At 29.9% G+C, this 144179-nt stretch overlaps 2 protein-coding genes across 2 annotated transcripts; both read right to left on the reverse strand.

The window, feature by feature from the left end:
- Window positions 1–395: 395 nt before the first annotated feature.
- On the reverse strand, window positions 396–67924 carry LOC123269467 (unconventional myosin-XV). Its single transcript, XM_044735179.1, has 29 exons — window positions 67561–67924; window positions 59415–59516; window positions 53843–53953; window positions 49896–49984; window positions 48702–48765; window positions 48497–48606; window positions 48114–48398; window positions 46831–47008; window positions 46470–46748; window positions 46064–46393; window positions 43656–44479; window positions 41630–41973; window positions 41081–41549; window positions 39579–39781; window positions 39222–39481; window positions 38882–39064; window positions 35871–37807; window positions 34584–34795; window positions 34183–34381; window positions 33050–34001; window positions 31227–31469; window positions 12590–13008; window positions 8466–8769; window positions 3754–4149; window positions 3486–3670; window positions 2342–2474; window positions 1390–1594; window positions 1076–1215; window positions 396–965 (listed from the first exon to the last, which is right to left on the reverse strand). The coding sequence occupies exons 2-29, from the start codon at window positions 59433–59435 to the stop codon at window positions 735–737; spliced, it is 9306 nt and encodes a 3101-aa protein (XP_044591114.1). The 5' UTR covers window positions 59436–59516; window positions 67561–67924; the 3' UTR covers window positions 396–734.
- Window positions 67925–105812: 37888 nt separating this feature from the next.
- LOC123269307 lies at window positions 105813–108238 on the reverse strand. Its single transcript, XM_044734914.1, has 4 exons — window positions 107745–108238; window positions 107085–107660; window positions 106739–107022; window positions 105813–106663 (listed from the first exon to the last, which is right to left on the reverse strand). Exons 1-4 carry the CDS (start codon window positions 108214–108216, stop codon window positions 105839–105841), a joined length of 2157 nt encoding a protein of 718 aa, XP_044590849.1. The 5' UTR covers window positions 108217–108238; the 3' UTR covers window positions 105813–105838.
- Between the last annotated feature and the right edge of the window lie 35941 nt (window positions 108239–144179).

The following is a 144179-nucleotide window of genomic DNA, read 5'->3' on the forward strand; positions in this document are numbered from 1 at the left end:
AACATTAATTTGTTAGTCAACATTAATACCTTTTTACTTTTATATCATGTTAGTTTCAGCGTTAATGATATTATTGGGTGTAACTTTTTTTATTACTATATTATAATTATAATTATTATTTATTATTATTATACACTTAATAAATAAAAGTTTTTAAAATCGACTTGAGTGATTAAAAAAAAAAATTAAACAATAAATCTCGAGTAATTTAAACAATAATAACATAATTTCTTAGACAAAAATTATATCTTTAATAATAACAACAATTATTTATTTATGACTTATCGATGGACTTAGCGTAAACAAAACACTTAATCAATTGAAATAAATTTAATTGATCAATGTTCAACATTTAATATCATATTTAAATTATCAATTTATTATGCCCAAAATAAAAGACAAAAATTGGGCATATAATAATATCAATAAAAACTAATTTAATTATTATTAGTCACTTAAAAGTTGTATTGAGCTATTACACCATAACATAACTAAACATACTTACTATTAAATGCAGCATTTGCTCTTATTTATCGCCACTTTATCTAATAAAATATAATTACTTATTTATTATTTACACACCGATATAATTGAGCATTTTGAATTTAAAAGTCGTAATTATTAATTGTTTTTTTACGCTTGTCATCTTAAAATGCATTTTAGAAAAAATGAAAAATTAATAATATTATTAACAAAATAAATTTTAATAATAATAATTTTATGAATGAATAAAATCATTTCCAGCCGTAAGAAAGACCGGTTGTTTGATTATTCGTTGTCCGCTGTTCCATTGTAATGTACTGTCGGATTAGGCGTGAAATTTCATGCGCTTGTTCTGTTTGCAATCTTGTTATTCTTTGCTGCATCAAATTACCGCATTTCATGTCCAGGTAAAGAGCTCCTTCTTCGGATTTAACTTTACGCGTCGATATTACTTCCGAGAAAGGATAATGATACAACGTTACCTGCAATTAAGTAATAATAAATTGGTGTTGCCGTTATTATTTAAATATTGGCTAGAAATTATATGTAATATGTAGATGGATTTGCAATAAAAATGCTAATAGTAACATACGTGTGTCATTAAATCGATAAAGTGAACACCGTGTCTATTCAGGGCTAGAATGTGATCTCCTCCTTTCTCTTTGCCGTTTTCTGGTATTCTTTTTACAGCGAAGAAACTCGATCCAAATAGCGGCCATTTCGACAGAATTTCTGTAATTAAATATATTATTTATTAAAATGCATCTAACATATTTGTATAAAACTGTTAGTATGAAAAGTAACTTAAAAAAAAATGTATCCAAGACCTCGTTTAGCGAAGCGATAACCCATTTATTAACACATACTTCATATATATGAATGAAAAATTAATTTTAAGTTAATTACCTAGAACTTGGGCTTTACAAACAGCAGGAGTATTGTGTTGAATATTATTCCATGCTTGCTGGACCATACTACCCCACTGCTGAGGTTTAGGCTCTCGTAAGCTGAGCGCAGGTTTTGGTAATAAGTATTTTATTTCTTTAGTTGATGGATCGTGGGCCATATCCGCTGCTCGGTGCAGTAAAGCAGCTATTTGAGCCATATCGTACTGTAAATACAAATAATTGAGTTTTTTATTTATTTAAATCATATATCATCAATCATGATTAATATGTAATTTTTTTATGATACTAAAATCAACAGACATCTTTAAAAATATTTTAAAAAATTTGCGTCCATAGTTTTTGTAATTTATACTCGTGGAATTTTTTTTCCAAGTTTTTTTTTTATTATAATTTATCTGTTTAAAAAATTTTATAAATTATGAGATGTATGTTAATTTTAGCATCAATTGTTAATTAATGATTTTTTAACATCAGATAATTTAATAAATATTTATTAACTGTTGATAAATCATTGATTAAATAAGATTTATTAATAGTTGAAGAAAAATTAATATGACGCAATTTTTTTAACTGTTAATAAACATTTGTTTGGATCCTTGAATAAAAAATTTCACTTTGATTCTTTTTATAATCTTACAACTTCAATAAAAAATAAAATTTCACTAAATTGGGTAGATTAATAGTTTTCTTAAAAATTAAAAAAAAAAAAAAAGTAGAAGAAATAAAATTAATAATAAAAGAATGGTTGAATTAAATTAAAAATTTTTTTCCGGTGAAAATTATTAATTAATAACAATTTGATAATTAATTCACTTTTCTTTAAAAAACTATCAATAAATAATTAAAAAACAAGTATTTATATTTAGTAAATAAAAAAATTGTTTCCAAATAAATGAATTATTAATAGTTAATAAATTCTTTTATCATTGCATTTTTTGAATAAAACTTACAATAACTTCTTGGGGTAAATGATCTTCCGGAATAACTAGCAAAAGTCCTTCCAAATAATCTGGCGCAATTTGATTAAAAACAACCTCTATGTACAAAGCTGCGTCCAGTCTCAAAGGGTAATACCACACCGATCTATTTAATTAAAAAAAAAAATTATTATTAATATAATTCGCGTTACTAAAGACAAAAGTATCTCAAAATTTGGTTTTGCAAAACCAAAAGGGCGTACAAAAAAAATTTTTTTTTTCCAATCAACTAGGGAATGTATAAAAGTAAAAATATTGTTGAAAAACGCAAAAATAATTTATTTTTCGACATACACTCTTCCGATTTTAACAAAAAAAATTTTCAAAGCCACAAGAGCGTTTATGAAAAAATCGTCAAAGTAGATTCTAAGGACTTTAAAAAGTCAAGATCTAATGAAAAATTGATTTTTGGAAGTGAGACTGAAAACACTAACACACCCCAATTTCTTTAAATTTTCAATTTTTTGTATTTTGTGAAAATTGACTGAAAAAAATTAAAATAAAATTTTTAACTTCTCCTAACATAAATTGACAATCTTAACTCTCGCAGTACACTAAGGGTCATTTTAACCCCAGAATTTTTCTTATCCTAAAATATTTCTCGAAAATAGGTTTGTTTTTAATTAATTTTTTCAACATTAAAAACTATTTAATTCAGAATAATAATGATTATATTCAAAAGAGCATTGTTTTACCTATCAAAAATGTAATAAATTGAATTTCAAGAAAATGAATAGTTTCTGAGATATAATTCTTCGAAAGTCCAGTGGGTCAATTTGACCCCATGTGTACTCTAAAGTTCTGTTCGGAGGTGTGTACTCCGAGGGTTAAAAAAATTCGGCTGTGATAGTATTTTTAGTTAAATTTTCAAAAATCATTTTTTCATTAGATCTCGAGGTTTGGAGGATCTTAGACGCTACTTTGATTATTTCTTCCCTAGTTGATTGGCGAAAAAAAAATTTTTTTTATATGCTGTTCTGGTTCTACAAAACCAGAAGAGCTTATAAAAAATATTAATTGCACATAATAATAGATTAAAGAAAACAAATTTTTCGATGATGCTTCGCATCATGAGTCGTGCAAAAAATGATGAATGTATTTATCATGAACTAATTACCTGCAGAATATCAAATAAAATACTTGATGATTCTTTTGCAACTCGGTGGTAACATCAAGGACATATTCATCTCGCGCTAAAGGCATCGTGAAAGCATCACCGTCGACGATACAATATAGCGAGAATTCATCCATTTCGTGTGGATTTCTCACGGATATGACGCTGCACATTTCCTCAATGACATCCTTAATATGAGACAGATTATTGTTGAAGCAAAGTATTGTTACAAGTTTTTATTAATAATAATAAAAAAGTGGCATTGACTTACTTGAACAACAGTCGTACACTTGGTGTTAATGACTCTCTCGGTACCACCAGGCAGTCTGTATATTTGTCTCTTCGCGTTTCTTCCCGCGCTGATGGCCATTATTTCTTCCACGCTGGGCACGTTTTTCCGCCCGCCGTACTTTACGGTTTTTCGCAAATTCTGAAGGCAGACTGTCGCGGTTCCGTGATACGCGCGTCTTTTATCGTACGCCGCAGTTTCTAGGTATTTTATCAAGTAAGGTCTTAGTCCTTCGCTGCAAGTGAAGTAGGCAGCGACAATGCTGAATAATCGCCAGCCGCGTTGACAGCTATCTGGGTTTGGGCTTTTGTTGTTCGTCGTTTGTTTCATTAGTTGGCAGAACACTTCGTCTCGTAATGGTTCAAATTTGTGGCAATGCTAAAACAAAAAAAAGTTTAATCATACTTAAGGAAGTCCTTTCGCTCCAGTTGAGTCAAAACAACTGTAGTAGTCAATATACGATAAATTAAAATAAAAAACCTATAAAAATTCCTAAAATTAAAAAATAAATAGTATATGAGGCATTGATCGTTGAAATTTTGAAAATAAAAAAAAAATAGTTAAATACAAAAATTAATTTGACTCTTTCAATTTACAAATATAAATTAACAGGATATTGGTAGGAAAGGATTGAGAAAGGAATGTGGAGAGGATCATCTTAATGTGAGTTTATAGAATATGCGAGAAAAAATTATTAGATAGCTCGGACTGGGATTCGAACCCAGAACCTTTCGAAGACATGTCGGCTACTCTACCATTTGAGCTATCCAGTCTGTACTAAGTTTCCTTTCGCTTATTCTATATACATTAAGCCACACCGTCCATCTTACGGCAAGCATTTTTACAAATATAAATAATGCTGTGAAGCGGGAAAGAATAGGAGTTACGGTAATTACTGCTAGTAATCTGTCCGTAATTTGGAAACGCTGTACTTCAGTTGTTTACATTTTCATTTGCACAATATAACCTTAACCACGTTTAAGTTTTTGCAGTCAGTGTAAATAAATAAATTAGTTTGAATTTATTGAATGGTCTGAAGCTTGCGCGCTACGCAACGTTACCAAATGTTTTGACTTCATTTTAATGTAGGTTGCTTGACAATTTTTTGTGATTTTATAATTTTAATTTCTCCATATATTCCACGGCAACCTATATATTTTATTGCAAAAAATGAAACCTGAATATTTGAAAAACCTTATTTTGAGTTTTTTTTTATGCCATCTAATCGGTAGTTAATACCATAATTCGAAAAAGTTGTTAAGGTCTGACTTTCTCGTAAGACTTGGAAAAAATACTAACATTTTTAAAAATTTTTTTTTCAAAAATTTTCACGGTAAAGACTAAATTAAACTTTACTATTAGATAAATAAGGACTTTAACTATTAGATAAAAATTAATTTTATGCGTAATCTAATATTTTTTATTTAACATTGAAGGCGAAAGGACCTCCTTAAATAAGGATTGCTGCCGCTAATAATTTAAAAAAATTTTTCAAATTCATAGTAATTAAAAATTTATATTTTTTCCATCATTTTCCTAGTATTTAATTGATGATAAAAAAATCAGATATTTATTCAAATGTTGGCAGCATAACTGTAGAGTGTTTCTATATAATTACTTTGTTAAGTATGTCAAATAAAAAAATTAAATAAATTACTTTAAATTGTTAAGATTAATTATCAGAATTAATTATTAGTCGAGCAAAAAAAAAAATTAATTTCAGTTTTTTAAGACCTTATTCATCTTTCAGAAATTTATTTAATAAAAATTGATGACATTAAAGTTAGCTGTCACTTGACTAATTTTTAATTTTATTTAACAATTAAATTAATTCTAAAAAATTATTTTTAAAAAATTGCATTTTTTATTTTTTTTTAATTTCTGCATGTCAATTTTTTTTCTTATTTTTTTGCCATAGATTATTTGTTAATTTTAATTATTTGTTAATTTTAAAAATTATTAAGTATCTAAATTAATTTTCATTAAAAATTGAGAATGAAATTTTAAAAAATTTTATGCACAGAGTCTTAATATTTATATAGTATTGTATCAATATCATAATCATTAGAATGTGCAATATTTGCTTAAGTAATCATTCACATGCTTTTGAAATTACTTTATTCAATAATGTTTATTTATATAAGTAAACAATACTGTAACGTCCACGTTTTCAAAAGTATAAATATCTAATTTGTCCCCGGCTCGAAATTTGCTCGCCGGAGTCCAGGGTCATAAACGGGGATTACATTATCAATAACAAAATATAAACAAAACCCTTCATTTTTAAATAAGTCAAAAAAAGGAAACCTCTTTATTGGCCTGACCATATTAATAAACGATATAAACAATATAAGCAAATTAAACAATATAAACAATACATTAGAACAACAAATATCAAAAGCTTAAGTGATAATATGTACAAACTTGATGTCAAATTTAACAATAATCGGACATATCGTTTCTTTTCCCGTTTTCTGTGCCACCTGGTGGCTAAACTCTGTCTACTCTCTTTACAAAGTGGTAATCCTACCGATGGATACACCCTCAGTCGCGGCCCTACTTACCCCTAATCCCGTTTGGGTGCTTGGAAAGCAACCCTTTCCGGCTACACTTACCCCTAATCCCGTTTGAGTGCTTGGAAAGCAACCCTTTCCGGCCCTACTTACCCCTAATCCCGTTTGGGTGTTTGGAAAGCAACCCTTTCCGGCTACGCGGTGGCCAAATTTCCCCCACATGGTCAAGTCAGCACTTTCATCCGGTCGGTTCACGATACTTACCTGGGCCTTGGTCAGACTCCAGGTAGGGTATCATCCTCTGGAATTACTTGGTGAAGAGTATTCGACCGAGTAATTCTCCCGAGAAAGAATTGCTTGCTTTATCGAGCCAAATTTTGGCGTTTATCATTTTTCCCCCAATCCTTTTGTAACGAACCGGAAGGGTCGTTTTAGACACCTGTCCGGTGTCCGCGAACTAGCATTCAAAAATAATAATCGTCATTTCTTTCATTTTATATCCATTCGTTGATTTTCCATACTAAATTGTCCTCGGGACTTAGAATAATTTTGCCAGTCTTTTAATTTCTTTTACAATTTAATCATACCTTCGGTAATAATAATATAAAATTACAAAAATTAAATAATAATCGCCGCACTAATAACAATAATTGTTTCTATTAATTTTCAAATAATTAACTAAAATACTCAAATACAAAAAGTAAAATCTGCGTCATAATACATATAGATCATTTCATATGAAATACAGCTTGTTAAAAATCGGAAATAATATTTGCTTTTTCAATTTTGAGAAGTTTCTTCTTGTTATAATTTTTATTTATCAAGATCCGTTTTCAAATAATTACACCTGAGTAATTGTGTGTATTTGCCTGATTTTATAACTGATTTTATAACTTTTAATTTTCTATGTGAATTTCTTCAGGTAGCAAAGAAAATAGTAAGGCATTCCGGAACGCGGGTCTGAACACACCATTAGTTTATTAACGAGTATTTTAACTGTTGATCTTATAATTCAAAATTTCTAAAAGTAAGCTTGAATTTAAGTCTTAGTGTCTCTATAAATTATAAAAATTTAATCTCAATTGTAAATATAGTTAATTAATTATACCCGAAAAAAGATAAAGAACTCCACAGATTTATATACGAACATCAGTTTAAGAAAACATTAAAAAAGTATCAATTAATTTTTCGTGACATAATAAAAAGTGTTATCCAAGCAGAAATAGAAGTTAATTTAAATATAAATTTACCCGGAAAATAATAATTTACATTAAATAATACTTGATTACTAATAAACAGCTATTTTAATTATTACTACTGTGATTTAAATAATTATGTATATTATTTATTATTCAATTACTAATACTCAACGGTTGCATGAAGAAAAATTCCAAACAAATCATTAATAATAAGCATATGCCCAATAAATTTATGAGAAAACTTAAAAATACTTGAGCAATTTTCACCACTTATCGGAGGTTTTTAAAAACAAGATGTTTGATTATTTATTTAATCTTGATGTATAATCCTAAACTATTAGTCAATTCTCATATTTTTATTGTTAGTCTTCAAATTTCTAGTAAACTTTCACGATGTAGCTTCTTTATACTACAAATTTTTCTTTTTTGTTTGTACCGTCAATTCATAGGCTCTTAAATTAGTTAGTTAATTCTTTATAAATTCAATCTTTATATTCACTCATAATCTTTATTAATTCACTATTTTCTGTCTTCAATATTCTTATGTTAAATACTCTAATTGTACGTACTTTAATTGCACAATAATGTAAAAAATTCTTTGTATAATTTTTCTTTGCCATTCGGCATTAGCCTTGGCATAATTGTTAATAAACTAAATTTTTTCCAAACTGCATTAAATTTGTAAAAATATTTGATTCAATAAATATAATAATATTTAATATTTGTCGCAAAAAAATTCTCTGTAAAATAAATTTTCTCTTATAGATAATTGCATAAAATTACAATAAAGTCTTCTATTCCATATTTGCAGAAAGGACAATCTAAGCATATAATTACAATTCTGCCGACACAAGCTTGACTACTAAGAATGATTAATAACTGGAGTTGATTTATTATAAAGTTAATAATAGCAACAATAAAAAACATAAAATTATTTATTCTTATAAGTATAGTAGAAAGTTTAAGTAAAGGTTTCACTCACCATGAGTATTGTATATACACATTTGACTTCACTCATGTCCGGGGGTAATGGTTGATCACCCATGTACCTCATAAGACACAAGAAACACTCGACGGCAAGTGAACTAAGCTCTGTGTCCAATCTAAGGAGACTCTGCTCGATAGGGACCGGTGAAAATTTAACAAGATCAACTTGCTCTTTCCAAGTCCACTCAGCACCGTCCTGCTGGCCCTTGTTCTTCTTGCTCTTCTTTTTGTTCTTTAAGGACTCGATGACCTTCAATGAGCCACTTATCGATCCATCAGCGGTCTTCATCATCTCGAACCTGCAATAACATCAATATAGCAACAATATAAACATAAACATCAACATTATCGTACACAGTTCAAGTCTCTCCACGCAATACCACTCATTTCCTCATTTTCTCATAAATGTACAACATTTATTGAACAACTTATCAACAATGTAACGTCTGTTTTTCTTACAAGCGATCCCATGGCGCCATCGATATATTTTAAATTACCAATAATAAACCTTTGTTTTAATTTTTTTATACAATAACAACAGATATGTATTTATAATTTTATTTTATTTTATTACTGTTATTTTCTCGAAGCGTCTAGACCGAAAACTTGCGAGGATATGCCGCAGTCTAGCTCAAAAATTACGAGCTGAGTTTATACTTTTACGAGGAAAACGATTGGTTGCCGCATGAAAAGCCACCTGTCATGATCATATCTTCTTGTGTCTGTACTCGGTACAATATACAGTGTTATGCTTTCTCAACACAGTTTGTTTCACCGGTCAACGCACGAACATTACGTAACTTTCTAGCCTATTCTTTGCTATCCCATCCTGACCGTATAGAACGCAGCGAGATACTTCAAGATGAGCATTCCATCATATGTTTTCTCAATCATTTATTTTACAAGCTTGCTAATAAAATACTCAGATCAACAACTAAATTATTGTCTTATTGCAGCACAAGTCAATGACATTAATTTATGATTCAGGATTAAAGTGTCAGAATGAGGAAACAAAATTTTTTTTTTATTACAGTATTAATGTTATTAGCTGTAAAAAAATTCGACGTCTTCTTATTTGTACTAACAAATAAACCAAAGACTAAGATAAAAATTTTTAGATCATTAAATGTTTAAGATTGATTTCAATTTTTTATAAAGAAGAAAATATCATCAATAATATCAAACGTTTATGTTAATTTTTTTTCATTAGAATTATAAATTTTTTATATAAAAATATTTGAATAGTTGTTTTTAATATAGAAAAAATATCCGTTTCTCAAGACCTCAATTTTTGTCAATACTAATTTATAGTGATTTGAATAAATTTTATTTTTTTCAATTACTATCGTAATTTATTGAATTTAAATTTAAATATTTTACAGCTTCAAGAATAAATATACCATTGATTTTTATTAAGGAATTAATAAAAAAAAAAAACTGACATGATGTGAGTCGATATCGAAGTTAATTAATAGCTGACTATTTTTGGATTATTTAAGAAAAAAAATAAAGTTTACTGTAAAAAATTTGAAAAAATATGAGAGCAAATTTTTATGAATACTTTATCGATACACAAAATATTAAATTCTGCACACTGATAGAAGGATTTATTTGTATTAAAAAAAAATTTGTTAATAGTTAACAAATCATTTATTAGAGATCACTTTTTAGTATTAAACAAATATTTCTTAGTATTTAAAATGATTTGTATTTAATATAAATCTCATATTAATTTATTAAATTTTAATATTAATAAATCTTTTTAAATACTAACAAATATTTGTTAAGGACTAAAAAATGATCTCTAATAAATGATTTGTTAAATATTAATAAATATTTTTAACTATAAACAAATCCTTCTATCAGTGCAAAGATAAAAAAAATTTTTTGACTTAAGAAAATATTCTTGTTTTAGGTAAACTTTTTTTTAGTGAAATAAATTTAAAAAAAATGTAATATATTTGCTAAATTCAGCAAATAAAGACGCTTTTAATTTCTAAACAATAATTATTTATTTTTAAATAAAATACGAAGCAAAATCATTGATTTTAGAAGTCGCACTTCTTACCATAATCCCTCGATATAAATTTGAAAGCTAGTAATAAAAAAAATTAATTGGACATCGGGCTTGAGGCAAAAGTACTACTAATTTATAACCAAAAATGAATAAATTTATATTTATATAATCGCGTACATCGAACTTCCTTTTATTTTTGAGGTTTATGGTTTATTCTTAATGTCTTCTTAATTTTCATCTTTCTCTGGGACTACAATCATCATAATGATAACGATAATCATCATTATCATCTTCAATTGACGGCATTTTTCGCGAGAAAGTCGAACGACCGGTCGCTCAATGTATTTGGGACAGGGTTCGCTAAAGATCAAACCCCTCATCATTTTTCACGATAACTCGTCCCGATAAATATGAATAATAATAGAGTAATTATTACTTATGCTGCTTATATTTAAACTGAATAAGAGCCGCTTAAGTATTTCGAAACGTATAAATTAACACGTCAAGTGGATTTTAACAAAACTGATTGATATTCTCAACCAATTGACTTCTCACTTGATTTCCGCGTTTACTTTTCACTTCGGTCTACTGATACTTTACTTAAACGAAGCTCTTATTGGCATGTGGCCACATGCCACATGCCACAAGTCATTGACATTTTTATCGTGAAAGTTGTTACCGCGTACATGCCCAGCCATCGTTATTTTTATTTTTCATGTCAAGATTTTCCACCGCGATACTGTTAATGCGACTAATTTGATACAATTACCACCTGTTTTATATATTTATTTCCTAATATAATCATTATAAGAATAATAACAATTAATAATTACACACTAACATAAAACAAGCCAATTAATTAATTAATTAATTAGTTCATTAATTAAGTTATAAATCATAAATTTATAACAGTTTAGATTAATAACAAATTTTGCCTTAGGACATCAATTGTATCTCTAATTTTTTAAGTTAATAATACTTTTTTTTTATATTCAAGAACAAACTTTTCTTTTTTTTTTTAATTTATTTCAAAAATAATAATTATGAAAAAATATTTCAAAAAAATAAACAAATTTTTTAGTATTTTATGGGATAGGAAAGTGAGTAATTAAAAAAATATAAATATTTATAGCAATAAAAAATTAAATAAAAAACGGAGAGTAAAAAATTGGAATTAACAATTGAGAATTAATCTATTAATTAGTTTTTCAATAATGATTATATCCATTTATCCAAACTTCAGATCAACTCACGTCGATGTAAAATTTTTTTAATTAAATTTTTTATGAAACTAAAATTAATAGACATTTCTTAGAATTTTTCCTAACTGATAAATAGTTTAACAAAAATAAATTCTTCTCGTAAAAATTAAAAAAAAAATCTGAATCCAATTTTTTAAAATACTTTTTCAGTACAAATTTGTTTGTTAAAAAAAAATCCAAAAATGGTAAAGAAATAAATGATTTTACACGGAAAGAACAAGATGACACTGGATATCATCCCAGATTATACTCAGTAATATCTGTGGTGAAAAATAATTTCAGATAGTAGCTAAAAAAATTCATATTATACTGCGTGATATCTGGATTATACTTATTGTAATCTGGATTATACTAGCTACTACACTGATAGGAGGATTTATTTGTATTAAAAAATATTTGTTAATAGTTAACAAATCATTTATTAGAGACCACTTTTTAGTATTGAACAAATATTTCTTGGTATTTAAAATGATTTGTTTGTATTTAATAAATCTGATTTTCATTAATTAAATATTAATAAATCTATTTAAATACTAAGAAATATTTGTTGAGGACTAAAAAGTGGTCTCTAATAAATGATTTGTTAAATATTAACAAATATTTTTAATTATAAACAAATCATTTTATCAGTGTATCTGAAATTTTTTTTCACTCAGTATAATCTGGGATGATATCCAGTGTCATCTTGTTCTTTCCGTGTAGCATCAGATTTTTTTTTACTAAAATTTGATAAATGATGTAGAAAGTTTTTTTTTTCTATAAACTGCAGTTTGTTCTCAAAATAAAAAAAAAAAAAAATTAGATTTTTGCATTTACTAACATGAAGAAAAAAAAACCTACTTTTCAGTGCTCTGCCGGAAATTTAACATGGCATATTGAAGTAGCGAGTGCTTTCCATCATTAACAACCGGTCCGCACTCGTAAAATTCTTCTTCAGGGGATTTATTATTAGTTTCTTCAGGCTGCCGCCATTCCTGATTTTGGCCGCCGTGATGCTGACTGTTGCGGTGGTTTTTCTGGTTGTGGTTGCTCCCGCCATTTGCCTGTACTATCGGGGACGTGTGACCCCCCGGGACTCGGTTCACAGGCGAGTGATTTGTCTCCCGGTTAACGTGGTTTGATTGATTGTGAATTTGATTGTTGTGACTGACGTTATTATTATTGTTATTATTCCCGTAGCTCGGTTGAGACTGGATCGATTTCGTAATCTGCGAGACGTGGTTCTCGTGATGGGTCTTGTGCTGCGGTTTTTGGTCAACCTGCAAAAAATAAACAAAAAATTTATTAATAATGCATGAAACAAATTTTAAGAAGCGTATGCAATTAATAATTAATATTTGCGAAAACGGTAATTAATAAAAATTTCTGATTGAAATCTGACCTAAATAATTACTATCTCTTGATTAAAAATGTAAAAATTTTTTTAATTTCTTAAACTTTCGACTTTTTAATTATTTATTTATTTACGTAATTTGTAATTTAAAAAGTTTTTTTATCAATTTTACGAGGAACTCTAGCACGTACCACGTATCTTAAGATTATTATATATACCGCGTTCGATCTCTCGTCTTACTATAACACGAGAAAACGAGTTATCCATGCAATCAAATGCTCACGGATAAGACCTCCCTTGGTCATTTAGAGCGGAATGCGATTATTCTTGAAGGCGGTTGAGCGCGGAATTAATGCATCGATCGAAATTCTCTAGGATCTTAAATTACTCTTTACTATTATATTATATATTCTAAGCAAGTCAATATCTGGTCATAGAGTCTCTATGAAAATCTTAGAAATATAAGCTGAGTTTATTTTTTTGTAGTTGCTGTCCTTGATATTTAATTTTTATTGCAATTTTATAAGTTAAAAATATATATGCAAGATGATGAAAGAGAAAATTAAAATCTCAGCTTGAAAATGGTTGCAAAAAAATGACAATTTTAGTTTTATTGATTGTCCTAAAATAAATTTATAGCATTGAATTAAAAACCTTAAGGAGGTTCATAAGCAAGAAAAAGACACCAATAGGTTATATTGGTTTCTTTCTCACGCACTAGTGTTGCCTCCCTTTACAGACTATTATCGCTCACTTACTTCCACTCTAAAACTCACGTAAAATATCAAAAGTCACTAACTTCAAATATTTTTTATAAAAAAATGAATACTGCTCGTTTATGTTATTTTTGATAAAAAATACTTGTTATATCTTCTATTAATTATTCTCACTTTTATAAAATAATTCTGAGAAAAGTATGGTTGTTATTTAATAAAATGTTGACTCTAACTTCAGTCAGCATAGGGAATACATGTTAAATCTACGATTTTTAATCGCTAATATTTCGTAAGGACTATTAAAAAAAATTCTTACGTATAAAGGACACTTAAAACTATGTGTATTAAAAAATTGGAAGATATTGTAAGAAAAGTGATTTTTCGATGAACCTCCTTAAATGAAATTTAAATTTGAGTTGATTCATGTAAAAATAAATAATTCTAGTGCCATAAATTGTTCCGATAAAATCTTATTGAAATGGATCAAAAATTTTAAATCAAATTAAAATCTTAATCATTTAAAATTTAATGGTTCTAGCTTCATAGATTTACTGTATCTGATTTAAAACTTAAAATCAAATTCTCAGTTGCAAGTAATAGATTCTAATATTATGGGTTGTTCCGAAAGAAAAAGAAACTTATAGTAGTAGATAAAAAATTTAATTAAAATCTTAGCTGTTAAAGAAATCAATGATTTCAGAATCAAGATTTATTCTAAAAGAAACTAAATGTAATTGTTGATAAAAATTATTACGATTCTAGTATCATGGATAGTTCGAAAATAAATATATAGTACTTATTAATGGCTAGGAAGGAACACAGTAAAAAATTTTGCGTCATTGCGTCAAAAAATTTTGTGTTAAAAATTTTTATGTTAAGGTAAAAGCCCCAATATATGATCATGTACCAGTATATGATCACTACATGTATTTGTATACCTATATTTGTGAATATAGATATACAAATACATGGAGTGATCATATACTGGTACATGATCATATATTGGGGCTTTTACCTTAAATATTTAATACTTTTTTGTGTTGATTTACCAGAATAAATATTAAATTTACAAATTAAATATTTAAAACAAAATTTTTTGACGCAAAACTTTTTACTGTGAATGCTCCAAAGTAATTAATTTTAAATGAATATTATTTGCTTTCTTGTTAATTTTTTTTTAATTAAAAAAAACATTTTATTGAATTAAATAAACATTCAGTTGAATAAAATGAAATTTATATTTTTGTAAAGTTACTTAATGACCGATTCAATGAAAATTTTATTGCATAATATTTCTTGCAATATAAATCATTTTCTTCTATTTTACGATACCATTTTGCGTTTGATATTACCAAGACATTAAATATTTCTTCTAGGATTTTTAATTAATTAAGTTCATTCATCTAATTCGGGTCATTATCCTGAAAAAATATAAAAATTTTCCACTCACTTTTTTATCTTAATATCCATAAAAATAAAAAACCTTTTAAATCAGAACCGAATTCTTTCATACCCATCTCCATGATATCATCCATCGAACGAAAGAGAGTGTAAAGTTCGACGTGCTCAAACATTCTACAGTTACCCAGGATTACCATGTACGTTCCATATTCTCGAATCTCCGTCTATCCGTCACAGTCGGCAGGTTCTGCACTAAATAATTAACGCTCGGATTCGTATAAATTTTTTATGATTTATTTAATACGCCCCGAATAGCTACTCGACTATACTAACCACCATCCACTACATCCACAATTACACGGTCATAATACCTACAATATACAACAACTGCACTGATAAACACCCAGCCAGACTTTTAACCCGTTATATCTTACATCTTACAGCATAACATAACATAATACATAAACATTATTATCAATAAATTAACTCAAATAAAACATAAAAGAATACTGTAAAACTCGTCTCAACCTGGTTACTCGATCGCTTGACCTTCTCGTCCAATTTCTGCAGTGTTTCCTGAATAGTAGTAAGCGTTTTATCTCCACTTTTTTCCTTTTCTTCAACCTGTTGCTGCTGCTGTTGTTGCTGTTGTTGTTGAGCTTCATTTTGCATTCTCAGCTCTTCGAATCTCTTGAGAATTTCCCTAACACTCAGTTTACTTCCGTCTTGCTTCTCCTCGGTGATTGTTTCCATTTTTGATTTTTTCTTCTCACCATTAACGCGGTTCCCATAGCTATTATTATTAGTTTGTTCCATCTTACACATGTCCTGAATGAACCCCTCGAGCCTCAGCTCTTCCATCGATGATCGATTACAATTATTATTATTATTATTATTTATATTATTATTAATATTATTACTATAATAACCCGGAGGCGAAGAACTCGATAATGAAACCGGAGAATTCGAATCTTGTAAGCTAATTTTTCTTAAGTGATTTTCCTGACGAGGTTCGTAAGAATTACGACTCCTGAGTTGACACCCGACCTCCATCCTCAATTCTTCAATAGTCGGGTGCCTACGATCAGTATTAGAACCACGCGTCTTTGGTTGCTCGCCAAGAACCTTTGAGACATCAATCCTTGGAATGTTTTCGTACTCGTACGAGGAAGTGCTCCTTCGAGATTCCTCGAGATGATCGGAACTCTTGTTCGTGACCAGTTGGGCATCTTTCACAGACTTCCGCGATTCGCTGCTCGAAGACTTTCTGTTTGAAATTTGTTGCTGATGTTGAACGTTGCCGTTTACTTTGCTGGAAGATTTTTTAGTGTTTTCTTCTCGTGAAAATAATTTTGCAATGCGACCACGTTGTCCAACTTGACCAGCAAGTTTGTCATTTTCAAGAAATGCTCCTGAATCGTCTGTGTGTCCGTATTCGTCGCTACTAGAGTCTGAATCTGAGGATTTAACTAACAAACTATCAGGAGAATTTGTTTTCCGTTCCTCGTCTGAGAGATTGCGGTACTCGTTTCTGATCATCATACTGGGAAAATTGGGGTTCACTCTCGAAAAAAATTTAGGACCGAAGTCGGTCTTTTTGTAGTCGTTGTAGATTAATCGTTTTTCGGAGCGTTGGTCCCAGCAGGAATCGTTTTTATGCTCCGATTCGTTCATCTCAAATTTTCGTAAGAATTCTGAGCGCTTTACTATTCTTCGCACATCCATCGGGGGCTGAGACTCATTTTTTCGGAACTCTGGTTCCTGAGAGTCAAAGTTGTCCGTGAATTGGTTCAGGATTTCGGGACGGTGCTTTTGGCGACGGCGCAGTGTTTGGGGCAGCTCGGCCCAATTACTGGACATTCGCCGCGAGAACACTCCCTCCACATCTGACACTTCGCGGTACATTTTAAGAATTTTAACAGTTCACTTCACCTTGACATTGCCTATAAATTTTTGCGTTTTTTTACGATACTGATTTGTAATTATTAATTTTTACACTTGAAATTTTTTTTTTTTTAAGTAACAGTCAATTTATTTGTTTATGATTTTTTTTCATGATTTACGGCCCGATAAAAAATTTTTTAAAAATTAAAACCAATGACTTGAAAAATTGTAAATATTGAGAAATTTTTTTTCTGTAATTTATAATTATATAAGTAAATTGATGTAAAATTTTAATTAATGTATTTTTAGCTCAGCTTCAATTAATTTTCAATAAAAAATCTGAATTATATTGAACTTAAAATTATTATAATTTTTTATATATTTATAAATGAAAATTTTCAATTGTCACTATACAAAATATCAATTGAAAATTTAATCAAAAGTATATTTGTTATTTTAATTTAAAGCTGAACTTTGATTTTGTTATAATTATTCCCACAAAATTCACAAGTTTAAAATTTCAAGGACAAAAATTTCTTAAAAAAAAAATCATCAACAGTGTACAGCAACTCTATCAATTATTGACAACAATATAACATTCTCACGCAAGTAATATTTCCTAGAATTTAAATAGAAAGCCATCTTCACATTAATTTACCCAGAATGACAACGCGAGTTTCTTTTTTTATCAAAACGAGGATATGTAATAGTAATAATCATAATAATGTTGATCATAAAAATAAATAAAATGTAACCTTAATCAACCAATAAGAAAATCTGTAAAAATTTGCTAATAAGCTTAATTCCATCTCATATTATATTATAAAATTACTGCAAAATATAAATTTGGCATTTCCGGCCACGCGCGAGAGCAGTTTCCTCTTCCTAGTTTTCTTGAGTTCCCTTACGACTACGGCAGAGCATAAAAATAGTGTAGTGCCCGTGTACTTCATTAATCGTGAGAAAAAACCGTAGTAAGGAAACCAGCCTCGTAGTAGACATCGTGGGAGCTTTAGACACAATGACTGGTTGGTTGAATTTAATTATAATTATCTAGCGCTAATAAACTCTCTTAAACTCGTCACCGGGAATGAGAAAGGTATAAACTTTCTTGTTAAATTCCGGTCTTCAATGCGTTTCCCGCCCCTGTATATACTTCTTGTACTTCCAACAATAATAACAATGCTAAAATTTATACTCTTCAACACGTGTACGTCAATAATTAACCCGTAAGTTACTTTTTATATAAACAATAGACATGTACATTGCATACACGTACAACCGCTTCGCTTTTCGCGTGCTAGTTTTCTTCGCGTTGACGTTTCACTTGTTAATTATTCCTCACTAATTATTTTATTGACAATATCAATAATAATAATTAAAATTTAGTATTATTTAATTTTTTGCGTTCGAATGTTATACTTTAATTATCAACTATTAATTTTATAATTATTTAAATTTATAATTACAAATCTTCAAAAAAATTTAATCATCTTCAAGAAATTAATTTAACGAATAAAATCACTCACTTTAGATAAATTAAAAGAAAAAACTGTAAATTAATGATAAACAAAATCAAAGAACGTGTTGTCGGCACGGCGGTAGCCGATAAACTAGCGGGGACCCAACAGTATGATACTCCCGCGGTACCCTGGTGAGCTCAAACCGTGCGGCTGTTCAGTAGTAGAGCCTTCGAATGACTGCTATCTGGGTCGTACCCCACCAGGTGGTTTCTTAGGTATGCCATATGCACGTAAAATCAAGTCACAGGAGAATGTGAGTGTATTTTATTATTATTATTATTAAAAAAAAAATATTGTTTACAATTTTAATCAATGATAGTCCTCCGATGGGTAATGTTAATATAAATGTTTTCGAGAAACAAATGATACCTAATTTGAATAAACATGTATGGTACGTCTTGTGTGTTGTGAGTTTACAGGGATTAATATCGAGGATTAGGTTTGATGAATCGGGAATTAATAAGCAGCGTTAATCAAGTAATAAAGGAGAGAAAGGAAGGACGATAAAGTTGATGATCATGGGTTGAATTAACCCATTCTCCTAGATACTATCTTTGTCTTTTGCTCTCTCTTTCGCTGGTAGATGCTGGTCTAATTGTAAGTATAATTTCGTAGTTTTTAAATTAACTGTCTTCACGGTATATTTATGTGTTAATAGTAATAGTAGTAATGTATAATGTATTAATATCTTGTAATTCATGAGAATTTTTTTGATTCATCAGCTTGAATGAAGTCGGCACTTGGGTTAAGTGTACATGTGAAAGTTTGCAAGGTTTTGTTTATTGAGAATCTGTGCTAAATTATCTTTTCTATAATTTTGTCTTTTTTTTTTTTGTTAATTTTCATTTTTGTTATTGAAATTTCTCAAAATAACTTGTACAAAAAAATTTTTTCTTGACATGAATTTCAGTCGTAATTTTATGTTTTTAAACAAATATAACTTTATCAAAAAATTACGTTAATTTTCTTAAAAAAATTTATGAAATTTTATTAGTGAGCAAATATTATTTGTAATTATAATATGTCGTAAGTACGTGCAAAAAAATTTATTTTCATGATGAATTTTATTTTTATTAATTGATATTTAAATAATTATTTTAATTTTTTTATAAAAATTTTTAAAATCAAATTCTATTATTTTTTTTTTTCGATTTTAAAAGAAAAATATTTTTTTTTTAATTGAAAAGGTTTTTGGGCGAATTTATTATAAAGTTATTGTAAAATTTGTCTCAACATACGAACTTAAGAATAAAATTCATGAGAAATTCGTTTTTGCACAGGGATAAAATTTTCGTAATACATATATTAAGTAGTGGGGTAATGATAATTTAATGTGAAATTTTTTTTTAGTTGAGAGGATTATATACAATGTACAGATATTATAAATCCTCTGGAGGTTACATCAGTTAATGTTATCACGAGTGTGGTAAATATTATTGTTGATGATAATTATTTATACAGCTTTGAAAGACCTTGTCCTTCAATATATATTTATACTCTTGTATTTTTATTTATTCATAGTAAAAATATGTAAATTATAGCGGCGACAGAAAACTACGGAAATAAACGATTTGTTTTGGGGATTGTTTTTGTTTTGCCGTATTTATTGTTGATTAATTTAAATCTAAAAAACTGTCATTTGGTAACCACTGAAGATTTCTGATGACAATAATTACCATTACGTTATATTTTAAGCTTAATACGCAGTCATTAAAGTTTTGCGATGATTATACGCCTAGAGAAATTCTTGGGAATGACAATAATTTTTACTTCCAACATTTTATTTTATGTAAGATGTGTACGTACATACACGTGTCTGGGAACTGTTTGGAAAAGTCAACAACCTTATGAAACATTTTGAAAGATCTAAAAGCTTTTAAAATTATTCATTCGCCGAGAAATGGACAATTTTTACTGACAAAAATTTTAAAGACCAACTTTGGAGATTGTGTCTAGAGTATTTCAAAAATCTACATTGAGAGAAAAAATTTCTTTTGAAAAAAATGAGAAATGTTTTTTCATAGTAACCTTATTGTTAAAAAAAAGTTTTTTAGATTTGGGAGAAAATAATTTTTGATGAAAATTCGCAAGTTGTCTATCTGAAATTTTTATTTCTTCAGCTAAGAAATAAAATTGTTGAAAATTTCTAACAAATTAATTTCTCGTCACAACAATGCCCATTTTTTAAAAATAAATTTCTTCTCTCATAGTAATTTTTAATATTTTATATAAGTTAAAATTTGAAAAACAATTTTGAAGATATAAAAGTTTTGTTGTGAAAGAATATTTATTTACACGACAGTCCCATGCTGCCTCAGGTCTCTATTTATTAACATTAATGGACTCAAAATAAAACTTTCCCGTCACCGTATCACAGCTTTTTTTTGTCTGCCTAATTATAGTTTTGTAATCATCAAACACATTATTTTATTATTTCTTCACAAAATTCCTACATTAAATTAATATTAAATATATTAAAAAATTCTACTTAAATATAAACCTTTCTATATTGAAATATTGAAATAAAAACATTATATTAACATTGTATTGAAGAAAAAAAAACGTATTTTGCTGATCACAATTATAACATTAAGTATAAGTCTCACCTAAAAACTTAATGCATATGTTTAAGTCTATAACCCGCTATATGGAACAAAAAACCTGTTGAAATAACCATCATTAAGTATTAATCCTGTTCCAATTTTCCTAAGCATCGCGATTATAGTATTATTATTAATACGAAAGTAAAAAAACAATATTTATTTCTTTTGTTCTTACACCTTTGAATCAAACGTTTTTGCTTCCGGTACCGATTTCTATTTCGTTACAAGTATGACGGCAAACTGCTGACTGTTGCTGCTGCTGATGATGATCACTCTAATGATAATGAGCTCTATCACGCATATTATCTTACGAGAAATCTTCATTTTTATTTATTTTTTTTATATGCAACAATTTTTTAGCAACTTTTATTTTTTTAACGCACGTTCTCAATCATATAAACCAATTTGCAAACTTTCACAATATCTTCACCGACTATTCAATGTCGTGATGAGCTGATGAAGTTTTTTTAATTCTCATGACTTACAAGGGATTAATTTATTGTTAGTACATAAATACCAGGAAGATGATTATAATTATAATTATTATTTTTTTACCTATCAAGATAAAAATTTCAATTTTTTTTTATTTGAAAATTTTTTATTAAATTAATTTTTTCGAATGAAATTCTGTAAAAAAAAACAATTTGGTTTTAAAACAGACAATTTATTTTTAATAAATAATAATTGATTTTTTTTTCAAAATAATTTAGTAAAATTTTCGAAAATTTTAAGTAACCAAATTTTTAAAATGCGTTAAAAAATAAAACAAAATTTTTTTTATTTAATTTTTTATCACTTACAAATTAGGGGACCAACATAAAAACATATCTAAGATTCTTTAGTAATTTATAATATCATTAATTAATAAATAAATTAATGAGTTGCTTCAAAAAAATTGTATAAATATAGATAATTAAAATGTCACAACCATTTTAATGAAGAAAAAAAAACAAAATAAATTTATCAACTTGTTACTACTATTGTCCTAAATCTTGAAATGATTGATTGACATTTTTATCTAAATGAATTTTGTATTGACATTTAAAATTTAATGTTTGAGCCTAACCATCATTAATATTCTTTAATATTACACTTGCTACATTCAACTTCAATGATTTTATTTTTTAACGATCGGCATAATTGTAATTTACTAAATGTATATTTACAACTCATATGTTTACATTTTCAAACATTATCGTTATAAAAATAACCATAAAAGAAGATCCCCGGTAGTATACAATTCAAGAATATTAAGTATGTAATATTTTTAGTACCATAATTTTGCAATATCTAAGTATAAAAATAAAATAATTACAACATAAATTTGAGTAAAAGTAAATAGATAGTATTATCAGGGAATAAAATATGAAACCTGGGATATTTAGTTGTTATTAATTGCGCGATAACTTAAGATTAGCGTAGCAAATAGCGTGTGTTAATTGATGTGTAGCTAATAGAAAGTCGTACAACCGTCAAATGATTACTTGTTACGACTTTTTTTCTTTATAAACATTTTTTTATTTACTTCCGGTGTAAAGTTAGATTATTTTTTTATACTGTCACAGTTTATATATAACACTTAAATTTTCATAAATTATTATTATTATATATTTTTTTTTATTGGTCAGTATTCATGGGTCTCGTAATCACACATTTTCCTGCGGCATTCTTGCGCAGTAATTTCTAAATCGCTAAGGCAATGATTTCATCGGTTGTCTTTACTATACCATGTACAATGTACATGTAGTAGTACTTTGTATCGGCAAGATCGACAACTCAGGGGATAGTTAAACGTTAATATGCAAGATAGAGATAAAAGGTTTAAAAATGAAGAAAGAAAAATAATAAAAAAAGGTGAGAGGTCGTGTGTACGCGTAGAAGATATGTGGGAACAATGCAACATTTTTTAAAAATAAGTCTTGTCATATTTACGGATAGGAGAAAAAGTAGTGTCCTTGATCTTAAATCCCGAGACAAACAATTCTCTATAAACATGTATTTATAAGAATATATAAGATACATTGTATTGAAGAATTATTATTTAATTTACACATGGTACGTTTTTTGAGTAAATAAATAATCAGTATGACTTAAGAAGTTATATTAAATTATTTCTCGTTTTACTTCTGGTGTACGCTAGTATTTTATTTGGAAGACCCTTCTTCAAGGTTTGTTATGCGACAACCACTCATTTCCGGTTTTACGGCAGGTGCGTGCTTACCATGTGTAAAAATGGATTCCGTTGGTTTGTAAAAAATACACTGGACTATTTGTGATACAAAGAAATAATATTTCTATTAATAAAAAATTTAATATATAATTGAGATTATCAGATTTTAATAATAGTGACATAATTCTTGCATTAAAAAAAATTTACTTGAATATCAATCAAAAAAAAAAAAATTCTAGAATCAAGATAACATTTTTAGTTTGAGAATTTTTCTAGCTAATTATTTAAAAATGTTAGCCCATGTTAAATTTTTTTTTTTTTTCATCAAATTGAACATTTTTTTTTATTTATTTTTCAAAAAAAAAAATATATCAAAAACATTAAAAAAAGATAAAATAGAAATTTTATCCAAAAACATGAGAGCCAAAATTTTTTTCAACTTTTAAAGGCAAAAAAGCTATCTAACTCTTTATTTTTTTCTTTCACGACATTTTTTATCATAAATGTGCCATAAGAACAAGTAAAATAAAGAAAAAATTTGAAAATGTTAATTTTTTACCTAATTATGGCCCACTTGTAAATAATTACCTTTTTTTACTCAAATCAAGAACATAAAATTCTTCAAAATTATTTACATGATTCAAGTAAATTTTTTTTTCAGTGTGTAATTTTTTTTCCAGCTACAAATTAAGTATAAAAAAAAAAATTTCTCCGCCTATAAGTTTAGTTGTCAATAAACACGATTAAAATATTTAGAGTAGATCAGTAGTTTGGCTTGGCAATCCAAAAAAAGGATAGAGGCATAAAATTTAATGAAAAAGGCATAGCACAGTATGTAACATGTCAAATGATGTGGACTTAAATTTAATAAAATTCTATAAAAGGTTTGTAAGTGAATCGTGCACATACCAGTAAGACCGGTCGATCTGCCTTGATCGATCTTAGAAAACTCTCGCTGAGCATGCATCGAATACTTGAAGGCCTTGCCTTCACGTATTACCTTTTTTATTTCTTCCTATTCCGATATGTAATGTGTAATATGTGGATATACAATTGCCTTTTTATTTTTATTCGTTTCTTTCATCTGTGTGTAAATAAATCTTGGCACGTGATACTAAAGTCAACAGTATACTCACTAGTACTTATTATACTGAATACTGAATACTGAGTCGACTGCTCAATAGGTTTTTAATAGAAAAATAACAACCGAAAATAAAAATTCACTTTATCTCTTATCTATGCATTGAATTTAAATTCACCTTACGTATGAAACACACGCTCAATTTATATGAAGATACTTTTTACAAATCTTTTCACAAGATAATCTTTTACTTTACTAGTACAATGCCTTATAAATAACTGGCGATTTTGCGCGGCTATGACAATGAAATAAATCATTTTTATTTAAAAAAATAATAGTAAAAATTTGGGGCCGCTGATGCGAAAAATAAAAATACTGACGGAGAACTGAGTAATAATAATAATTATTAATTACCAATTCAAATGTGGTATATCCGGTCCGGAGGTTTACACGCATTACCGTAATACAAGCGTTGTGGCCCAAGTAAACACGAGTTACCTGATCCCAGGTACCGTATTGTAGATTTTTAGAGAAAATTTATTGAAAAATGTTTTAAATATTTCCGAGATGCGGGTAATTTGTTAATTTATAAATTTATTATAATTTTCCGTGTTTTAACGGGAGAAACCGGAAAGTTTGCCTCACAGAATAAGCTCTGTAATACAGTATACGTTAAACGGATTTATTGATGATAAATCGGAGTGTGTTAAGTGCGCATCCACAACTAAATACTACATAAATAGACAGTCAGTGACTATTTATCAAAGTTAACCACTAAAGACTTTAATGTTTAAAAACCTCATTTAAATTCAAAGACGTTAACTGCGGGATTATCGTCTGAAGAAAAGATAATGGAATGTGTAATATAATTAAGACGATGATGATAATAATAATTATACAGTCGGGAAGGAAATGTTTCTTTACAAATTTATTTTATTTTATGATCTTTCGTTAAATAGTGGAAAATCCATTCATGCTTAAAGAGTAATTAAATAAAACTTTGTGTAATTAATTAATTTTTATGCAAAAAAATTTTATGATAATTATTTTTCACGGTAGATTTTTGTAAAATTTCATTAGTTTAGAAAAATGTTTTTAGAACTTATAAAATTCAAATTTTTATTTTCATTTTAGAAAAATTAATAGAAATCTATACTAATAAATGAAGAGTCAGTTTTTTTGTCCGATTATACTGCAAAAACTATTGAACTGATCGGAATAATACTTATACCATAAGATGCAGCGTGTTTCGGTGAAGGTTTTAGTATATCGATACTGCCATTCTAATACGTCGTATCCCACATTAAGAAAATTTTACAGTAGACGGTAAAAACAGTTCATTTTTAGCATTAGTTAAATGGGATTCGACGGATGAAAATGTTTATTTGAAAATAGTTATTAAACTATTTGATCTTTGAATTTTTAATATGACTTGCGTAATATTATTGTGATTCTTGTGTTTCAAAAAAAGTCAATATGTCAAATTTTGTGGGATACGACGTATTAGAATGACAGTATCGATATGATATGTTGGTGATTACTTATCCGAAGCCTATATTTTTTTGACTTAGAAATAATGAATTTTTATTGTAACTAAATTTATTCTATTCGATTGTCACTTGTTTAAAATAAATTTTTTAATTCTATTGGTTATGTTTATATACTAAGCAGATTTCTTCACTTACACGGAAAGAATAAGATGACACTGGATATCATCCCAGATTATACTCAGTGATATCTATGGTGAAAAAAAATTTCAGATAGGAGATAAAAAAATCTAGATTATACTGCCTGATATCTGGATTATACTCATTGTTATCTAGATTATACTAGCTACTATCTGAATTTTTTCGACTCAATATAATCTGGGATGAGATCCAGTATCATCTTGTTCTTTCCGTGTATGAGACCCGCAATTTCTTTAACTGACACTTTCAATGCTCATTACAAATTTTTTTTTTCAAATCAATTATTATTCATTTTTGAAAGAAAGACGCGGGAATGTTATAATGATTGTTCATTGAAAGTTAGAATGAATATTAGCTAGAATAACTATATGGATAAAAGGTGCATGCCAATTCGATAGAATTAAGAATCTGTGCAAGTCAAAACAATACTTTAATTAAATTTCAAGTCTAGATCTAAAAATGTAATTCTATAAAGCGCCCAGCGGAGCGCGCGAGTAATAGCTAGTTTTATAAAATTTAACAAGAGTTTCTAAAACAAAATAAAAAAAAAATATTTATAGAATAATAACAAAAATGAATACCACGAGACATATTTCAAAAGGCACGACACAGGTGTAAGAGTTTGCAATTAAAATGTCTATTTCTCATCAACGCCCTTTAATGAAGTTAATTATGCCTCATCAACTCTGTTGCGTAGCGCTAGCTCGTGTATTTCAAATTTCGTGCACGAGGCTGAATGCTATTTTCTGCTAAATCGTTTAAAAAATCTCAAGCATGTACACGTTAAGTTAAAATACTATAATTATCATTACATGCAGAATTGTGTTAGTGTGATGTCTGATGTACAAATAAATTTTTCTTCTATTTAGAGATTCTTGATGATCGAATCCAGAAACCAGAGCACTATATGTAATGAGTAATGATGCGAATCTGATATACATCTATGATCTATAATTGGGACATATGTAGCAAAGAAGCTATATCTATAGCTAGTAAGGTAACTCCGGGTGTAAATTGGCTTTCCAATGAGTGGTCATATGTGCTGATCAGTTGTTTTCCTTTTTTCTTCGCTACTTATTTTGACGCACTTCATATCATTGCTTCTTTGGTTTACTTCCTTCTCCTTCTTAGGATGTATAAGTATAAAAGTGTGCGAGCGTGTAAGTAAATGTAAGTGTGTTTATTATACATTATAAAAGTTCTTGCATTTCCCGCACTTGATCGAACACGAGTCCGAGTCCCAGATAAGAAACTTAGTTATCGTTATATTATAGCTTCTTCTAATCAATACGTTCGTTTTCTAAAGATTTCTTATGCATACATACGTTTGTTATATACTAAATGTATACATATGTCTGTATTAATGGAAGTGTGTAGACGTAACTTTTCGATTTCTCCATACACATCATTGACGACGTATTATACGCACAGGTTCTTTTTATATATGTAGAAGGGGAATGGGGCAGACAAAACGGGGACGTTAAGGAAGTAATAAACCTTTGTGAACTCAAATACGATGAATCTTTTTTTTTCCTGTACATGTGTGAAGTAAATGACACAAGTATTTCGTTGGAGTGAAGAAGTTTCTTTAATAGAAAAGAAGAATTTTTATAACATTTTTTGAGGAGAAATTTCTAATCTTATAAGGAATATTCTGCTTTAGAATTCTAAAAAAATTTTTTTCAAAGTTCAAACCTTTAAGAAAATGTCGTGAGAATGATATTTCGAAATTGCAATTTTTTTTTAAAGATGTAGATTCTTTAGTCATATAGCATTTAACTGGTTTGAGTAAAGCCGAAAACTTTGAACAAGTTTTTCTCGAAATTATTTTTTTCAAGACGGTGAGCATGAAATTTCAAGTTCTATTGAGTCAATTTTAATAAAAAATTGGTGTGAGCCTTCTGTACACTGATAAAAAAATTAAAGAGCCAAAATCTTGAACCAAAAATACCATTTTGAAGAAAATAATTTTCTTGAGTCAAGAGAATAAATTCTTGAGTTAAAAAATTATTCTTGGTCTAAGAAAATTTTCTTGTTTTAAGAATTTATTCTTTAAGAAAATCGTTTTCTTCAAAATGGTATTTTTGGTTCAAGATTTTGGCTCTTGAGCCAAGTTAAGTTTTTTATCAGTATATACTGAGAAAATAAAATACTTTTATTAAGAAAATTTTCTTGATACGAGAGTTCATATTCTTGAAAATTTTCAAGAAATATATTCTTAGCTCAAGAACTTGTTAAATTGATTGAAATAATTTTTAATTAATTTAAATAAAGCTATTCTCTTGTTTATCTATTATCCACAGATAAATATTGATGCTCTTCTCTTCAGAAATTAATAATTAATAATAATAGAATATTTGATCGTCATCGAATTTCTTGAACCAAGAAATTATTAATTGAGTAAAAGTATTGTTTTTTTCTCAGTGTATACTTTCTTTTATCGTCCGAACTAGATTTATAGAGAAATTTCAACTTTTACTATTTTTTAAAAATTTAGAAATGTCAAAAAAATTCAAATTAAAAACAATTTATTTTTAACCTCCACCATTATTTCTTTTAATTATTTTAAATGACTAAAAGATCTAGAATCATGTACACAAGAGTGCGCTATTTTTTAAGACAAAAAAGATTGAAAAAAAAAGGATTTAGAAATTGATTTTTTTTTTATCACACTTCAAAAAATACCTAAAATTTGTGCCTCGAGACTAGAATACTCCTTTAAAAAAATTATGATTCATAATAAATTATAATGAAATCAGAGAAAGGAAAGAATGTGGTTAGAAATGATAAATCCACAACTACAAACCGCAATAGTAATTTACGTATTTCCATAGTTGTACTTGTATATTTATTTTCAATTACTGGTAATAAGTGTCGATTGTCATGACGAAACCTTCCGGCTAGAAGAGAAGGCCGTTGGGAATCGTTCATCCATAAAAGCTTGTACTCGGTTCATGTCCGATTTGTTAATTCTGATTTATTAATATTATGTCTGAGGCTAACGGTCAGATCGCTCGTGCGTACTTTGAGAATCACCGTAATCAACCCTGAAGAGTTGAGTGCCGCCGACGTTCAACCCTCGCAATAACAGATTCACTCAATTGAAAAAAACTTTTATTTTATTTTGCTGTATCATTTTTTTTTTATTTTTATAAATATATATGTTTGTAATGTGGAAAATAATAAGAAATCAAAGCAAATCGGGCGGGGTTTTACGAACATAAGTCCACCTATCTCGTCATCGGTCCGTGACCGATAGTCATAGTCAGGTGAAGTCGAAGTCACAGATACATATGTCTATATTTGTATTTGTATTTATATTATATACTATATATAGCATATAGTATACGGACAAGTATATGTGTGCACATATTGCCTCGTCGATTTATTTAACTGTTACATTTCCATGAAGATCTTTCCGACCTCCCGACCTCGTTATTCGAAACGCCCGAAAATCATGCTAATTCATATCTCACACGTTTTATTATCTACCTCATAAACATCACACCATACTCATCTGCATATATATCAGAGTATAGAGAAGGGGAAAAATGGAGAGTATTAATTAAAAAAACGATATTTTTAGACCATTTTATAACTTTTTTCCTATTTTCTGTTGAATTTTTTTCAATTAGAACTAAACACTGATGGAAAAATTAACTCAAGACAAAAATTATGAATCAAAAAAATTATTTCAAATAATTTAATTTTCTTAAATCAAGCAAAAAAATTCCCAAGCTAAGTAAAATTTATTTAGCCAAGAAAAATTTCTTAATTGAACAATTTTTAAAAGCTTTCATTTAACTTCATTTTATTTAATTCAAAAATTTTGACTTTTTTAAAATGATTTATTAGTTATTTATTAATTTTTTTATTAGTGTACTTCATAAATTACTTTGAGAGAAAAAATTTGAAAAAAAAATGAGCATTGTTGTGACAAGAAATTAATTTTCTGAAAAGTTTTAATAATTTTCTTGCTGAAAAAAAAATTTTTTAGATTTGAAAAAAACGATTTTGGATGAAAATTAAAAAGCTGTCTACATAAAATTAATTTTTTTTTTAAATCTATAAAACTATTTTTCAATAAGAAAGTTATTCTGAGAAAAATTTTAATTTCTTCAGCGAAGAAATAAAATTGTTAAAAATTTTCAACAAATTAATTTCTTGTCACAACAATGTTCATTTTTTCAAAATAAATTTTTTCTCTCAGTGTAGTTGAATCAAATAGATGAGTAAAAAAAATCAAGTTTAAAAAATTTGGCGTCTTCACTAAAATAAAAAAAAAAATGAAAAATTGTCATAATTTTTGTGAAGTAAATTCGAAAAATCGCTCTTGAATTCATTTCAAAAATGCAACATTAAGTTTCCTATAAACCTTTTTACTTGCAATAAATTTTCTATATATTCAATTGATTACTATCATCATAGAATGGGTGCGTAAGATACGCATATTTGTATTTACTAAGAATTTTTTATTATTATTATATCACAATTGTAATTGCGATATGCATATAAACAGGCAATATAAAATAAGCACTCGCACGAGAATGTCTTCGTTGATCGTTTGAAGGCATCTTGAGGCCGGCCGCACCTAAATAGTTTACGGAGGCACGCATAGCAGTGTTAATTTTCCCCAGAAGTTTGTCGTTTGTACTAGCACTTTACACGACACACATATCTACGTTCTAAGTGACATGCGTCTTTTGAGTATATAAATGTCTTGCAACAACTGATTATTGTGTAATCGGTTATTAGTACCATTTTTACAAGTAAAATCTCTTCTCTTTTTATGAACGTATAAGTAAACATATATATATATATATATATATATATATATATATATATATATATATATATATATATATATATATATATATATATATATAAAAATAATATAAGTAGATATATATTCGAGCTATCGATAAATATTACACAAATACCGCGGACCGCGGAATCATAAACAATTGGGTAACGCGAGGTAATTACTTTCTTATACACGTTTCGACAGCTTAAAGAGAAAATACTTTTTTTTTTAGTATGTATTTATATAATAATGGTTGATGAAATTGATAACTTACCACACGAATGAAATTACTGATCATTTCAGCCAGCTGCGGGGCACGAGTTGTGTGAAGAGGAAGACGAACTCCCGATGATATCGTTAAAGTACACACGTTTGCTCTGGCAGACCCAACTGAAACGATATCTTCAAGGGGAAGAGTTTCGAGAATCATTAATTCCCCATTTGATGATCGTTTTATTAGTCTTAGGCCGTGATGAGACACTGCGATGTGTTGTGCTTCTGGATGTTGTGGTCCAATCTTAATAATCATAATTATTCAAGTTTGTTGGATTAATTAAAAAAAAAAAAATAGATTATGTCCTTTAGAAAATATCTTCAATAGATAAAAAGAAAAATATTCGGTAATTATTTTCTTCCAGTAAATAGAATTGATGGTAATTATTTAAAAGTGGGGTCAACCCCATTTTGGGTAATAACTAGGTGAAAAATTAACATTTTTTAATTTTTTTTGATTCTGCTTGTTCTTACGGCGAATTTATAATAAAAAATGTCGTGAAAGGAAAAAATAATAATTTCGATAGCTTTTTTGCCTTTAAAAGTTGAAAAAAAAATTGGCTTTCATGTTTTTGGATAAAATTTCTATTTTATCTTTTTTTGATGTTTTTAATATATTTTTTTTTGAAAAGTACATAAAAAAAAAGAACAATTTTAAAAAAAATTCATCAAAAAAAAATGTAACATGGCCCGGCATGGATTGACCCCACTTGTAAATAATTACCGAATTGATTTTTAAAATATTCAAAATCTGTAAGATTAGCAATCCAAAATAATAATGTAAATTTTTAAATTCCAAATTACAATACTTTTTTTCTCAAAAATAATTAATAACTTTAGCGATTCGTCCCTGGTGAAAATTACCACCAGAAATAGTAAATGCAACTTCCTTAGAAGTATTTAAAAAGAAGATATTTGATTATCTGTTATCAGTAGACTTATGAGTGCTGAGTAGATTGTCATTTAATTCTTAAAATGTAGTAAGTAAAATGTTAAAAATTTAGTAATGCATTTATATTATTTTTTGTATAAACAGTTGTAATTATTGAAATTGTTTAATATTGCCATTTGGCCTGTATCTTAGCTCATTAAGGTAGTTGTCATGGTACAATATTGTTAAAAAATTAGATATTATACGCGCCGCAAAAGTATATGAGCTTGTAAATAAGTAATCCATAATTTTTACCCAAGATTATACCCGTAGAGATGCAACCCATACAATTGTTTCTGTCCGACTCTGTAGATATATACTTTTTCATAAATTGTTGAACTTTAATCCGTTATTTATAAATAATTAGACGGTCAAAAATTTTTTTTAAACTCACAACAAATACATTTAAAGACTTTTATGTCAGTTTTTTGAAAGTTTCTGACATTTTTTTTTTATAATTAAGAAACTGGTACAGAACTGCAAAGATCGTATGCAATCAATGATAAATATCTAATTTTTAATTGAATTCATCTCGGGTTATAGATGGCCAATCGACTTCAAATTTTAAGGGTAATTGTATCAGTATGTCTTTAATAAGTATACAAAAATTTAGAATTTTCTGATGGTATGCCTTAACCACGATAACTACCTTAATAAATAAATAAAATATCGCTTAGAGTCGGATTTTATGAAGTTTTGACAACTGTTATATGTTTATATCATTATACCGAATGTAATGAAAATTAATTACCAGTTATTTTACTACTATATTATTTTGTCAGCGGATGTTTTGTTACGAAACCAGCAAAGTAATCTCTACAAAAAGAAGGTATAATTACCGAACATTTCTCTTCTCAATCTATTCATTTTTCTTTAAAAAAAAAAATACTTACCGACACAGGAAAGATTCTAGCGAAATACAGAGGCCATTGTTTAGCCATATCAACGACATTTTTCTTCATCGTAATTTTATGCTGCGTACTTTGAAGGTTTTCCAAAGTAATTCCGTAGTTATCAAGTAGTTTAAGCATATTGTGGCGCTCATCTTTAGTGATTCTCATGTGATTCGACGCCAGAACATCATAAGCAACTTGACAAAATACCAAATGAAGCGCCAGAGGACTTGAAAGTGTTTCATTCGGAGCAAAAACTTCCTTTTTCACTCTCAGAGTCCAAGCGACTCGATTATAAGTGAAGTGTGTGTTCGAAGTAGGTGGATGAAGTTTCGTATCAACGATCTCCTGAGCTTTCTCAATCTCTGGTTTTTCTGGCGGCGGCAAAACAGGTTTGAGGAATTCTGGCCACTCTTCAATCTCAATCCTCTCTAATTTGTCGGTTTGGTGTGTCGAAGCAATGCTGGACCGTCGCTCCATATCATGGTCCAATTTTTTGAAGCTTTGTCTTGCTACCACGAAAGACTCTCTTGTATTGGGCACAACTCCGAATTCGCGAGTCGAGGGTAGTCCAAAACTGTCGCGAGATTTTGGCGATAAGTCTCTCATCATTCCGAAGGAATCTCTCTTGGAATTTTCGTACAAATCACGGGAGTATTTCGGATCAAAAATGTCTGAGCTTGCATCACGGCGAGAATCAAAATCTCCGTGAGTGGTGCTTCCGATATCGGTGCTGTCTTTGCTGTTGTAATAGTCTTTTGAATTTTGATCTCGGTCTTGGCCCTCACGCAAGTGTTTTTGAGACGCAAAAATGTCTCGGCTTTGGCTAAACATGTTCTGGTTTTTCGAGAAGTGGTCGTGAGTATCGGAGTCAGGTGAAGTGCGGAAGTTGTCGCGGTTTTTAGGTTCCACAGGCGCCGGTGGAGAACGTGGTTGTGGTACACCTGATTGACTATAAAAAACGAGAGGAAAAAAAAGGTAAACAACTTGGGTAGATAAACAACATTAATATTATAAATTAGCTTACTTAGTTTTAATGATAAACATATCATTTTTATTGTTTAAGAAAATACCGATTAAGAAAACCTGTCAGACAAGTTTTAAAGCTTACAATACAAAAAGAAAAAATCTACCTGTTACTGTAAATACTTCCACCTCTTGGACTGGGAGGCTGCGGCGGTGAGATCGGGGGAGGCGGAGGTACGGGCCTATTTTCCATTCTTTCGATTTGTGTTCTCACAACGTGTACCTGCGTCATCATTTCGGTGGTCCCTTTAGAGGTCACGCTTTGAGTATCATCCGCCGTTGAGGCGTAATCGTCCCATCTTCCACCTGACATCATCATCATTACATTGTTAAGTCATATTAAATTAACGTAGAGAGTGAATATAAACAGTTTATTTGATGTTAACAATTGAAAAAAATAATGGGAAGAAAATATTGAATTTAATGGATTTGAAAAGGAAAATAAAAAGTTAATTGGATAGTTTATAGCTAAGATAGTTAATTTACTATTGAATGAATGAATGATTACCTAACTGTTGCTGGAGCAGAAGCTTTCGATTGTCCTCCAGCCTATTGACCTTTACATCTTCCCGGAGCAATGCTGGCTTCTCAGTGGTCTTGGTTGAACGAACACTGTGATTTGCAGTAACTTTCTCTAAACGTTGGCGCATCTCCGAGCTGAGTTTTAACTTGCCTATGCTTCCTGGCGATGGTCTTTGAGCTCCGACTTCGTAACCAGCTCTGAAGAAATTTTTTTATTTGTTGTAGATAATTTAGCCATTTTTTTTAAATACACTGAGAGAAAAAATTTATTTTAGAAAAAATAGTTGTGACAAGAAATTAATTTATTGAAAATTTTGTTTCTTAGCTGAAGAAGTAAAAATTTTTCTGAGTATTTTTCTTGCTGAAAAAAAGTTTCTTTGATATAAAAAAAACAATTTTAGGTAGAAAACTTGAGAATTTTCATTTAAGGTCATTTTTTTTTTTTTAAATCTAGAAAACTTTTTCTTCAACAAGAAAGTTACTGTGAGAAAAATTTTTATTTCTTCAGTTAAGAAATAAAATTTTCAACAGATTAATTTCTTATTACGACCTCAGTATATAATGATATAATAGGGTAGAAAAGGGAATTGATTTATCAATTTAAGAACAACGCTAAAATTTATTGGATACTTTTGTTTGACAATAAACGGCTACGTAACAAATCACCCGCACGCCATTTCACCCCCGACAATTCACCGCGACAATTTCATGATTTTTTTGAATTTTAATTCAAATTTGATATAAAAAAAAATATTTACAAATATTTATAAAAAAAAAATTACAAATATCCCGGACACAGTGGCCCTAAAATGTCGCGGGTGAAATGACGTGCCACGCAATAAACCAGGGAGTGCGCAATAGCCTATCAGATTCGGCTTTTGCTAACCAAAACATTGGACCGGGTTCCAGCCCGACGTACACCAATGAATATTTTCAATGTTTAAAAGTATTTTTCTGCTCAGCCAAAAAAAAAAAAAAAAAAACGAGTCCAATCATAAAAAATAACCTTAGTAGTTTATGCGACTTTAAACAAATAAATAAAAAAAAAAAAAAATAAACCAGGATAGAAATTTAAAAATACTTAGTTTGTAAAGTAACTGCGCAACTTTTAGTAATTTTGCCTAGCCTGTATTAATGAAAAGAGTAAACTTAAATGTAAATACAGTTTTGCATCAAGTTGATCAATATTGGTCTACTTAAATTTCAAGCCTATATTTATTTTTTAATTAATAGTAATCAACTTCCAAGTTCTAAAAAAGTAAAAATAACTTACTTAGATTTTTTCTTCTTCTTATCTCCTTCTTCCTTATGATTTTCATGTTTCGTAACAACAGACGTCGAAATAACTGTATGATTTTCAGCTTTTGTTTCCGCAATAACGTTTTCGATTTCAAATTCCTCCCAATCAACCGATCCCTCCCCATTAACATTCCCATTGGTATTATTATACTCCTGATACTGCGGAGTAATTTTCCGTTGCTGCTGATGCTGGCGCATTTTAAACTCAGTAAAACTGTCCTGATTTTGCTGCTCATTCGAGTCACTAGGAGGTGGCCATCTCCACTTCCCGATGCGAACAGTCTTGGCCCTTCCATAGGGGTCCAAAAATGGCCTAGACTCCGAAGGATCATGGGCATCTAATGGTGGCGGCATTGGAGGAGGCGGTGGTACACCTTTAGCTATCCCAGGACTGCATTCAGTACTGCTTTTCCTATTTTTCAATTCACTTAACACATTAGTAAAATTACTCTGAATATTGCCTCTTCCAGAACTAGTTCTTTTTAACTCCGGCGTAGCTGAAATTTTCCTCTCAACACTTATTTTCCTAGCCGAGTACTCAATACTAGTTTTTCTGTTCAAATCTAGCCCAGCTTTCTTAGGTGGGCTCTGGGATCGATGAACTTGAGCTTTGACAGTCACTGTCTCTAAACGTTGACTAAGAGGGGTTGATTGCGAAGGCATGGCACGATTTGTTTGTTCACCATCTGAAAATGGTAGTGGCTGTTGAACGCCATTTTGGACTAACAACTGTTGAAATGCTTGATTCTGAGCCAGTAATTGCTGCTGAATTTGAAGATTCTGGGCCATCGCACTTTGTAGGAAGGCTCGTTGAAGATTTTGCTGGTACGCGACCATATCTGCGCTTTGATTTGGCGGAGAATTTGGATATTGAGGTAAATTAAGTCCTTGCATGTTGTAAATCGGAATTGGAAGAAAACCCGAGCCCATATTTAAGTTAGAATTCTGTCCTGATGGCAGCGACCCCGATGCGGCTGGAGGAGAGAACATTGGCATCATCATAGGTGGCGACATCATCCCCGGTGACAAAGGACTGAAGTTAAATGCTGTATTTTGATTAGGAATGTCCATATTTCCTCCGCCGCGAATCTTAGCAGACAATTCTGCCGAAGATAGCTCTTGTATCACAAGATCATCGGTAATGGCCTCTAAAAAGTCATCTAATGTTTCAGATTTTTTAACATCATCATTCACATTCTTAAAAGTCCCCTTTATACTCGCAGCTAAGCTCCTAGCATCAGAAAGCTCGTCCAAATTGCCATCCAAGACAGGCATAAATAGTTCATCCAAAAACTGGTCGACATCTGATGCCTGACTGGGAACTCTGACTCGTCTCACATGCGAAGCCAGAGATGGTGCTTCGCTAGTATCAGACATTGCCGAAGACTTGGCGCCATACTCGCTTTTCTCGATGTAAGCTCGACTAGATTGACTACCAGGTATCGTTCGCTTACTCGGGTACTGAGCTTTAATGAACCTGGTTTGAGACCTTATATAGCTGCTCTTGTCATCTTCAGACCTTCCAGTTTGACTCACTGACTGTATGTCCGGGTACTCGAAGTCTATCGTCAAATCTTCTTCTTCTTCGATGTTTGGCTCGGTAGTTCTACCGATTCTGCTGTATTTTCTTTCCTGTGACACTTCTGAGCGGGTCATATACTCGGAGTTAGAGTTAGCTGATACTTCGCCTATTCGTTCGAGACTGTGGTATCTCTCGTTTAACTTTGAAGAAGAAAGCCCTAAATTAGTCAGTTTACTTGGCGGTAAAATAATTTCTGATTGAAGTAGATTGTCAAGACTTCTACTTCGTTGTTTTTCTTTCTCGAAGTAACGATCATTCAAGGCCGATTGTCTAGATAGTCCAATTTCTCCGGAAGACTCTAAAACTGGTTCGTGAGACTGCTTTCTTGTCTATAATTAATCACAAAAAATTCATATTATGACATTTTTTATTTTGTAGAGATGTTTATTTAAATAACATCAAACTGAAAATTTTTATAAATTTTTGCATTTAGCAATTTAAGGCTTCTTAAATTTAAAACATCGCTAAGTTTCCGTTCGCTTAAAGTAGTTGTCGTGGTTAAGACATAGCGTCAGAAAATTCTAAATTTTTGTATACTTATTAAGGCCATGATACAATTACCCTAAAAATTTGAAGTCGATTGACCACCTATTGACCACGCTCTCTGCAGTTCTGTACCTGTTTCTTAGTTATAAAAAAAAAACTAACTTTCGGAAACTTTCAAAAAACTGACAGTCTTTTAATATATTTGTTGTGAGTTTAAAAAAAAAATAAAAAAAAATTTTTGACCGTCTAATTATTTATAAATAACGGATTAAAGTTCAACAATTTATGAAAAAGTTCAACAATTTATATATCTACAGAGTTGGACAGAAACAATTGTATGTGTTGCGTTTCCACGGGTACAGTCTCGCGTAAAAATTATGGATTACTTAGCTACAAGCTCATATCCCCCATGAAAAAAAAAAATATATGTCAAAATACATAAAAAATGTATTTTAAATATATTAAAAATCTATAAAAAATATATATAAAATATGTATAGCAAATATATTTTTAATAACTAACTTTTGGCCGATTTTCATATATATTTTATATATTAAAAATATATTTTAGATACATTAAAAATATATTTTTTTTATATTTTTAGCTATGTATTTTTTATGCATTTTAAGATATATTTTGAATATATCTAAAATATATATGAAAATCGGCCAAAAGTTAGTTATTAAAAATATATTTACTATACATATTTTTTATAGATTTTTAATATATTTAAAATATATTTTTTATATATTACGAGATATATTTTTTTGATATTTTTTTTTCATGTGGGATACTTTTGCGGCGCGTATAATCTCTAATTTTTTGACAATATTGTACCATGACAACTACCTTAATTCAACAATACTTGGGATTATAAAATGAATATTAAGATTAATAAATGAAAAATCAATACTAACAGGTGATTTTATTACCGGTGGCTGAGGTGGAGGCACTGCCGGTCTTCTAGGCGTTTGAAGTTCCGGTTCAACAGGCTTGTCCACCACCTTCGTCACTGGTTTTCTCTCCAAAGGCTGGAAGGTCTTTAGCACAGGCACTGGTATATCCATGTCTTGTTCCAGTTCACGAATGACTTGTGTATGCTGAAAGAGTAAAACATATATTATGACGGTAAATTCTCACGCTCGCATTCTCATTTTCGCTGATTAACAATACTGATCCATTCCTGACTCTCACCAGTAACGGTTAAAACATCTACATTATATATAATAATATATAACACTAAACACCCCACTTTACCTCTCTCTTTTTAATTGGAGGGAAGCTGTTCTTTCGTTGTTCTAGGAACATATGTTTTGCCGCTGGGAATGCCGGGGCCAACTCCATCTCGGAGATTAAGTCTAATACATAGTCAAACCCATTTGTCTCGCTGACCATCGTGTCGTAATTCCAAAGACTAACAGTCCAACCGGAATTATCAACTCCGTGGTTTTGAATTGCTAGGTTAGCTAATTCCTCGCAAGTTGTCCAAGAATCAACTGCACATGTTGTTGTTTCACCTGTTTGTTGTTGGATTAATATTAATGATGTTTATAGAAAAAAGGTTTTAGGAGTTTAGTGATACAGCGGCTAATTGAGGATTATTAAATTTATTACCGTCATAAAATCTGACGTTAAGAGCCATGTTTACTCGGTTTCTATTAGCTCTCCATTCGAGCACACACGGTGGATAACTTCTTGGTACATGATGAGCTGTTAATTGATTGTTGTTCATTATTCTTATCACTGTACGTTCTCCTTGAAGGAGCTTGCGTTGACAATAAGCCTTGTATCCATTGTAAGCGTGATCTGAGACATATCTAAGAGACAAAAATAAACGCGTATAATTTAGAGTTAATAGATTTATAAACAATTTATTTGTCATAAATCGGGGATTTTTTTTTATTTTATTAAATTCTATAACATGTCTACACAGAAAAAAAAATTTACTTGAATCAAGTAAACAATTTTAAAAAACTTATTCTTAATTTGAGTAGAAAAATTCTTAAACTAAGAAATTTTCCTTGATTCAAGAATTTTTCATCTTGATTCAAGACAATGAAACCCTTCAAAATTATTTTCTTGGTTCAAGAATTTTCATCTTGATTTAAGTTAAATTTTTTTTCAATGTAGAATATTGCCCTAAATTTTCAAGTCGATCGGAGTAAAGGCTTAAGAGATAGAGCTTTCGGAGTTTAGCGCTCAAAACTTTAAACGCATTTTTCTCAAAACGCTATTTTCAAAGTCGATTGTCAAGATTTCTCGAAAACTACAGAACCGATTTTGATGAAATTTGGCACGTGTCTTCGAGATACGATTGACAAGAACTTGGACGGAGGATTTATTTTTTTAATCGCAACTAATTTAAAAAATAAGAATGTGAAAATTTTAGTTAAAATTGCATTTTTTTTTAAACACTTTCAAAAATCCAAATTAAAAAATTTTTTTTTGTTCAAACGTTCAAATTCTAGTTTTAGGTATTAATTAATAAATAAAAGACCCAATTTGATTTATTGATTTCACATGATCCTGTTATGAGTTTATACACTAATAAAAAAACTAACTTGAGAACCAAAATCTTGAGCCAAGAATACCATTTTGAAGAAAATGACTTTCTTGAGTCAAGAGAATAAATTCTTGAAACAAGAAAATTTTCTTAAACCAAGAATAATTTTTTAACTCAAGATAATCATTTTCTTTAAAATGGTATTCTTGGCTCAAGATTTTGGCTCTTGAGTCAAGTTAATTTTTTTATCGATGTACTGTTAACGCGAAAGCTTCATTTTTTTTGAGAGGTCTCCGGAAAGACGTCGCAATGACTGAGTTTTAAATATTTTTCAACGAAAATTGCAGAAAATGTATATTAAATATGTGTCTTTAATATAAAAAGAATATTAAATTGAAAATTTCATTTTTTACAAAAAAAAAAAAAAAAAAGAAGTGTCTATTTAAGCGTAAAAAAATCCTGATAAATTCACGCGGCGTGAATTTATTAGGACTTCTTACGTTTGAACAGACATGTCCAAAAAAAATTTTTTTTGAAAATATGCCATTTTTTGACGGAGTAAGCGCATGTAACCCCTTAAGATCAACTAAAATGTGTATAACAACAAACTTACTTCAAAAAGTATTTAAATAACGTTGGACTAGGTTGAAAAGCTGACAAGCAATTGGCTAGAAGCAACCATCCTCGTTCTTTATTTTGATCATTTTCATTCTTCCAGGTTTGATTGGCCAGTTGACAAAGTATTTCATCACGTAATTTCTCATTGACAATCCCTTTATTAACAATATAGTCACCTAGCGCATGCTCCCGTTTTCCGCTGAGATTATTTTCATTCATGAATCTTAAAATCAGCTTGAATATCATCAGCGAATCCGTATAATCTTGATCCCGTGCCTTAGCCAAGAACGGGGTCTTTATTGGTTCGCGCTTCATGCCAAAAATGTGACTTTTGAAGTAAATATTAGTAAATTTAGAGAACTGATGTTGGTCAATATCCGATGGCAGACTGTACGTGAGAGGAAGTGGAGTAACAGAGCCGACTACTTTCAATAAGTTCCTTTCGGTATGCAGCGGTTGCCAATCTGTCGAGTAATTATTTGTTTAGTAATATAATAATATTGCCGGTAATAAAAACTGTAATAAGCACAAGTAAAATATTTACCGTCGAGTTTACTGTAAATAAATGCCAATTCCGCTGGAATTTCAAGATGATTAACGCCAGCAACAGCTCTGGAAGTTCTTTCCTGTTCTTCCCGTTGTTGTTTGGCTTTAGCGCGTTCTCTGCTTGCCCTTTCTATTTCCGCGCGTTTAGCCATTTCTTCCTTAAGTACTTTGAAATTTTCTCGTTCTTTTTTACCACGATAGAGCTTTTGCGCCATAATAACGCCTTTTTTCAAAGCACGGAAATTTTTCCTCTCGCGATAGCCACGGTAGACTGCTTGAAGAAAGACAGTACTACGGGATATATTTAAAAATCTACGTCTTGCTAGAAAACCTCTCGTGTATCTGAAACAAACATTAATAACAACAATAAATATAAAAAGCACCATTCGGCCACACTCGATATTAATAGCTAGATTTTTTGTTTGAAGATTGAAAAAAATACGATATTAAAAGGCAATAATGCCCTAAAATTTATTTTTTATTAAATTTTTGCAAATAACGATATGAGACTGACTATAACAAATAGATATTCAAAGATATCTACCTAAAAAATAGGATTTCTAACAGACGAAAGTCATTTGATGATAAAAGCTAAAAATTAATTTATTCTTGATATTTTTTAATTTTCCCAACTACGAAATAAATTGAAAAAAGTATCAAAAGTCGACGAATAATAGCTTAAATTGAAGATAATAATGTGAACTTTAAAATAAATTTTACGGCTTAAAAATTATTTAAAGAAAAAGGCCCGAAATACGTTCATTGAAAAATTTTTTCAAATTTTCAAAATCATCGAATTAATTAAAAAAATCATAAAAACTAGAAGAATAATAGCTTAAATTGAAGGTAATTAAATGAAGTTTGAGATAAATTTAATAGATTTCATCTATCTTTTACATCTGAAAAATTCTTTCCATAAAATATGCGAAATTCGGAATTTTTTTAAAATAAAAAAAATTTTCAAATTGCCCAATTGCCCAATTTTAAAACACAGTAACTGTAAAATTTTTATTCCTGATTTTTTTTAGTATTGCTGCATTTCTTATAATTTTTAGACCCTAATTTCAAGTACTTTTTTAACCCGTTCCTGCCTTTACGGTCATTTTTTTCTGCTAGTATAAATCTAATTCAAGTGGATAGTAATATTCCATCTTCACTAACAATTTGGGACAGATCGTCCCTGGAGAGTTAGGTCGATGGGTAACCATCGAATTTGAACACTAGTTAGCTGGTGAATGCTAGTATCTGTTAACTCAATTTTTAAGTATTAACGATGGAAAGCCACTGAGAATGAAGAGCAACTTTTGAAAAAGTCCATGAAAAATTAACCAAGCCAGGAATCAAACCTGGATCTCCTCGATTACATGTCAGGATGTTTTTACCATTAAGCTACCGGGTCATTCTCCACTTACTTCTTCTCAGTATACTCTTAACTCTCAGTAGCTGTTAATACTTGACTTTACCCCCTCCCTTTAAACTCTATACTACGATGGTAGTTGTAGTACTTCTGTTTATATTTCTAGGCACTTGAATTAGATTTATACTAGCAGAAAAAAATGACCGTAAAGACAGGAACGGGTTAAAAAAGAATTATATTATCACGGTCGGAAAAATTAGTAGAAGTTAAAATTTCAAGTACTTTTTCTTAAAAATATATATATTCAAGTATTTTCTATTCATAAATTAAATTTTTTATCAATTTGGCGTGCAAACTTTTTTCTAATAAGAAAAATTTTAAAAAATCTTAAAATTGTCAGTTACTGTGTTTTGAAATTGGGCAGCCGACTTGATCTTAGTATTGATCCACAGAATGAGCCCACAAAATTTCATAAAGATCGATTGATCTTTTTTAACATTACTCGATGAAATGAAACATATTTTGACAAAATTTTCTAAAAATTACATGAGACCGGCTACAACAGATAGATTTCTAAAGAAATCTACCTAATAACAGCAATAAAATTATCGCTCTAAATAAAACAAAAATGCGAATGGTAGATAATTGGTGAGTATATTGGACTTACCGTTGAACGGTAATAGCTGCGCGTTCTAAAATTAACGCTCGATTATACTCCAAGTTCCTTTCGAGTGATTCACGAAGAAAAACGCGGGTCAAGCCTAATTGATATTGATCATGAGCGTCTGCTGGTGCAGCTTTGTCTAAGATTATGCGACAGAGTTCCTTGTTGGGCGCGCCTCTAGGCAATCTTGTGGATATCAAGTACCGATACCGATCTACAAAATGACCAAAGAGAAGCCGTACTGGATAACCGGTCTTTCTGATCCGTATCGTCTCAAGCATTCCCGTGTAACGAAGTTGCTCCAGAACACAAGGCATGTCGAATTTCATTGGCGACTTGTCGTTGTTCGGCTTAATGCATCTCACGAACCACGGATTGCATTGAGACATTGACTCTAATAGCTGCTGAAGACTGTCGTGGAACCGCGCGGATACTGTTGGTGTTCTTGGTTTCATCGTGACAAATCGACCATTTGGTTTGTTCACTGTCTTATTGGCCTCGTGCGCAGATCTCACGTGCTGGAACATCTTACTAACCATCTGAATTTTACTGCTAATGAGAAGCTCTACGACGTCCGATCTCAATGTGTCTCGATTTTTGTCCAAGAATCCGTCGACGTTGTACCAGACTTGACCGGCGTAGTGCTTTATCGCGAACTCCGCGGAATTCATCCGTGGTCTAGAGTAAAGTTCACTGAGGGCGTGATTGTAGTGGCATTTCTCGAGAAAAGAAAGATCGGTGGCTTTTGGAAAATTACTTTCATCATCTAGCAGGTGAAGAATTCCTACTGGTTTCTTGGCAATCAAATGAATAACTGGTAGATTGTCCTGTGGGTGAATAAAATTGATTAAAAAAAAAGTAATTCGTTATCATTTCTTTAAGAAATTAAGAAAAGCTAGCAACCTGCAGTCATTATAATGAGGAAACTTTGGCTTAAAGCTTTTTTGATATTTATAATCATAATCACACTACACAGAACAAAAATGTTCTTGAATCAAGTATATAATTTTGAAGAACTTCATCTTCTTGATTTGAGTAAAAAAATTCTTAATCTAAGAAATTTTTACTTGATTTAAGTAAATTTTGCTTGATTCAAGAATTTTTCGTCTTGACGATTCAATTACTCTCTTCAAAATTATTTTTTTGGTTCAAGAATTTTCCTCTCTAATCAAGTTAATTTTTTTTTCAGTGTATACATAGTTTGGGAATTTTTTAAATAAATTTTAAACATAATATTGCTATGATAGGATCAATTACGAATAATTTGATAAACAAGTGTGTCGGAATAAATTTAGAGAACCAACAAACTATTCAAAAAAATTTTTTTTTTTAAACATAAAATTTTTTTAAGCATTGATGTTATAAACTAATTCACATTAAAATTTCGTATAAGAAAATTATTCATAGAAAATCTCTGTATTATTTTTAATTTTGATATTGTCTGTTAAAGGTGAATTTAAAAAAATAATAATTTAAGTAACTAAAAAACAGGCTTCAATAGAAAACCAAACTAAAAAGGAGAGAAAAATTTTCAAAAAGTTTAAAATTAAAATAGAGTGATTAACAAAAGAATTCACTTTATCGTGAACAAGTACGAGTTGTGATAATAACTATGTGACTGCCGAGATTTACGGATTATGAATAAGAAAACTTTGGCTTAACGATTTTTTGATATTTATAATCACACTATTCATAGTTTGGGAATTTTTTAAATAAATTCAAAAAATAATAGTGTTATGAAAAGATCAATTACAAATAATTTAAAAGACAAATGTGATGGAACAAATTTAGAGAACCAACAAACTATTCAAAACTCCTCCAAAAACTTAGCATAAAAAATTGAATATCATTGAAAAATATCTAAACCCGTGAGAAGGCACAAATTCTTGTCTAGACCTTTTTGATGATACCAAATTTAACTATGAAAGTTCTTCTCAAAATAATAATATGCTCGTCACAAAAATTTTTTTACTCTCTCAATTATTTAAATCACAAATGAATATCGCTGAAAAAATTAAAGAACCAATTTACGATAAAGATATATCGGTTACAAAATTTTTCTTAGTCTCTTCATTATATAAATTAATTTTTACCTTATACTCACATTCATATGTACAAAATAAAATAATTAAATAAACATAAATGACGTTTATCGTGAAATTCGAATCTATTTAAAACTTTTGGGAGAATTTATCATAATAAATTAACTATTGCTTAAAAGCATATGAAACCTCAAAAAAGTACAAATTCAGGCCATGGTCTTTTTAATGATACCTTTCCTTATTCTTTAAATTATATACTTTATCCGAAAGTGTTGATAAACATGCAAGAAACTTAAAATTTGACGAACTATCTCCAAAAACCATCAAAAGCTTCCAAAAAGCTAATAAATAATTCTTTAAAAAACTTACAGTGTAATTAATAGTCGTCCAGTCAATTTTTTCTTTCGCATATTCCTGCTGTTCTAGTTTGAATATATGTTTGTTGAAGTAGAAATGAAGATTTTCATTAGCGTAGTTGATGCATAGTTGCTCAAAGCTGTTTTCTGTGAAATTCTCAAACCCAAAAATATCTAGGATGGATATCGCCGAGATTTGTTTAGTTCCTTTGTAAACAATGTGGTTGACCCGTGCGACTAGCCAAGAGAAAAGCGAGCTATAGAGAGCCTTTGCGAAGGCATCTCGCGCGTCTAAGGCTTGGTCAATATTTAAGGCTGTTAACACTCTTTCATTCCTCGCTTCCTAAATACATAAATTACTCTTTTATTCACTACACTGTAATTCACTTTACTGTCGTAAATTAAAAATTTAAACTTACGGTAGTTTTTGTCGTAAGCGCCCGAATAATTCCCTCGACATTTATCTGCAAAAGATGAGCCGCCCAGCGTATTTCGGCATCCGAGCCTACTTCAACGCCCTCTTGACCGTGTCTCATTTGCTTTCTATGGAAATAGACATTCCCGAGATGAAGAACACTTGCCAAAATTCGGAATATGGTGTCTTGTTCTTCGGAAGTGAATCCGAGGACTTGCATCGCTGATAGCAAGGCTTTGAAATCTTGGGTGTCATTTTTTCCATCTATTTGACAGCTTCCTCCCTTAAATTATTATTTATCATGATAATTAATTGTTTATTTGTTGGTACCTAATGCTTCCAAAGATTATTAGAAGAGAGTTTACCTGATTAAGGTAAAAATACTTGTCGGGAGTAAGAAGACCGTATTTGTCTCTCAGTTGTTGATCAAGGCCAGCGAGAAGTTCGTAGAATACATGATAGTTTCTCTCGTCTGATGCCTGGGTTACTATTCTACTCTTTTCTAATAAATACTGCGTTACTCGTCCACCGACTATCACTCCGCTATAAATTTATGATAAAAAATTTATGTAATCCGTCAAACTAATAGGTTAGAGAAGATTTATTGGGCGAAGAAGGTAGGCTAAGTTTACATTTAAATTCAAATTTTGAGAAAATTTTATTACTACATATGAGTTGAATAAACTGGAGTATACAAAATTTGACATTTGTTTTGTATGAGATTATGTACTTCTTCAAGGCTAAATTGGTGAATCTGTAGACTAATTATTAACGAAGAGATTTATACTTTGTATTGAGTTGATAATGTTTAGATAATTGAAGATGATAGTCTACACGGAAAAAAGAAAACGAGAAAAATTACATTATATAATGTAACGTGGCGCTTCATATAAAAAACGGGAAAAATTAAAGTTTCAGATTGTAATTATTAGAGATTTTGTAAGAATTACATTGTAAAATGTAAATATTACATTGAAAGTTCTGTAAATTAACATTCAAAGTTTGAATTTATAAAATTGTTCCTTCGAACTGCAATTTTTCTAGTATTTTATATGAAGCGACGCTTATTACTATTTATAATGTAATTTTTCTCTTTTTCTTTTTTCCGTATACGGATTGATCAATAAACTTCTTAGAAAATTAGTGAGGAAAAGAATTCTTAAAAAAAATTTGCGGTATAAAATAAATTTTTATTATAGAAAAGAAATGAATGCCCGGGTCGAAAAAAAATCTTAATTTTGATTGAAAATTCAAGTCAAAAACCTCTCAATTTTAACTTGCTTAAGCAAGTTAGCAAGTAAGCAAGTTAACTAATTAGTTTCTGTTATAAGTGTAAAATTTCCATAATATTTGATTTACTTTTGACTTTTTTTGGCTTAATTAGGATCGATTTAAGACAAAAAAAAAGTCACAATTAAGTTAAATAAATAATTTAAATAAAAAACAGTTAAGATTAAGACAAAAAAAGTCAAGATCTAAGTTAAAAATGTCGGTAAATTGACAACTTCAAGTGAAGTTAAGTCCAACTAAATCAAAATTAAGATTTCTTTTCGACCCGAGTGGTATAAGTTTTTTATTGTTAAAAAAAAATGTTTGTTTTGTACGCTTCATTGAAATAATAATGAAATAGTAATTGTAAATAACTTACTCTCGAAAATGAACTTCAAGATATTTTCCAAATCGACTACTGTTATTATTCCTCGGTGTTTTCGCATTTCCAAAGCTTTCTAAAAGAGGCGCAGCTTCCAAAATTTGTTCGGTAACAAGATTACTTGGTGCACGATTAACAGCCGCCAGATATTGCATTACAAGTTTAGTAGATTCGGTTTTACCGGAACCAGATTCACCAGAAATAACTACCACTTGGTTTGCGGTTGAGTTATTAGCGGCTGAAACTTGACTATAAGCCGAAGAACCCATGGCAAAAAGATGTCTGGAATTAAGTATATTTGAATATTATTTCAATGTCAACATAGTTGTGTATTTATGATTATTTATATATTCTTTTTTTTATTTTTAATTTACACTTACGGCGGTAATGTTCCGAGGATTCTTCCTTCGTATAATTTGACTTGGTCTAAGCCATAAATGTCAAACATCTTGTACGGATTCACGGCCACGAGGATACTGCCTGTATATGTCTGTAATTAATAATATGAGATAAAAAACCGGTTATTAACCGAAAATAAAAATATAACTGTCAGATTAATGCAAAATATTTTTTTAATAAACTTACGTAGATAAGCTCTTTGTCATATCGGATTTTTAGGTTCCAAAGTAGAGATGCTTCATTTAAATCACTACAAAAATTTGTTAATTTTATTACTTGTATTCTTATAGCAGTAATTATTGTTATAAAATAATTCATTTGAAAATGGGCAAGGTGTTATTATCTACTTATTTTTTCTTAATAATTTTGCAGAAATAATTAGTAAAAAAAATTAAAATATTGTGTTGTAATTGAAAAATTGTCGAGTCTTGTCAGAGTATGAATCAAGTAAACAAATTTGAAAAATTTCATCTTCTTGATTTTCGTAGAAAAATTGGTAATTATTTACAAGTGGGATTACCCCATTTTTAGCCATAACTAGGTAAAAAATTAACATTTTCAAATTTGTTTTTTTGATTCTGCTTGTTTTTACGGTACATTTATGATAAAAAATGTCGTGAAAGAAAAAAATAAAGATTTCGATAGCTTTTTTGCCTTTAAAAGTTCGAAAAAATTTTGGCTCTCATGTTTTTGGATAAAATTTCTATTTTATCTTTTTTTTGACATTTTTGATATCTATTTTTTTGAAAAGTATATAAAAAAACGAACTAAAAAAAAAAAAAAGTTGAATAATACAATTTTCTAAAAAATTTGTAAATTTTTTTTAAAATTTGTTAAAATTGTGATAATCAACTTTTTTTTTAATTGTTTATTTTTTTAATGTATTTTTAAAAAAAAAAAAAAAAATATATATATATATATATATATATATATATATATATATATATATATATCAGTAAAATCAAATAGAAATTTCTTTCAAAAAATTGAAAATGAAAATAGTTGACACCACTTGTAAATATTTATCAAAAAAATCTTAAACTAAAAAATTTTTTTTGATTTAAGTAAATTTTACTTGATTTAAAAATTTTTCGTCTTGATTAAAAAGAATGAAACTCTTCAAAATTATTTTCTTGTTTCAAGATAATTTTTTTTCAGTGTAGATAAAATATTTACCGTCCAAATAATCTGTCATATCCATACTTAAAATAAAGTTCTTACATAAACCATATCAACAGAAAATATTTGTAAAATAAACTAGCCATGCAGCGCTCCATTTAATTTACACCTTGTCAATTTTCATAACACTTATTTCATAACAAATCGATTACATAAAAACCAAAGTATAAATATTATTGATTATAAAATTATTATCATTACTTCAATTGAATCATATCCTCGACTCCATTCTGCCCAAGATCTTGTCTAGGCTTCACTCCAGTCAGGTTTGTAAGCGTAAAAGTTTGCGGCTGAAAAAAAAGTTGTTTTCAACATCTTAGCAATAATATTTAAGTTGACTTTCATATTCAAGCGAAGAATATGAAACTCGATCTTAATCCATCAACATTTCATGCAACAACAACAACAATATCAAATAAAAGCCAAAACATTTTAGATGATATAGATTTATAAATTTTTAAAACGTGTCTCGTTTGCAAAAAAGTACTAGGATCAGAATCGCTAAATTTTAAACTCTAAATTCCTTTAACGAAACACGCGAGTTGTCCAAGGTCGAGCACACGTTTGAGAACAATGGAAATTTTTCTCTTCATATTATTTTATTGGTCTTTTTTTACATCTTATATTACAGCAGATGTCTTTTTATTTATTTAGTTTATTTTTGAATAAAGCCATACCAATATTATACAGGTTTTTTTCATTGTAACAAACCAGCATTTTTATCAGTCATTATCCAAACAAACTACGAGTTGTTAAACGTAATATTAATTCTTCCTCGCATTTTCTCAAATAATAATTCGTATGTTTACTTAATTTCTTGTATTCAAAATTCAAACCAAATGTTGTTATTACAAGTGCTAACTGCAAACTGTAAATAAATTACCCGGTAAAAATTTTCGTATCGCGTGTGCGTTTTGGTAATCATTTATATGCACTTGCTGCGTGTCAGGCTGTGTTTTTATTTTTTTTATATTAATTTTAGTCTGTGTATTATAAATAATATAATAAAAATAAAAATAAATAACGGTTCTTTTAAATCAAAACTACACATATGTAAGAGAGTTCGTGAAACTTAACCGGATGCACTATACACGGCCTACCTGACTTTGCTGTGACATAGGCGCAGCCACTTATGTATTGTGTCGACATTTTTCTAGTATTTCTATTTAAAAAAATTTATTTTCTTTCAATTAAAAAATTTATTTTTTTTTCATAACGGCTAAAAAATTTTATTAATTTTCATAACTTTCTTCACCAAAAAATAGCTATAATTATTTTAAAATTTATACCAACAATTAATTATTAATAATTAAAATTTTATCGATTTTTTTTAGAGTGTAAAATAATTTGTTGTAGGAAATTAAAACATAAATTTAAGTGTCTGTTTAAAACGTATAATTATGTTCAATTTTAAACTTTGCGTCTTACAACAAAAAAAAAAAGTACAAAGTATTTGATTGCGTCTATTATATACACAACTATTACTCCGTTTCGTCGCGTAATTGAAGATGTATTTTTATCAATGACTATTATTTTACGCTGATGTGCGTCGTCATCCTAGTACTAATTAAACGCTGACTCTCACTCGACGTATAATTAAATTAAAAAAAAAATTAATGCCTGTGTGATGTTTTATTTATTTTTTATTACATTGTATCATCGTTCATCGTCAATATATTTTAACTTAGCGTAATTATAACGGCAGTTGGAACAATAGAAATCGATAAATTCAAATCGATAGTTTGAACGACTGGTAATTAAAAGGCTATTTTTTACTGCGGTAATGACTGAGTGATCACTTTCGCGGAAGTGTCCAAGCATTTAATGAGGCACGCAAAGTATCTCAATTTACTCGAATTATTTGACTTTCTATGTAAGCGTTAATGTGTATGTAGGTATTTTAATATGTGATAAATACTGTCCTTAGAAAAATTTACACGTTTCTCTTTTTTTAATGAATGAGAATTAAGTGAATTAATAAATAAATTATTATTGTAATATTCATTCTCATTCTCAGTGGTAATGCTAATAACAATATCGATTTTTGCTGTTGTGTAATATATTACATCGATTCATCAATTATTTTCTCTCTATTTAAATGAACTGAAGGAATCTCTAGATTGATTTGGTAGATTGTTCTGGGATACGATCACTCGGAATTCTAAATCCAGCAATCGTTGTTACACACTAATCAAGATCTAGATCTTTTAGAATGCTAGTATAAGTCAAGTTTTCAGTAACGAGAACTGTTTTTCGACATTTTATTTTTATATAATAATAAACCTGATATATAAAGAAAAAATTATTTCCAGGTAACTGTTTACTCAAATGGTATCAAGTAAATATTTTCTTAGCTTAAGTCAAGATGTTCAGTTTATCTTATTTATCTTTAGTGAAAAATTGTATCTACACGGAAAAAAAAATATCGCTCTCAGAGCCATACTGTAATGCTACTGTAGCTATCCCTACTTTACTAACTGTTAGATTCTTACTAGAGCCATTTAGTAGATCGCTCTGACAGGAATACATTAGTTAGCTAAAATAGCTAAACCGTATTGCTGGGAGAGCCAAACGGAATTGCTGAGAGAAGTAAACGCCTCGCTGTAGTCTCTTATGTGTTGATATATTTCATAACCTCAAAAGTATTTGTTTTGTTTAACGTGAATTCACTGATGACTACCAAATAAAATATTATTTATGGATTGATGCAAATTTATTTATTATATCTAGTAATAAATTAATTTTATAATAATGGATAACTAATAAATTAGTGCATAGCTTATGATTTTTTTTTTATTTTTAAACAAATTTAAACTTAGTTAAAATAAAAAAATTATACTGAAAGTTTTTTTTCTAATTTTTAGACATTTTTTTTTAATTATAATTTTCGTATATTTATTTATTATTTGTTAAAAATTGTCAAACTTCTGATTATAATTTTATTTAATGACGTTAAAGTTAACAGTCATTTGATAATTTTTTAATTTTATTTAACAAATAAATTTTTTCTGAAAAATTATTTTTTAAAATTTGCATTTATAATTTTTTAAAATTTCTACATGTCAATTTTAAAAAAAATTTTTTTTACCATAATTTATTTGTTAAAAAAATTCTAAAAATTATTAAATATCTGCTAAATTAATTTTCAATCATATTTATTAGTGATAAATAATATGGAATCATGTTTTTATTTAAATTATAATTTATTATGATAATTATCAAAATTTTCTATTGACCTTTTTATGTCATTTAATTTAATTTTTTTATTCAATCAAAATTAAATAAATAATTTCAAATCCATCAATTAATAAATATAATTTTTGAAATTATTATTTATAAATATTATTATGCATTGAAATCATTATTTATAAATATTGTTATTCAGTTAATAGATATTGGTACGAGTGTATGTGGTTATGTTAGACGGCGCCGTTGAAAAATGTAGTTAGCGATTCTAGCTAACTAAAGTATTCCTACCGGAGCCATACAGTATTGCTACTGTAGGAAAACGTTTTGCTGTCGTAGCGCTCTACGAGTAGCTCTCTAGTAGATGGCTCCAGTAGCAATATTTTTTTTTCCGTGTAAGAAAAATTTAAGATATGATCTGCAATGGTTTTAATTTTTTTTCGTCTATCAGTCTTAAAATAAATAAAAATATATGTAAAAGTTAATTAAAATTACGTAGAAGAAAATTTTGGCTTTTATTTGAGTTTTAATGTAACACCCCCACGGAAAAATTATATAAGAAAACATATAGGAAAAAATATTTCTATTATTGCCGAAAATGTATATCGACGGTCTATATAATTAGCAATCGGTCTAACCGCTATAAAATAAGGAGTAATAACTCCTTATTTTTTAGAGGGTAAGTTTTTAACATTTTGATGTAGCAATAGTCCAATTATAAATTATTTGAATGATTCAAACCAAAATATTATACCTTTATTAGATATTAATGATATTTAATGGTTTTTTAAAGTGATAATAAATTTTAAACTAATTGTTTTTTTCGTACAAATGGAAGATTCCCGAAAATGGAGTTAAACAATTTGCTAATTAGAACGTCGATATAAAGAATTGTTTTCATATATATTTTTTTCGTAGGGGTTGAATTAGTTAAATTATAAATATCATAAAAAAAATTGTACCTTGCCAGCAATGACAGCCTGTACTGATAGCACATTAGCAGCTCGATGGTATTCCAATACTTCTCCTGGTAGCACATGACCGACACCTGGGTCGAACCACACAAGTTCACCCTATAACAATCATCAAACAAACTATTTAATACCACTCAGTCCTTATAAATAAAAAAAAAAAATCAAACAAAACAAATAAAAATTCCCACTTTTCTTAATTTCAAATCCCCCTTAACAAATTCTTTAGTTTTATCAGCATCCTGACTCTTTTTCCCCGTAATCTGGACCTTTCTTCTCCCCGTACAAAACCCGAAAATCGAAGACGAGGGAGCCGGAGATACCGATCTCGTGCTGTTTATATCACTCAGGGATCTCGTGTGTTTGGTTGTCTTAACAACAGTTGCACTTTTTTTAAACTTCTCCAACCGCGAAGTTTTCGTATCAAGCTGTCGATTTTCCGCAGTCCTTGACGCGATTCTTGTCGGAATACTTGAACTAGTGCAGCTCGAAGTTTTCCGGACACTTTTCATGTAAAGAGGCAGTGTCGTCGAATGAGTCTGTTTCGCATCACTTTTGTTCTTTGCATTAGCATCAGTAGATCTTGACTTAACATTGTGCCAAGTACTGACTCTCAAATTAGAATTTTTCGACTGCACAACACCCTTAATTTTGTTTTCACTCTCATTTACACTCCGCCTGATCACATTCGACTCCTTTGCACCCCCAACATCCCCTGAATCTTTATCCCTATCCCTAGTCCTTCTGAATTTGTCATTTGCTTCCTTGCTTTCTTCAACACTGCTGATAATTCTTCGTCTTGAAATCGCACGATCTTTCATCAAGCTTGGTCCCTTTTTATCACCTCCATCAACCTTGTCCTCTTGATCCTGACCAGCCGGTTTCGACGTCGATTTCCTCAAAATTGTCCCCGATATTTTCTTACAGTCCAGTTTCATCTCACCAGCCAAATTTCTATAACTCCTAATCGTGTTTTCTTTTACTGAATCAGCGTCCAAATCTCTGTAGTACTGAAGACTTCCCGTCGATTTTCTGAGAATGGACTCCCTCGAAATCGCCGGTAAGGACAATTTTCTTCTGCGAATTCTCCCATAAATCGGCGCCTCCCTACTCGCGGATTCTTTAGGCTGCCTAAGCGCGATATTGTAATGCGACTCGTAGGACAAATTTCTGGTAGTATGAACGATTTTCGGGAGGGTCGAGGGTCTTGGTACGAGATCACGTGTGGCGTCTCGTAGCCGATTGGAAACTGTAAGAAAATCAGCAGCCGATCTGGCACCTTCTCTTCTATCAAGAAAGCCCTCTCTCCTCTTTCCGGTATTGCAACTGCTCCCGGCATTCTTCACATACGCGGAGGATTTTAAGAGTCGCGAATCATCCTTTCTCTCCGGATTGAAGATAATCCTGCTAGGAGGCTCCAGTAAACTATTGGCCTTTCTTCTAATCGCAACCTGGACCGGGGTCCTGGGTGCCTCAAAGCTGGTCCTGCGGTTCAGAATTTCCTGTCGGGAAATCCTGCGATTTTCTATCGGGAAACCTCTTTCCTGATTATACGCTAATTTGCCTATCGACGGCAAAGTTTGAGGCCGTGATTCGACGTAAGAATTTCGCCGATCATTTTCAATTCCCGGCTTCCAATGCTGCAGTGTCTGGGTGAATTTTTCCGGATTTTCCCGACGTCTTTCCAAGATTTCCCGGCGAGATATTCCGTGACTGAAATTACTCCGTATATTTGACCGAAGTGCTTCCGGATTGCTGAATCTTTTGACGACTTGCCGACCGGATTTCGGGACATCATCATTCAGTCCGTGGTGATACTTTTTGAGTGGATGATTAGAAGCTAGGCCTGCTTGATTAGGATCTAGGTTTGGGCCGGGAAGGTTTTGCAATCCACGTGCGTTCAGTAACGGGTTGTTTCCCTTGCTCGATTTCGTGGACAAACTTTTTCTGGTTCCACGTTCTAGTTTTATTCGCTTCAATGACTCCATGACTATGGTTATGGCTGTATGACTGTCGGGCGATTGTGGTCATCGCAAATGTAAATTCGACTGAGCTGCGAAAGTCAAACTGGGCTGGCCTTTCACCAAAAATCCATTTACCCGCATTTAGTTAGTTATATTTGTAAACATTGCGTCTCACATGCGTAAATTCCACATCTAGGCGCAGCCGAGATGTTTTCTTGATCGAAACGAGTTACGACTCTCGAGAGCCAACTCACTTCCGCTTACTTTGAGGTCATTGCACGAGCTGGTACCGGGATTGCCGTACCAGTGGCCTCTTTGTAGTAGAGTTATCTTTCGCGTTTTCCACGGCTGTATAAAATCTAACACTACTCTCCACAAACTTGTTTTAGTTTCTCAAAATCAAAAATCAAGCCTTTTTCCACTACTCGAGAGGTTCTATGAACAGCAGCTGGATGAGAGACTAATTATTTAATGATTAACAATTTTATTTGTGATTTATTAAAAAATTGATTAGCTCTTTAAATAAAAAGTTTGTTAATAAATTTTATCGGCTAATCGTCACAATTTAAAAAGAAATTTAAAAACGTTAGAACTAAATCATTAAAAGAGGATTCTAAATATGAGCCAATTTTTGTATAAATTGGTTAGAATTAAATAATTAAGAAAAATCATTCAGATTCTAATAAGGACTAAAATGTTTGTTTTAGGTATAAAAATTTTTGTAATAAGAAAAATTGATCAGAAAGAACAATATTTTCATAAAAGTTAAATTATAGAAAGTATAAAAAAATAAATATGAATAAAAAAGTAACAAGTTATGCTTGTCTTCTAATAGTAAAAATATTCTACATTTATATTTAAAATTAAATATTCTTAAACTATAAAAAAATCTTCTCTTCAGAAATATTTTCAATCAAAAATTTTATGTACAAAAATGCCGTTAAATTCTTTAAATTTCTGAATTCATTAATAATCAACATCGGTTCTTTTTGTCAATATATAAACAGCAGCTTTTTAGCTTCAATAATAATTTCTTTCATCAAAAATTTAAATTACTTTCAATCATCGTAAAAACTTAGACCATTTAAATTAAATTAAATTTAAGTAAATAGGAGTTAATAAAAGATCAAAGTAAAGCTATAAATATATATTTTTTTTTTATAAGAATAAATTTGTCTCTTAATCCAGCCTTATTAGTACTGAACTTCCAACAATCGTAAGATTATTATTATTATTATTGTATGCGAACAATAATGGGTAACAGTAGAATCGTAGATGTTAAGTAATACATCAATAGGTTGATGCACTGTTCATGACACTTGATCAGGGTCATCGTACGCCGGAACCGCAAGTAAATCAGAAGCAGAAACAGAAACAGAGACAGCCCAAGGTATGCCACTGTCTACTGTCTGTACAAACTTGGCCACCAGCATGCGGCGTAAAAGTAGCATAGACACACACTTGACAATCAAGACACGAGCCAACCGATTTAACGTCTCGTATCGCGAATTTTAACTTTAGTTAGACCGTGAGCTACAAAAGCTCCGATTGGGTCCAATGGGTCACTGGTTCGAAAAATCTGGCGCCATATCACGTACCAATTGATAACGGTCTTGTTACTCTAAATTCAAATTTAACTCCATTTAACTTCTTAGATAACTTCACTAGACTCTACACAAGTTTCGCAGAGTGAAACTTTTAGGCACAAAAAACATGTATGCAAATATCGATTCAGCAATAAAAATATCCAGCCTAGTCTTCAGGATGTTCGATACGCAACTGGAGGCTCAAGTTGTTTCTTCCAACTATTGCTCCTGTTGTACAGTGGCGTAGATGGTTTTAATTAATTCTTAAAGTTAATTGCCCGTTCATCGAGGCGTTGGATCTTCGTAATACAATATATAAATAAATACAATATAATATAATTTACAAGAACATATAATTTATTCTATGTCCTCCCACATGAGCCGCTGAGATTAATGCACAAGACGCCGATATGCTTCTATGTTTTCCTAAAAGGTCGCTGGTTATGTCACTGTTTTGGTATATTATTTTATCAAGCAAATAAATAGCGAAAAAGTAATTGTTGGCGCCAATGGATCGAATGCTTTGGGGTGAAACCAACCGTGGGGTTCTCTTATATAAATTATGCGCTAAATAACCAGGCGTATGAGCAAGTGCATTAGAACGGGAAATTTTATAATGCTAGTAGCTAGTAGCTACGATAGTGAGTCAACTAGAGAGGATACCAATTTCCCTGGTGGTGTTGTAAGTTCTATGTTGTTGAAAAAATATTAATTGTTGTTACTACATAGATGTGTATTCATTAATCATCATTCATCATATTTTATAGAAAGATTTATTTCGATAATAACTGTAATTTGGTTTATATTAGGTTTTTATTACAATTAAATTTTCAAATAAATCCTTGTAATAATGACAGTTTTGCTGAATCGAAAACAATTTTTTAATTAGTTTATTAATGGTTGATAAAAACTTTTATAGCATTTTTGGATTCATGAAGGTTTGATGAAAATTAATTGTCAATACATTTTTTTAAATTTCGGCTAAGTTGTTGTTACTTGTAAACATTTTTAGAAAATTTTTTTATTTTATTGAACCCATTTAAGAACTGTTTATTGTAAATTAAAAAATTGTTTTTATTATTTCCTTAAAAGAAGCTCTTTTTGGTGTTTTGTTCATAATATCTTCAATAATGGACAAGATTAACAAATTTTTGTTCCTTCATGCACTTTTCAGAAAAAAATTTTTCAAAATATTTTTACATGCACTTTTTTTAATTTGAAATTACAAATAATTTTTAAATAATGAGTTTATTCTTAGATGTTCTTAAAAATTACCTGTTTTATTTCTAAAAATTTTGTTTTCTTTCATTCATTATTTCTAGAACCAATTTTTGGTAAATTAAACATTTTTTCTTCATATCGGTTTTTTTTATTGCTTGTAAAACACTTTAAATAAATAATAAGTATGCTTATTTGTTTGAAGTAAAATTTAATGTGTTAACAGAAATTTATTCGCGCGTGTTTGTTAACATGCCATTTTAAAATATCAACAAACCTTGTGAAATCAAACAAATCTTTTCATAATAGAATGATGATGTTACAAAAAATAACTTAGTTCGAACAACTATATTTATATTTATGGTCAACATTAAGTTTATTTTTTGTTGACAGAAATATGATAAAATAATCGCCTACGGAATAAAAAGAGAATTGCTGAATGTCATTGGAAAGTAGTGGGCACGTGCGAACGACGTGCAATTCCTTACACAGATCATTGACTTCTGACTTGGTAATGTAATGTAAGTGTTATTATACCACGCTTCATCATTGATTCTGGCTTTTTATGTCCACAAATGTAAGGAGTTAAAGATCTTTCATCAGTAAGTCTAAGTACACGCAATTATGAATCAATTGCCGGAAGCGGGTATACATAATAGGAAATATAAAATGTAACGTAGGCAGTAGGCCTGTAACTGGTATAGTAGCATATAATAGGGGCTTAATTGTTGTGTTAATATAATTAAAGATGGATAGGATTCAATTTGATTTTAATGAGGAGTTGAGGATCCTTACCACTTGCCACTCGTTGTACATCTTTGGAAATAATTAGAAATCCGGTTGGGTTGATTTCATCTTCTATATTCTGTACTCAAGAGGCTTCCGATTTCTTAAAACCTGAAAAACGAAACGGTTTTATTTAGAACGTTTTCTCTGATATAGAATATATGTTTAAGTGTTGATGATTATAGATAATAGATGAGAAGAGACAAAAAATTGTGAGAAGACAGTTTTTTTAGTTCGAGTGATCTTAAATAGTATTGTTGAAATAGAAAAGTCGGTAAGGTAATAAACTTTTTAATATTTGTAATTATAAATAGATCGTAAAAAATTTGTGGGGCAATGGAAGTTAAATGTGAAATTTCTTCTTTACTTGTTCAATTTTTTAGAATGAAATTCCAGAGTAGAGACATTTTTTATAAGGAGGAATTTAAATTGTAAAATTAAAAAAAAATATTCAAGGAGTGAAAAAGATCTAATAAATTACAATAAAGCTTCACTCGGCTCAAGATAAGAAGAAGAGTGGAATAGTCTTACAATTTTCTGCCTTGTTTTGAACTTGATTTCAAAATTTAAGTCTTGTGTTAATTTAAAAAATGAATTTATTCATTACATCATATTGTATTGTCTTGTCCATATCTTGTTTTAGTCTTACAGTAATATAATTTTCTTGTAGAAGTTGAAATAATATACACAATTGAACAGCTTTCAAATAGTTGATGTTGATTTGAAATGAATTTTATTTATACTAAAAAAAGCATATTGCTATTGAATCTTTGAAGAGCAAAAATTAACTGTACAATATTCCAAGTATATTAGATGGATTTACAAGTTACACTTAAAATTATTTATTATAACTTTCAAATTTTGTTTTCTCTATAAGTATGTACGTCAATTAACAGATCGTATTGAATACACATTGGTTTATTAATTGATTAATATCTGGCTGGCAAACATCTAAACGATATTCCTCTAATATCAACGAAGGTAGAAAAACTAGTACAATTTAATTTCAAGTATCCAATAAAGGCTAGGAAATTTTTTTAAATTAAATTCTGCATAAGATAGATATATTTTTGAAATAACTTAATAATAAAAAAATAGCATTTAACATGAACAGAGTCTATGAAATTCCAATTAAGTTAAATTTTAGGGTTGGGTACTTTTTATCTAATTTATCTGTTAGGAGTTAAATTAAAAACCAATGTCAGATGAGCTCCTTAAAAGAGTAAAAAAATTGATTTTTATTTAAAAAAAACTTAACATCTCAGACTTAACTCTCTAGTAAGGCGAGAATTCAGCGATTAAACGCCTTCTGTCGGAGATTTTTAATGTTACCCTTGGTCGAAAAATTATAAATGAACATTTACGACCACATCAGATTTAATATGGACATATTAAGTTCTAACAGGACATAGCAACTTAGATATGTCACGATATGGCGCGATATACCCATATCTGGCTTAATATTGGCAACTTTTAGATCAGCTAAACTACACATAGGCATATCAGGCTACATCAGAAAATTTTTTCACGGGTATCGAATTACAATCTCGTCTAGACACAGAGATTCTTAATAAGACTATTTCACATATATTGTCTGAGTTCTTTTCAAACCTAAATTAAAGGTTTATTCCATGCTTTTGATGTCGAAAACAGGAAAAGAAATGAAATAAAAATTTTGATTTTGAACTGATAAAAAATAATTTTTTATTTATATTTATATTTATACAACCTGATAGGCCTATAACCTGATAAAAAATAATTTTTTAGAATTTATTTAGAAAAATCTCTACAGAAAAACTATTTAATCACTAAAATTTGAATCAAAAGATTTTTATAAAAATATTTTTTATTTAATTACACAAAGTGAGTGTTTATAATAAATAAATGTCTCCAGTTAGATATTGCAACAAGTAAGCGAGCGAGTATGTATTTCACAACATTATGGTGATTCGGGTTGGTCACCCTTGATCGGCACGTAGGTGCAGCCGTAGTTAATATAACGAGTGCGGAGATTGAAAAATCAACGCAGAGAACAATGGCACGGAGTGGGTTTAAGATATCTTTTATATAAATATATATATACAGATCCAAATACAAACACAAGAGACCCCACTGGGCTGCCGGTCGTTTCGTCACGACCAACGATTGTGCATTGTACCTTTGAAAGTGAAGATTCTTCTAGTCAATTGTATACATATATATTTTTATACTATATACACAAGAATACCATTTTTAAATCTATTTTCTCTGCTTTCTTGATTTACTAAAATAAATTTTTTTTTTTTTTTTCATTGTAGTCTTTCTTATCGAGGAAAGTTTATGACAATGAATCCACACTAAATCGTATTTCTATCCATTTAATATAATATTGTACGGAAAAGTTCAAAGTCACGCTACCAAATAGATTGGAAAGTGAAACTTAATAAAAATAAATAAAATGGAAATAATTGATTTATTTATATCTGACAAATTAAGCAATTATTTTCTTTTTTATTAGCACCCGACGCAGCTATATTTGATCATGATGTTGATAACATCTAATAGCTTTTTGATTATTTATATTCTTATAATCAATATGTGCCAAGCGGTGATTCCTATTTGACTTTAGCTATAGGCAATGATCCTATTAAAATTAATTTAAATAAACCAAATAAAACGAAAATATAAATTTTGGTTAATTTTTGAGTTTTTCAAGATTATATCTTTAATATAAAATCTTTTGATGATGATAAAAATAAGAAAGACTCGATAAATAAATTTTCAGAGAGATTTTCAACGCAAAACCTTAAATTTTCTCAACAAGTAAAAAAAATGTGTTTAAATATCGATAAAAAGGTGATTAAAAATCGATTTTTTGGTCGGACCCAAACCAATATCTTCCCACTATGCAGAAAAAAATGTTGTCATAAATATTCAGCATAAAAATTCTTAACACAAAATTTTTTGTCGCAACGACGCAAAATTTTTTACTGTTCAATTTTTGAAAATGTTCAATTTTTCAAAGGAACAAGTTTAAAAAATGTCTATTATTGTTTTTAATATTGTTATTTGTCATAAGATTAATGAAATTTTAATAATAATTCAATATTAACGCTTATCTAATCCTCTAATTTAACTTTACTAGAAAATCGAGCGTGGTTTTATCAAAATGTTTATTATCGACAATTCAATTAATAAATATTTTGACAAATTTTAATCATTAATATTTAACCGTTGCTATAGTAACCGTTGCCAAAGTGGTTACCATTGCAACGAAAAGCGACAACAATAAAAAAGTCACATCAGCTTTTTAATAAAGGATTCTTATAGATAATTTTAATTACAACGTTTCAATAAGCAACGTTATTTTTTAGATCACCAAGAGGGCAGAATTACTTGCTGAAACGTTATGATTAACATTGTCAAATTGAAGGATTAAGTATGTTTCAATATTAAATTATTATTATTATTTTCGAATAAAATAAAGTAGATGATTAATATATTTATGTAGTGAGTACATATTGTTAAAATATAAAAGATAATATACATTAAAGTGGCCTTGTATAGGCCTACCATTCTCACGTGAGAATTTATGTTAGTGAATGGCCATAGTATGACAGAGCCTGCCTTCGATATAATATATATAATATAATACAAGTATAGAGGTATCCTGATGAATCTAGACAGAGCTGCAGCAGCAGTCGAACGAGAATCAGGGTTTCCTCGAGCAGATATTGAGGTCAGACAGAGAAAGCAGCTATTTGTTGCGGTGATACAAGCCTTATTACGCAACTCATAATTGGCTTCTTATATTAGCGTATTTAAATCCAGATATTCAGTAGATTGAGTAGTGTATAATACAAATACCGGAAAACTAATGAACCGCACGTATATCAAATTTTCACGGAAGTTTGCTTCTGTAGAATACTATATTATTTTTATCTGTTTGTCTGTTATAATTATTGAATAATTCTGAGTCCAGAGTTTAGTACATTAAAAAAAAATTTTTTTTGGTTTGTAAAAATAATCCATAATAAAAAAAAAGTTGAATAAATATTATGTTAATAATATTAAAGTACATACAAATATGTAATTTCAATAACGGTTTTTCATAATTTTCCCATTGTTGAAGGAGGATACCCTGCAGTCACGTTAATTTTTCTGTGAGAATATTTCTGAAGCTGTACCATATATCTTTTTATTGCAACTTCTAAACACAACTATTAATTCAATTTACCGTCTCGGGCCGTAAACAGCTAATTATAAAAAATAATAATATTTAATTGCTTGGATAAATTATTTGTCATATATTTTTAAATTAACTAACGTAAGTTAGTTATAAGCGCTCCTCAAGATATAATATTATATTTGCAATCTTCATATATTTACGTAAATATTAATATAAATAAAAAATGTAAATAAAAATGCGGATGTTTTACAGTTTAGAGTGTGTAATATGAATTATTACATTTTATTACACAACAAAGTGTTTGAAAAGAGTTAACTCGAGAGTTAATGACAACGTGACTATGAGGATTTAAAAATTACGACGGTAAGAGAAGAAGAGTCATAGTCATAGTCATAATATAAGGACAATCTCGCAGCTCGCGGTCGATGCAATGGAGAAAGGCATTCAAGGCGATCATCTTATCGTCGGGCGCATTGGCGCATACCGATATCTTATTAACTATATTGAAGATTATTTTCCGTGTGCTGATGATGGTGATGAAAATACTGAGCTTCAATTTAAGAACGCATGATTTTGCTTCACACCTTTTTGATTTATTTAATCAACGGAAGCATTGAAAATATTGATTTCAAAAACTAGTTATTGTAGTCGATATGGTTTTTTAAAATCATAAATTTACACAAGTGTAAAAAATCATCAAGGTATTAATCATAAGTCACGAGTAAAAAATTTCAGATATTTGTGATTTATTTTTTTATTTATTTTATGATTCAATGAATTGCTGGTCAATTATTTTTGCAATAGTCGTAAGAATTTTTAACTTCCCGCTAAGAAAATCAAAGATTTTCAAAAATTGGGAAGTTATTGTTTTTATCCCGTTTTCCGAAAATCGAGTTTTTATCAGATCTTGACGTTTTGAGGTTCTAGGAAGCATCCCTGACTATTCCCGCGATGGTCTGTGTGTGTGTGTGTGTGTGTGTGTGTGTGTGTGTGTGTGTATGTGTGTGTGTGTGTGTGTGTGTATGTAAACCTCTCATAACTTTTGAACGGCTTGACCGATTTGATCGCGGTTGGTACCATTCGAAAAAGTTCGACTAAACTTAGATTTTGAATATAAGTTAGACCGATTCGGACCGATAGATTTGGAGAAATCTTAAAAAAAACTGCGAAAAAAAATTTTTTCAAATGTAGTTTTTTTTGAGTAACTTTCCGACGGCTTGGCCGATCAATTCCAAAAACTAATCAGCTCTTAACATAAAAAAACCACGTTGACGAAAGAAATTGAAAAAAAGTGTTTTTTTCGAATTACACCGAAATTTCCGGTTTGATCAATTTATGTTTAAAAATGTATCATAGAATTTGAAAAACTGCGTCAAATGCCGCCAACCGCGTGAAAATCGGTTCATTCATTCAAAAGTTATTGCGGTTTGAAAATTCCAAAAATAGTGTTTTATTAAACTATTATCAGACTTTTGAGCTCGGAGAGCTCAAAACTACACGAAAATGATATCTTTGAGCTCTTCGAGCTCAAAATTGTAATACGTGTAATTTTGAGCGCTTAGTTACGAAAGTAGCGGGAAGTTGCAGGGATGGCCTTCAGGGTCAACCGTTTTCCTAATTTTTTTTTTAATTTCTAGGAATTTACTAGAAAAATATTTCAAAAATTGGATCAAAATTACTATAATTATATCCCTACAATATGAAATTTATGATTGAATTAAAATTAGTCTCAATATGAACAAAATATATCTAATTATCGAAAAAAAATATGGTCCTTGATTCCCGAATGGTTAAAATTAAAGCGCGCGTAGACCTTAATCGAGAACTAATTTGAGGAAATTGCAGTGATTTTATCAAAAAACGAAAATTATTTCCGGTGTGTACTGTAATTTTTTCATCAGGTGTAAAAAAGTAGACCGCAAGCAGGAAATCTTACAATACCAAATTTATGGTTCAATTGAAGTTAATTTACTCTCAAAATAATCGAAATATATTGAATTATCAGTAAAATATGGTCACATTCCTTATTGGCTAAAATTAAAAAGTAATTTAAATTCTTCACACGAGTTAAAGTTCGTAAGATTAATTTCGTCAAATAAAATTTTGTATTAATTTTCCTTCAATTTCTAATTTAAAAATAAAAAAAAATTTATGATTTTTTATTGAAGTATTTTTATGACACATAAGTATGTAAATGATAACTATAGATATGCACAAAGAAAAAAATGAATACGAATTTAGTAACCAGAAGAGCTCAAGTTCGAGCCCGGGACGGATTAGAATTTTTCTCTTTTCAATAATACTGTTTATTTAGATTATTAATTCAATATCTTTATTAAAAATTATTGATAAATATTTTATAATTCAAAATTTTTTGCCATGGTTGTTAACTTTAATGAAAAAAAAAAAGAAAATATAAAGAAATTAATGAAAAGTTATGAATGTTATTAATAATAAATAATAATTATAATAAATTGCAGTTAAAAAGAAATTCATTAGAATAATTTTATAATATTCAAGATAAGGTAAAAGCCAATGTTGCTTAAATTTAATAAACGAATTAATTTCAATCAATTTGTCGATTAATTGACTGATAAATCTTTGAATATTATTACCAAATTTCAATGTCAGTTACCTCTACAAATTTTTAAAAAGAAATAATAACTTTTCTCCGTATTTAAGTTGAAGAAAAATCACAATTCACAATTTTATTGAATTTAAATTAATTAAAGATTTCGAAATCATTTACATGACTACATTTAGCATCAAACTAATTTAATTCAAATCAACGCAAAAATTAAATAATGCCATGAGTTATTGACTGTTTACAATAATAGACACGCTTGTGGTTTTACAATAAGGATATAAGGAAGTAATTTTAAAGGAAAACTTAAAATCATTTTCACGATACACAATACCAAGAATTTTTATGAACATTACGACTTAGAAATGTCAAAGATACAGTTTTCATTCTGTCATAATATTATAGTTCAAATTATCTACCTTCCATCATATTAAGAAAAGAAATGAAGTGACTATTGTAATTCTAATATAATTAATTTTCCTTTGGCGGCTGTTTAAAAATGTTCAAAGGCAATTAAATTGAAAATAATAAAGTCCAACTGTTTAACTTTTGTATTGTTTAAGTATTTCTCACTAAGATTATACTTATGCATAATGTATGTATATGTAAATTGCGGAAAGTGTTAATAAATAAATAAATAAATAACTATAATTGTAAACATGAATTCTAAAACGTTTTATAAATTTGTCGCTTTAAATTTTAATCAAAGTACTAATAATAATCATCATAATACTTTTAATTAAATCATTAGAATTGTAACTTTCAAAGGTCACAGACCGCGAAATTTCAAAATTTTATGATTGCTTAAAACTAAAAAAAAACCAATAAAAGGAGTCATACTAATTAGTATTTTTTAAAAACAGCAGTTCGGCAGTAATAACCCACGATTCATTAAAAATAAAAACTGAAAGAGCGTATATGAAAAGTCTAGACCATGTTGCGTGATACACGCCATTTTACAACCGATCTGAATTGAAAGTAAAATCCTGAGCGAAATATTTCCAGCCTTAAAAAATTGGTATCATTCAAAACTAAAGAAGACAATATTAAATAAAAAATCGAGAGTATTAATGACTGGATAGGTGGTAAAAGTTATTCTCAACGAAATTCCGATGTCGTTTACGATGAAATCACCCAAGAATATGAGAGAACCGGTATTCCCGTTGGAAGTTATTCAGTTTCCGTGGGACGATCGCGTTCGTGGGAGCACCGTGGCATCGAAGTCTCCAACCTTCCTTTACTTGTTAATTCTCACTCACCCTTACAATAACTTATCAATTATTTAAATTAATAAGCTTCTAAATCATTAAATCACTTTTTTCGATCAAAAAGATTTAGATTTAAGTTCACTTTTGCTAAATAAAATAATCAATAATTTATTTTATTATCATTACTTTATTTACCTTGCCGATTTATCTTTAACTGAAGATTTGCACGTTTAATAACTTGCCCACTGGTAACAACTGACTAAGCAACACTCTGTTTCAGAACCGACAGAGAAAGAAGACCATTAAATAATATTAAAAAACGTCCACGAAACTTTTATTACATTAAAATTATACTGATGATAATATTATCAACAGACATGCACTGGAAATCACTGCTCGTTTTTATTTTTTTTTATTAAAATTTATTGAAACTTCACTTTTTCTTTAATAAAAAGTATCGGTAACAGAGTAAAAGTTGACAGCGCGTCTACAGGAACGATTTAAATAATTGAAAGACTTGGGACGACTGTCTACCTCTTGGATACGGATCACTTTGAGGTATGCAGTCGACCTCGCCTCATAGGTAGTTTTCCTCACCACCGCAGGGCGCCACTATCCGCCTTGGTACCGTTATAAAAGACATTACAGGTGGCTGTATACCTGTAACCTGTACAATCAGCCGTAGCCGTAAACTCTATGCTAGAATGCTTCGTTGTTGATACACCCGTATAGTTACAGTACATGTTTAAATGTATAAATTAATATGCAGTAAGATCGGTATGAATTGTTTAAAACTTGATAAATAATCATCTAGACTTGTAAAACTCCGCCGCTCGGTAATTTATCTCACATATTATGATTTCAACCTCAGCCATTTAAATCGGCAACTTTCGTTATCGGAACTGTGAATCTTAACAACTCACTATTGTACCTTGGGGTTTTTAGTTTTACTTTATTTGCCGCTGGTATCACACAGAATTTTATCAATTCATTTCAATACTTTTCATTTTATGGAGTTATTATTTTTCATCATTTTTTATTTTACTTGTCTGAGGCTGATTGAAAACAATGTGTTGCAGAGATTAGATTTATTTTCAGTCACGATCCCGAAAAATTCTGTTATGTTGGAATTTCATAACATTGTATCCTTATATATGGTTTATTATGATGCAATTAATATTAGGATAGGTGGAAAAAATATTATTTAATTTTAAGGTCCACAATATTTGAATTCATAAAAATTTTATTTAGAATTTTTTTCCAAGTTTATTAAAAAATATAATTATTTAGAGAAAAAATTTTGAACCACATCAATTTTTCAATAAAATTTTTTTTTTGAAAAAATTAAAAAAAAATCAAGAAGTTTTTTAAGTATTGAAACCTTATTAAATAATATTAAAATTAATTTCAATATTTCTGTATAAAATTTTAATTAATAACATAATTTATAATTGCTAAATTTTTTTTCAATGTTTGTAATATTTTAAAAATTTTGTTGATTGAAAAAATAATTTATTTTATGAAATATATAGCGTCAAAAAGTCAAACTTACAATACATTAAAGGAAAAAAATTTAATCGTTTAATGAAAAATATTTCGTAAATTCTGGGAGGTAAATATGGTACTAACAATGTAAAATATTTACCAGTAACGATTGTAAGAAGATCCGGTCACGCTCTTTTTTAATACGTACTTTTCTTTGTATTGAGCCGGCAAATTGATTTTTTTGACATGAAAGGTTAAAAAACTTGACGTTTAACACGGCTAATAACAGCTCGGTTGAAAGTATTTGAGAAACTGGAAACGTTATTGAAAAAGGCAGGGTCAAGTACCTGCTCCGAGCGCATAGACTTTTCTTCACGGGTCAAAAATGCCCTTATTACCTGCTATGTTGGAGTCAAATCGTGACTCATTCTGTTGGAACATTTACGCATTTTTTTTTCGTTTTTTAACTTCCGTTACAGTCAAAAAGTTAGCTTTAATGTTGTGACGTAAGTGATGCCTGGAAAATTTAAAGGCCCATAGTGTAAAAATGACATGTAACATCAATTTTAACTATAAAGCACTCAGAAAATAAATTTTTTTCACTAAATTTTTGAAGATTAAATTGTGAGTAAATTATAATGGAGGTTTTACTTGTATCACCTGGGCAGTGTTTTACAAGGGAGGGTGGGGTATTATTTCTCACTTCCTTTTGTTACATAACACACTTTTTTCCCAGCTCTACTTTGTATTTACTTCCATCATTATTATCACTTCATTATACTCACTACTTCTTTTGACCCCACCCTCCTGCATGTCGGGATTTTTTCATTCCCAACACACACTTCTTAATGCGGCTGTGGACCGACTTGTGCCTTCTGTACCGCATTCACCCTGATCCTTACCACTCGGGTATTAGAACAGAAACATGGGGAAACCACAGAGAAAACCTATCCCTGATAGCCAAGTCGGTCGCAACTTTCCGTCGATTTACTGCCGCAACTTGTCACCAAGTTGGCAGCAAGTCTTGGAAATGAACTCGGTTGTTCACCAAGTTATCACCAAGTTGTCGGCAAAAATTGCTTTCGAAACTCTTTCGCACCAAGTTGACGACAAGTTTCTCAAGAAATTTGGCGACATATTGCGGCAGTAGATTGGTCTTGTTTTTCCCAGAAACTTGTAGCCAACTTGACGCCAACAGTTACAAATTCGGAAGTTGACCGCAAGTTGTCGCTAAGTTGGTGGCAACTATCTGACACCAACTTGGTTGGTCTGAAACTGTGGCTATCAGGGATGTTAGTACAGTCGGAGCTGGCCCTGATAGCCAGAGTTTCAGACCAACCAAGTTGGTGTCAGATAGTTGCCACCAACTTAGCGACAACTTGCGGTCAACTTCCGAATTTGTAACTGTTGGCGTCAAGTTGGCTACAAGTTTCTGGGAAAAACAAGACCAATCTACTGCCGCAATATGTCGCCAAATTTCTTGAGAAACTTGTCGTCAACTTGGTGCGAAAGAGTTTCGAAAGCAATTTTTGCCGACAACTTGGTGATAACTTGGTGAACAACCGAGTTCATTTCCAAGACTTGCTGCCAACTTGGTGACAAGTTGCGGCAGTAAATCGACGGAAAGTTGCGGCCAACTTGGCTATCAGGGGGGTTAAGTCTACAGTGATTGATAAGAAATTCTTCTTTATCGACCACTGGAGCATTAGGCCCCTCTCTTAGTGTACAGAGATCCCTCGCGCTAGCCAACGCTGACTAGAGTGATCACTCATTCAAGTTGTTGCTTAAATGGGTGATCGCCCAAGTCAGACGTGTGCCGCCCGGCTATCTCTGCCACCTCCAGAGGCCTGGCAACATAACGCACATATTTTTATTTATAATCACTGAAAAATATTGGTGCGTACCGGGATCGAACCCGGGTCCCACTCTTTCGAAAAGCGGGCACCGAACCGACCAGACTATTGCCAGCCTCTGTGAGTAAATTATTAAAAATATAAAAGAAGAGTATAAGAGAATTTTCATAGAAAATTTAACTCCTTAAAAAAATTTTTCTTACCAACTTCATCGCACGTTTCATATTTGAGTCAAAAATTGAATGTTAAGATCAAATGATAAACTTTGCAGTATAGTTTATATAAGCTTCAAAGTTTGGTTGTAAGTAAAATATTAAAAGTACGAATAATTTATTAGAATCATTTTTTTCAGAAAAATTAATGCTCTATAAAAAGAAACTATTAACAATTTTTTCGTATCTTGTATCTTAAAGACACAATTTCAATTTTAAGTAAAATAGCATTACATTTATTATCACACGAAACAATCTGATATTTTTTCTTTAAAAATTTTTTTATTGACATACCTGCTAAGTGTAGATCGAATTTTTATCAATTATAACTCAAATTTTTTTCCTCATAAAACACATTTAAAGTAATCTAAGGAATCACTGTGCCTTTGTTTGAAATAGAGCATCAAATATTCACATAATAACTTAGTAAAAAATTTATTGGTAAAAAATAAATGTATTTAACACATCAAAAATAAATATATGTTCATAAATATCACAATTTACTTAACATTTAACACGTGCTACGATCACACCTCTTGAGACACCAAATCATAAAATTTAAGTTTAACGTCGTAAATTATTCATAATCATAGCTATCCTTTTAAACACTAAAAATCAGTGAAAATTTAATCTTCTCTAATATGATGGAATTATTAAGTTCTTCGATAAAAAAAGAATTTTTATTTTCTTAAAATTAACGAGCTTGTAAAGTTGAAATGAGGCGTCAAATGGGGTCATGCCTAATCGTATGGGCCGTTGTCCTCAGATTATGCACACGAAATTCTAGTGATTAAACATACATGAATTCCTCAGATATTGAGAGACCTTTGACTCGTATTCAAATAAAGTACGTACGTATTTAGTATATCTGATCTCATGTAATATCAAACGAAACCGGTGGAAAAATATTTTATTAATTAATTATTTTTTAAATATTTTCTTATGGTACTCTTATACATATATATGAGCTATGTATGAACGTGAATATGAATATCAATTGTAATGATAGATGATATTAAACAGCCAATTGTCAACATATTTATTATTTATAAATAGCAATGCCAGTAAAACGCGTGGATCGACATTAAGAAAATTATAGCTGTGTTATTAGTGATAATAATCGTAAATGAACTGGTGAAATAAAATGGCAAGTTTAAAAGTATATAAAGTACGAGTAAAAGAGTCGGCTGACTTTCACCATTATGGATTGAAGTCGAGGAAATGTTTTATAATTTATAATTTATCTATTGACGGAATAATTGTCGGCATTAAGAAGGAAAGAGGGAGAGGAAATGGAAAGGAAAATAAAATATTAATTTGAATCGAATGATATAGATTTTGATTTGAGGATTGGGGACCAATTAGATGGACAATTAACGAGAGTAATGAGGACAAAATGTGACCTCATACCTTATGCTTATTATAGATATGCAAACAATGCAGTAGATTTCCATTCACCGTTAATGTGACATTCATTTTGAGAATAAAATGTATTATGATTGTGGTTCTGATTATCATTATGATGCATGTGTACTAGGAAAATAATTACATCTACGGCAGACATTTTTATTTACCGGGTTAATAACCTGAATACTAATTGCAATTAATTTCTCTTTCATGTTAAAGAATTGAGGATAAGTATATATTTACAAGATTTTGCTATTAATTCATAATTAATAATTGGTTTTACTATATATAGTTTTTAATATTAAAAATGAAAGAATCATTGTTGGGTGTTGGTAAGTAAGGTGTTCAAATTATCTGTGTATATGCCTTGTTAGCACAAATGAAACGAAGTTCGTGTAAACCTACGGCCGGAATTTGACGTAAAGTTCGACGTACGCTATAACAGTAGAGCAACAATTGTACTTATAACTGTTGACGTGAAGTTAATGTTAACTTTCTGTGACTTTGCGTTAACTTTGAGTGAACCTTTCGGAAAATTCCGGCAGTAAATTTACACTAACTTGATGCGTAAGTTAGTTGCAAATGCAGAGGTTGACGCGAAGTTAACGTACACTGATAGAAGGATTTCTTAGCATTTAATAAGATTTCTTTATATTTAAGAAATTATTTCTTAAACATCATTTCTTAGTATTTAAAAAATATTTCTTAGTATTTAAGAAATATTTTTTAGTATTTAAGAAATATTTCTTAGTACTTAAAAAATATTTCTTAAATACTAAGAAATATTTTTTAAATACAAAGAAATGATGTTTAAGAAATGATTTCTTAAATAAGGTAAAAGCCCCAATAGATGATCACGTACCAGTATATGATCACTCCATGTATTTGTATATCTATATTCACAAATATAGGTATACAAATACATGGACTGATCATATACTGGTACATGATCATCTATTGGGGCTTTAAACTTACAAAGAAATTTTTTTAAATACTAAGAAATCCTTCTATCAGTGTAACTTAGTTGATGATCAACCCGTGCTAACTAGGTGATTTAAGCGATTCTTACGCTGGTAAGGGAGAAAACATAAAGAGAAGAGTATCGATTGTCAGGTGAGAGTCTTGAAGAAAACCCTGATAGCCTCATGGAGTAAAATATATCGTGTTATCGGATGCCTGTGTAGTAGAAATTCTGTATAATTGGAACTTTGGGTCAAAGATACACTGTATTATGGAAATCTGGGCAAATAACGAATTCTGAGTAAAAGAATTGTGTCCAATAATAGGTTTTCCAGTTAGCATAAATAAAGTCAAGTTCACGTAAGCTTGCAGCTACAGTTGTACTTATAACTAGTTTACGTCAAGTTAACGTCAACTTTGAGCGAAACCTTTCGGTCAATTCCAGCAGTAAGTTTACGCTAACTTGATGCATAAGTTAAATTCAAGTTCTATGAAATTGTTGCAAATGCAAAAGTTGACACGAAGTTAACGTAAAGTTGATGTAAACCATTAAACATCAACTATTTGGTTGTTAACTCGTGCCAACTAGGTCTGGGCAATCGGATTATGGGTAATTGATGTCCACCCTAATACCTTGATAGCTAGCGCTTTCTTAGAAAGTAGTTGACTTTCAGCAGTTACAGTTAACTTAACATCAAGTTTGCGGTAATTTTTTACTGAATAACAGTTGTAATCAAATTGACGAAAATCTACTGTTGCAATTTGAATACAAGTTAACAATCAAACTTGTCGTTAAATTTCCTTTTAACTTTACTACAACTTGCACAGCAAGTCTTGACATCAAATTGCAGAGTAACTTATAGGCAATTTAAATGAAACCGCTTGTTTTTCCAACTCTTCCCGTCAAGTTGGCTTCAAATTGCGGCAGTAGATTGACGGCAAGTTTCAGTTATGGTGGCTATCAGGGTAAAAATTGAAATTAAACTAAAAAATCGAATCACAGATGGCGCCAATTTGTCAAATATTCTCCGTTGAATTGAAATAGTCATAAGCGTTACAACCGGTTACAACCAAGACAATTTGAGTAATAAATTACTCGTAGCTATTATTGATTAATTGTCCTCTAATTAATACTTTTAATGACGCTTGCAAATTAGTATTAATGATTAATGATTTTAATTATTATTTCCGACAATCAAATGTTGATTTGCTGATTCATCATTAACATTATTATTATTGTTGTTGTTGTAATTATTATTATTATTATTAATATTAATATAAACATTGTATAGAATAATATTATCAGAAATATACTGACTGGGATATTGTTTGAACATAATTCGCGGTTTTCTATTGAGTTAATGACCTCACATATGTAATTAATCTTTGTAATTACACGCGATATTAACATAACGATACGACGTCTGACATAGCTATGTAGCGCCGCCGGTTAAAATTGAATCCTCATGTAAATCATTAACTTTCGCTTGAATATAATAAATTATTTCTCGTTATCAAGATTAACTGTGACAAGTTTATTAATGCATATTATTGTAATAATAAAAATGTAATTAGCTTTGACTGTGAATAGAAGAATGATACGATAAAAATAACAATACATTACCTTTTCTTTGGTATTGACCCAATATAGATATATTGACCATGTCGATACTCGATACAAGTACAATACAATATATGTAATAGTATAAAGAACAGAATTGGTGGATGAATGATACGCCGTATTATATATATATATATATATATATATATATATATATATATATATATATATATATATATATATATATATATATATATATATAATACGGCGTATCATTCATCCACCAATTCTGTTCTTTATACTATTACATATAGGTATTATTATAAAGTGTACATTACCTACCGGAAGATGAAGCTATTTTTTCCGATTGATATGGATGAGACGCTCGAATTTTGATGTACGCTCAATTTCAAATGGAAAATCATGCCTGGATTGGATTTTGTACGTGAGCTGAAATAAATTAAATGCCGTAAGTTTTTCGCTCGTTCAAATCAACATAACACCATGTCCATCATGAATTCACAATTTATAACTAAATCAAATAATATTGCCCGATATTTTTTTATATTTGTACTGTTATTTATAGTTTCTTGTTGATAATTATACATTAATGATTGAAAATTATGTCTTTATGCAGAACAAAAAATTATAAACGGAGAGAAAAAATTTATTTTGAAAAAAATGAACATTTTTGTGACGAGAAATAAAATTATTGAAAATTTACAACAAATTGATTTCTTGTCACAATAATGTTCTTTTTTTTTTCAAACGAATTTTTTTCCCTCAGTGTAGATGAGAAGCATAAGATTTTTTAACAAAAAGCAGTATTTTGAATGTTTATATTAATAAAAATTCATAGCAAAATTTTGCAATAAATTATGATAGATTTATCAAAGAAGTTAAAAACCTTAAAATTTTTTACAATTTTCACTCTGTCCTTCAATAACTTTCGATGGAGTAATTTTATTAAAAAATAGTAAGAGATTTTTATTGTAAAGCATTCAATTTTCTACAAAGCTATGTTTTAGTTATACTTCTATATCTGGTTGTTTCAAAGTTACAAAATTTCGAAGTTAAAGAAAAATTTTTCCATGTTAATCAAATAAGAAATAGAAAATAGCGATGAAGTACCTCCTCATACTAAAGAGCTGTCGTTTTTATAGGATCATTTTTTTGACATATTTCGTAATTTTGTCAGGGTACTTTTGAAAAAAAAAAAAACTAGTCAATTGTTTTGATAAATCGGAAAGCAGTTATAAACTTTTATTCGTAACAGAAATAACACTAAACTTTCTTTTTAATGAAATCTAAAATCCATTAGTCATTAAATTTTTCTTATTTATGAAACAAATTTTGATTAATTATTAAATTTATTTTTCAAATAAAAACGAAATTTTATCAAAAATTAAATTGCACGCCTCATAGCGCGAAACGCGTGAGGTTGTGCTTTATACTCGACTCGTCAAGGTCAAGCAATTTTGTGATCTTTAAATGTCTCTATCACAACCATATTACACTTATACAATAATATAAGTAGATGTACACGGAGAAAACACTTAAATTAAACCATATTTTACTTTCTAAAATCATTTCATGTAGCTATTTTGAAAAAAAAAAACGTTTTGAAAAAAATTTTACGTGGACGTCCGGATGTCACCCCATTTTGGATGTACCAATGATTACTCCCGAACAAATTGATTTTTCAAGACCGGACCTTTTCTATTAGTTTACGAATGTGATGAACTGGGTCCGTATTTCGTATCAGTAGCCTAATTTACGTATTTTTTTTTAAATTGAAATTTTATTAAAATTTATTACGGTATAACCGTACAAAGACAAACGAATTTTTCTTATTTGTCACGTGAAAACTATGGCGCCACTTGATAAAGCTAGATTTTTTTAGACTGCGTGCGCATATAACAAGAAAAAAGGGCGCTGATATTTAAAAAAAAAAAAAATACTCGGTAAGAAATTACTTAATTATAATTTTTTTTTTTTTTATCAGTTACACAATTTATTTTTTTTTTAAAAATGAATGAGCGTTATGAGGCGTGCACTTTTGGATTTTCCAAACTTTTTATTTTTCCGACGGCGAAATTTTTCGTCAAGTATTGAAATAATTCTTTTATTAATTATTGAATCCACTCTTTTATATAAAAATTTTTAATTAACCATTCAACATTAAATTTCTTTCACATACACTAAAAATTAGTTTTTGACACTCTAGTAAAATATTAATGTTTCTTGAAGTTTATTAGAAACATATGCAATATAACGTAACATGTCTCAGAAATATGACAGAATACACATAAAATAATAGAACTTGCGTAAGTTGATATACGTATGAAGAGAAAACCATATAAGGGTCGGAATCTCCGGACAGTGGACTGGTTTCAGAAACGGACGCAATAATTCTCTTTTAACCACTCAGCAGAAATAATGGCAGAATAACGATGAAACGACGGAGCTTCCGCGAATTTTTTTTTCATTCTCTCTAGTCACGATAAATATTCGCTTATCGCCTATGAACCCGTACAGTATATAGATGTATATGTACATATATACGTATAACCTGGTGCGATATGTTTATGTGTCCATAAAACGGAAAATGTAATGCTGTCATAAAAATATGAAATGTTGTTATAAAAAGATTTCTTATAAATTGTAAATTATAATTATAACTATTTGCGGAATTTAAAGTGGTGGCTTAGCAGATTAATTACCCAGCCACCGGTGGTGTACTGGGGACTAATCAATTCGATTAGTGATTGTTGCCAAATAGTTAGTGCACTGACATGGAACAAGTGGTAGTGTAATGTAATATAATGATTCGTATAATTCTCTCGTGTAATTTCACAATCTCAATAAAGCTATTTCCGATGCCCGATGCCCCGTAAATTATGCTATCGTTACTGCTGATCTGTATCCTCATTCAGGACTAAAATACCGTGATGAATTATCAAGAGTAACGATATCAATTTCATGTATAATTTAATGGTTCTATTTTAAATCTAGATTTTATTGTTCTCCTTCAAAAATAGAATTTGAGGAAAAGAGGATCAGATTATCATTTTACAATTACAACAATTAAAACTAGATATCTGTAGTTAATATGTGACGGCTGAAAATTACGAATTATTAACAAAAAGACATTGATTGGCTTAATAATTTTTCGATATTTGTAATCACAATATACGTAGGATATTTTAAAAACAAAGACAATATTTCAAAGACAAATTTGTAGAACAATTTATTCAAAACAGTTCCAACAAATTGTAAAAAGGCACTCATTCATGACAAGACCTTTGTGATAATGTCAAATTTAACCCGAAAAATCTCTTTAAAAATAATAAAATACCCATCACAAAATTTTCGTAATTTTTTTGATTATATAAATGATTAATTTACAATTGCTAAAAATATCCAACCGTGAAAAAGCACAAATTCAAATTATGACCTTTCTGATTTTACCAAGTAGTGATGTGAAGTAAAGCATGTGCTTGTCAAATACTCATCAATCGCTCGTTATTTGACGTTAATTGACCAATTAAAGAAAATGACCAACGGTCATTTTTTGAATTTAATGGCAATTCTCGCGAAATGAGAATAAAAGCGCCAAAAAACTCAACCAAAAAATGAGCGAAAAATTTTTGACGGTCATTTTCCATCAAAGTAGTTGAGCAAGCCAGATTTGTTTATTAGCGTCAGAATTTTTAGATAAATTTTGTTTTGAACATTTAAGATATTTAGGTTGCTTGTGATTTGACCAAAGTTAAAAATTACCGTCATTTCACAACACTAGTACCGAGTTTAACTATAAATCCCGTTACCCTCTTAATCATGTGGATAAATATTTGACATATAATTACATTGACATATACAAAAATCAATAAATAAATTTAATTTGAAGTTCAAATTTATTTAGAACTCCAATGAAAAAAAAAATTAAATTAAATTAAACTCATTCAAGAGAAAAATTCTTAAACTGATTAATTTTTCATGATCTGAATAAATTTTCTTTGATTAAAGAATTTTTCGTTTTGATTCAAGACATTAAAACTCTTAAAAATGATTTTATTGGTTGAAGAATTTTTCTCTCGAATCAAGTTAATTTTTTTTTTTTTTTTTTTTTTTTTTTTTTTTTTTTTTATGAACTTTGGAAACTTATAATATTAAGTAAATTATAGCTAACAAGCATATGAAACCTTGAATGTAACTTAAAAACTATTTTATCATATAAATAGTCCAGAGACAAATTTTTCCGTATTCACTTAATTATATAGGTAACAATAAAATGAAGATCTTCATATATGAGACAGGTGTTGAATTGGCACTTCATCAAAAATAATTTGAGGTAATCATACTGATGGTGTCGATATGCGAATTAATTATCTTTGAGATCGATTTAAGTTGGTTGTTAGCTAAAGTGAGGAAATTATGCGGTGGGTTGTAAAATATTTTAAGGAAATAAAGATTAAAGATTGAGAAAAAAATGAGTTTACAAAGTGGAGGAAGATCGGTGGTATGGTGGATGTAGAAGGTGGAAGGCGAAAGTTCTGCGGGTCGTTCTTTATTCAAAGTTGTAATAACGTTTGGCAGATGTTTCTGATAATATATAGTGCACGTGGTAACTCGCGCGAGTTACTGTTACTCGCCGCTTTTGTTCCACGAACTTTTATCGAGCCAATTTAAGTTGCGGCGTAGAAATATCCACCCTCTCTTTTTCGTCCATGGCTATGAGCTCGGCTTAAGAATAAAATATAAGTTAAGTAATGTTGAGAAGAACCGTCACAGGGGCCAACATTTTTTTACATTTACATACATGAGGTCAAAATATTTTACACATATTTTTATCAAAAAATGATTTTTATCTTGAATTTTTACTATTAATAAATAATGAAAACCTCAATATGATTTATTGAGATAATTTTTGCGAGTTAAAATAATATCGGAAAATAAAATTTAAACTCTTGCGGTTTCGCGCTTCAATTCAACCGAACGTGTTTCACGGTTGGGTAAGCGACGGGTCTATTTTAAAATCGACAAGATATACACACTACCACAGCGGTATTCTTCCTGAATTTTAAGTATTTGGTGAATATCGACTTACCAATATTTACATTCCGGTTAGAAAAACGTACGCTCGCTTATAGATTAAAACTTTCCTTTAAGTACATCGATTTAGTGGTTCATGACTCGCTTGCCGCGAAAAGTAGTTAAATTTCTGGTCTAGTTGGACCCATAATGTAATAGACTTTTAATAAATCCAATGATATAAATTTACGTACTCGAATTGGTATATTATGTTTCCTTGTCACGTATACGCGATTCGATACGCTTCACGGAAAAATAAATACAGATATCGGTTTATCGCGCATTCCAGTCTTAAATCGTCTATCACTATCGTTAGAATCTTTATTGAGTTTTTTATTTATTAATGTATTATTATGCGTTTTTTTTATAAATAAATTGAAAATTAGCTGTCAATTATGCAGATTAAGCTTCATTTTGGAGTGTAAAAAAATATTGTTAATCAATAAAATCCGAAAAATTTTAACACAAATTTGAAGTCATAAAATAAATATTGATTGAGACTTCCATTGTCGACTCTGACTGGAAAATTAAATTTATTCGAAAGATATGAAAAAAAGAAAAAAAAAACGAACCAAAAATATCATTTTCTAAAATTTTATCGTTTCAAACTAAGGAGAAAACTCTTTGATTTAAGAATATTTTCAGATGATTGAAGACGAAAACATTTCATGTACACTGATAGAAATTTTAACTTGACTCAAGAGCAGAAATCTTGAACCAAGAACACCAATTGAAGAAAATGAATTTCTTGAGCCAAGAGGAAAAATTCTTGAGTCAAGATATATTTTCTTAATTCAAGAGAATCTATTTTGACTCAAGAATTTTTCCTCTTGGCTTAAAAAATTCATTTTCTTCCAATTGGTGTTCTTGGTTCAAGATTTTTGCTCTTGAGTCAAGTTAAAATTTTTATCAGTGTATAAATCGATTTTGATGCAAAAATACAAAGTAATTTTGACTATTTGTACTTTTTTTTTTATATTTATTAGATAAACTAAAAAAAAAAATTAATTTAATTTACGAGAAAAAAATTTTGAACCAAGAACGTTATTTTGAAAATCGACACTTTGCAACCGCATGACATAAATAGCTAATTCAGGGTATACGAGTCTTTTTACGTTTACTATTGGTCTTTATAAAAATTCAATAGAAAAATATTAGACTGAGTAAAAAATTAACTTGATTCAAGCACAAGAATTTTGAACTATGAAATCATTGTGAAAAATTTGATTGTTTTGAAGCAAAGAAGTTTTCAACTAATAATTTTTTCTAGATCCAAGTAAATTTTGATTGGTTCAAGAACTTTTTTAAGATCTAAATCTTCATAGAATTATATCGTGGTTCAATATCGCACGCCTCATAGCGCGAAAGCGCTTGAGATAGTGCTCTACACTTGCCATATCAAAATCAAGAAATTTTCTGAAGTAAAAGTGACTATTTTATTTATATTAAACTTGTCGAATAATATAAATTTGATATTTTTTTTTTTAAATCAAATAAATGTTTCTATCGATATAGCTACCTGTAAATTTTAATTGTAAAATTTTGCATGATCTCATTATTATGTCAATACTACAGTAGCGCTCAAAAGTATTTTGACAAATATATTTAATGGTTTAATTAGAAATAAATATGAAACACAATAATCATTTATTTATTCTTTTACTAGCTTTTGAATAATCTACAGAATAGTGTCAAAGTGATCCTAGTTCGTAACAAAAGAAAGTTTAATTTTAAAAATATTAGGAAAATAGTGGCTCCAAAGTATTTTGATATTGTTGAATAGTACATTTCTCACCTAGGGCAGGAAAATAAGAAATGTCTTAGATCACATGTAATTGTTGACCGAGCCGAAGCTAAGGTTTACAAACATGTGATCTGAGGCTTTCTTATTTCCTGCCCGTGGTGAGAATATTATTTTTCTCACCTCCGGGCGGAAAGCGTCAATTTTTCTCCCGCTGCGCTAAATGAAAATGCCGCTTTCCGCCTCCGTCGAGGAGAAAAATAGTATACACACCACGGGCAGTAAATAAGAAAGCCTCAGATCGCATGTTTATTGACCTCGGCTTCGCCTCGGACAACAATTACATGTGATCTGAGACATTTCTTATTTTACTGCCCTAGATGTGTAATATACTATTTCCCCTCGACGGAGGCGGAAAGCGGCATTTTCGTTTAGCGTAGTGGGAGGAAAATTGACGTTTTCCGCCCGAAGGGGGGAAAAAAACTAACGCATAATGTCAAAATACTTTGAACGCTACTGTATGTGGAAAAAAACAGTGATTTTAATTTTGTATCAGGGTGTTAATACATTCAGCTTAGTGATATAGCATGTGTTGTGCTGAAGTATTGTAAGTGTACATGAGTTAATACATTATAGATACTAATTTCCAAAGTGTAAAGATAAAGTTTGTCATCTTACATAGGAAAATTCATCAGTACAAAGGTAAAAGGTCTCACTGCACAGTCTTTTTCAAATCAATCAAACAAAGGTATGGTCATCTTTGCATAGTAATAATTTCCATACATTACAAGTCACCGTTTTCTTCTTTTGGTGTAGTAATGTAAATGTCATTACACGCAAAGTCATCCAATTTACTGTAACTTCGTGCTAGGAATGGGCGCCAATTGTAGAAAACAGTAAATTTCACCTCACATTTTTACAACAGAGAATTTTAATTTGCAAAAACGGTTTCTCTAAATGGAAAGAGTTTCGGAATAAATTTTATCGGTGTAAGGAAAAAAAGTAAAAGATAGAATGTACAGTAGGGTGTATGAAAGTGCAATATAGAGATGTCCGAGTAGAATTGAGCGTAGGTTAATTGTTTCAAACAATCCCGGGGCGGTGGACTTTACAAGAGAGAGAGAAAGAAAGTGAATGAGTGGGAAGTTACCATGACAACGTGCGACGCATCTTTTGCATTCGCGACTCCATACAGAAGAGAAGAGAAGAGAAGGAAAATTGAGTGAACTGGAGAATCCGCGGATTTTCATGTACAATGTTGGGATAGTGGGGTGTCTTGTTGCTGTAGCTTTTATAGGGACAGGGTAAAAGTGGTGGGGAAACACGTGGGCGTGGTTGATATTGAACCCGACGAAGAAGTCATACCCTGGGTTGTAAACTGTGCCCGCCTCCTTTTCCTGTTTCTCCTCTTTGCGTCCCATCATTCTGTCTTTGTCGCACTCACATGTCACCCACCCTCTCGCACATCCACTGCACGCTGGGTCTCTTTTGCGCGAACGCCGCTGATGTGAATCGTTTCATTTTTATTATCGCTCTTAAAACAACCGAGCCACGACCGAGCATCGATCCACATTAGCGGCTAATTTCACGTTATTATCTTTCCACTTGCTCCGAAGATTTTTCTCTTTCAACTTACCACAGTCCCGTGTATCTCAATGAGCCCTTTTTAAACTGGTCCATGTCTAATCTGTAAATTGATTCATTTTTTATTCTATTTTCGCATTTCAATAATTATACACCTATACACTTTATAATTTTATATTTCTCCTTTTACTTATATTTTGTCTCAGTATATAGTTTTTAAATCGCTTTTGTTTGTTTCGTTTATTTGCAACTTCTAATAGGAAAGTTTTTGAATGCTTCTGTACATAGCGCCACCGAGTATAAGCTATTGCCATGCAAGTAGAAAAATACCCGTGAAGAAAACGGACACGAACTTCACTGGTATAAATGTTAGCTTGATTTGAGAAAAAATCTTGAATAATAAAAATCATTTTTAAGGATTTTTTTGTCTTATTAATGAAGTAGAAAAATGATTGAGTAAAGAAAAATTGACTTTAAACAAGAAATATCGTTTGGTTTAAGTATTTTTCTGTATAATTAATGACAAAAAAATTCTTCGAAATAATTTTGTTGATTTAAAATTTCTCTCTTGAATCAAGTTTATTTTTTGTCATTGAGCTGGAAAAAGTTTATACACGGAAAAAAATTTCTGGGTAAATTTACGATACAACTATTGTAGAGCTGGACTATACTTTCATTATTAATAATTGTCATATATTTTAGTAAAAATTCCTTCAATTTTTTTTCCGTGTAAGAAATATTTACCCGAGTAAAAACAGAATTCCGCCGCAACACCACTGCACGGCTTTTTAAGCGCCGCACCACCGCTGCACTACAGCCGTGACAATTTTGATTATTTTACAAGTGCCGCATCACCGCCGTGACAAGTAAAGAATTTATCTATTCGCCGCACTACCGCCATACCAGCGCCGTGACAAGTAAATAAATTTCTATTCGCCGCACCACCGCTGCACCACCGCCGCACCACAGCTGTGACGCGCCCGGGTAAAAACAAAATTATTAATTTTTACGAAAAAATAATAAATTTCGTTCGACCGCCGCACCACCGCTGCACCACCGCCGCATCATACCGCTGTTTGATGGTATATACATTGAAATAAAATATTTGTTGATCATTCAAATAGCTTAACTAAATTTTTTTAGTTAACTATGGCTTGCAGCGCAGTTGGCAATGTTCGAGACTTCCATGCAGACGATCCAGATTCGAATCCCATCACAGTTCAATTTTTAAAATTCTTTCAGAGTATTTCGATAAGCGTACCGCTCCTGTGCAACCCGAGGACGAAATTAAAAATCTACATCAAACATACGACTAAAAAAATCAATAATTTCGCGGTGCTTTGGCCTTATTTAAAAAAATTTTTTTTTTTGAATATTAGACATTTGATTAAAAGGAGGTTGATCAATAGGTCTTACATTAATATTTCTAGTCGCATTATTTATTAATTAATTATTGCGTGATAAATTAATTATGATACCATTTTTTGTGAAATTGTAGGTATGACTTAGCATTGGTGCGGCGGTGGTGCAGCGGTGGTGCGGCGATGCTACACGGAGAAAAATTAATAATAGTATTTACTATACAAAAATATTAACTCCTACTATTTGAAATGGTAATAAAATTAATTAGTCACAAAATAATAGGTGTTATCATTAACAATTGTACTAGTTACTATTAATAATGGTAACGATTACTATCGAAAATGATAATTGTAATTATTAAAAATTATAACTGCTATAATCGAAGAGGGTAATTGTAACCATCTCAGATTGTAAAAATTCTGAAAGAAAAAATAATATAAATTTATTTAACTTAATTCTTTATTTGCATCCATATTTTAGTGATGAGCATTTTTTCCTTTAAAATATTAAAACAAATAATAACACAATCGTTTAAATCCATATATGATAAAAATTTCCAAATATTAGAGCTGTTATTAATTATTTGAATGATTGACTATGATTATCAAAATAGCAATCATCCAAGATTTGGGTTACTAAAAAAGTCTTATTATTATCAATTATTAATATTTTTTCACAAGATAAAATTATGAAACATCATTTAATGGTTCCATTATAATTGAATTAATTGTAATCCTATCATCTATATTATTAAGAGAATATCATTAAGAGAAAATACTCTATCTCTAGATTCATAATTAATAAATGATCTTATATCTTGTGAATTATTGACATTTTTACAGATATAAGCTCACTCCGACATTATACTCATCGATACCTTTCATTTGAGTACCCACATCAATTTTTCATATATATATATATATATATATATATATATATATATATGAAAAATATATCAAAAATGCAAGTGGGTACTCAAATGAAAGCTCGTTATGATTGTAATATCGGGATGAGCTTATATCTTTATAAATTTCAATAGTTAAGAAAGTAAAGTACACTTTAAGGAAAATCATTATACAATTAAGCAAAATTTTATTTATTATAGTTCGCAATTCTTGGCAGTCACATAGGGGCTGCAGGTTGCTAGTTTTGATAATTTGTGCATTGAATTTCTTCAACAGAATGCATAACTAGAACAGGTCAATGAGTTTATTTCATCTGCTAGCTTTAAGAATATCATTTAATTTAATGCAGAAGAAAAATTACATGTAGTCAAGCTGATTCGGTGCATTTCAAAATACGATACCATCAGCTGGAGCAAAGAGTATGCTCTCTTTAATTGCAATTGTTAAAGGAAAAATTTTAATTTAAATAATTAGTTTAAAGCTTCATTGTATTCAAAATTTTTTTTTGAAAATCTTAGATTTTTTGAAAATGATGTTTTTTAAAAATTTTTTGTAAGATTAAAATTTTTTTTGAAATTTTAATTTTTTTGAAATTTGAATTTTATTGAAAATTTTGATTTCTTTAGAAATTTCAAATTTGTTTTTTGAAAAATTTGGCGTTGAAACTTATTTTAGACAAATAAAAATTTAAATATACTTTCAATCCGAATTTAATACCGATTTTTCGTGTACTACACTGCGCTACAACTGCTTTTAGTTTATTCAGAAATGCATCCACGCTAACGCAAATTTTTAATTTTTTAAATATTTTTTACTAGCTTAGATAGTAGCTATTATTATTACTGATGGTAACTGTAACCATCAGATTATATTAGGAATTACGATTTTGATAATAGTAGTAACTAGTTAAAATAATAATAGCTATTATTACTGATTACTATCATAATAGTAGTAGTAATCATCAGGATGGTAACTACTACAATTCAGATAGTTTACATAATTATTTAAATAATATTTACTACTATCGAATTCAGTCAATAGATTTTACCATAACTAGATAGTAATCTCTACTATAAAATTTTCTCGGTGTAGGGGGAGTAAATTTTTAGCCTGCGGCGTAATAGTCCGCCAAACGGCGGTCGTGCAGCGGTAGTGCGGCGGTATGGTGCGGCGGTGGTGCAGCGGTGGTGCGGCGGTCGAACGAAATTTATTATTTTTCCGTAAAAAATAATAATTTCATTTTTACTCGGGATACGTTTTCAATTTCTTGGCTACTTTAACAGGCTAATTGAAAAAAATTGAACTTATTTTAGGTCGTGGATATATTAAGTTGTAGGAAAAATTTACTTAAATCAAGAATAATTTCTTGACTCAAGAATTTATTTTCTTGACTCAAGAAAATCATTTTTTTCAAAATAGTATTCTTGGTTCAAGAATTTGACTCTTGAGTCAAATTAATTTTTTTATCAGTGTACTTGTAAATTAATCGGGAATCATCTTAAAAATTATGAATTATTATTTTTTAAAATTGATGTAAGTAAACGATATAGAAAAAAATTTTTTTTGACAAATTTTTTATTCAAATGTAAATGTATTAATAAAAAATTTACACAAAAACAACCAAAAATTTGTATCTGCTTAGCAGATTAAAAACAATTATTGGTAATATATAAGAAAGAAAAATTTGGAAAATAAAAATACGGAAGTAAAAATACTAATGTTAGTAAAATGACTAAGGGCTGTAATTTTAGTTTTAATAAAAAAATATTTCCAAGACTCCAATTTTCTAGATTATTTTTTTATTATAAGGATTTACGAAGTGAGGGTAATTAACGAGTAACTCGATTAGACTTGGTGTAGTTTCGTAGGCGATAAATGAACGTGTGAGGGAAAATATAGTAAATGTAGATAGATAGCTGTATATTTGTATGTATAGGTATCCAGTATGTATGTAGATATATAAACTATTGAACTCTTCTCTATCTTTCTCTTAGTTTCTAACACATTGAGGTGGGCGGAGTAATTAATTTAGGCGGGGACAAAACCGGTAACGAGTTCGGTGCATGCAAGCTCCGGGAAACTCTCACGCGATAACTCCTCGAGTGTATTTAGCGGACTCTCCCGTGAGCTGGAACCGCCGTGCTTGGAATCTCGTTTAAATTGAGTCGCCGAGTTTAATTGGCTATTTATTTTAAAGTTATAAATTTCGTTTCAGCTCGATTTTTACGCTCGAATAAAATTCTACTTGTAGAGGCATATAGTTATACCTTTAATTTTTAAATTAAAAAAAAAAATAACAATAATAATCTTTATTATTTTCATCAGAAAAAAAAATTGTTTTTTTGTCTTGCTGATAGATTTGTCTGGTGAGATATACGTTGATCATCTCATAAGTAAGATGTTGCGGGCGACGATGAGTAAACCTTATAACGAGACGTAAAAATAAATGCTTAAAAATAAAATAACTATATATAAGAAGGTTGAGATTAATGAAATGACCGCAGGCAAATAACACAACAGTAAGAAAGGGACCGCTCTGTACGTAGGGATCGTGAACATATAAGAAGACGAAGGTGAATTGGTATGCTTGCGGGACGCGGGAGTTTTAGGAGGTGAGAGATGAGTAATAAAATGTGTGAGCTTTGAGCTCCAATGAAAAAGAATAATAAGGTATATTTGATGAGTGAGAAAAATTAAATAGATATATCCCAGAGTTAAAAATAAGAAATATCATCATAACATGCTCAGAAGTGCACCGGTTCTGCTATGAATTATTATGCTCATCAGCGTTCCAGGATGTCCAAATTTTGACAGATTATCAACCTAATTTACTTATATTTAATTATACATTTCCAATCTCTTACTCTCGATGAAAAAAAAAAAAAAAAAAAAAAAAAATGGGGCTTCCATAAATCAGTTTGATTATTATTTTTTATAATTTATCTTAGGTAGACCATCCCTTCAAATTATTGATATTGTATAAGCAGCATATGCAGTCAAGATTTTTATTTTTTTTTCCTTTCAATTTATCAGGGTTCACATTTATTGATTTTTTTACATTCATTTTATTTTTTATATTATTTTCAATTTTAAAATAACATATTGATAAATAGAAAAATAATTAAAAAATAAATGACAGTGTATTATAATACCAAGAGAGTCTTAAATTAACATGAGCTGGAAAACGATCAAAAACCAAAACTTTATCAGGACCATCGATCTTTCTGTCTTGGTGATCTTTTGCTCTTCCGGGTGTATATAAGTTAGGTATCCTGATGCGTAACTCTCAGGGGATCTGGTAGTCGAGGGATGCTCAGAAGACTGGATAGGATATGTGGCCAGCGAAACTGTGGTGAGGACATGGACTGCTGACGTGTCTTTTGAACATCCCACAAACGTAAAAGCGAGACCAGAGGAACGACAGAAGACTATATATGTATATACATATGTATGCGCTGGATAACGAAAACGACGAACCAACCCCTTGTGTCGTCTGTATCGGAAAATCGCCCAGGGCTTTCAAGAAAAAAATAACAACCCTTGACGATTACTTGTTTCAACCTTGACACGTGTTATTTTGGTGGTTACGCATGCATTTAGGGTGTGAATAAAATGATCGGAAATACTCTCCGGGGAGTGAGTTTTCGTTTTCGATGTATCTAACGATTCACGATTTATGATCCTCGATATCACAATAAATGATTGTCTAACACTAATTTATTATTAATTTTCATTAAAAATGAAAGTTTTTCATAATAAATTACTTTATTTATTTATTATTATTATTATTGTTATTAGATTTATCAAAGTGTAAACAACGGAATAACTTATATGTATAGATGGGAAAATTAATTCCCTTGTGACAGCAAATGTCTATTTTGATATTACAGTGATTTTGTTTCCACTTCGTTGGATGCATACTCAGTGATATAAATGCTAATTCATTCGTACAGAATGAAATTCCGTTACATGTAATAATTCCAGAGACTTATATATAGATTTAAATACATTAGATGCGTCATTGTAATTTCTAATATGAATATGAGGTCAGTTTTGCATTGTGAAAAAACTTTGATTCATACACTGATAGAAAAAATGACTTGATTCAAGGAAAATTTTTTCTTTAAAATGTCATTATTGTTTTAAGTAATTCAGTTCTCTTAGCTGAATTAAGAAATTGATTCTTGAATTAAGGAATTTGGTTGTTTTCAAATAAGATAAATGCAACTTCGTCCAAGAATTTTTGTCTCTTGGATTGAGATAGACGGTAACATTGTTTCAAGATATTACCGACTTGTTCCAAGTATGGCGCGACTCTTGAATTAAGATATTAATTTACTTGTTTTAAGCATATAAATTTTTGTATTTTTGTTATTCTCTGTATTAATAAATATTTTTTGGCATAAAGAGAAATACACATTTTTTTACTTCAAAGTTTTTTTCTGACTTAAACTTATAACATTATAAATAAACAAACTCGCATGTCGCCCCGGCTTTGCACGTGTATTTAACAAAAATGTTTAAATTAATTATGATGTAAAATATAGCCCATGTCGCCCGGGGATAGTGTAGCTTCCCAACGGTGAAAAAATTTTTTTAATCAGTTCAGTAGTTTTGGAGACTATTCAATGTAAACAAACAAACAAACAAACAATCTAATTTTTCCTCGTAATGATTTTAGTATAGATTATTTTTAATTGAATTTTTTTATTTTAAAATTAATGGTTTTAAGTTTTGATATTACGGCGAAAAAATTAGGCTTAGAAAAAAAAAGAAGGAGTGTGTGATTATTCGAACTATTTGAATATTTGATTCGAATTTCGAATCGAATTTGCTATTCGATTTGAATACTATTCGCACAGCCGTAATATAATAATCGTGACAAATGAATTCTTTAAATGTTTTAAAGCCTAATACATCCTAATTCGCTCAAATTCAGGAACAAAAGGATCTAACGTTGAAAATTATAAATGAACTCTTTGAGAGTTTGAAAACCTGATTCATACTAATTCACCGTAATTCGCACAAATTCAGACACACAGACAAAAAGATCTAATAATTCATCAGGATTCGCCGTAATTCGCTCAAATTCAGACACAAAGAGAAAAAGATCTGATTCATCAGAATTCGCCGTAATTCGCTCAAATTCAGACACACATAGAAAAAGGTCTAATTTATTAGAATTCGCCGTACTTCGCTCAAATTCAGACACACATAGAAAAGTTCTGATTCAGCAGAATTTGCCGTAATTCGCACAAATTGAAAATTATAAATGATCGCTTAGAGAGTTTTAAAACCTGATTCACATAAATTCGCTCAAATTCAGGCACAGAAGGATCTATCGTTGAAAATTATAAATGAACTCTTTGAACATTTATAGAAAATTACTACCAAATTTGGAGTCTGTAAGAACTACAGTGTGAAACTTAAAAATTTCCATTGTTAATACCCACCCCCGCAGTCTCCTGTGGGATGAAATATCGTAAAATTTGTTTATAAATGATTTTTACATCACTTATAGAAAATTCCTATCAAATTTGGAGTCTGTAGGAGCTATAGATTGAAAAATAAAAATTTTCATTGTTAATGCCCACCCCCACAACCTCCTTTGTGGTCGATCTATCATAAACTATTTCAACATCTCTTACAGAAGATTCCTATCAAATTTGAAGTCGATAAGAGCTATATTTTAAAAACGGGAATTTTTTATTATTATCGCTCCCGTGAACCCCTTTGGGAGAGAAATTTCTTAAAATCTGATGGTTCCCGAGATATTGTGATGAGTGACTATATAGATCGGAATCTCTTATAATAATATAGATTTGTTCTTGAATCAACAATCAATAATTCTTGAAATGAAATAAAATTATTCTTTATTGAAGAGAATCGTTTTTGAATAAAGAATACACTTGTATCGATCGAAGATAATATAGTCTTAACCCAAGTAAAAATGTTATCGATCGGAGTGATTAGACCTCTCAATCCAAGAAACATAAATCCAAGACAAGAATTTCTTTAACTAAGACAACTAGTTCTCTTCAAAATAATTTTCTTGGATCAAGAATATTTTTCTTAAATGAAGATAGTTTTTTTATCAGTGTATTAAAAAGAAAAAAGAAATTAAAGATAGAAGTTTTATATTCTGAAATTAATTCTATAAGTTTAGATTACGATTCAAAATTTTTCCAGAGGTTAGCTTAGCAAATTACGTAGGAGTTTGTTTTTTAAAATTTTCTGTGAGTATTTTTTGAATAGAGTGTTTTTAAATGTGGAAAATATTTTTAATTTTTGACCAAAAGAGAATAGAAAAATTCTTTGATTAAATTATTTATTAATTATCAAGAGAAATTCCTTATTTGAAAATGGTCCCCGAAGACTTTACAAGCTCGGGCGACTGTAAAATAATGGTGTGAAATTTTAGTGGAGTGAAAATTTTATTTGTGTATTATTCACACAATGTTGTCTATTTCTTAATATTATTTCGTGTTGGTGAGAATAATTTTATTATTTCATCAGGCCATATGTGGGCATATCAAAAATTTAGTCCTCTGAAATTTACGAAACTATGATCTAGAATTATAAAACTGATAAAAAAATTTTTTTGGAAAATTTGAATTTTTTTTCTACACTTTCGCAGCTTCTTACCTCAAGAAACATAAGAATATTCCAATACTTTTTTTTAATAGCTTTATATTTATAACCTATAATTACACCAATTCTAAAAAAAAGTTTTTTAGACAATACTAACATTTTAATTTATATCATCTTAATTTAACATCATGCTTGGAGTAATTATTATTATCAAATCGAGAATTTTCATTTCTTTCTGAGTCAAAATCTTTTTCTTAAGAATTTGAAATTTTTTTCCTCTTGAATCAATTGATTAAATAAATATAAGTTTTATTTTTGTATCAGTGTCGGAAAATTTACTATTTAGTCAGGCATTTTTTTTTTTTATTAACAGAAACAAATTCCTTCCAATTTTTTTAGTGTAACATGATAATGACTTTTGATTTGCACACGAATATTCTATTAGAAACGATTACAGATGATTTTACCAACTATGAAACAAACATAACGATAACGATTGAGATAATTGGTATAAAATGGAAGGACTTATCAGTCTAATAGAAATAATATTTTTATCTATGAGCATCAATTAACAAGTGTGAATTCGTTTTGAACAGCGATACGGGTCTGGTGTAATATAACGGAGCCCGAGATGTTTTCCATTCGGTATAAAACGCGCACAACACAACTAAACAGCAGTTGGTACATGCAGCGAAGTCGCTAACTTCGTTAATGTATAATCCAGGGTGGCTCCCTAGGGCAGCGTTGCTCGTGATATAAAATCAGTAAGCTTTACTAAATTTCGTTTAAACAATCCAGTAAACAATTTTCCGGCCTGTGCACGGCAAAGTAACGATACCCAAGTGGCATCTACGCTCTACCGTCGCTTATTTCATTCGCTTCATTTTCGTTCTATTTCATACTTTCTCTCGCTCTTGTGCCTTCTCATTGCCATTTCTCATTCCCTTCTATATCAAAACTATCCTTAATATTAACTCTTAACCCTTTCAAGAGTATTAATCCTATTACTTTAGGCTAGAAAACTTGCGAGTGAATTTTTAAGTCAAAGTTACTTCTGTGCGAAAAATTTCTGATATGGCCATCTATGATCTGATCTGGTCATAGATGTCCACATCAGGCTATGTATGAGAATAAAAACATTATTTATAACAATTTTTTAGTTTTTTTTATACTTGCTCCAAAAGTTAAACTTTTAAGCGCTGGCCGGCGTCCGTAAAGGGACTCTTTTCTAGAGACTCTACCATACTGTCTTTTTTTTCACGGCCTAGACCGTGAAGTTTTATTTACCCCCTCCTTTCTTTACGAACTTTTCGTGTACACCCAGACGAAATTGATAGAGATTGTAAAAAAAAGTCACATTCTAGTGTATCGACCAATGATTTAGAGTCAATTTTAAACTTAGTTACTATTGAGTGGCGCTAATTATTTCCTTGCTGGCAGTTTATTACGAAGCGGACCTAATGTTAATAAAATAACAACCACGTCATAAATAAATATTAATTAAAAGATAATGAATATAAAATTGAGTTTTTTTGCTCTTGTGAAACTTCATAAAATTTAAATATGTTATTATTTGCCTCCTATCCTTCAAAAGTTAAACTTATGGAGCGATAATAACAAAAAATATTGTATGTCATTTGGCCGTTTAGTGGCGATTTTGACGACTTTTTTTCGATATTTGCTTTAATGTTTGTAATGCGAATGTTCGAAAACGAGTGTAAATTTCCGTCCTCGGCTACGCCTCTTCAGAAAACCGCCACTTCACGGCCTTATGACATAAATATCTATTTTTTAGACAGTTGAACTTCAAATAAAAAGAAATAAGCAAAATCTTAATTAGCATTTTTGACATTTTTTTGACATTACATTTTTAGTAAACAAGCATTTTTAAACCCAAATATGTTATCTAATACCTACAAAATTTCGAAAAAAATTTTGGTTACATCGTTATTGCTTATAGCTATCCATTAATACGTCGTGTTAGTCAGGAATTGGTTTACTAATCGATTAAAACTAAAAACTGATGACAGATAAGCTCTTTGAAGGGGTTGACAAAAAATTTTTATTTCAAAACATCTCAGAATTAATTATCTTGTTAGGAGACAAATTAGTAACCCTACGCCCTCTGTTGGAGATTTTTAACGCTCTCTTTGGACGAAAAATTATACATGGACATATATGATCATATCAAACCAGATATGGACATAATAAATCATATCAGGGCACATAAAATTATATTAAGCCAGATATGCTCTGATATGTTCAATTGTTCACATATAGTTAATTTTAATATCAAATAATATATGGGTATAGCAAGGCGTCAAAAATTATGAATGGATATATCAGACTATATCAGGACACGTGAAATTCCTTGATATGGTTGTATATGAAAATATCCGAAAATTTTTTCACGCATTCCGTCAGTTTCCGATTAATTTTAGGGCTTATAAATCTAGAGAAAAAAAAAGATAAGTAATGAACTTGTGAAATTGATACTTATTGATAAATGAAAGAATTTAATAAAAAAATCCAGTACACAGTTAAAATGAAAAATTTTTTTGTTCCAATAATAAATCATTGAGATTTATAATTTGGATGGGAAAATACAAAGCTAAATTTACAGATGAAATATGGAGATAGGGACTCATGTTGTTACATAAATCGAACTCCAGCAATGCCTTTATATTGCCCCGGTGACCGTTGATGCGTTCTAGTGGTGAATAACGTGAAAATAAATAAATAAACATGATCGCGGTAACTCACAATTATTTATAACGAGTGAGGGTCCATGAAATTGCGGGGTTAGAGTGAGCGAGGCTGCTCTGTATGAAACCGTCACTTTTAATTTGAGAAGCGTGCTATACCATGTTTGACATATTTTAATTTGCGATTTATGGCATCACTACCAAACCTGTTAAAAGATCGATGATTAATCCAATGAAATATTGCTCAATTTTTACCTCTCAATATTTATCTTCCTAATTTTTATTTATTTCTTTTTTCATTTTATTGCTTTTTTTAGCATTTATTTTGTGAAAAATTTTTAGGAAAATGTCAAGTATCGTTAAATAAATATTTTTTTCAGAGTTTAATCTCTTATTGTGTAAAAATTTTCTTTTCATTTAAAAAAAAAAATCTTGTTATACATTTAATACTCTTTTGAATTATTCGGCAGCGCTTTTTTGAATTTATAAAATTTTTGAATAAAGACAGTTTGCTTTTTTTCCTCAAGTTTCATTCTCTAGATTAAAGAGTGAATTTCTTAAACTAGGAAAATTGAATGTCTGGAGACAAAAGTGAAATTTTGAAAGGAATGTTTTTCTTAAATCAAGTACATGGTAAAACATTTTCATATATGACTACATATGGCCATATCAGAGAATTTTATATGGTCATGTATGGACATGTCTGGTTTGATATATTCTGATATGACTTGATATACCTATATAAAACCTAGTATTGTCGTATATGCACTGAAAAAAAAAAATTAACTTGATTCGAGAGAAAAATTCTTGAACCAAGAAAATAATTTTGAAGAGGGTAATTGTCTTGAATCAAGACGAAAAATTCTTGAATCAAGTAAAATTTCCTTAAATCAAGAAAAATTCATTAGTTCAAGAATTTTTATACTCAAATCAAGAAGATTAAGTTCTTCAAAATTATATACTTGATTCAAGAAAATTTTTTTTCTGTGTGCCTATGTATAATTTTTCGACCAAAGATAGTATTGAAAATTTCTCACAGAGGGTGCATGATGGCTGAATCATCTCTTCACAAGAGAGTTGAGCCTGAGTTATTCAGTTCTAAAAGAAAAATTATTTTTTGACTCTCTGAAGAAGATTATCTAACATGGGTTCTTGGTTAAATCACTCGCTAAACCGACTTTTGTTCAATAAAACATTGATTAACGTACATATTACTAAAAAAGATAAAAAATTGAAAAATCATAATAATTTATGAAAATTTTTTCACAAGTAGTTTTTTTCATCGTATAACTTCGTAAATTTAAATCTTTACATAACCATATAATAAATTAATTTCTTGCCATTAAGGTCACTTCTCAGAAATTATGACACTTATTGCTTATTGTTATGATCTATAATGAATAAATCCACAAACAATAACGACAGACGATTGAAAATAATCGAGCAACCAGCGATCAAAATTTACAATAATAATTTAAAATTTAACGCTCGATTATGCTCGTACATAGTGCCATTTGGTGCATTAAAATCATAATACCTTATCTCATCGAGCATTTATAAATTCATATATATATATATATATATATATATATATATATATATATATATATATATATGCTATATATATATATATATATATATATATATATATATATATATATATATGTGTCGAATTCGTACCACAATTCATGGACTTCTTACATACGGTGATATGTGATGTAATAGGGTGATGCGTATGTTGCGACACGATGCATCTATAACAATAACCGACGAGGGTGGGCGGCGAAAATACGTGTCTCGACAGAGGAAAACAGAATTGTAGACATATATAAATATAATATAACGGGTGTACGCATCGACGAGTCCGGGTCCAAGTCGACGCAACTAAACGAGTGGCATATGAATTTATCTCCTGGCAATCTCAACGCGTTTGGAGAATAGGAAACCGAGCAGAGATAGTGTGTACTATACAAAGAAATGGACAGATGGTCGGTAAACTCACCGACGGACCGAGCAATAGCGACAGGTTGGTCCACCAGGGCACTGCCAGTATTTCGTGGTTCATTTGCGGTACCCAAGGGTCCCATTTATTATTAGAAGAGTAAAAGACAGAGTACTGCTCGTAGAAAAAGACCGAAAGTCACGTTACGAGGGTTCCAAGAGGACTCAGAAAACCCCATCATCGCATTCTATATGTAATATACTAACAGACTTTAGTATTAGGGGTTGTTTACACTGCCAAGTGTCTCTCGATTTAATTCAGTGATTATTTTTTAACGAGTTCATCTTTCAATTTTAACTACAACCACTTTTTTTTTTTTTGATAAATCATGTTGAGATAGTAAAAAAACTTTATGGACGACAATTTTTAATCTCGTTAATTTTCTTAATCGTTACGACTTCTAAATACCATAATTTTCGAAAAAAAATTCTTGAATCAAATTCGAGGTATTAATTTATTGATTTAAGAGTCTTTCTAAATAAAAAGACGAAATACTAGTGGAAAAATTAGACGGGAATAAATTTACTGATATGGGTTGATTTGTCCATACACAGAAAAAAAAATATTCTTTAATCAAGTATATAATTTTGAAGAACTTCATCTTCTTGATTTGAGTAAAAATAGTACATTATACCCCTAGGGAAGTAAAGTAAGAAATGTCTCAGATTACATGTAATTGTTGGCCGAGGCAAAGCCGAGGTCAACAAATATGTGATCTGAGGCTTTCTTATTTACTTCCCGAGGAGTGTATACTATTTTTTTCCTCGACGGAGGCGTAAAGCGGCAACTTCGTTTAGCGCAGCGGGGCTAAAGTTGACGCTTTACGCCCGGAGGGGAATAGTATATTACACACCTAGGGAAGTAAAGTAAGAAATGTCTCAGATCACATGTAATTGTTGGCCGAGGCGAAGCCGAGGTCAACAAACATGTGATCTGAGGCTTTCTTATTTACTTCCCGAGGAGTGTATACTATTTTTTTGTCCGACGAAGGCGGAAAGCGGCAACTTAGTTTAGCGCAGCGGGACAAAAGTTGCCACTTTCCGCCCGGAGGGCAAAAAAAAAATTATTTTCTTGGTTCAAGAATTTTCCTCTTGAATCAAGTTAATTTTTTTTCAGTGTATCAAGCTATCTATGAGAATAAAAAAAAATAATTATAATTTAATTTTTGAATAATTTCTGGAAAATTTCAATCATAAAATAAAAATTATTTTGGTGGTTGATTATACTAAAATACTAAAATAAAATTTAAGAAAGTCAAAAGAATTATTTTTAATTTAGAAATTTACTTTATGGGAGATTCTTAACACTATCTTTGATCGAAAAATTTTATATTGGTGTATATTACCATATCAAGTCATATCAAGCCAGATATCAATGTATCGATATTTTTTTATAGCTAAAATAAATTTTTTTGGGGTAAAAAATACAGTAATGTCGATTGTGCAACGTGATTTTTTTTAAATAATTAACCTTGAAAACTTAACATCAAGTATTATCCAACTAATTATTTAAAATATTTATTTGTTCTTAGTAAATATTACTGATGGGTTTTATGTAAAAAATTAATTAAAAATCTGTATAACTATACAAACTTTTAGGCTCTGTTTGTCCATAAACTTATTCTAGAATTTAAATTCTAGAATATGTACATAGTATTTAAATTCTAAAAAATTTTGTTTTGAATTTTAGAAATAAAATCCCAAAAGTTGAAGAGAGTTTTAAGAAACTAAAAAAACTTCTTTCGATTAAATAATAATTAAATTTGATAATTAATTTTTTAAAAATTTCGACAGATATGAATTGGTCAAAGTTTAAAGAAAAATTAAAATTAGTAGATGATAAGTATCAAAGTGAGAATAGTAGCAAAAACATTAATGGAATACCCACATAATCAGAATGCATATATAGAGCCCTATGTACACACGTCGCATAACTTAGGTGTCCTGAGAGATATTTATGTAGTCCCGCGAGCCGGAGGGGTAAACTCGGGCTCAGCCACCGTTAATCCTCGGCACCGTCCCATCTGGTCAAAGTGCCGATCATAATGTCCGTCGACTATCACCTATAATTTCGGGTAATATATTACCTGGTAATTCGTTACGTATTGATGTAGATGTAATGCGCAATTATTAATCGACCCTCCAGCCAATTCTAGGCACGTCCACCATCCACCATCCACCACATGTTTGCTGCAATTCAGATCCGACTATTTCGCTTCGCCAATTTTTTTTATCCTTCTTTTATTAAGCGCCTCCTTATTATTTCTTATTACTGCCCTTAAATTAACATCAAATTATTTTAATCGCTTATTAATGTGCGAGGAACTTATAGCGTATAACATAAAGCTCCAGTTAATTATAATTATAATTTATCAAACACTGCTACAAGAGAATAATAATAAAAATAAAGTATTATTTTATTAAATGACAACAAAAGAAAATAGTAAAGAGCCGGCAATTAGATGCGAGGTTAAATACTTAGCTGGCCGAAAGTTAATCCGATTGGTGCGCGCCTGAGACAGATTAGACTCGTAATAAAGTGCTGGGGGTGTACTCACCGTAGAAACGGTCCACGAGGGAGCCACTAAGACACCGCCGTTGGAAACTGGCCCGAAACAGATTTAAACTCGTTTCCTCAGGGCTCCGGAGAGGAACTTTGCCGCCTTTTAATTAGTTACCAGGCACGAGGACTGCCGCTGGCTTTTACACCGTGTTCGTACACTCTAAATGTATACATGTAATATACCTATTTTGTACTGTACTCTACTGTATACATACAACGTCTTATTGTTTTTATTTCTTCGGTGTATCTTCATCAGTTCTATACGTATCGTTGAAGAATAAATAGCTCAGTTTGTTATAAATTATTCGAGAATAATTGTCTCGCTGAGAGTGCTTTGCACTGTCATATTTGATGATTTTGAAAACGTGCCATAATCTACGACTGGTGACGTCACTTCAAATCTGTAAGAAACTATTAATATTAAAAATTTAATTATCTTGAATCAAGTACAAGAATTCTAAAATCAAGTTAAATTTATTTCAGTCAAGAATAATTTCTTAGATGAAGAATTTTTCCACTTCATTCATTATTATCACACTCTTAAAAATAATGTTCTTCGATCAAGAATTTTTCTTTTGAATCGTTTGATAATGTTAGGATTATAACTAATCGAACAATGCAAACGATTTAAAGTTTGAATAATGAAATTAACTAATTACAATCAATAAGAATGAGGTGAGTAAAAGTGAACAAGAGTTTGTAGTTTGAATATTAAATGTCAGACTGAAGTTTGAATTTAAATTTAAATTTAAAGCACTGCAGATAGCACCCATTTTAATGATTTGGATCATCATCAGTGACACCAGGTATCTAGTTCTTATCTCCTTTAGTTCAAAATCGCGGAAAAATTTATAGGCTTTTGTCTTGAAAGTGTCAACGCTAAGTGCATTGATGACATCAGGTGGTAATTCTTGCCAAAGGCGCATTGATAAAATTAGGAATGAATGTTCATAGGAGGCAGTTGAAAAATTTGGAATTTTAAATTATTACTTCATTGGCTAATATAAAACGTTAATCATACACAATTCACACATATTATAGGAACCGAGCATCTAGACTGTCACGCCAACTGATGATAGAAATTGTAAGCTAATGGGCAAAAATTTTAAACTCTAATATGTGATTTAATGTTGATTTATTGTTTACTTAAATAAATTAATAAATTTTTTGAAATTTTTTCAACTGTAGAGTTTTGGTATATTACGACATATATAAATATATCAAGTTGGGACCGTCAAATTGATAAATTTGTAAAATTTTATTATTTTTCTCTCAGTACTAGTGGTACTCCATAGAAAAATGACAGCCATATGACGTGTTTAGAGGCGGAATTGAACTTTGGAGGCTATGTTTACATGGCTATTTGACTTAATAATGCTGAATTTCTTTTATTATATTTAATATACACGGCCTAAAGTTTTTTTTTTATCTTCTGAATTGTTTTTGCTTCAAATACGACCGATTCATACTGGTCAAAAAGCATATTTTATTATTTTTTCTATTATTTAGTAAAAAAATACATAAGCTATTGTAATACTTTTTGCCCATTTAGTGCTTTTGTTAAACACCAGGGCCCGCTACTTCCGACAGATGTGCTGCCTCTATAGTTAGTGCTCGGTCCCTATTACAATTATTACACTTAATATCCCTAATAAAAAAAAGTATTGAGACAAAGAAAAAAGTATTGAAAAGTATTGGATTGACTAGAAAGCCAGTACTTTTCAATACTTTTTTCTTTGTTTCAATACTTTCTTTTTATCAGGGATTACACATATGATAAATATTGTACTTCTAAGAACATAATTAAAACAATCTAGATGATTCTAGTGTTGCGATCAAAAAGTACAAAAAAAAAACAATTTTCCACTTGTTTTAAGAGGTAAAAAAAAGTTAATATTTCTGTTCTCTTATGGTTTATCTACAGACTAAATGGAACACACTCTGAAATGTTTTTAAAAAAAATGAAGATGATAATTAAACGCTACATGCAAAATAAACTATGTTTCAGTAGTTTTTTCAAGTTAAAAGAGTAATTGACGTATCTTACCCCATTATAAATGAAGATTCAACTTAAAAGAAATATAATTGTAAAATGTACTTAGAAAAATTTTGATATTTCTATCATTGCGATAGAAAGTTACATGGAAACTCATCTATTTTTTGATAAAACAGTAAGTTTTTCCAGATCAAAAAATACTAATTTTATTTGCTCTCCTATGATTCATAATTTCGACTCAAGGGAACATGTTCGAAGATTTACATAAAAAAAATTTATATGATTCTATCGATGTGATAAAAAGATACCTGAAAGAGAATTTATTTTTCAATAGTTTTTAATGGAAAAATAATTATTAATAGTAAGAAAGAAAGATTAAAACTTTAATCCAATTTAATAAAAAAGTCAAAATGAAATTATCCACATCGTTAATATAAGCTTTTTGTTTTGAAAGATTAATAATGCGCAGACATTTGAATTAGTCACGATCTTACTATTTATTTAACTCATAATTTAAAGTCGAGAGATATGAGGTAAATAAAATGTATAAATAAAACCTGGGTTGACTAATGTCGCGAGTGTAGTAGAGTAAAGTATAGTGTGTGGTATTCTATGAAGATCAAGAACAAGAACGAAAAGTATATTATGTTCTAAATAAAGTTGATAATGAAAATGAAGAAGAGTATGTCCCAGGTGACGTGAAGGTTAGACTCGCCAGTGGAAATTACTTAACTCTCGGATGATACATAAATTAAGTTTAAATCGTAAAGGGGTCGTAGCAGAGTCGCAGCCAGTTAGCGTTAGGGTGCTCCAGTGGGTCGTACACCCCATCCGCCACTCTTTCGCGGAAGTACACGTTTTACTCCACTATCATTTTACCTCTTTCTATCGTAAGCTCTTCATCTACCATTATCTCGAAGCTCATTGCAAGGCGACTTCATTGTGTCTAATAGAATTACCGCACTTCGTGCTGCCTCTGCTTAAACATTTTCCGATGTTATTGAAAATGTATTTTTCTCTTACCTCTGTTTTACATTGTACCCTTGAAAAAATTTTCTGATATGGCCATATATGACCGACTTTCATGTATGGTACGATCTGGTCATGTATGGCCATTTCGAGGTATATATGAGGATAAAAAATAGTATACAGTTTTTTGCTCCATATCAGTAATAAGTTTTTTTTGACAACTTCTTTTCAATAAAGCGATTTAAAATTTTTTATTATTCCCTGATCTAGCGGTTGTACCCTCGACATTGTATTTGTAGGTAGAAACTTAACTTTGACAACCACGTCTCACTGCTTGAATAACATCTACGACTGATGAATTTCTTTCAAGCTATGCATTAAAGAAAAAGTAAATACAAGTGTAAACAAACATACAAAAATAAGCCAATGTCAAGGACAATATACCTTCAATTTGCGATAAGGAAAAATATAAATGTACAAGATAACATCATCACAATTTCTTACTTCGACATACTGAGTCTTTCTTTGTAACTTCGAGATATAGAGTCCAAATTTATATGAATAGTACTTCACGGGGTGGAATACATTGTTCGAGTTACAGAGTCAAAAAAATTCGAAGGTTCAAGTTATCCAGATTCTACTGTATAACTTTTCATTTTTTAGAAAAATGTGTACGTCAATTAACATTTCGTACGAAAACAGAAAAAGTAACTTGATTTAATAAAAACATTCTTGAACTTAGAAATTTTTCTTGGTGAAAGTAAATTTTACTTGATTCAAGATTTTTTCATCTTGTTTTAAGACAATGAAACCCTTGAAAATAATTTTTTTGAAGCAAGAATTTTTCTTTTGATTCGTTAATTTTTTTTCAGTGTATTAAACCAAAATTGGTGTTTTAATTAGTTAACCTAAAACAACCAATGTCAGATTAACCCTTCAAAAAAGTGAAAAAAATTATATTTATTTTGGAACTCAATTCTCTTGTAAGGAGACGATTTAGAGATCATGCGCCCTCCGTCGGAAATTTTGAACACTACCTTAGGTTAAAAAATTATACACGGACATGAGTGACTATATCAGACCAAATATCGTCATATTGTTATATTAAGACATATCATATATGTCAGGACATACATATCAGGACATATATATGTCATATGTGTCCTGATATGGTCTGCTATACCCACATATGGCTTGATAAGGCCAATTTTCACATCAGGCTAAATCGGAATTATTAGAACATATGTAAAAAATTGTAAATGGATATTCCAAATCATGACTGGTCATATATTGACAAATAAAATTTTTTGATATAGCCCTAAATAAATATATCAGGTTATATCAGAAAATTTTTCCACGGGAGATAACTGAAAATATAATTTTTCTTTACTTACTTCTTACATTGCACAGCAGAATTTTTTCTGAGCAAGTTTGAGTCGAAGCAAGCTTGAGAAAAGCAATTACAAATGACGAAAGTATAAGGCTCGATCTTTTTTCAGTAATAAATTTTCTTCGGATATCTCGAGACAATTTCACTCCCTTTTTTGTCTTTTATCTAAATCCGGTGGTCGGGAATGGGGGATGGGAGTGAGAGGCATTACCCGCGATTCGTGGTGGAAAAAATTAGCTTATCGCGTATGATAATCCAGGTCCCTTAGGAAAACAACCCCGAAGTGGGCGTGCGGCCATGGATTAGGGAACATATTTCGTAATCCGTACGACGAGAGATACCGACTGGTACTTTTGCCGGCGCAACCCCATCCGGTTCACTTGGTTGCGCCACACCGAGAATTATTATCCCTAAAGCATCCCTGTATGTATATCTCGATGATACATCGCTTCGCACGGGACTTACCGTTTAATGGACTCACGTTACCGCTGTATCTGTTCATCTACAAGTATTGGCGTAATCCAACCCTGGTTTTCGTATTACACGAGACATCTTCAATCTTCACACGAGCATTTGCGTTATACTTTATTTTACATTATTTCTAATTCCCAAAATCACATTTTTCATTTTCGACTATCAGTTTTTGATCACAACATTCCGTTCAAGGATTTATCAAATTTTTTACCCGAAAGACTGATAGAGTGATGGATAGATAGATAGAAAGCAAATCAGTTCAATAGTTTCAATGTCTATCAATACTTCAACTTTAGATCTGATTGTTAAATTCGAATCACATCGCTAAAGTATCCAATTGAATTCTTAAAAAAAAAAAAACAAGAATGTGCCAAATTATGAGCACGTGCATAGGCAAATTTATTAATTAATTTTTACTTATAAAACAATTTATGTTCTGAGGCCAAGAATATGATTTTTATTTGTTGAATATTTATATTTTGAGCTATGAAAAGTATGTCTTAAGTCAAAGTTTTTTTCTACACTTAAGGGAAATTTTTTCTTACAATTTTCATTCTTGTTTTGAAATATTTAATTTTAATTTATTTAAAAAATTTACTCATAAATCAAGAAAGTAAAACTCCTGAATAAAAAAAAACTTTCTTCATATAAAAATTTTACCAATTTAACGAATCACTCAGAAAGAAAAATTTCTTGACTGGAGAACAGAATTCTTGGCTCAAGAAAATTTTCGGGTGCCTAAAGGAAGACCGAAGTTGCGTTGGCCGAAGTAAAAATTTTTCTTAAAATTCTACTCTTGGTGGAAGTAATTTTATCTTAATTCAAATTATCATATATACTTGATACGATAAATTTTTATATTTGATCAAGATTTTGGGATACTTTAGGGACGCAGCACCATCTACTTCAGCTAAGAAAAAAATTTTCTCACCTTGAGAAAATTTTTCTCTTGAATATTTGATACCCATTTTATACTATTTTAGCGTGCAATTATACATATTGAATGAAAAAAAATGATTCAATATTATTTGATCTTCCCATTTGACATGTTAGTGAATAAAAATATTAATGAAAATTTACTATCGAGATTAGAGTGGTCCAAAAAAAAAAAGTTTTTTGCCTATCATCTCAAAAGCTTCTCTAAGGTATAAAAAAAATTCCCTCCAAAGCGTAGCTTGATACCTCAATTTTTCATGAAGCTCAATGAATTTTTATTTTCCCGTTTAAATAACACGTAAAAAAATTTTTTTTATGTTTTTATCCGGTAAAACTACAAAAAAAATTTTTTTTTTAATTTTTCGTTAATTATTCTTGTAGGAAATTTAATTCTCTACAAAAAAGTACTGAAGTAGTTTTTTCGTAATCCTAATGGGTAAAAAGTTATTGAACTTCAAATACTCACAATAAAAAAAAATTTGAAGAAAGGTAGTTTCAAATCAACTTTTTGAGGGAATTGACAATTTTACTGGATAATTTATTTAATTTTTATGGATTTGAAATAATTTTCAACTTTTTGAAAACTTTTTTGGTAACTTCATGTATTTTTTTCAAAATTTATCAAAATTTAGATTATTTATAATATAATTTACACATGTCTTTTGATGAAGTATTAACTGCGAATTATGAATAATTTTTCTTATTACAATTCGGATATTCTCTTCTATGAGCAGCAACTACTTGTAACAGATATTGTTTTTGTTCTTCATCTTTGGTCCCAAATTGGTTGTATTTTTCAATTAAAGCAACCGCACGCTCTGCCACATCGTTGACTACTTTTAGTTCTTTGAAGAATTTTAAACAATCAATATAGTTTTTATTTGTATTCCATAACATAGGATCCATGTTAAGAAAATCGTATGGCAAGTTAAATGAATCAAATAAAACTGTTGATTTTTTGGTAATAAATTCACTCATATCTAGGGCACAAATATTCTCAGATATTTGTACTCTGATCCGTTTAGCATCTGAAACACTTTCATTATGTTTAAATGAGTTAATCATTTTTAATTTAATCTCTCGAGGTATTGAGTCGTCGAAAAAAGATAGTGGGGCAAGAGATTCTGACAAGTACCACCCGTGTCTTAAAAATGTATCCATAGCTGCACTCGAAATTTTTCTGTTGATATCTTTGTACTTGATGATGTCTTTCAAAAACTGTAAATCCTGATTTGGAGCTTTAATAGCATTAGGGCATTGACACCACGCTTTTACATAAATTGTAACGATAAATAGACATATGTCTCGGAGCTGAGGTATTTCTTTGGCATTTACTTTAAATTGCTTCTTAAACATAAAAATTTTCAGACAATAAATAGCTTTCGATAACCATCTTGCATGGTGCATCGCTCCAGGTCGCTTGAATCCAAAGTGACTTGATGGAGTTCCTCCCAAAAAAATATAAGTTAAGTCCAACAGTTCTTTGTAGTCAGCTCGCGGCTGATATTCCTGTAGCAGTTAAAATAATAAAAATTATTAATATAAAAAGAAAATTAATAATTATAGACAAAATGAGAATATTACCTTGATTTGACTTGAAATAAATTGTAGAATTTCGTCTTTCATGTCTCTGGTTTTTATCTCAACTTCAGAATCTTCAATTCCAGTCTCAAATTCTTCTTTATTTATATTTTCCCAATTATTTTTGAAGCGATTGAATATTGCAACATTAGGACCACTTGTAACCGGCCAACACGTTTCTGCGACACTTCTAAGCACCAACTCGTATATATGATGTCTACAACCCAAATGAAGAAGATTTCTGTTCAACTCACGTTCAAGCTGAGTGCATGTTCCATTATTCAAGCCTACGAAAATTATTTTAAATTAGTACATAAATAAATTATTCCAAGTGAGTACTTTTTCTTACCCGTATTTACAGCAGCAGTATCAAAACATAAAGCCTTAATTTTGTTTTTAATCTTCCATTCATCTAATAATTTAATTATGGCATCGGTTTGATTTTTACTGTCTCCAGTAACTAATTTGGGAACGCCCAAAATATGTTCAAAATCTAGTCCTGTTACTATTACCGGCAATCTCTCAACTTTTTTGACACTTTCTGAATCATCAAGAAGTTTTCCATCCCAATGCAATACTAAACATGATGGAAAGATAATTTTTTCTTTCAAATTTTTAGCAGTTGCTTGCCGTTGATGCATGCGATGTCGTCGTAGAGAACTTCTGCTAGTATTTATCTTATCCACATCCACGTCGAAGTTCTTAGCAACGGAATTCACTAGGTATGCAGCCATTCGATCGCTCGTTTGTGTGCGATCTAGGGTCGCAACTAGTTTCTGATCTATCACGTTTTTTTTCTTTTTTGGTCTAAGACGAGAAGGTAACTCATTCTCAAAATTTGAAATTTCACGTTTGAGTTCACCTGAACTTGGAAAAGATTTACTGCCAGTTGATGTAGATAGGCCAGAAAAACTTCGAGTTAACTCTAAAAATTATGGGATAGATTATTCTAGATAAAAATTCAAACCAATTAATTCAGTAAATTAAGCATTAATATTAAATTAGATACCTTCATCACTGTCTGTTTGTGAATTTGTTTCGAAGATAATAGGGCTTGATCTATGTGCTCTACGTTCATTTGATAAAAATTCTTTTTGTGTTTCTGTGAGCTGGTTAAAAGACTTTTGGAGTGCTAAATCGAAAATTTGATCCAACTTTAAAGAAAATCGTTTTTCTTTCGACTTTTGGGTTTGTGTATTGCGAGACTTATTTTTTTTTAATAGAATCCACTCGTTATGGAGTCTTACAATTTTTGAAATTGCATTACATGATTTAATTACTGGTATACCAGTAAGACTCCAAATGTCATTAACCTCATTCAATACATTTCGTGCGCTTTCACGAACAGATTGTTTGAGAAAATTCAAATTATAAAAAAAAACACTTAATACTTGTCGCTGAGATGGCAATTTTCGTTTGTTCAATGCACTGCTTTGAAAGCCTACTAAATACACATGTTGATTTTTAGATTCACTTGACATTTTGTTAGTATTATGATTAATAATATTCTTCACGTGTTATGCATAAAGTTACTACGATAGATACGATAGATGGCGATATAAGGTATAGCGAATGATATTATCGACGGAAAGTAGATGACAGGAATTTTTTAAATTGAATTTAAATTTTATTCGTAATACTTACGGATGTATGCTGAAATTAATTTTTTTATTTAGGAAAAAACATAAATTACTTAATTAAATACTTCGCAAAAGGAAATGTGACACAAAATAAATTCTAAAATCATAACTGATTAAATTTTCTTTTATTGCGAGTATTTACAGCTCAATAACTTTTTACCCATTAGGATTACGAAAAAACTACTTCAGTACTTTTTTGTAGAGAATTAAATTTCCTACAAAAATAATTTACGAAAAATTAAAAAAAAAATTTTTTTCGTAGTTTTACCGGATGAAAACTTAAAAAAAAATTTTTTACATGTTATTTAAACGGGAAAATAGAAATTCATTGAGCTTCATGAAAAATTGAAATATCAAGTTGGGCTTTGGAGGGGATTTTTTTTATATCTAAAAGAAGCTATTGAGACAATAGCACTCGAAAAAAAAAAAAAAAAATGTTTTTTTTGGACCACTCTAATCGAGATATTTAATTTTTTGGAGCAAGAGAGAAATTTTCTCAACGCAAGAAAATTTACTTCTATCAAAAACAAAATTTTTTGGAGCAAGAGGCTGAATTTTCTCAAAACAAGAAAATTTTCTTGACTTAAATAAATTGACTTGGATCAAGATACGCATATTTCTCAAAGCAAGAGAATTAATTTTGTTGGAATAGGTGAAATTTCTTGTGTCAAAAAAAAATTTTTTTTCGCTCAAGAAAATAATTAGGAAGAAAAATATTTTCTTGGCTCAAGTGAACCTTTTTTTCTGTGCACTTTACTATTTTAAAACAAGATAGTTTATCCACACGGAAAAAAAATATCGCTCTCAGAGCCATACTGTAATGCTACTATAGCTATCTCCACTTTACTAACTGTTAGATTCTTACTAGAGCCATCTAGTAGATCGCTCTGACAGGTATACGTTAGTTAGCTAAAATAGCTAAACCGTATTGCTGGAAGAGCCAAACGGGATTGCTGAGAGCAGTAAACACCTTGCTGTAGTCTCAGATTTCGCGCGCAGTTTTGTGTGTTGACATATTTCATAACCTCAAAAATATTTGTTTTGTTTATCGTGAATTTAATGATGACTACCAAATAAAATATCATTTATGGATTGATGCAAATTTATTTATTATATCGAGTAATAAATTAATTTTATAGTAATGGATAACTCATAAATTAGTGTATAGCTTATGTTTTTTTTTTTTTTATTTTTAAACAAATTTAAACTTAGTTAAAATAAAAAAATTATATTGAAAGTTTTTTTTCTAATTTTTAGACATTTTTTTTTTAATTGTTATTTTCGTATATTTATTTATTATTTTTTTCAAATTGTCAAACTTCTGATTATAATATTATTTAATGACGTTAAAGTTAATAGTCACTTTATAATTTTTTAATTTTATTTAACAAATAAATTTTTTTCTGAAAAATTATTTTTAAAAAATTGCATTTATGATTTTTTAAAATTTCTACGTCATTTTTTTTTTATTTTTTTTTACCATAATTTATTTGTGAAAAAAAATTTTAAAAATTATTAAATATATGCTAAATTAATTTTCAAATATATTTATTAGTGATAAATAATATAGAACCATGTTTTTATTTGAATTATAATTTATTATAATTATCAAAATTTTTTATTGACCTTTTTTATGTCAGTTAATTTAATTTTTTTATTCAATCAAAATTAAATAAATCATTTCAAATTATCAATTAATAAATATAATTTTTGAAATTATTGTTTATAAATATTATTATGCATTGAAATCATTATTTATAAATATTGTTATTCAGTTAATAGATATTGGTACGAGTGTATGTGGTTACGTTAGACGGCGCCGTTGAAAAATGTAGTTAGCGATTCTAGCTAACTAAAGTATTCCTACCGGAGCCATATAGTATTGCTACTGTAGGAAAACGTTTTGCTGTCGTAGCGCTCTGCGAGTAGCTTACGAGTAGCTCTACGAGTAGCTCTCTAGTAGATGACTCCAGTAGCAATACTTTTTTTTCCGCGCATGAAAAGAATGACTTGATCAAAAGAAAAAAATTCTTGAACTAAAAAAATCACTTTGAAGAGTTTCATCATCTCGATTTAAGTAGGAAATTTTTTGAACTGATATTTTTCTTGGTTTAAGTAAATTTAATTTGATTCAAGAATTTTACGTCATGGTTCGAGATAATGAAACTACAAATTAATTTCTTGGTTCAAGAATTTTTCTCGGAAATCAAATAAATTTTTTTCAGAGTATCCCTTTTATTTTCTGCATCATAAAAAATAAGCCCAAATGTTTTCAAAATAAGGTCAGGTAAATTATTTTTTTTTTTTTAACAAAAATATTTTTTTTTAATCAGGTTTTTTTTTCAGTGAATAAAAATAAAACACAAATCAAAAAAATTATGGATTCCTTTACAAAAATATTGATGACTTTTAAAACTGTTATATTGATTAATTTCGGTATATTTAAAAAGTTTTAGTAGTCTATGATCACATATGTTCAGACATTGCTAAAATATCACGTACGACTCAAACATTTTATTATTTTAATCCAGCCTCTTTACTGCTCAGTAATAAGTAAATTTACATCGATAAAGTTTATGCAAATAGCGACAAAGCGTTATACTCTCTAGCGAAGTACTCTTAAATCTTATCGGCCTATTTTCTGTACTCCATCATAGTCATCATAAAAGTAATATCCACGAGAGAAGCATAGAAGTAGAGAGTGTATAAAAGTTAACTAAAACTAAAACTAAAAGACAGAAAAAGAGGACGGGGTGAGATAAAGGTTTGGAGTGAGTGAATAAGCAGGGGATGCCGAGAATTACGAGGAAATAAATGGATGGTATTACCAGAGCTGCATGCCGGCACTTTGGAAGGTGTTCAAAGCGTCTGTGGCACTCGCGAGACTAGCGATATCTATATATAGATATACATTTGTCAGTAGTGTGAGTTTTGCAGCCAGAGGAAGAAGAAGACATCACACAGGCACGAGCAAGGAAGAAATTAAAAAAACAGCAAAACTGTCTAGCCTGGACTATCTTTCTCTCTTTGCAGAACGCGACCTTACAGAAAGCTGTCTTCGTCTCGCTCGTGGGAAACTTACCTTGAATAAATGTTTCTCGAGGAATTCGAAGGAAAGGATACAGCGCGAAAACTCGTGTCCTCTAACCCTCTTATCCCGAGACACGATTACATCTCACGTGTACAGACTTTACTATCTCATATAAGTGTGTATATGTGTGTGGAGGGGGGGGGGTGCACAATCTTGGCTGGATGGAGAGTTCACATTCAATGTCCTAGTCATATCTCAAGCTTGGAAGACACTTTAATGAAAAATCATGCCGTGAATCCACGTACCGTCGGGGATGTAGCCTCGATATTTCACGCGAATGAGATTTTAGACGGAAATAAATAAGAAAATGGGATAGAAATATTGCGGCATAAAGGGGAGCTTGCAAACGGATTTTTATTTTTAGGGGAAATTCAACGAGTCCTAAGCTCTAGGGAGTTTACGCGTGGGCTTATGAAAATTTGAGGTAAAGAAGATCGCGACAGTACCGGGATGCATTGACATATTTATTATGGTTGCGGTTCGTTAAGTGTTATATAAATGATGTGGAATTTTTACTACTATTCTGTTAAAAATTTTTGTGAAATTACAAATGTTTTTCAAAGAAAAATCTTGGTAAAATTATTAATTAGTGTATGGTAAATATCATATACACAGAAAAAAAAATTAACTTGAATTAAGAGAAAAATTCTTAAACCAAGAAAATAATTTTAAAGAGTTTCATTGTCTTGGATCAGGACGACAAATTTTTGAATCAAGTAAAATTTACTTAAACCAAGAAGAATTTCTTGGTTTAAAAATTTTTCTACTCATGTCAAAAAGTTAAAATTCTTCAAAATTATTTACTTGATTCAAGTAAATTTTTTTTTCTGTGTACAATCCAATTTCATGTCGTTATTCTACACGTATTTTAATTTTATCAAATTGTGGTTCAGTTTTCGATAAAAAAATTTCTGAAATTGTAGCAATGTTGTAATAGGAAATTTAATTAAAATGTTGAAAATTTTATTTCTTAGCAGAAGAAATCAAAATTTTTCTCACAGTAATTTTTTTGTTGAAAAAAAGTTTTCTAGAATTGGGAAAAAACAATTTTGGATGATTCGCAAGTTGTCTATTTAAAATTGGTTTCTTCCAAATTAAAACTTTTTTTTACTAGAAAAGTTACTGTGAGAAAAATTTTAATTTCTTCAGCTAATAAAAATAGTTGAAAATTTTCAAAAAATAAATTTCTTATCGCAGCAATGACTATTTTTATTTTTTAATTTTTAACTTCCCGTTAAGAAAATTGAAAATTTTCAGAAATCGGGAAGTCATTGGTTTTACCCCGTTTTTTGAAAATCGAGTTTTCATCAGATCTCGACGTTTTGAGGTCCTAGGAAGCTTTCCTGACTATTCCCGCGAGGGTGTCACTATGACTGTATGTGTGTGTGTGTGTGTGTGTGTGTGTGTGTGAGTATGTAAACCTCTTATAACTTTTGAACGGTTGAACTGATTTCATCGCGGTTGGCGAAATTCGAAAGGGCTTTGCCAAACTTAGATTTCCTGTTAATTTGAACCGATTCGGACCGATAGATTTTGAGAAATTTGGAGAAATCTAAAAAAAAATAGGAAAAAAAATTTTTCCAGAAGTGGTTTTTTTGGGATAATTTTTAAACGGCTCTACCGATCAATTTCAAAAACTAATCAGCTCTCAACCTTGAAAAACCACGTCGATCGCCGTCAATCCCGTCAAAATCGCTTGATTCGTTCGAGAGATATCGTGAACGAAAGAAAACCGAAAAAAGTATTTTTCGGAGTCACTCCGAAATTTCTCGTTCGACCAATTGAAACTTAGAAATTCTTTATGAGGCTTATAAAACTGCGTAGAATGCCGCCAACCGCATCAAAATCGGTTCATTCGTTCAAAAGTTATTGCGGTTTGAAAATTCAAAAAATAGTGTTCTATAAAACCTCTATCAGACTTTTGAGCTCAAAGAGCTCAGAAAAGGTATCTTTTTGAGCTCGGAAAGCTAAAAAAAACACACAGATTGTATTTTTGAGCTCGAAGAGCTCAGAAAAAGCGGCCAGGTATTAACGGAATTAGCGGGAAATTGCAGGGATGGCTTTTAGGGTCAACCGTTTTCCTAATTTTTTTCTCTCAGTTTGGGAGAGTCGAAAAAAGATTTTTATTTTAAAATTTAACATCTCAAAGTTAACTCTGTTGTATGAGACTTGATAAGGCACGTAAAGTTATATCAGGACATAACAAGCCATATGAAGAAAGATCATATTTTTTATATGCTCATGATGAAAATATTAGGCCATATATTAAAATTGGTCGTTTCTGGTTATAGAATATTTTTTCACGCGAAGTAATATTTTTGGATTATAATTTTAATTTAAATAATTTTTTACGTTTTATTTACCATTCCCTACATTTAATTTTTTAGAATACAAAGAGCTGCTGCATATAAAGAAGAAAGCGTTTCAATGTGTAGACAGATGATTACAAGGTGTCAAAAGTACAAAAGATCAAATATCCACTCGAATGGGCTAGCTGACGATGAGTGTCAACTCATCATCTAGCTCTAGGCTCTTGACTCGACCATTTCCTTGGACAAACAAAACACTAAACGCTGCCCGTCAGAACTTGTACTAAGGATGAAGAACTCTCAAGAGGTGGCTCGTTGTCGCGGGTTCCTTATATCGACAATATAATAGTCTCGGCTTGTCAGTATAGTTACTACTTACTGTGTCACAACAGCCACCACTCAAAAGCCCGGAAGTCAGTTAATGTGTTTGATCAGGGTACAAGGTACCACGAGGATCCTCATTTTTTGATTTCGACAACTCAATATCCGCTGTGAATTTTAAGCATGACTTTCGTTTTATGTTCAATTGTATTGAATTTTTGTGACAGTTAACCTTTACTCTGAAGTCTCAATTTTTTACTTCAATGTAGCAATAAAATTAAACTGTTCTATTATTTGTTTATTGAAAAAAATTGCAATACACTGTAAAAAATTTGCGGAGTGAACGCGCAGTGAATGAAGAGTGAATGATTTTTAATTGATTTACTCCCAGCGGGAGTGATATTTACTCTGAGAAGGAGTTAATTTTTATTAATAATGAAATTCACTCCGCATTCACTCCCAAAATAAATGAATTTAGAAATAAATAAATTTTTGTATAGAAAATATTTTTATAAACCCTTTTTACATTTAATTATTAAAAATTTAATTTATTATTTTTAATAATATTTCATTTTAATTATTATTATAACGTTTTTATTTATTTTTTTTTTATAAATTAATTATAATTAAAAATTGTTAAAAAAAAAAATGTAGATATATATATATATATATATATATATATATATATTATACTAGCGGACCCGACAGACGTTGTCATGTACACACGTCTTAAATTTAGAAATTTTAGGAATGAGCTTGTATAGTTAAAAACATCATTAGTTAACAATATGCAATGGGCATTCTTCAATAATAAACATTTTCGTAAACATAAGCCCATTTTGATTTTATACTCATCACGAGCTTTCATTTGAGTACCCACATGCATTTTTGATTTATTTTATATATTTATATATTTCACAAATACCATATATATAAAATATATAAAAAATGTTATGTGGGTACTCAAATGAAAGAACTCGATGAGTGTAACATCGGGATGAGCTTATACCTTTCAAAACTTCAATAATTAAGAAATGACATTGTATCTTGTCAACTAATGATATTTTAAAAGATATAAGCTCATCCCGATGTTACACTCATCAAGACCTTTCATTTGACTACCCACATCAATTTTTCATATATTTTATATATTTACATATAGTATATATATGTATATATGAAAAATATATCAAAAATGCATGTGGGTACTCAAATGAAAGCTCTTGATGAGTGTAACATCGGAATGAGCTTATAGCGTTAAAAATATCATTAGTTAACAAAATACATTATTATTCGTTAATTATTAACATTTTCATAAATATAAGTCCATTATGATTTTATACTCATAGAGACCTTTCATTTGAGTACCCACATGAATTTTTTCATATATCTTATATATATGATATTTATAAAATATTTTCACCGAATTCACCGAAAGACACACAAAAAATTTCATTAAAATCGGTCCAGCCGTTTAGGAGGAGTTCAGTGAACACACGCACAGAAGAAATATATATATATATATATATATAAAGATTAATTTTGAGATTTTTTTTGTAGAACGAAAATTCATCCTTATTTTATTTATTTTAAAAACTCCGAACGCGGATGTTTTTCGGAGTGAAATTCGAAATCACTCCGAAATAACTTTGAAATCACTCCGCAAATAAAAACCCCTGATTTACTCCCTACGTGGAGTGATTAATTACTTTACTCCGAAACTCTGAGTGATGGGAGTGAAATGGGAGTGAAATTCACTCCCGATTCACTCCGGATTTTTTACAGTGTATATACTTTTTGCTTTAGGAACGAGATATGATTTGATATGGTCATATTTAAATTTTTGACTGAAGTTACTGTTGAAAATCTCTGATAGTTAAGTTAGATAGTTAAGTTAGATAGTTAAGTTTGAGGTTCTACTATATGAAAATTTGCTATACATGGCCATATCAGAAAATTTTTTCACGAGTTTTTATAATTAAAAATATGAAATAAGACACTTAACATTTATTGCAATATTTCATTTTTACAGCGATGTAAAATAAAAGGACAATTTTTAAAAACAGTTACAAAAAATAAACATGAGTAGTATTTTATAAGGTAGACTGTAGATTGTAGGTGAGCCAATTTAAAAGGCTAATTTCAGAGCAAAAACTCACGGAAGCAGCGTTACGGACTGTGCGGGAGCAGGGAAGGGGAAGACATCAAGGGTGGCAGACGAAATTAGGCTGGCTGTTTTTTTACCCGGACGTAATTCTGGTTCTCTTGGTACAGTAGCAGGTTGCCAGCCTAGTGAAGCTGTAGTATATATAGGGGTAGCTTGCGCTTCGTTCAAAAGTAAACCAATTTCGTGGCTTGTTTAAAGCCCGAATACGAAGGTAGAGTGCACAGCGACATACAGTCGTGTAACTCTGTCCCTCGAGTTATTTCGCGTAGGTAACGCGCCGTGAAATTACGATGATACACGAATCGATGGAATCTCATGGGATCGCGGAGACGCCGGAGAAGAAGAGGTCGTTTTTTATTGAATTATTTATTAAATAATAAACAGTTATCAACTTCCTCCTTGTAAACATTATTTATTTCAGTCGTACCTTCGGATGCTGGTTTTAAATTTATTTCAATAACTGCTTTCGTTACTATTCTTTGGAGTAGTGTTTCAATTTTTGTTTTTTTATTAAGTGTACATGGATAAAAAAATTGACTTAATTAAGAAAAAAAAAATTTTAATTTTACCTACATTAGGGAATGCTAAAATTTTCAATCAATAAGATTTCTATGCTCCAAAATTATTTTTAGCATAAAAATTTTTGAAAATATTGCTACTCAAATTAGCAGACATTTAATCAATTTTCAGATATAATTGCTTAGCAATCGGCCTGTTGTAAAGGTATATTCATTGGAATTTACATCAAATGTAGCTATAACTGACGGACTTTGCGAAATAACAAATTTGTATCAGCAAAAACTTCGGTCAGGTTAAAAAATAGGCCAAATGGGATCCATTAGTTCCAAAATTGTGGATGTTTGAAGAATTTTTTCATTTCCATAAAAAAAAAAAAACAAAATTTTGCTAGATTTATCCGAATAACTTTAATACTATAATTGATAAAAAATTCTTTCAATTGTATTTTTAAATACATGTAATTATCTTTAATTAACGTTATATTTTTTTCTTGTAATAACATTTTTGCTACTTTTTTTACAGATTTTAAGGACGATGTGAAACAAGGAATATAAATAAAATATGTGACTTATTTTTTACATTTATGCATTTGGTTCAATAGTAATATAAATAAAATTGATTTTTAATCACTGATGTATGTGTAAAGCCCCACATTTTTGTCAAATGTTCTTAACCTTATGGTTCCAGAAAATTATGATAAAAATAATTAATATACAAAAGAGTCAATTACAATAAACCGCAATGTAAATTCTACTAAATGACCGATCAAATTCATTTGTTATAATTCATAATACAATCGTATGTATTATCCGAATTCATTATATACAGAAGTCAATAAAAGTAGGGTGACATTGCCCTTTTATACATAGTAGTCTTATTTCGATATTTTGTACAAACTCATGATTGGATTTAGTTATCATCATCAAATATGATTAATTGTCACCGATTGTAACAAATAATTGACTATTTTTATTCTTTAATTTCATTTTTCCTTTAGATATTTTGATGAGTTTCATTAATGTAAATAATATTAACAAAATTACTTCAAATCGAATTTTTTGTAGATTTTTATCTATAAATTTTTTCATTATTATTATCATTATTGTTAAAAATAATAAAACTGTTTTTTTTTTCAGTAAAATTTATTTGTGGTAGTATCCTCTGTCCATTTTAATAAAAAAATCATAAGATAAGAAAAACATAAGCAGACCCTCATGAAAAAGAAAAAAAGGAAAAAATCAGTGACACTTGGTATCAGATGCTGAATCGGTACGCGAGATGCATAACTATGTTGTATGTTGAATTTTATTTTAGTGTAATACATATACAATGCATTACAGAATACAGGACTTGTTTGACTAGGGAGAGAAGTTGAATCGACGTGTATAGCCCGCGGGCAAGGTCCCAAGGGTCCCATAATGTGTTCCGACCTCTTTCTCTCCCTCTGTAGCATCAGTTATCGGTTTAGCCATATGTATGAACGCATGCAAAATCAAGTTCTAGAATTCTAGATATCCTAAGCGATATACCAAGACTAATGGCCATCAATTTAAACGAGTAAATAATAAAATTTACGAGATCAGAGACCTCTATATTATTGTTATTTTTGTGATTATTGTGCTTAGAGTCAGCTAAAGTCAGTTAATTTCTCAATTTGATGGTTGATATTTACTGGTGCAGACAATTTTCTTTAATTGTAGACAAAAGCCGTTTGTTTCATGCATGGTTTGTAAATTGTACAGCTTATTTTTATAATTGAAAAAAATCTAAAGAACTAATATTCATAGAAACTTATAACTAGTAACGATTAATTAGTTACTAGTAATTATGGTACCTATATCATAATTATTAACATGACTAAAAATTATTGATAGTAGACTCATTACAAGTAAATAGTAATTAATCATTAATAATTAGTAATCACTGTCTAGTAACTATGATAACTAATAACTAGTAAGATAGCTCATCATAAGTATCTCACAACTAATAATTAGAAACTAATGATTTAAAACCAGTAACTAGTGATTAACAATTAGTAATTAGTGACTAATAATTATCGGAACTAATACCTAGTAACTAGAACAATTAATTGCTAGTAACATAATTAAGACTTAGTAAATGATAACTTATAACTAGTACCCGGTAATTATTAATTAGTAATCAATGATTAGTAACCATGGCAACTAATAACTAGTAACTAGTAAAATTATAGTAACTCTTAACGAGTAACATAACTAAAAATGAGTAAATAGAGACTTATAACCAGTAACTAGTAATCAATAATTAGCAATCAGTGACTAGTAACTGTGACAACTAATAACTAGTAATGTAACTGATAATAAGTATCTAGTAACTAGTGACCAGTAATCAAGTGAATTCATAACTAGTAACTGCGATAACTAATTACTAATCACCAGTAATTAATAATTAGTAGTTAGTAATTAGTAACTATGGAAACTAGTAACTAATAACTAGTATAAATATAGTCACTAATAATTAGTAACTATTAACTCATAACCAGTAATTAGTAATTCATAATAAGTTATCAATAAACTAGTAACTAGTCAATATAGCAACTAATTCTACTAACTTATATTATTATACTCATACGAAGATGGAACTAATAAAGTGTAAGCTCAATATGGGACGTTTAATAATTTGTCGATCGATTTAATAATAAAATAGGAATATAATAAAAGTATAAATGATATAGACCGAAAAAATAGAGTATAAAAAGCATTCATATGTATAAGAAAGACGACATCGCATACATATACTCTGGAGGGTACGTCCGAGATAGTTATTTTTATTTATGAGGAAGCCACCATGAAAAGGGAGCAGTTCACTCGCGCCCCGTTACGCTTCTGCCCCTCCGGTAGCAATATGTTAGGATTTCCACAAGTTGAATATCCACTAGGCGACAAATTTCCCGGTTTCTGTATAGATTTTTAGGGGATTTTTTCCCGTGTTTTTGTAATTGCCTTCTTTAAGCCTCGAGGTTAATACAATTTAGTATATTTAGTATAAATTATTTATCTTATCAAATAAAAATCAGTATAGTTATAAATCATTATATTTTTGAATTTATAAGTCTTAAAATTAAACAGAAAAAAATAAACATGGCCATTTATGAATTTATCAGAATGTAACAAAAATTTCTTAACGGAGATAGATAGATGAATTTGATAGTTTTCAGCCCTATTTTCTTCAACCCTATCATTTGTGCAGATGCATACAGAGAGGTCATGTATGCATGAATGTGTAGCCAGTGACCATGCTTACCGCGAGATAATGACCTAATTAATTCGATCACTAATTGCCGCAGCAACCGCGAGCGTGTTACGGATAATTGGTGTGAGTTATAGATGTTCCTTCAACTGTATTATCGTTTGTGTTCTTAAGTATTGCCATTAAAATTGACAATAAGATTTTAAAGAATTTAGTACATAGTTGGTACTTGTGCACAGAGGGTGAAATTTTGAGCCTAACTCTTATCTGATAAAAGGACAAAATGAATGTACTGGTGATGAGATAAGATCAGTAACAGTGTTGGGATGTTAATAATTTATAAGGTATTTATGCTGAGGAAATCCCAACATTCTGGCAAATATAACGATCAGTGAGGTTAAAAATATAGTATCATGGTTGGAGGTATATATGGACTAGGAAAAGCCCATGCGAACGTAGATCCTCGGTAATGGCCTCGTCGAGTGTGTCGAATCGAAAGTCAAAGAGCCACTGTGATCCGCGTGTAATTCGTTCGGCAATAAAGAGGGTGAGAGAGGATACAGAAAGCATTGCGGTGTATTCAGTACAGGGGCTGTTTGACAGTGGAAGCACTCAGCAGTCGGGATTCGGGAAATCACAGGCGGAGTGAGCGAGACCCCAATCCAACCAAGGGCTCGAAACGTCGCCATCTATCGTTCTATTTGTTAGCAGGCTTAGCAAATCACCCCAACGAGTTTACGTGGTACTTGGGTACAAGGGTGCTAAGCCCCCGATTTGCCACCACCTTCCTCGGGTGAAAACACCGGCAGCCAACCAATGTCACGCTCACGATATATCTGCTAATTTTCTTCTGACGAAGTGCGTCTTTTATTCTGGATTTCCAATTATTTTCTCCCTGAAGCTATAAGACACTAAACTGGACTTTTCCATTTTTTTTGGAGGACATAGGCTGTATTGGTCTATTTAATAGAAAAAGACACCTGACGAGAAGAGGAAAAGGAAAACTCCAAATCAGGAGGATGAAAATTCATGAAAGAAGAAGAAAAATTATAATAAGAAAAATAAATATAAAAATTAAAAAAAAGAATCCGCAAAATCTAAAAAAAGAAGAAAAAAACTAAAAAAAAAAAAAAAGGGAAATTCATAAAAAGAAAAGAAGAATAAAAAAAATTAGAAAAACGGTTGACCCGGAAGGCCATCCCTGCAACTTCCCGCTAATTCCATACCTAGGCGCTTAAAATTGCACTTATGACGTTTTCGAGCTCTTCGAGCTCAAAAATACAATTTATGTGTTATTTTGAGCTCTCCGAGCTCAAAAGTTTTATCAAAATTCGATGAAACACGATTTTTCTAATTTTCAAACTGCTCTAACTTTTTAATAAATCAACCGATTTTCACGCGGTAGGCGGCGATCGATGTGGTTTTTTAAGCTCTATAAATAATTTTACAAAAAAAAACTTTTTTCGATTTTTTTCGACAACGATATCTCACGAACCCATCAACCGATTCTGACGCTCTATGTGGCGATCGATGAGGGATTTCAAAGTTAAGAGCTGATTAGTTTTTGAAGTTGATCGGTTCAGCCAATTCGGAGATATTTAAAAAAAATAAAAAAAAAAAGCAACTTTTTTTGTCACTTTTTTTGCAATTTCTCGAAATCTACTGGTCCGAATCGGTTCCAACTTACAAGAATTCTAAGTTTGGCGAAGCCCTTTTGAATGACACCAACCGCAATGAAATCGGTTAAGCCGTTCAAAAGTAACGAGAGGTTTACACACACACACACACACACACACACACACACACACACACACACACACACACACACACACACACACACACACACACACACACACACACACACACAGACGTACGGACATCATCGTGAAAATAGTCAGAAAAGCTTCCTAGGACCTCGAAACGTCGAGATCCGATGAAAACTGAAAGCGGGAAGTTAAAAATAAAAATTAACAACAAAGAACAGAGAAATTTTCAGAAGGAAATTAAAAAATTAGAATAAACAAGAGAAAAACTAAAAAAATAGGGAAATTCATAAAAGTAAAAGGAAAATTTTGAAAACTAATGAAAGAAACAGAAAAATTATCTAATTTCTTTTTTTGAAATTCAGAAATTGTTATTATTCAAACAAAAAAAAGCTACCTTGAAAATTTCAGAATATTTTAATGCCTTCAATTGATATATTTTTATATATATATTTTATATATATTTTTATATATTTTTAAAAATTCTCTATGAAAAAAATTCAAGTTAAATCTTATAAATTTAATAGTTTTTGAGATATTCGAAAAATAAATTAAAAAAATAGTAAAATTTTGAATTTACTTAACTTTTAAAAAAAAAAAAAATTTTTTTCTTCGGTAGAATTTTGTTTTATAATAATAGACATCATCTGACCCAAATTTATTAAGATTTCAAGGAGTCGATTTGACACGAAATGACCCTCCATACATATGAAAGCTTTAATTTTCCGACTAGATAAGCTGAGTTGAAAAATATCAAAATACCAAAAATTGTCAACACAAGTATAAGAAAACAATAATTGAAAATTTTTTCATCGGATAATTAATAACAATAACGATTCAATGAAATCAACCGATGTAGAAACGCCGATAGATTTAAAATAGTCTAAAGATATTTTATCGAATTTAAATGGGGTGTAACAATAACTTTTGGAAAGCTCATGATGCTCATAAAATAATAATTATAAAGGATAAATTCAGTCGTTGAATCTTAGCCCTGAGGGTCGAGGAAGTTATAGTACACTCGGATATATCATAGAAAACAAGTGAGTATATCTATAGTATCTATAGGGTGGTAAGTGAGCATGTGGCTCAATACCCTCATACGAGAATATCCATAGTATGTATGCTTGCTCTAAAACCAAAACCAGAGCATCGAAGCGCGTGAATCAGTGCCCAAGGTGCTCATAAATCAGTCCCCGTGGAGTAAAAATTCAACTGTGCACCCTCGTACTGGTACTCGCACTCGTACTCAGCATTTATATACCCTCTATACTTATCTCACTTGGTGATATTGCTCTTCAGTGGCAGCGAAACCGCAACCCCGCGAAACTTGTCCAATGAAAGCCTCATAACGTTGGCGAACAAGTGTTATGGCATCGGTATGGCTTATAAGTGAATGCTGCGCCCTCTAATAGGAAAATACGAGCTGAGCTTGATTGTAACATTGAGGGTTGAGGGTGCCAAGAATAATCTCTCACTTTCGCTTTATGGATATTTTTTTCTACCCCAAAAACTGCGGTTTTTATGGTCGAATTTGTAACTTTAAATTGAGGTCTCCCCTTATAACTGCTTACAATCAAATAATTTTATTTTTTACGTCGTTATTCCCTAAATTTTTCAAGTTTTACACAATACAATTTATCCGAGCGATTCTATTAAATTTGTAATCGATACATCGATAAATAACCCATTCAGTAATACAAAGTAGGCTTACAAAAGTACTTTAAACATTTTATAGGTATAACAAACAAACACATTGTAAAAATCACGTAGTGAATGATTTTTAATTAATTTAATTCCTTCAAAATAAAAAAATTCCGTGAAGTAAATTTTTTTTTTTTATTGAATAAAAGTAACAAAATAATTGTTATTCGTTTAAAAATTACAAAACGTATTCTTAGAGATTTTAAAAATCCATAGATTTTTTTTCTTAGCTTTGTGTAACAAATAAATTTCAATATTTAAAAAAAATGCATCGATATTCCCGTGTAAAAAAAATCGTCTTAAAATTGTCTTAGAACAAATCTTACAACGACAGAGCTCCAGAACATAATTATGGAGCGTCGTTAAATAGTCTTTAAAAAATTTTTAAATAGTCTTAAAAAAATCTTAAAATCGTCTTGAAAGAATCTTAAAATAGTCTTAAAAAAATTATTAAAAAATTTCCAGGCTATTTTAAGATGATATCACAATGCTGTCACAGCTCCGAAAAATTATTATGGAGCGTCTTTAAATTGTCTTGAAATAATCTTAAATTAGTCTTAAAAAAATATTTAGAGACTATTTTAAGATGAGCTAACAGCGACAGAGCCCCGGAACATTAAAACGGAACGTCTTAAAAAAGTCTTAAAATTGTCGGACGATAATTTTTTAACAATTTTAAATTCAATTCAAAAACATCTTACTGCGGTTAGAAAGTCGTAAAATCGTCTAAAAAATGTCTAAAAATTAATTTTTACAACCAATTCGAGAACCAAAATTTCAAAAATCTGCTCTCGGAATCTTTTTTTTTTGGCGTCTTAAAAGAGTCTTAAAATAGTCTTGGTTTGTGTCACGTTTAAGATCTTAAATGAACGACAATTTTAAGACGATTTTTTTTACACGGGTTATTTTAAAAATTTTTACAATTAGCATTTCTTGAAAAATTCTCTTTATAATAATTAATTATTGAAGAAATCCTAAAAATCTCAAACTATTAAGCAAAAAACAATGAACGGTACACATTTTAAAAGGAAATTAAATACTCTACAAAAAAGATTTGATTGGAAATTTCCGTAAGACAAGCCGGTTTTACGTAATAAGGCCTCAAATATTGACATTTTCTTCGATCAGATTTTTGAATTTCGAAATTTAATTACTGTTAAAAATTTGAATTGGAAAGACCAACGCATATTTTCTAAAAAAATGAAATTATTTACAAGAAATATCTTTTAAAATTTCTTGATAAATTGACTTCTTTAAAAGTCCTTCAGGATTAATGTAGAATTGAAAATACATATTACTCATTTGTCGTTGCTGACTTACTTTTTTCCACTTGATTGAGCTCTTGAAGATTCTTTATCAAAATTAATTTTCATTGATTAAAAAAAATTATCGAATTTTTTCAAACTTGATAATGAATTTGATTTAATTAATATCCAGCTGAAAGTTATTGTCACTAGAAAAATTCGTTCTCATCAAACATAGCCAACAATACTATACTTGAAAATAAATTGATAAAATTTTTTCTCCAGACGAATAATTTTACAGCGTTATTTCGCTTACAGCATTGTACATCGTACTTATACAGGACACTAAAAATATTGAAAAGTGATGGAATTAACCGCGATAATGGCAATAAGCATAAAAGGAGTAATCATTACTAAAGTATGAAAATAAGAGTAAAAATTTCAAAAATAAGAAAGCTGCGAAATTATATATCATGACTGGTAACGATCGAACCTTATACCCGAGAATGGCGCTCACAAATAAGACGTTTCATTCCCGCCTTATTCACGAAACATCCTATTATGGGCAGTCACTTTTTATTAGGGGCATATGATGACACCCGACACAGATATATAAAAGTTTTAAAACGCTGGTGTGTGGTCTCTCTTTTTTTTAATTTTTTTTTCATTTTTCATTGGCTCTACTTTATAAAATGAAATGTAATTCGGATGCGGGATATATTTGATGATTACTCGTGTTATTTAATGACAGGGTTTTATTGATTGCGAAAGTTGCGTGTCTCAAATTGACTATAAAAACATCTGTCTTCAAAATCCTTATTCATTAAATACATATCAACATCCCTGAAAACACTTTTTTAATCAATATTCTCACCGGGGAAAAGCCAAATTATTTTTTATCGTTTATGGTCGAAGAAGTGAATAAGAAACACTGGACACTGGATCTGATTTCTTACTCAGAAGTACTCATTTAATAACATTTGAGTAACAGTATTTGGAATTAATACATACTTTCATTTTACCTCTTCAGTTTTTTGTGACTCTATTTGTAGGTTGTACGGTGTTGTTGACTTTTCGTGGAAAAATGTAAATAAGAACGTGACTAATGTAAATAATAATAGTTGGACTCCGGATACTCTGTTACACCCCTAAATTTGTAATGGAATCACTTCACAATAGACTCCACATATATACACTGTAAAAAAAAATCGGTGTGAGTCCATGCAGTGTACGGTGTTAAAAATTCCGGTGTTAAATTCAACACCGAAATCGGTGTAGCAGTAACACCGGTCGCGGTGTAAATATTTTTTTTCGGTGTTAAATCGGTGTTATAAATTTTCCGGTGTTGATAATATTTTAAGTAACACAATTTTTATAATTAAACTTTTTATGTTTAATAATTAAAGATAAATAATCGAAAAAAAGTTAATATTTAATTTAGAAAGTTTAAAATAATAAAATATAAAGTAGATAAAAGTTTTTGATTAAAATAAATACACTGTAAACAATTTTGATGTAAAAATGGACCCAGAGCACTTTACATGGCCGTGTAGTGTGAAATAATGGTGTGAAATTCTCTCGGTGTAAATTTTCGATCCGTGTTACTTTAACACCATTATTAAAAGACAATTTTAGGACATCATATAGATAATCGGAAACTCTAAAATAGTGGATTTTAGTAATTATTTCATAACTTTTAAGTATTTTTTTTAAGATTTTCGGAATACTTCTAAGATAATTTTAGAATCAATGCAATTTATTTGAAGCAATTTAGTTAAAATTTTGTCCTTAAATCTTATGTGGAACCTTTTTTGAATAATCTTAAAAAATTTTTTTAACTATTTGAGAGCAAATTTTGAATACTTTTGAGACATTTTTCGGATATTTTTGAGACAATTTTGGAACATTTTTTGGACAGTTTTAGAGTGTTTTTACAACAAATTTGAAACATTTTTAGAACAATTTTGAACGTTTTTTAAATGATTTTCATATAGATAATTTATTTTTGCACAGCTGTAGATTTTTCATGTTTAAAACATCCATTATATTATGAGAAACATCATGGTTACGATAAAAATAGTATATTACAACCCAAGGCCAGAAAGTTAGATTTCCTGGCGTATGGGATATGATGGCCGAGGCGTAGCCGAGGCCATCATATCACATACGTCAGGGTATCCAACATTCTGGTCATGGGTTGTATACTATTTTTCTTGCTCTCCAGCCGAAAGTACGCAACTCCGTGGAAGGGGTTTTACAAAACCGGGGGGGGGGGGGCGCCGCGCGACTTTTGCAAAGCCGAGGCGAAGCCGAGGCTTTGCTGGTCGGGGCGGGTATAAAAAAAAATAAAATAAAAGTTAATAAATTGAAAAAAAAATGTTATTTTAAACTTTACTAACAAATGCTCTGATTAAGAGTGATATCATGCACAGAATTTGTCACAAATATTTAAACGCATTCTAATTACAGAATTTATTTTTTTAAGTTGATTAAAAATTAGTTTTTAATTAGTAATCGACGGCTAAGAAAGATTGAAATTAAATTATTACAAGTTTGTAGAGTACTTGGATCGTTTTATAAACATTGATTTACTAACTATCAGAATATAAAAAAAAAAAGCAAATAAAATTCACAAAACTATTATGTTTTATTTTTTTAACTTTTTATATAAATTATTTGTGCAGTATTATTATTAAATAGTTCATTAACAATAATCTAGTTAAAAATTATTTTTATTTTTTTGACATTTTTTGGTTATTTTATGCGCTGACATGTTACATACAGACGATGTTGTGACTGTTATATATACAGTTGAAACTCGCTGTATAGGCCGGACGCGCCACGAAAATGCGAAAGAAAACGAGGTTCTGTGCTGCCGAGCCAGAAAATATGCGTAGCGCGCATGCGTTAGAGCAGGCCATAAAAGTTGCTCTTCCTGGAGTAAATTGCTGCCAGGAAGAGCGTACTTTCGGCTAGGAGAGCAAGAAAATACTAATTAAATTGTTCCTAAACATTTAATATTGTAAATACTATTTAACTTGTTGTATAACATCCATTAAATCGATTTCTGCGTAATTTTATAAATTGAAAATTCTTAAATAAATGTTACTTGTCTCATTTTGATAAATATTGAATATTATTTGTGTTTTATGGATCATGTAATATTCATACTCCGATACGGTGTAAAATTATTCTACTGTTACACCGGTTTAACACCGATATTACACCGGATTTTTAACACCGCAAAAGAGCACCGCTACACCGGTGTTAATACACAGGTGTTACATAGCGGTGTTAAAATGAGTCCATTTTAACACCGCTTTTTTTACAGTGTATTGGTCCCAACAGAAGTATTCGAATAGATCTTTGTGTCCTGGAAGATATGTGTTGTCCTTTTAACCCATATGAAAAAATTTTCTAACAAGGTCTAATATGAAAATTGGCCAGATCAGGGCATAAATGAGCATATCTAGCTTCATATATCTTGATATGCCCATGTCAAGCTTCACCTGGTCATGTACACTGCTATATAATTTTTCAATCAAATCTACACTAAAAAAAAATTTTTTTTCCACCTAAAATACTAAATTTTTTTACTCGAGCTTTCTTGATTTAAAAAAACTGGTTTTCTTAACCTTAAAACACAACGTTTTATTATAAGGCTAGTTTTTTGACAGTCAGAAAACTTTATTCTTATAGTTAAAAAACTTTCGTATTCTCATCATAAGAATACCAATTTTTTATCCATAAGGAAAAATTTCCTAGGTAGAAAAAAACTTTTGTTTCAGTGTGGTATTGAAAATTTCCAACAGGTGGCGCGTGATCTCTGAATGGTCTACTCATAATAGAGTTACCTTTAAGATTTTAGTTTATAAAATAAAAACGATTCTTTGACTCTCCTAAGCTTATCTGATATTGGTTTTAAGATCAATTTACTACCAAGTGAATTTTTGTTTAGCTAACAGACAAGTTTATTAAAAAAGAAGTGAAAAATTATTTTCTTATTCTCAAATATAACCTAATATGGCCAGTGGTGAAAATTGGCTGTGTCAGAAAATTTAATTCTCAGCCAAGCATAAAGGAATTTTTAATTAAAAATCCTGTCCAGGAAAAATTATTGAAGCAGAAAAATCGCTATCTCTTAAGATTACTTAATTGGTTAAGTCTAATTCATTTAAAATTCGATTTAAATACGTGATTTTTGTGAAAAAAAACTTACTTATACAAATTGAATAAATTGAAAAATACTTTACGCCCCCTTTCCCAATGAGTCATTATAATGAATTTTGATACATGTTAATTGGCTTAGAAATTTCTATAAAAAAAGCATTTTTGTCCGATGATATAAAGCCTAATCTGACTATATCAGAAATTTTTTTAACGAAACATTTTCGTAAGAGACATGAAAAATAGTAATAGTCAGTTGTTTTGCTCCGACTCAATTTGTGTTCTCTTTTTAGCACACTTTTATTCGCTTGACATACGGGAATCTGTCTTGTAATTTTTAATGATTCTTAAACGTCTAAGTAATTAAAAATTTGCACACGGATTAAGCACCTACGACGATACGATGATTTTATAATTTTAAACCTAATGTCTACGCCAAATTATTAAAATAAAAATGCTGCATAACTTTTTTCCTTTAGATAATCCTTCCGATGAAATTCCTTTGCAATCTCTCCAAGAAATACTTGAAAAAAAAAAAAAAAAAAAGAATGAAGTGGAATGAGTATGTGAAGACAAACCAATTAGAGTTTGGGCTATTGAATTATATGTAATGTAATGATTATTGTCAGTCGAGAGATATATTGTATATTGTATGTAATTTTGTAAAGAGTATGTTGTTGGAAAGATGCTGGGCAGCGCTAGTGGCGAGCTGGCGAGTGTCAAGTCGAGAATGGAGGCTAGCTGTAACAAATGGATATTTCCTCGAGGGGTGCCGTTCCAAGTTCCACGGCAACGTCTAACAAGGTGTTGGACGCCCCGGGACGTCGTACGAGAACTTTCATCTCGACCGCGCCACGGTGAATTGACTTTATCTTCATCTCAATCCTCTTTTACTTCGCGCCTAGTCTACCGAGTGAATTACGTGCTCGAATTGATATTACCGCTGGATCTAATCCAATCTATTTTATTCTTTTTTTGTCTTTAGCTAATTACATTTTTGATCTATGCCTTCTACAACAGTCGAAATATATATTCTTATTAATTATAAATTATAATCATCAACATTCATTATGACGACACTTCTTTTGGTATTTTCAGGGCGGAGAGGGGCATTAAATATTATTCAATTTATTATTAAAAATATTAATTGATAATAATTTAAAAAAAACTGTAAATAATACTTTTCCAGCAAAATCATATTTTTAAATTTGATTTAAAAAATATCAACAGACTCGATAGAGTCTGGCGCCAAGTTCCGTTCTCAAGCCAGACTACCGAGTGTGTATATACCGTAAGCAGAACGGTTTTTTGAGGTTAAAAATTTTTTTTTCAAATTTACTTTGATTTTTTTTTTTATATGATATTTTATAATAGTAGTTCATGCTTTTTATTACGCGTATTACTTGATTATTATCAATTATCTTTATAATTTCTATTTAAAATTATTAAAAATAATCAGCACAAACTATAGCGACCCAGATTTTTAGATTTTAACTTTTTTCTTATGTAAAAAGCGGACGGCCAGAGACTAAATAATATAAGGGTGCATGCTAATCTTATAATAGATGGGAAACTACAGTGAAAAAAAGATATTTGACAGCTAGCAATTACACACGCCAGGCGGCGCAAGAATAACTTTTACATGAACTATAGCTTAAAGGGGATAGTTTGCCACCGGAAATGTATTAAATTAAAATTATCAATTTTTATTATAATTACAAAAAATACTGAAATCCGAACAAAAACAGTTTCACTGTAAAAAAATCACGCCAAGTCCACATTCATAAGACTATTAAGAAAAAAAATTTTTATTTCTTTACAAAAAGATATAAAATAAAAAATTAAAAAATCCAAGTAACCGATATGGTTGTATATGATTTTCGGAAATTAAAAAAAATTTTGTTGTAAATTTAAAAATTAAAAGAAACAATTTTGGAACGTACTTGGTGTGCGTCATTGTGTACTTCAATTTTTTTTAAAAGTCCTAGTAGATAGATTTTAGGAATTTCATAAAAAGTGAAATATTTCGTAACCACGCACACTAAATACGTTCCAAAATTGTTTCTTTTAATTTTTAAATTTACAACAAAATTTTTTTTAATTTCCGAAAATCATATACAACCATATCGGTTACTTGGATTTTTTAATTTTTTATTTTATATCTTTTTGTAAAGAAATAAAAATTTTTTTTCTTAATAGTCTTATGAACGTGGACTTGGCGTGATTTTTTTTACAGTGAAACTGTTTTTGTTCGGATAATATTTAATCAAGAGAATCGTTTTAAAGAAAATAATTTTTTGTCATATTCGTTCAAAAGTTCAATTTTTGAGCGCTGGGTGGCATCCGTAAAGGGACTCTTTTCTATAGAGACTCTACCATACCGTCTTTTTTTTACAGCCTAGGCCGTGAAGTTTACCTACTCCTTTTTTTACGGACTTTTCGTGGAAATCTCGACGGAATTGAGAGAGATTGTCAAAAAAAGTCATATTGTAGTATACCGACCGATGATTTTGAGTAAATTTTAAACTTAGTTACTTTTGAGTGGCGCTAATTATTTCTCTGCTGATAGTTTATTACAAAGCAGACCTAATGTTAATAAAATAACAACCACGCCATAAATAAATATTAATAAATAAATAATTAATATAAAATTAAGTGTTTTTGCCCTTGTGAAACTTCATAAAATTTAAATATGTCATTATTTGCCTCCTATCCCTCAAAAATTAAACTTATGGAACGATAATGACAAAAAATATTGTATGTCATTGGGCCGTTTAGTGGTGATTTTAATAAGGACTTTTTTGACAACAAACCCGCCATAAGCCTTAAGCTCATCGAAATATCGTCGCTGTTAGAAAGTCGCCACTTCACGGCCTTATCACATAAATATATATGTTATAATTGTTCAATTTTTTATTTTTCGTACACGGAAAAAAATAATCGGTAGCTGATACCGATTTTTTCGGTGCAGGCTACCGATTACCAATTTTTGAAAATTTCTTATCTTAACGAGAAGTTAAATTCTCACTCCTTAATGAATAAAAAAAAGGAACTTCATTTGAGATACAAATAACACTTAATAAAATACAAAATATTAAAAATGAGGAGTATTTATTAGGTATTTTTTGATTATAAATTTTTATTAAATTAAATACCTTTTGGTAGCCGCAATCGAAAAAATCGGTATAAATTCTGTTTAGAAACTAACCGAGAAATATCATCCAAGTCCCAAAAAATTATTTTTTAAATTATTTTGTATGTGAATATATATATATATATATATATATATATATATATATATATATATATATATATATATATATATATATATATATATATATAGATATAAAAAATATATGAAAAGTTTATGTGGGTACTCAAATGAAAGGTCTCGATAAGTTTAATGTCTGGGCGAATTTATATCTTTAAAAATGTCAATAGTTTACAAGATTCAAGGTCATTTCTTAATTATTGATATTTTTAAAGACGTAAGCTCATTCTGATGTCACAGTCACCAAAATCTTTCATTTAAGTACCCACATGCATTTTTGGTATATACATATATATAATATATATAAATATATGAAATATATGAAAAATTGATGTGGGTACTCAAACGAAAGGTCTCGATGAGTGTAATGTCGGGATGAGTTTATATCTTTAAAAATGTCAATAGTTGATAAGATAGCAATGCCAGTTCTTAATTATTGACATTTTTTAATATATAAGCTCATCTTGATGTCACACTCACCAAGAGCTTTCATTTGAGTACCTACATGCATTTTGATATATTTTTCATATATACATATATATAATATATATATATATATATATATATATATATATATATATATATATATATAGATAGATATATATATATATATATATAAAATATATGAAAAATTGATGTGGGTACTCAAATGAAAAGTCTCGATGAGTGTAATGTCGGGATAAGCTTATATCTTTAAAAATGTCAATAGTTGACCAGATAAAAGGTCATTTCTTAATTATGTGTCTAGAAATGAAGCATTTTCGAATACAGCCTAAATACTTATCATGATAAATTGACTATCGATGAGAATGATATAAAACCTTAAAAAGGCGCAAATTCAAGTCAAGACCTTTGCAATGACACTAAATTTCACTAAAACTTGTTTCAATTCTTGAAACAAGTATATATTTTTGAAGAGCTTAATATTTTTGGTTTGAGTAGAAAAATTTTTGATTTAAGAAAATTTTTCTTGATTTAAGTAAATTTTACTTCATTCAAGAATTTTTCATCTTAATTCAAGACAATTACCCTCTTCAAAATTATATTTTTGGTTCAAGAATTTTTCTCTTAAATCAAGTTAATTTATTTTTCTGTGGGTGGGAATTAATATATACTGATTGTACTAATTACAATCGCCGGATAGTTGCATTTATCATCATAACTTTGCAAAAATTAATAACCATTCTGCATAGTAGAAGCTACAAAATAAGGATGGTTACCGTTAACATAAAATTCTCTCCGTATGGTAATCGGTAGCCTACATCGGAAAAATCGGTAGACTCTACCGAAAATAATCGGTATCAGCTACCGATTTTTTTCAGTAGCAGCTACCGATTTTTTTTCGGTAGCAGCTGCCAATTTTTTCGGGAGCTTCTATCGAAAAAATCGGTAGCCTCTACCGAAAAAATCGGTAGCTGCTACCGATCGCCAATGGGTAGCCTCTACCGATTATTTTTTTCCGTGTAGAAATATGTTCGTCAATAAAATATAAATTGATTTAGTAGCTGATCCTCTGAATAAAAGTACATAATAGTTTGAGGTTATAATCGTTCGTTGAAACTCGCATAAAACAAAGTAAAAGCTTCGCGATAAAAAATTCTATACTATTACGAAAATTTTTTAATAGAAGAACTTACATAAATAATTTGTTATAATTTAAATAAATACTTTTTTCCATGATTAATTTCAATTAAAATTTATATTCAATTCCACTTCAAGACTTAATAGAACAAAATTCCTTGAATATAGATCAATGGTTTAACAATTTTTCATAATTTTTTTTAAACATCCTTGAAATGGCCTGTAAACTGGTAATTTCAACAGACAATAAAGAATGACAGCTCTCGTTCGATAAATGAATAAAATAATAACTTAATCAGAGTAAAGATAATGAGTTCCTTGCAACCGATAGCTTATAGTCTACTTATGAATTAGTTAAATTATTGTTTCACGATTACATTATATATTACAGACATTGTGTAGTTGTACAGTATATTAAATAAGTAGGGTACAGCAATAATGATTAGCAATAAATCGTTAAAAATTAAGATGCCAATATACTAGAGGCTGACACCTTTTTAAATTTGTATTGTGGTTTTAAAGCCGTAAACCATTCACATTTATATATACAGTGGTATTATATATGAATCGAATGCCCGACCGTTATGGTTTAGGTTAAAGGAAACAAAATGAATCATAAAATAACAGTAATAACAATAACGTTTGTCGGACGTAAAAAAGGAGTATGGATAGATATGAAAAAAAAAAAAAAAAAAAAAAAACCAAGTGGAAATCGAATGTACATGAACATTGAACATCTTACTAACCAATTTATTTTAATTTGGTGTAATTTTTTAGTCCTTTATTTCTTAACTAATTCGTTTCAACTGGTCCATTTATCTTCCTTAATGCCCTCACTGTCTTGAATTTTATTACGATGTACAGTAAGTACCGCTGTATACGGGCAGCATATGAGAAAAATAAAATTACAAAAGCATAATTTTTATATTATTCTGAAAATTCAGGAGTGTAGTCCACAGAAATATTTTTATTCGCTAATTTAAGTTCACGTGAAACGATTTAAAAGATGAGAGAGACACACTGTAATTTTGTACGCACGATGGGCGTCAATGAAGACCCCATAGAGATGAACAAGAGCAAGAGTGTGGTACAGGCTCTCAAGACTCTAGACATTAAAAATTTTCTTGGTTTTTGATGCACTGCAATGTGCCAGGTTGGGGCATAAAAGCTACTGTAGTGAGTCCCAAGAGCTCACTCACTCGTTTGCTTGCTCGTATAACGTTTAACATTTAAGCCTTTAGAAGGTTGTAACGACTGAAACTCCCTGTAATTATTGTTCAGGCGCGGCGCCTTGAGGTCTTCATTACGTCCGGAAACATCCTTGTTATTTCTCTGTACGCCGAGCGAATCATCAAATAATAAAACCACACTTACTCTCTGCTTTAAGTTTTACATCACTCGCTTTTCGGTGGGTTGTATGCTTCATTTATTTATGTTACATTCTATGGTAATGTCGAGCAAAATGTAGGCTGATACATATTTATGCAGAAAAAAATTATTATAACAAAAAATTTATAAATTAGGTAAGAATTAGACTATTTCAGTCAAACTAAAGAGTAAAAAAATTTTAATAGATCAAAAGACGAAAAAACACGTTTTAATAGAAAACCAAACTAAAAACTAGAAAATAATTTTTAATAAGTCTAAAATACAAATAGGGTGAGTAATAAAACAGTTGATTTTATTGTAAAACAGTGTGGATGCTTTTAAAGATATTTTCATAATGACTTAACTTTTAGCAATATTCGGCAATAAAATATTCATTACAGTTCTTATTAATCTATTTAATTAAGAGAATAAGGAAAGTTTTGTTTTCGCGTATTTACATGATAACATGAGTTTTTTAAATTATTCAGAGTATCATTGAAAAGATCATGACCTGAATTTGCGCCTTTTTGAAGTTTCATATGTTTTTAAGCAATAGTTAATTTATTATGATAAATATTCGAAGAAGTTTTAAATAGATTCGAATTTCGCGATAAACGTCATTTGTTTAATTACTTATTTCATTTTGTACATGTGAATGTGGGTATAAGGTAAAAATTTATTTGTATAATGAGACTAAGAAAAATTTTGCAACGGGTTTATCTTTATCGTAAATTGTTTTTGTGATTTTTTCAGCGATAGGCATTTATGATTAAAATAATGAAGAGAGTAAGGAAAATTTTGTGACCATCATATTATTATTTTAAAAGGAATTTTTATAGTTAAATTTGATATCATCAGAAAGATCTAGACAAGAATTTGTGCCTTTTCACAGTTTTAGATATTTTTCAATGATAGTCAATTTTTTATATTGTTTTTGGAGTTGTTTTGAATAGTTTGTTGGTTCTCTAAATTTGTTTCGTCATAATTGTCTATTAAACTATTTGTAATTGATCCTGTCATAGCACTATTATTGTTTTAATTTATTTAAAAAATTCTTAAACTATGTATAGTGTGATTATAAGTATCAAAAAATCGTTAAGCCAAAGTTTTCTTATTCATGATCCGTAAATCTCGGCAGTTACATAGTTATTATTACAACCCGTGCTTTTTTACGATAAAGTGAATTGTTTTGTTGAATTGTTTGAAATGTTTGAAAGCGTGTTTTTTAGTTACTTAAACTATTATTTTTTTAAATTCACCTTTAGCAGACGATATCAAAATTAAAAATAATACAGAAATTGTCTATGAATAATTTTTTTGTCCGAAATTTTGATGTGAATTAGTGTATAACATCAATGCTTAAAAAAGTTATATATATTTAAAAAAAAAAAACTTTATGATAGATGAAATGAAAATCAATGTTCAATAGTATAATATAAAGATAGTATATAAAAAAATAAAGAAGATAATAACAAATCATTGAAATTCTTGGTGTTTGTCGCAAATAATTTTAATTTTGTGGCTAATAAAAAAGACGTTTCCCGGTGGCAGTGAAATCGAATCAAAATGAACCTCTGAGGATTGACGCCAGAATTAATTTCCCTCGGTTTTAGCTCGTCCTGGGTCGTCCGGTCCTCTCGGAATCGATAGTCTCGCTTATACACGACGGCTCGATAGGATAGGAGACGCGAGGACGAGAATAAGGACGGGAACGTACGAGAGGTGGAACATTTCTCGTTCCTCGTTCCTCGTCTCGATTTAGCTCTCTCGCGAAGAGAGCAAGCAAGCAAGCACGAGGAGCAGGAGACGAAGGCCGGGCGAGGAATTCGTACGGGACGCCATATTTCAGTTAAAGCGCACGAGGGTGGCGTTCAATGCCTCCGCTCGGGGTTGCTATGGCAATTAATTACCTTCATCCCTTCCCAAGCTCACGACACCCTTCTATAACGGGCACCACAGAGAAATACCGACGCGCACAGCGAATCAGGAATTTCCTACTCTGCTGCTGTACGTGGTAATAGACGTCTCTCGCTTACTTTATACTTTATACTATATATACTAGACCAAAGTTATCTACACTCAATTTCCTTTAAAATTTCTACGCTATGCTGCTATAAACTTGTCCTTGTCGAATTTCACTTTATTCCGCATTTATAACTTAATCCGTATAATTAGGTACCTTAAATAATTATTTTTTCTCGTTTTACTTCTTATTTTATCCTTCGTATGTCATCAAAAATTTTAAGATATAATTCCAATTACAAGTTTTCAACTACACTGTTAGACTAAAAATGATATTTTGGTGAAAAATATTTTCAATATATAGCAATAAATTGAAATATTATGGCAAAATATGGCAATAAATGAAAATTCACAGCAATTTATGACCATTTGTGATAAATTTATGGCAACTATGATAGTGTAAAGCAATCGATGGCAGTTTATAGCTGATATACGGCGATAAATGCTAATATATGGCAATACATGACATTTATGGAAAATATATGGCAATGTATGGTAATAGACGACAATTTATTGCAAATATAGAGCAATATATGCTAATTTATGGCAAATATATGGCGATTTTAGGCAATATATGTTCAGTATTTGGAAGAATGGGACCATATATCATAATGTATGGCAAGAATGTAAAAATATATGGTATTTTATGTTAAATATATGGCAATATATAGTAATGTATGGGATTTTCAGAAAATTTGTACGTCTATACATATCTATACCTTGAAAAACATATATGTACTTGCATGTGACTTCACAGGAAAAAAAATATTCTTGAATCAAGTAGGGTAGGGCGGGGCTAGTTGATCACTTTTTGGTTCGACCTTCCATAACTTTAAGACGATGTATCGGATTTAATCAAGTCATATACTGTTAGGTTCGTAATTTAGTCTTCTTCAAAAGGTCTAGCGACACAAAAACGATCTGAGTCCAAATTTTCAAGTTGTTCCCGCTAATACGCGAGCGCTCCAAATTGCTCAACGTGCCCCACTAGTGAGGCTAGTTGAGCATGGGTATGAAGCTAGTTGTGTAATGGCTAAAATAGACGGAATGACTGTATAGAATGATATGAAAACAAAATAAAATTGTAATTAACAAGCAAATATTTAATTTATTATAATTCTACATACGTATAATTATGATTATAAACATAACAATATTAATTATAAGTAATTATGTGAGAATATATATTCTATAACAATCTATCAAGCCCTACTATTTATCAATACTATTTATCCTTTTTCCGCGGCTGTGGCGGACTTACAGTCTGTACCCGCATTTGCCTGTACCCCACCCTTAGCACAGTGACCAAGGAAACCACAGAAACCTGGCCAGGGTACAGTCGGCACGGGAGTAAGCCTTGGAAATCGCAGAAAAATTGCGACTGCCAGGGCTCGAACCCACGCCTGAGCGACTGTTGTACGTGCAGTTTAAGACTTAAACCGCTCGGCCACGCAGTCGCCTTACAATATTAATTATAATTATGTTATATATTTATTAATATAATATCAATATGAGTTATTTTAATTTTTACATACGATATTGAATCATCACACGTACATATCAATTGATAATTATTAATTAAGTGAAAAAAAAATTTCATTTTTCAATATTGAAAATCTAGTAGGGCTGGTTTAACACGCAGTCAGCGCCTTGCTCAACTAGCCCCAATTGAGGTAACAGAATAAAAGTTAGGTTATAAAAGAATGATAAGAATTAAAAATAAACAATCATATATAATCGAAAGGGCAAACATTAAGTCATCTTTGAATACTTTCGTGATCACGAAATAGCATTTTTAAGCGAGTGTAGGAGAAAAGTTCTAAAGACCTGTTTTTTTTTTTTTTTTTTGACGCAAAAAAAAGAAAACGTTTTGTCAGTTAGTCTAAACATCGGACGGCAGTTGACTTTTGCGCGATGTGTTCTCCTCTCGTAACCCTTTCTTTTCACCATTTACACTTTTGTTGTAAGTTGCTTAGTTTTCGAGATATTTCGATTGCACAACTTACCCCTACGATCAACTAGCCCCGCCCTACCCTATATAATTTTGAAGAACTTAATTTTCTTGATTTGAGTAGAAAAATTCTTGAACTAATATAATTTTTCTTGGTTTAAGGAAATTATACTTGATTCAAGAATTTTTCGTCTTGATTCAAGACAGTTACCCTCTTCAAAATTATTTTCTTGGTTCAAGAATTTTTCTCTCGAATCAAGTTAATTTTTTTTTCAGTGTGTCATCATTTGTCGGTAAGTGAGATAATTTTTAATTTTTTTATTTTTTTTTTTATTTTTTTAATTTTTTTATTTTTTTTTATTTTTTTTAATTTTTTTTCGGTAAATTTTATGAAGTCTACCACAAAATAAATGAATTTTTCCGTAATTTTTATTTCAACAATAGTAATAAAAAAAGACCATTCGGCAGCCGAAATGGAAGTAGATTTCATCATGAATAGAAAAAAATATAACGAGGATTGTGTACAAAACTAAGGTTTTCCAAAGTTATTCGGGTTAAAAAGTGAAAAAATATGAATTTTTATAATTTTGAAAATTTTAAAATCCTGGCATTTCTAAAAAATTTTACGACTACACATATGATATGGTACTCAAATTGAAACTTATTTAAAGAGCTTTCAGATGCATTTTATAGAATTTCAATAAGTTATCCCATTCAAAAGTTATTCGAGTAAGAAAGTGAAGAAATATGAATTTTTATGATTTTCAAAATTTTGAAATCCTGGTATTTCTAAATTACTTGACCGATTAAGATCAACTTCAAACTTGACTTTAGTATTTATCTGTAGAATAAGTATGTTGAGTTTGGTAGAGATCCGTTGTAAATTGGCGACGCTATCGTCGTGACAAGCCGCGTTGTATCCGATATATATATAAACTTTTGAACCATATGCATTTTCCGACTCAGCTCGACGAGTATAGTCGAAATATAGCAAAATTTTTTAAAAGTTCCGTCATGAGGACCAATGCAATAGTTAGATTTCTATGAAATCTACTAAAAAAAGCTGCATTATGTCCCAGAATTACAGTGAATTTAGCGGTAATTTTTAAAGAAAATTTCTTTCCGTGTATAATTTGAATGTAATACATTAAGCATTTATCTATTTTACCGTGTGTATGTGCACATTTTTGAATGTATGACAATATAAAATGCTAAAAAATACAAACGAAGGTAAATAAGAATCATATGTGTTCATATGTGAATAGTATATAATAAAATATGAATGGAAGAGTATATTTTGTTTCTCACTGGAGTATTATTGAAACATTGTCTGAGTTATCTGAAAAAAAGGAACCGAAATTTATTAAAGGAAATAATAGAGAATTATATTTATTTAGCGGAGTATTATTTCAGTCCACTAATAGTAAAGTAGATGAGATTGTAGCTTTTCTTGTATTGTAGGCGCGGAGATAATAGTGTAACTGATAGCAGTGGCTAACTGTGTATTCTTCTTAACTAGCCCACGGCATTTCTATTCTTCCAATCTCCCCAAAGTTAATTTTCGGTTTCCCCAAGCTATCATCGTTTTGCTTCCTGGATTTACGTTGATGAAAACAAAAATATATTATCTCCTCTTCCGAAGACTTACACGATAAATCCCTCCTTCACCTTCGCACATCAAATAATCAATACAGAAGAGAAGGCAGATAAAACAACTTTCAATTAGACATAATTTTTGGCAAAAAATTCATAGCTTTTTATTTTTGATTAACAAAACATAATCCACTTTGTCATATAAATGGTGGAAGCGAGAAAGTCGTACTATACAGTATATATAGTAACACCTAGTGTTCAATCACCATAAATAACTCACTTGAAATCATCACGAAGAATATGCTTTCTCCATTGTGTTTTATGTGATTCGTAAAAGTGGAGCATGATTGGATGTAATATAATTTATTTTACATTAATTTCAACGACATAATTAGTTCTTAAATTAATTGTGTCTGTTTTATAACAATAACAAAGTTGGTGTTTATTGTTCGCATTCAGATATTTATTGAGAATTTCTTTTATCAAACAACTACCCGAGAAAAATTTTTTTAATCCGGCCATATATGGACATATCAAGCCAGATATTTTCCGATATGGCTAGCATGATACGACTTCATTTGTCCATATCAGGCCTCATATGTTCATCAATGCCTATATAAAATTTTTTGGGCAAAGTAGTGTTGAAAATATCCGACAGAGGGCGAATCATCTTTGAATTGTCCCCTTACTAAAAAGTTAACTTTTTAAAATAAAACTTATTATTTCCATTTATCCTGAAAAGCTTATTTAACACTTGTTTTTAATGTAATAAAATTCTAAACCGATTTTTGTTTAATATGACATGTTCATTGACGTAAACATGACTGAAAAAAATAAATTGTAATAAATTTTTATTAATACATATTTGTTTATTGTTTAATGACCGGGGAGTCGAAGCTCCCTGCGGACATTTAAACAAAGTGAAAATACAGACAGGTTGTGCTTAGTCTAAAAATGAAAATACAATTATATATATATGGCCAGGTATAAAAATTGGCCAAATTTAGCCATATAAAATTTTTTTTTTCACAGAAATAAAAAGAAAATGTGGAAAAATATTCAACAATTAGCTAAACTATTTGACCTTTTTCAGCGAACCATAATAGAAATCTACATCTTAATCATTTGACAAAAGATTTTTCTCTTCCTTGTCCACATATCTGAGTAAAAGTATACGCGGTTAAAGTCGATAGATACATAAATTGTAAAAATCCGTGGTGAGACGACGCTATCTCGATGAAGAGCCAAAAGGGAACCGCTGGCGCAACGTATCAATCTAAATTACAAATTCCACCGCACAATGGACTCGGTTAGACGTGGTGCTGCTAGAGAGGGAAGATGACAAGAAAGGGGGTGTGTGAGTGGGAAGAAAGGATAAAGAGGATGAGAAGAAGGAAGAATAACGTTAATACAAAGCCTCGAGGAGGATTCTGTTGAAGCGCTCACTCCTCGCGCTGAGTGAGGAGTGAGGAGCATATTAACTTAATTTATTTGTCTTTTATTTGGCTGTCAGACCGCCGACAGACGAGCAGTGGCGTCACTTCTGCTAGAAATCTTTATTTTCTCAGATGCCGACAGAAGACTAATGCTAAAAATAATTTATCAAGGCTTATCACTATTATGTTATTAACGTCGCTGTAAATATTGTGTAATCGGTATGAGTGCCTTAACTTCACTTTGTATGATGTAATTTTGGAATTAACGAGAATATACATTTATACGAAGAATGTGATAAAGAATTCGAGGATAAGATGGAAATATCTTGCAATTCGAGGTCCATAAAAGTCAAGTTTACGCCAATAGCGATAATGCTTGTAATCCAAATATAATTCTTGGTGAATCAGGACCCTTCTCTTGTTGCAGGAGTTTGTCTAAGCAGCAGGGGATCTTTTTCACCCTCATACTTTCCGAGTGCTTGTGGTTGACTTTTGTATGCCAACGTGTTACTAAGCCATGAGCTAGTATGTGTTGTAGTATGTATTGCATTAGAGTCATATATACAAGTCAGACATCAATAAGGGTGAGTGTGTTGTTGATTCCCGGTGACGGCGATGGGAGAATAAGTGACGAGGGATGACAATATACATATTATAGCCGATTTAAAGCTTATTAATGCGTTTGCTGGTGAGTGGTAGTCGTTTTTATAAGGGTAGTATTAGTGGTATAAAATTGAGAGCATTATTGGTGATGAGAATAGAATTTTTGATAAGAAACTTGGGACAATAATCAATATAGAATCGATAAAAAGTTAATTTTGCTTTTTATTACGAAAATAAAATTTTTTGTATTAATTGGCTTCTACATAAATCATGAGAGTGGTTAAATTTGATCGATCGGACAAAAGAAATTGAATGTTTATCATTCAAATTTTTAAGTATTATTCATAGAAACTAAAAAAAAAAATGAATTATTATGCAATATTTTATGCTTAAAATATTAACCATTTATCATAAGTAATTTTTGATTTTATAGCTGAGTTTTTTCTAAAAGTGCGAAATTTCTATAATTCGTTTCTTATTTTTGAAATAATCGATAAAAAGAAATTTTGAAAAGGATTGATTTTCTGAAAAAATTTATAGGTATTTTGTTTTTTTTATAAATTTGTATGAAAGTAGTCAACCAATCACCATGTGAAATACATAAATTAAAAATATACAAAATCATATTAATAGAAAATCAATCTAACTTTGAAACAAAACTTAATTACTGTTTCTAATGCTCTGCAAGTGGAAACTTTCGACTACCTTTCGCCATCTATCTACAGTCACGAAACTTTATTCCAAAAAAAATAATTCAAAGATTTCATCTTTTACAACTACTATTATTCTCGTTATTAATTTTGTATCATGAAAAAAAGAATATCGATAACGAAATCATAAATAAGGTTAAAAATTTTTTTAATCAAAAAATAATTCATAAATTATTAAGTTTAAATTGTTACTTAAAATATTTTCCAGGAAAAAATTGAATTCAATAATTATAATCAAGGCGCGAAAAAACCGAAAACTTTGTTCGCAACTTTATAAATGATGTATATCTAATCTGCTTTAAGTTCCGTAAATATTGCTTTAACAAAAAATTGTTTATTGTTATTTAAAATTTCTTCAACTACCATTTTAAATTAAAATTTATTTTTTAAAAGAATTAGAATTCAAAAAATAAAATGAAAATATTTTATTCAATATTTTTCAATCACTGATGATTGATGATAAATAGTGTTAGATTGTTTTCATGCATTGGTACGTAAAAAATCTAACATATATTTCCCCAGATCATTAATAACAGCCAAACAAAATTTAGCTATATGATATAATCATAAGAAATGACGTTTTTAAATCGTGATTCGTGATTATGAATTCATAAATGTCTCGAAGTAATAGTTCTTTGAATTCAAGAAAAGTACTTTACACGTGTGATTGCGATGAGTATGACTAGACGCGAAATAAAAATACGTGACCGATCACCTTCTCTGAAAGGACAGTGAGCGGTTGGGTTGACGATTTGA

Source organism: Cotesia glomerata, linkage group LG7 (assembly GCF_020080835.1).
Source record: "Cotesia glomerata isolate CgM1 linkage group LG7, MPM_Cglom_v2.3, whole genome shotgun sequence".
Classification (NCBI taxonomy): Eukaryota; Metazoa; Arthropoda; class Insecta; order Hymenoptera; family Braconidae; genus Cotesia; species Cotesia glomerata.

Coding starts and splice junctions, on each gene's coding strand:
- LOC123269467 (XM_044735179.1), bottom strand. CDS start 59,435: ATGTACAACGAGTGGCAAGTG. Junction 44,480..46,063: donor GGACGACTATTAATTACACT/GTAAGTTTTTTA, acceptor ATTCACCCACAG/GACAATCTACCAGTTATTCA. Junction 966..1,075: donor TTATCGATTTAATGACACAC/GTATGTTACTAT, acceptor ACTTAATTGCAG/GTAACGTTGTATCATTATCC.
- LOC123269307 (XM_044734914.1), bottom strand. CDS start 108,216: ATGTCAAGTGAATCTAAAAATCAACATGTGTATTTAGTAGGCTTTCAA. Junction 107,661..107,744: donor ACAAACAGACAGTGATGAAG/GTATCTAATTTA, acceptor CATAATTTTTAG/AGTTAACTCGAAGTTTTTCT. Junction 106,664..106,738: donor TTATTTCAAGTCAAATCAAG/GTAATATTCTCA, acceptor TAACTGCTACAG/GAATATCAGCCGCGAGCTGA.